The 144179-nt window shown below is 36.6% G+C and overlaps 1 protein-coding gene across 6 annotated transcripts; it reads left to right on the top strand.

Moving 5' to 3' along the window:
* The first annotated feature begins 39509 nt into the window (after positions 1 to 39509).
* Positions 39510 to 133070, top strand: LOC132311122 (DNA mismatch repair protein MSH5). Of its 6 annotated transcripts, none has more exons than XM_059808858.1 (34): positions 39513 to 39818; positions 42004 to 42035; positions 43355 to 43449; positions 43668 to 43748; positions 43825 to 43897; positions 46424 to 46487; positions 80696 to 80850; positions 80990 to 81091; positions 81160 to 81187; positions 81389 to 81420; positions 81505 to 81562; positions 81846 to 81938; positions 82415 to 82471; positions 90226 to 90327; positions 90438 to 90482; positions 91354 to 91431; positions 91724 to 91774; positions 91868 to 91949; positions 116136 to 116209; positions 116285 to 116384; positions 117239 to 117335; positions 117452 to 117541; positions 117672 to 117736; positions 117832 to 117890; positions 124940 to 125016; positions 125123 to 125209; positions 128416 to 128477; positions 128584 to 128645; positions 130223 to 130276; positions 130371 to 130456; positions 131056 to 131087; positions 131166 to 131189; positions 132591 to 132706; positions 132810 to 133070. In XM_059808858.1, the coding sequence occupies exons 1-34, from the start codon at positions 39783 to 39785 to the stop codon at positions 132888 to 132890; spliced, it is 2430 nt and encodes an 809-aa protein (XP_059664841.1). In that variant the 5' UTR covers positions 39513 to 39782; the 3' UTR covers positions 132891 to 133070. The 6 variants fall into 6 exon arrangements, 5 of the variants coding, with proteins under 5 accessions (XP_059664846.1, XP_059664844.1, XP_059664841.1 ...); XM_059808859.1 differs by having other exon boundaries at positions 39514 to 39818; positions 81852 to 81938; XM_059808861.1 differs by lacking the exon at positions 130223 to 130276 and having other exon boundaries at positions 39512 to 39818.
* Positions 133071 to 144179: the final 11109 nt, after the last annotated feature.

Genomic DNA, 144179 nt, shown 5'->3' with positions numbered 1-144179 from the left:
GTAGGGATCGTCCCAAGAGAAAGGAGGTGTGTTTGTGACAGAAATTAATGTCAGAGTAGTAGGTCAAATGATCAAAGATGGTTGGTGGTTTGTTTAATTAAACTATAATGCAATTAAAGATTAATGCAAATAAAAAGAGCAATCTAGAGAGTAGGAAAAAGATATAAGAAGAGGTCTTGGGGCATAGAGACACCACTAAGCTTCACTTCATCAAACACTAGCAATTATACATTAATGGGGAAATTTAAATTGTAACTTGGGTGTGTGTGACATGAATTGAAACTAAGCATGGAAGGCAAATAAGTATAGTTTGTCTAGTCAATTAAATGAATAGTACAATCTATCAAATGAGACCAAAATCTATTCAATTAAACCACAATTAATTCACACACAAATATCTAGAGAAATACACTTTTTGCATTCATAAGTATGAAATACCAAGAAAAGTATAGATTGTTCACTTACCTAAGAATTTAAAGCAATTACACTACACTAGACTAGAGACATGAAATTAAACTAATTAAACTAGAGATGTGATATAATTCACTAATAAACAAGTGTGAACCATCAAATAAATCTCAAGAGTGTTCAATTAAGCACTATGCCTTGACCATCACTAGATTAACATCATCAACACACATAGACATGTATCAATTCCATTAAATCTAGAGAAAAACACATAAACATCAATTCTAGCATACATAGACATATGACTAGAGCCAAATAATCAATTAAAAGCATTAAATCATACAAATCAAGTAAAGATTACAAGATCTATATATATTCATTATCAAAACATTCATTACAATTAGAATCCCCAAAAATACATAAAGTTTAAGTTTGAGAAGCAAGCCTAGGGGCCATCTCTAGCCCCAAGAGAAGGATTTAGCCATTCATGGTAGTGGACATGGAACCCTCAAGGGCTAGCTTGGAGGTTGGCATCATCATCTTCATCCTTACTTTCTTCCTAAAACCCTAGTTCTAGAGAGAAAATTTTTCTATTCTCTAATTGGTGATCAAAAACTATCTATCTATTACAATGATTGTTTAATAAATCAATTACACACTCCTTTGAGTGAGGACCAAGTCAGAATAATAACCTGTGATTGGAGGAAATTCGCAACTATGCAAGGTAAATGGAAAACGGCACGCTCGGGAATTAGATATCTCATTACCAGCAGCATTTTCGATCGATCAATCAAACACTTGGGCTTCGATCGATCGAAGCTGACGTGGCACAAAAATATTTTCAGACTTTATCCAAATGGCTGAGCTGGCACCGCCTTGATTTCGATCGATTGAAGATCACTTCGATCGACCGGGACTCCCCTTCGATCGATCGAAGTTGCCCTAATACATTTTTCTTGGCTTCTTTCCAACTTTGTTTCTTAGCTCCAAAAATGATCTAAATGGCTCTTGTTAGCCTGTTTGAACATTATTCACCTGAAATAGGCAAAAACACAAATAAGTATCTAAGACATAAAAATAAGATAGATGATTGGACTAGAATACCCTAACTTAGGTACTAAAATGCGTTACATTTGAGCACTCATCACACCCCCAAACTTAGATATTGCTAGTCCTTAGCAATGAACTACTAAATAAAGAAAAAAATGAACAACTAAACAACTATGAACTAGAAAGCAATAAAAGGATAACGCCACTTTCGTAAGGAACACGATTGCATTTAACATATGCAGCAAGCCTTTTAAACCCCTAGGTTACCCCTAGTGGACGAGTGAAGTCTCGTGATGGTTTCCAGAAATGATACTTACAAACATTAAACTCGTTCTCATCAAAGAGGTACCAATATATAAAACAAGCATTGAGAGAAAACTACCTCAAGTATGCAATTTTTCAACCCTTTCCAAGCAATCTCTCAAAATTTCAATATCAAGAAAGCAAGTATGGTCCTCCACAGATTAATAAAATGATCATGCAAATCAAAACAACACTAGAATTCTTTTTGAGTAAACCGGCATCAAATGTATTGCTATATAAGCCAACTAAAGAAATGATCACATCCTTACCCTCAAACTAGTACACAAATCTAGTACCGATCATCAAAATAAAGAGTGGACCTTTTATTAAAACTTTATTCAACTAGGTACGCTTATTCTTTTCACTCGATTTTTTTTTTCTACTATCCTAAAGGATCAAAGATGGAAGCATGGTGCAATGTAGTGATCTATTAAGCTTTCTAGCGATCCATGAGGTCAAGCGTTAGGTCAATGACTCCCAAACCGGACGGCTTTAGAGTATTAGGTGTTTAAACACCCCTAAAGACTTACAAGCTCAAATCGACTAGGTTACAAATCAAAATAACCTCCATCTAATCATTTCCCACTTCTCACCTTTTGGGAAAAGTCCTCACTTTTTATTGCTTTTACAACTTTCTTTTTTTTTTTTTTTTTTTTTTTACAATTATTAACCTAGAGTTTGGTCCCTCCACCATTCAGCGCGAAAAATTTAGTGCTTCATAAGGCTAGAATCCCGACTACTCAATGAAAAAGGATTGTTATCCACTTTTGTCAAGAATTAAAGTTTTCAATGCACTACTAGCTCAATTGGGATATAACCAATTCAATAATCAACAAAGCTGGTACCCCATAAATGAATGCTAGTGTGCACCTGTGTTAGTGTAGAATCTTAAAGTGAATCTCAAAACAATCACAAAATCAGGATGATGTGGACCACAAATGTAAGCAAGAAAAATTTACTCCTCAATAGCATCCACAAAGCATACAAGGAGTATTAGACTCTCAAGTCAAGCAATTTTTAAATTCTAAGTATCATGGTCCTCAAGAGATCAAAATCATAACTGAAATGGATCCCAAATCTCAATCATGCAATTAAGTCTCAAACTTAAGTAGAATGCAACAAAGTCACGTCACCCCCAAAATTAAACCACACATTGTCCTCAACGTGCAATGAGAACAATGGAAAAGATGGAAAGAATATACCGTGGTGGTAAGGACATGAAGCCCGGCAATGATACAATTCGAAAGACGTCTCCCCCAAACTTGGAATCAACAACCTACTTGAATAACCACACTAGCAAACTCACATCAAATATCAAATGGGATAAGAATAACCAAGGCATGCAATCTAAAGCAATATAATATAAGATGAAAGAGAGATATGAGATCAAGCCCAAGATAAATCATAAAGTATGCATGACTACACATAAGGGCACAATGGTGAAACAATTTTTCTTTTTCTTTTTTTTTTTGTATTTTTCATTTAATGAAAACAAGTATATACAAAATGCAAGAAAATCAAAGAATAAAATGCATGAACAAGATACAAAAAGAAAAATAAAGAAGGTAAAATGTAATGAAAGAATATGTACATTGCAAAAAGAATATGTACAAAGGTAAAAAAAATTTTTTTTTTTTTTGATTGATCAAAATCTTCCTTGATCGATCGAAAATCCATGAAAAATTGAGTCCTGGGAGCAAAAATTTCTGACGCAAAAACGATCGATTGAAATTCATTTTGGTCGATTGAAACCTCAACTCGATCGATTGAAATGAAGTTCGATCGATCGAAGTTGCCCAGGCTGAAAATTTTTAAGAATGAAGATTTTTGGAAAACTCAAAACATGCCTGGAAAACTTCAATGAGACCATGAAATAACATTATTCAGATGCTGCAAAATCGAAAGATGAGATATAAATAGAGTTATAGAGTTTAGAAATCCTATTAGAACTAGGTTTAACATCTCTAGTCGACGTTCAAACAACTTCAAATATCAACATAGACTGGATCCACCAAGAGGGTGGATTCCATATATCTTTGGAACACTTGCCCTTCAATGTAAGGCTTCAACCTTTGTCCATTCACTTTGAATGTAGTTCCATCTTTCAAGCTTTGTATTTCAACCGCCCCATGAGGCGCAACAGAAATGATCTTATATGGGCCTAGAGTTAAAGATCCATGCTTTTTGACCGTGTTCAAAAGATTTTTTTCATAATATTTTTATCATGAAAATCTTTAGTTCTTTCTTTGTAAAGCTTGGCATTATCATATGCATTGTGTCTCAACTCTTCCAACTCATTCAATTGGAGCAAACGATTCTCTTCGGCTTTGTTAAGGTCAATATTGAGCTTTTTAACCGCTCACATGGCTTTGTGTTCTAGTTCAACCGGGAGATGGCAAGGCATTCCATATACAAGTCTATAAGGAGACATGCCAATGGGAGTCTTATATGCCGTTCAGTAAGCCTACAAAGCGTCATTCAATTTGCGCGACCAATCTTTCCGGGTTATGTTTACTGTTTTCTCAAGAATTTGCTTTATTTCCCTATTTGACACTTCTACTTGACCACTTGTTTGAGGATGGTATGGGGTGGTCACTTTATGAGTAACGGCATACTTAAGAATAAGTGCTTCAAGAATTGATTGCAAAAATGCTTCCCTCCATCACTTATCATGGCCCTTGGCATACCAAAACGAGTAAAGATATTTGATTTAATGAATTAAATAACCACAAAATGATCATTTGTTTTGGTAGCACAAGCTTCTACCCAGTTAGAAGCATAATCAACTGCAAGTAGAATATATTGAAAGCCATAAGACATAGGAAATGGACCAATGAAATCAATGCCCTAAATATCAAAAACCTCCACAACAAGAATATTTGTTAAGGGCATCATATCTCTTCTTATCATTGATCCCATTTGACATCTTTCACACTCCTTGCAAAAATTGTAGGCATCTCTATGAAAGGGAAGGCCAAAATAGCTCACTTTGAAGAACCTTCCAAGCGATCTTCTTTGCACTAAAATGCCTGCCACAGGCAAGGGTATGACAGAATGCAAGGACACTAAGAACTTCACTCTCCGGAATACATCAACTCACAATTTGATCCGGGCAATATCGAAACAAAATGGGATCTTCCCAATAGTACTTCCAGATGTTGGCAAAGAATCGATTCTTTTCTTGCTTGACCAATTAGTGGGAAGTTTGCCAATTGCAAGATAATTCACAATATCGGCAAACCTAGGCATTTTTCGTTGGAAATTTGGAAGAGTTGTTCATCCAAAAAAGAATCATGAATTGGTGGGCTAACCTTAAAAGATGGTCGGCAACCACATTTTCGGTGCCCTTCTTGACATTGATTTGAAAATCAAATTCCTAAAGAAATAAAATCCATCTTAACAGACGAGGCTTTATTTCCTTTTTAGTCAAAAGATGCCTCAAAGCAGCATGATCAGAATAGACAATGACTTTTGACCCTAAGAGATAAGACCTGAATTTATCAACAGCATAACCTCCATTTGAGATGAAATCTCAAATCCCCACCGAAAGAAAAGTGCTCCGAATTCAACGAAACTTCGGGGTTTTGTCGGGGACTACACAGTGAACAAGAACCCCAAGGAAGCCCCATCAAAATTACAACTTGACTTCAAACCCAAACTCAAGAAATGGCCAAAATAAGATTCCAATTGGTGGAATCGAAGGCCTTGCCATGACGAACACAAAACACTAAGGCACTATAACATTTCATTGAAGGGAACAAGCTCAAAAGAAGAGAGAGAAGATGGCTGCTATGGGATCCGGCCAAGAGAGAAGAGAGAGAGAAAAATCTGATTTTTCTTTCTAAGACCCTCTATTTATAGAAAACTCAAAAAGTGCCCTGAACGGGCCCGCCGGGTCCAGAAAAATGAAATTTGAGCAAACGTACTCAAATGGCAAAAATCTATGAATGAAATAGAATCGAAACAACGGAAGAAACAACATCGAAAACTGAGTCCCAAGCAGAGAGATATGCCCCAAACAAGTTCGGTTGTAATAGGACCAAAAACCACAAAACTGGAGAAAAACAACCAGAAGGAAATTCTAAGAGTACACGACTCAACGAAAAGTGAAAATGAATTATGTACGAGGATCCAACCTCAAAACAAGGTATTTAGTAATAACTTTCATTAATTGCACAATGGCCCTCCAAAAAGTGAAAATTGCACTAATGACCCAAAATGAAAATATCTTCTAAAAAATATTTTCTTAGAAACCCCTAAAATAAAATATCTTCAAAAGATATTTATGAAAAATACCCCAAGAAAAGAAAAAGTTTTCAAAGAACTTTGCATCCATGCCCCTATGGACACCGAGAGCAACCAGAGTACCTTTCTGCAAAAGTAAAGATATGTATTTCATGGAAATCACTTAGAATGAAGATGCATGAAGTTAAAAACCAACTCCGAACACAAAGAGTGTGGTTATGCCAACAAAGTGACAAACGGGGAAAAGACAAAATAGGGAAAATGACTAAAAGTGAATAGTGTCCAAAAAATGAAAATGTGGAAATGATGCGGTCCTCAAAGGAAGTTGTCAATCCAAGGAAAAGAGTCTCGAAAATCATTCCAGAGCACTCGAAACGACACTAAGTGACGAGAAACTGAGCTCAGAAAGGAAAAGAACAACTAAAAAAATATATATATATATCCGTGAAAATCTGAGGAAAAGGAAAGGAAGGAAAATGACCGGGTCATTACACTTATGACATAGGGAGACTCTTGTCAAATAAATATATTATATCCTCACAAGCTTTTCAAAATCAACAAGTTCAAAACTATACAAATAAATAATGCAAGTAACCACGTTCCATGCGCAAGTAAGATTGAAGCCACACAAACCATATCCTAGAATTTCAAGTCTAAATGGCATATGACATGTCAAGTCTTCAATATGCGATTTATACATAAAAAAAGAATATCGTATAACAACCAAGTCAAGTTACCATCCTAGGCCACAAGTACCAAATAAGCTACAATTTAGTAACAAGCCTTCAAGATAAACAATTGTGATATTCTAAATGAACAATATACCTATGCAAGACACATTTATACAAGCTATACAAGACAATTATATCAAATACCATGCTAAGTCAAATTACCATTATAGGAGGCCATAAGTACTAATTCTACAACAAGTTAGCAACATGCTCCTAAGGTAATTAAATGTACTATTTTACAAGAGATTGTCATCCCAACATGGAAAGTCTCTAAAATCAAGTAACTTACTAAATGAAACAATTTACTTACGACAAGATATGCATGCTTCCAAGTCCTTGAATTATTAAACAAGCTATATAATGCATATATGCTACAATTCCATAAGCCACTAAATATCATGATATCCCTACACATTATATATAAGTTAAGCATGCTTTAAATCATGAAACATGCTATACAATATACATATAAGTTACAATTTAACAAGTTATAAACATATATATACCAAATATGCTTTTAAATAATTAAACCCTAAGTCATTTCAAAGACTTTTCATCTATGTACAAGATTATGATTTAACAAGCATGTAAACAATATATATTAAGCCCCAAAAGCACTAAAGCACTTAGAATATAAGCATATAACAACCCCCTACCTCAATTTGAGATGAAATCTCAAAAACCACCAAAATGGGACCTTTCCGAATACGATGCCATTTCGGGGTTATGACGGGGACAATGAAGGGAACAACAAACCCTCTTGTGGCAATACCAAAATTGAAACCTGAATCAAATCCAGAACTCAAAAAATGGCCAAAACAGGATTCTAATCAGATAGAATCAAAGGCCTCGCCAAAGCCGACAAGAAAGCCTTCATCAGCGAAGGAATAATCCAAGAAAAAAGAGATCAAAAAAGCAAAAGAAGATAAAAGGTTATGGAAATGAAAGGGGTGGCAGCCATGGGAGAGGGAGAGAAATCTGATACTCCTCTCTCCTACCCCCTATTCATAGATTTTCCAAAAAGTGTCCCATACGGGTCTTGCGCGAAAAGTGAAAATTGTCCATACACGCTCAAACAAAAAAAGTTCGTGATCGAAAAAGTATCGTCATGACAAAAAAGGAACAACGAAAGAAACGGGGTCGAAAACTGAGTCCCGTGTAGAAAGATATGCCCCAAGCAAATTCAACGGCAATTGGGGTCAAAAACCCTAAAATTGGAAGGAAAAAAAATGACTATAAAACAATTCTAAGAGTATGCGACTCGACAAAATGTGAAAATGAATCACGTACAAGGATCCAAGCTCAAAAAAGACACTTTACAATTAATTTTCATTAATTACATAAAGGCCCCTACACAAAAGTATAACTGCACAAGTGACCCAAATGAAAATATTTTTCAAAAGATACTTTCTTAAAAACCTCCAAGACAAAATATCTTCAAAAGATATTTACAAAAAACACCCGAGGAAATGAAAATGTTTTTGAAAAAACTTTACATCCATGCCCCGCGGGAAAAAAAAACGACCAGCAAGCTTTTCTACAAGAGTAAAGCTACGTATTTCAAAAAAACCAAATGGAATGAAAGCACGTGAGGCCAAAAATCAACTCCGAACATGAAAGATAAGGTTACGCGAAAGAAAATATCGACGAAAAAAGAAAATCCATACAAATGGAAAAAATGAAAGGAAGGAAAATGACCAGGTCATTATAAATGGAAGAAAGATATCAAACATTATCTTCATATGGTTGAGTGCACAGAGGTTTAAAAGCAAATGCTTGCTACCTTCAAGCTGGTCAGAGATGCACTCCAGTGGTGAGAGTCAGTTACCACCGTAAAAGATAGGACTTCATTGACTTATGCTCAGTTCAATGCTCACTTTGATGAGAAATACTTTCCATATGTAGTTAGGACAACTAAAAAAATGGAGTTCCTTGGCCTACAACAGGGGTACATGACTATGGCAGAGTATAAGCAGCAGTTTACACGTTTATCTCTATTTGCTCTAGATGAGGTGGATACCAAGGAGAAGAAGTGCACTAGCTTTGTTAATAGGCTAATCTGGCCTATTAAGCAAGTCATTACAGGTAGTCCAGCCTACACTACTTATTTTTAGGTAGTGGACACTGCTTTGCAGCTTTACCAAATAAGGACTGATTTCAAATAGACCAGAGGTGAGAAGCGGAATGACAAAAACTCTGTTAATCACCCAGTTGAGAAGGATGGGGGCAATGGAGCTGGACACAAGGAGAAGGGCAGATTCTAAGGACAGTAACCTTGAAAGAAACACAATGGTGATTCAGAAGTTCAAAGAGAAGGAGTTCCTACTCAGCAGAATGGAGCACCTCAGACTGAACAGTGACAACTACAGGGTAATCACCAAGAGGGGCAGTCACATATGTTTAGGGGTCATTGCTATAAGTATGGAGATTAAGGGCATTCAGCCAAATGATGTCCTGGGTTGGCTCAAAGTCAGCATGGGCAACAGGGACAGGGGCAACCATTACTTACTCCACAGCTTCCATAAGTGCAGGCTCAGACATTTCCAACCTTACCAGTACCACCACCACCGTAAGGGCAGCCTATACAGCAGTTGCATTAGGGTAGGGTGTACAATGCCATGCCTTATAATGCATGGGCACCTCAGAAGAATTAAGGGTATGTTTTCTATTCGAGGTAGATGTAGATATGACTTATTAGATACAAGTGCATTATGTTGATTAGTATCTGAATTATTTTGACTTATGATGGTGATATATATATATATATATATATATATAAACCATTGACTGTTAGTATATTACACCACTAGGTGTTAGAGCAATTTACACGTGAATTGTGGGCATATTACTATAGATATTTACATATAGGATATCTAACATGGACAACGTTTTGATAAGGGAAAATGAAATTTTGGGATAAATAATCAGAGTTTCATTTCATGGATTCATGAATTCGAATGACGGAATTCCTTTTGTTGGGGGGGGGGGGGGGGGGAGAGAATGTAATACCCCTATATTTTAAAGGATTTATTTATTATGATTAATTGTTTTTATTTTATTAAAAAATGATTTGTTTGATTTATTTGGGTTTAAATGCTTTTATTTTATTTTTAAATGATTTGTTTTATTTAATTGAGTGCTTAGATTAATGGTCTTATTTTAATTAAATTATATTTCATGATTATATTTGTTGAAGTAATATGGTGTTTTGGTTTGTGAAATGTTATGAGTGAATTGTTTATTTGACTATGTATGATTTTATGCTTGTTTGATGTTATTGTGAATTATTTGTATTTAATAGGTTTAATTTTATTCTTTTATTTATTTAAGTTAATTGGTTTGGGTTTAAGAGGAGTGGGACTAATGGATGTGGTCTTGGGCTTGAATGAAGCCTTGTTGGGTTAATTAATAAAGGCCCATGGTTATAAAGATATTTAAATAATTATATATATATCCTTCCATAAATAATCATTAGTTACATAAATCATATATATGATTTATGTAACTAATGATTATTTATGGAAGGACTATACATATATATATATATATATATACTATATAATAAATATGTGTATATATATTATATAATAAATATGTGTATATATATTTATTATTTAAAGATTATAATTATTATTTCTTTTATTTGGTAGTCATAATAGGAATTGGATTTGGATTTTAATGTGTATAAATATTCACATAAGATTTTAGGGTTAAAAAGTTTTCACGTTAGAAAAATAAGAGAGGCAAAGAGAGAAAAGAAGAGATGGCTGACAAAAAGGAAGCCGGATCAGAGAAAGAGGAGGCCGAATTTGGAAAAAACAGACGAGTTCTTCTCTACTTCTCATCTTAGAACTCATAAGCCTATCACCTTGATTATCAAAATTATATTTTTATTTCGTTGATTAAAAATAATTTATTAATCAGATTATATGAGCATGTTTATTCTTTGCAAAATTATAGATTTAAACATGTGAATATATGTATACATTGTTATGATAATTTAATTTTGTATGTATGGTTATGCTAATTAAATTTTATTTTCTATAGGTTGTTGTGATCTTGTTTAGCATGATTAATTAAATTAAATAGAGCTTAATATAATGATACATGTTCATATATGCCCAAAAATAATAATTTAAGCTTTTGGGATTTTTCTGGATTTTTCAGAATATTTTTAGAATTTGTTTTGTATTTTTAGAAATATTCTAGAATGTATTTAGAATTATTTTTTTATAGTTTTTTAAATTAAATATATGCACTGTTACATATCGGCGCAACAAATATGAGGCTATGATTCAATAAGTTACTGAGCACAGCATTTCGGTGCGCCTCAAATCAGGACCTTAAGATGGTCCTAATGATCTTCGGATATTCCAGTGTGGGCGTGTGCATAGGAAGAGGGTGCACACGCTGATCTAGGCCATTGGATTGATTTAATCTAAGCGGATTAATCTAGTGTGGTGGAGGTCTATGGAGAATAGGTGCGCAATAGATCTGGACCGTTGACCAGGTCTAATCAATAAAGAAGTAACCTAGTGAGACGCGACTCACCATAACAAGGAAAACTAGCCAACCAAAAGATTCCACGTCGACCAGAGGAGTAATCAGGCGCGTGGGTAGCGTGTGAGAGCGCGTGTGAGCGCGTAAAGACACGTGGCTTCTTGTGGAGGTGCGTGTAATAGATATAGGCATGTGTGGGGGCGTGTGCGGGGGTTTTTTGAGGCCTTGGGAAGTTACTGTAGAGTCTGGTGATGTCCCATGATTGATTTTATGCTCATTAGAGGATGTATTTTAGGTGTTTATGGGCAGTAGGATAGTACTACAATATTTAGTTACATTTAATTGGCGTAATTATAATTATTTAATAATTTGGTTGTGGAAGGAAGTGTATATATATATATATATGATTTTAATAATCAAAAATTATTATGAAAGGTTTTATACATATATATATATTAAATAATATGTGTATATATATATATAGTATTTAAGAGTATTATTATTTATTATTCTTATTTAATATATGTTGATTTATATGTAGTGTGGTTGATTAAATCATAATAGGCTGGTTATTAAATTAATGATATGCTTATAATATACATGGAATGCCTATGTATGATTTGTTTTATTGTTAAATTAGTTTTAAGATTTGGTACATGGTTGAATTGTAGGTATGGATGAGTTGCCAAAGGCTTAAATATATGGCCTTATTATTTATGAATAAATTTCATATATGGGAAGTATGGATAAATTGCTAATTAAAAGTATAAATAATTATACTTAAGAAAGCATGGTTGAATTGCTAATATATAAATAAATATATTTATAATGGCATGGTTGAATTGCCAATGCATAATTAAATTGTTATGTGTTAGATGATTAAAATTTCATCTATGGTTATTGTATATATAGGTTAGATTAGGATTAGATATTCTTAAATTAGAATAATCTAGTACTTACAAGTTAGTGTATTATTTTATATGTATTAATAAAATATTTGTAATGACCCTGTTATTTTCCTTCTTTCTTTTTTCCCGACATTTTTGTTTTTCGCGTAACCTTAGGGTTTTGGAGACCCAAGGTAGGGTTTTGAGTTCAATTTTATGATCGGATTTGATTTCCGACTTCACATGCATCCACTTCATTTGATTTCCATGAAATGCGTAACTTTACTTTTGTAGAAAAGCATGCTACTTGTTTACTTTTCCTATAGGGGTATGGATGCATAGTTTCTTTGGAAACGTTTTTTTTCTTGGGGTGTTTTGTGTAATTATCTTTTTGGATATTTTTGGTCTTAGGGACCTTTTTGCAATTTATTTTGTGAGATATTTTGGGGAGGGACTATTTTGCAATTTTTGAAAAGTGTAGCAAGTGTCACATTCTCATTAGTCCACTTATAGGCTTTGTAGTGGTGACGCTTGGAAGCCTTGGATGATGACATGTGGAAGATGAAGATTCACCCACTTGGTGGCCTAAGATTAGTGCACTTGTTGGCTTAGGATGAGGGCAAGTGTAGGCCTAAGATGTGATCTTGTGTGGAGGCTCGACAAGGTGACATGTGGATGGTGGATGTGTGTGTGTGTGTGAGAGATGTTGTGTTGGTGTAGTGAGAATGACTTACCTCTATTGTTAACCTTAGAAACCCTAGTTTTCATTCCTTGTTTTGGCCTTCTTCCTCACACCATTTGGCTTGGTGCTTGGAAAACAAAACATTCCTCTCTTGATTCTCTAGAACACCTTTGTACGGTTTTTCGATTTGAGTTCATTTGTCTTAGATTTTAGAGTTTGTTACTCTAGTGAGGTTGGGGGTTGTTGTATGTTTATTTCCTTTGTGTTTTAGTGTTTTTGAAGTTCTCTATATGTTGTCTGCATGCTTGTTGTTTTATAGGATTGCATTTAGATGATGATTCTATATACTTGACTTAAGTTTTGAGGATTCAAGCATGTGTAGCTTATATATATGTGTGTGTGTGTGTCTTGTGTAAAACATATGTTTATTTAATGGGATTACTAAATTCTAGAGATTTCATAACTGTTGTGATATAAAAGTCTTGTTGATTATCACTTATATTTACCTTACAAGCTTATTACTATATTGTGTGGATTAGTAATTGTGGCTTACTTTGATGGTGAATTGGTTTAGTATGATATATGATACAATTGTTGTGTGTAACGAATCACACATTTAAGATTCGACATTATTTATACAATTGTTGTGTGTAGCGAATCGCACATTGAAAATTCGACATTTCGTATGCCATTGTAGACATGAAACCCTAGTACATGAGGTGTGTAATATTCATAATTTTCAAAAGGATATAATGGAGATTTAATTATTTTATTTTATTGCATTTTATTTGATTATGTGGTTATGTAGCTATGTGTTTATATGTTATGTGTTTAATTCAGATGTACTGTGTGTATTGTTGGTGTGTATTTGTGTGATTTAAATGTGCTTAAATGAAGTGTGATTAATCTAGTAATTGACGTGTTTGTTTTGATGATGTGTATTTGTTTATATTTTTATTTGTTAAGATTAAATGAATTCGTGGTTTTTATTTTTATTTTTATTGTTTAAAAAGGATGGATGTGGATAGTAGTAATGGACCAACCCAATGGGTCACATGGACTACTTGGGAAGGAGGTTAATGGGTACAGATATTTACCCATGGATTGTGATACATATATATATAGGTATATATGTATATTTGGATATTATATTTACTAGTATTCTAAATAATTAATATTAATAAATATAGTCAGTATTATGTATATAATTATAAGTTGTATATTATATATATATATATATTTATTTATATATTTATATATCACGTATATAGTTAGTATATATTATTATTATTATTGTTATTTATTTTTCTTTTCCTTATTTTTCCTTAGGCAGACTTATAGTATATATAGGATTAAGGTTTAGTAAGTAACCTATATATATATATATATATATATATATATATATATATATATACCCTCATATAAGTCTGGGAGAGGAGGCTAGGTTTTATATACGTGATATATATTATACCTAGAGAGGGAAAGTTTTACAGAGAGTTTTAGGAGAGAAATTGAGAGAGGAAAAAACTAAGGTTTAGCCAAGAATCAAGGACCGAGCTAATGAGGGAAGTTGGAGGCTTGCTCGTGGACAAGGACCGAGCAATAGAGAGGGTTCGACGGCAATTAAGGTTGCCGAAAAACCTAGGAAGAAGACGGTTAAAGATTTTAAACCGAAACTTTGGAGGCAATTTCTTCTTCTAACTATTTCCCTTAGATTTCATGTTCTATACATACCTAGGTTAATTCCAGGGTTAATCAGATATTAAATGGATCTTATATGCATGCTTAAATTAAATTAAAACAAAGTTTATGTGTTTATATTCATAGTTGGTTGATCTTGAAATTTTTTGTATGATAACTTGTTTTAATTTGTGTAAAAGATGTATAAGGACTCTATATAATTAATCGGGATTGCCTGAAACTTAGAACAGAAGGTTAGGAACCTAAACGGGGATGATCGGAATGATTAGAGAACGCCGGAGATGGAGAAAAAGAGGTAGAACAGGTCGAGAGCCAGCTCCCAAAGGCATGAAGCTGGCTCCCTAATGATTTGCTACGGCTCTCAAGGGAGAGAGCTGGCTCCCTAATGGAGGGAGTCGGCTCCCATTATGATAGAGCCTCCTTCATTGATTTGGGAGCATGCTCTCACGCTGGGACATCTACATGATGACTATTTTTGATACTGCTATTGGATTTTGGGGTTCCAGGGTTGTTTTGGATGATCATGGGGGTTTTAAATAATTATAATAAAATTGTTAAAATCCCTAAAAGCATAACTTATATTCTTATGTTAATAACTTGAACAATATGAAATTTTAATTAAATTTGCATGTTGTTAATGGATGTTTTAATTGCTGAAAATTGTTCTAGCAATTTAAATGTATGTTATATGATTTTAATCATGTATTAGAAGTATAATGTACTCAGTTAATTATCTGATTTTGATTATAATTATCTCTGGATTAATTGATGTGTTGTTTTATTTTTTCATCAATTATTGGATGGAATGGAAAAATTAATTGCTTAAAAATAACTTAGCAATTAATATGGATGTCATATGATTTTAATCATACATTGGCAGAATAATATAGTCATGTATTTGGTCTGATCTTATTATGCTTATTTCTGGATTTTTGATGTATTTAAATTATTACATCAACTGTGGATTTATTTGATGTATTACTTTGGATGTTGCATCATTTATGGATCATATGCATTATATGCACCAGTATGGGATGGTGGTATATTATGGACGAATTAACTAAAAACGTTAAGTCCTACTTATTGATGTATAACGGAATGGAATAACTAAAATGTTAAGTCCTACATATTTTCATGTTAAGTCAACTGAATAAGTTGGATGACATACTGGATATTTACTTTATGATTGGATAGGACATATTATATATATATATAGTTATATGCCATGATATGTGTGACGGCCGAAGTTTTATAAACCCGGTGCGTAAGTGATGACCTAAAGATAACCTGATAACGGATTTGAAATGCGGAAGCGAAAGAAGTAAAATGGCCTCTAGAGATGTACGTCATCCCTAAGGCACCAAAATGACTCCCCATGAAGAAACGGAACTCAAATGAACCAAGTATTGAAGCAAGAATTTTAAACCTGAAAAGAAATGAATTAAGGGTAAAGTGGTCATTTAAAACTAAAATGGGTGCCACCGTGCACACCATTGGAAAGATAAAAAAAAATTAACAAAGTTAGACTCAAGAATTGCTTGATTCGGAGTCCAAACGGAAAAGATATAAAGATAGGACAAAGTGACATCCTCTGATTAAGAGATACCACGACCCTATCTCACTAAAACTATCATAATTCTCACTATGGCTGGAGTTTTAAAGCATGTCTGAAACCATTGGAAATCTAACTTCAAGTTCTTAAATTTAGACTCAAGAAGAACCTAATTTGGATTAGAAATGAAGGAGTTATGTCCCTCTGAAATTGGTGTAAGAAAGTTGTCCAAGAAAAACTGAAAAAGGAAGGCTTCAGGGAGGATCAGCATGCTAATGGCAAGGATCAACCTGCCAAGACTACATCATCAGCTATCTGACTACAAGGATCAGCCGACCAAAATGCCCTATCCAAGTTGCAAACTCATTAGAATTGGCTTCGAAAGGCTATCAGTCGGCTTACAGCTCTTGTCAGCCGACCGACGCATCAGATAGCAGCAAAAGCTGCTGCTGCAAAGTGTGGGGAAGGTGCTCGGTCCAACCCTAAAGCTATACATGCATCCCAAATGTCTCAAAACAAGTTTTAAAACATTCCATAGCCTCATACAAGCATCCATAACATGCTAAAACAAAAGGAGAGCTTAAATCAAACTCCAAAGCATGAATTTTTGCATAAAAACTTATAAATCACCCTATGAAAGTTCCAAAACTAAAATTTAAGGTTTTTGTGAGATGTGAATATACACACAAATGTAAAAAGACATTTAAGATGCGCCCCAATGGCCCACGACCTCAAAATGTCCCCAATGCAAAATATGGCCTATCAAACCTCAATTTTGCCTAAAATGACTTTTAAAAGAAAAGTTTGAAACTAAAACTCATAGATGTTTTTAAAAGACCGTTTGGTCCTTCGCCACACTTCATACATAATTTAAGAGACCCTATGGAAGTGCTAAAACCCACTTCCCACCACCCATGCAAATGTAGTGAAGTTAAAACATGTCATTTTTCTATTTTAGCCTAAAAATGCAATATATGGAAGCAAAATGCAAAACCTAAAACAAAATGGTGTTTGGCCCTTGGCCACACCTCATACATGGTAAATGAATGCCAAAGAACAATTTTCATCCACAGTGCACACTCCGGTGCAAAAATAACATGCAAAAACCCTAGTTTCTCATATTATTCTCATTAAAGGCAAAATTCAACATTTATGAATATACATGAATTTCAAAAGAAGTTTGGCCCTTGGCCACATATTATATACAAAAAAATGAATGTCAAAAAGTGTACTTAGGCACACATTACAAGTCTCAAGGTAAAAATGACATTTTTAACCTAACTATACAGTACACCTTTCGAAACGACATAGGGATATTATGCATCCCGAAACCACGTCTTCTTACTTGAAACAACCCGATAACTTTAGGGTGAGTAAATAAGTTACTCGTAGGGAATGTGCATGCATAAACCTAACATTTTACAAGGTTATCACATTAATGTGAAACAATTCAAAAAGGTCATGCCACCTAACGTCTATGTCAACTGTGAGACTCAGGGAGCATCCTAAGCTACCTTAGATCATTTCTAACATAAATCACATCATTCATGCAATTTAAACAACATAAAAGCATGTTACACAAAGCAACAAGTTATACATTCTCAAAGCCATCAACTTGAAATTTAAAATACAAAAACAACTAAAGTGGATCATGCCACCTAATGTCTATGTTCCAAATGAATCTATAGAATCATTCATAAGCTACATTTGAACATTTTAGCATAAATGTACTCAACAACATCAAAATTGTAATGATTCATTAAAAATTACAATGCATGAATGTACTAAACAACATTTAAAACTACAATGATTCATTAAAAATCATAATGCATAAATATACTTAACAACATTAAATCGCCAATAACCAAAATCACAAGTCACAATTAAATATTGGTTGTCAACTTGAAATTGAATACGAAATCAAATAGTGGAAGACTTGGACATCAAATCTCGGAGTAAAACAAAGACCTAAACGATTATTTCAGGCACTGACCGGCTAGGAATACCACCCTAGTGCTTGAGGAGACCTCATACTTCCTGCAATAAAGCCAAGCTCTAGCCATGTCTTTATAACAATGTCCCAAGTGACTCCAAAATCAATAAATCAGTTCATAACTTATACGGAAATAAATAATGCACGAAACCACCTTCCGTGCACAAGTAGGTTGGAACCACACAATCCATGTCTTAGGATTTTAATTCTAAAATGGCATATATAATGTCAAGTCTTTACTATGATACAATGTACAAGAAAATATTATCTACTTAATAATTTAAATCATGCCTCCATGCTCAACTTTAAACACTATTTCTACGACATTGTAGCAATAAGTTTACAAGGTTAAAAATACCAATAATTCACAAGAATATCATATTACTACTACATAATAACAAGTTAGCAATGTAACACCAAATAATGCACAATAAGCATTCCATATTCATAATACTATTAAATCATAAGAATTTAGTAATCTACTAAATTAAATAACTTCTCTACACAAGTTATATCTACTCAAATACTTGATTGTATCAAAGGAACCATTAAATAGATTTTAATTAATTCATTTAATTAAAATCTCTAGATTTCAAAACAATTCCAAATAGCCTCAATTTAATATATATTAAGGAACATAGGATGGACATCAACAATATCAAGCTAAAAATCCAATTAAGTGACTAAAACACTTAAAAATAAAATTAATTAAACTAATTAATTAATTTTCTTTAGATTTTAAAACAATTCCAAATGGCCCCAAATTAACATAGGTTAAAGAACATATCATGGCCTATTTTAATACCAGATTACAAGTTGATTTCATGCTAGTTACAACCATGTGAATTAAATTTTTATAAAAGAAAATTATTAAATAAAAGTCTTAATACTTATTCAAATATTCTCAATTTAATATATGTTAATCAACATATCAAGACTTAATTTAATAGCATGCCACAATTTAATTCCATCACATATACAACCATGTGAATTAAATCTTACAAAAAGAAAATAATTAATTAAATTCTAGATTATGAACAAAAGCATGCATACAAGTTGTATAAGTATCAATAGCATGCAAGACAATAAAAATATAAACCTATAACATCCTCTACCTCCATTTAAGATGAAATCTTAAATCCCACCGAAAGGAAACCGCTCCGAATCTGACGATACTACTAGGTTATGTCGGGGACAACGAGGGAAGCAACTTTAACGTTTGAGGTACCATGAAAATCCAAACCTGAACTCAAAACCCAAACTTAAAAATGGTCAAAAATAGATTCTAATAAGGGGGAAAGGAAGATCTCACCAAGGCCTACAATAAACGCTAATGCATTACGACATTTATCACGAAGGATGAGGCCGAAAAAAGAAGAAGAAGGGTGGTAGCCTAAGGCTACCATAGATGGCCGGCCAAGGAGAGAGGAAGAAGAAGAAAAATATGACTTTTCATTTTATAACCCCCTATTTATAGAAAAACTCTAAAAGTGTCCTGAACGGGTTCCGCCGGGTCCAAAAAAGTGGAATTTGAGTAGATGCACTCAAACGGTAAAATAGTATGAACAAGAAAGAACCAAAATGAGATAAAATGAATAACGAAAGAAACGGCGTCGAAAACTGAGTTCCGTATAGGAAGATATGCCCTAAACAAGTTCGGTAGTAACTAGGGTCAGAAACCCTAAAACTGGGGAAAAATAACCGGAAGAAAATTCTAAGAGTACACAACTCAACAAAAAGTGAAAATAAATCCCATATGATGATCCAGGCTCAAAATGAAGTATTTTGTAATAACTTTCATTAATTGAACAATAGCCCCTACAAAAAGGGTTAACTGCACCAATGACCCAGAATGAAAATATCTTCCAAAAATATTTTCTTAAAAACCCTCAAAATAAAATATCTTTAAAAGATATTTATGAAAAACACTCCAAGAAAAGAAAATATTTCTGAAGAAACTATGCATCCATGCCCCTATGGACACGGGGAGCAACTAGAGTACTTTTCTACTAAAGTAAAGATACATATTTCATGGAAACCACTTAGAATGAAGGTATGTGAAGTCAAAAATCAACATCCGAACATGAAAAGTGAGGTTGTGCCAAAAAGATGACAAACAGGGAAAAAGATAAAAAGTGAATAGTGTCGAAAAAACGAAAATGTGGAAATGACGAGGTCCTTTAAGGAAGTTGTCAATTTAAAGGAAAGAGTTTCAGAAACCATCCCTGAGCACTCAAGATGACACTAAGTAATGAGAAACCAAACTCAAAAAAGAAAAGATCAATGAAAAAAAAAAATATCCGTAAAATCTAAGAAAATGAAATGAAGGAAATGACTGGGGAATTACAATATAAGCTTAAGTCTCAGGATCAAAGTTGGGGTGCGTATATTGCCAGGGATGTGTAGCTAGATATAGTGTAGTTATGTACCCTGGTAGGTCTAGGTACTCATGCCCACTATATGTGCGTTTTGCATGTTCCTTACTATTCAGGTTGAGAGAACCCTATAGTCTAGTGAGGTTCCTGTAGTGTGTATTTATATATATACAGACTACTAGATATTGTTGGATTGACTGGGATGTATACGTGTATTGGATCTCTACTTGGACTGTAATAGAGTAGAACTTGTTTGTGGGCCTGACCCACCATTAGTTGTCAGGTGTTCGTCAGGAGTAGAGATTTTTCGTGCTGAGTAGGGATCAGTCTACTTCACTCTTCTGGATTATTTTATATAAGAGTTTCCTTTATGTTTTGATAACTAGTTGCAGACCATTGTTTATTCAGTTTTGGTTTTCTAGGGGTCCACATGGTATGGATTCCCAAGTTGTATAAATTGGAGGATTATTTGTATCAGAAGAATTTATTAATGGAAATTTATTCTGAAGATTTATTTGGATTATCATTTTAGTTTCTTATCAGCATTTTAGTTATTCTTATTTATCATATCTTTATTCTGTGTTCGATTATTACCGATTTATTTTTAATATCCTTGAGTATTCGGGCGTGAGCCTGGCCAACCATTATCCAAAAATTCGGGGGTATCACAAGGTGTGTGGTTTCAACTCTATTTATGCATGGAAAGTGGTTTCATGCATTCCTTATTTGAGTATAAGTTTTGTGCTTATTGTTGATTTTGGAAAGAGTTAGGGCATTGTTCATTTGATAGCTAAAGTTTGGCTTTAGTGAAAGAGATACGAGTTCTCTCCATATAGTGTGCACTAGGTTGTTCCTTGTGGACTAATAACCCAAAATCACTAAACATCTTGGTTAAATTCTGGGATTCCATGTCCAAGATATTCCATTACTTGATTTTGCGTTCAATTTTAAGTTATTAATCGGTGATTACTTGTAGCTTGTGATTTGGTGCTTGAGGTTTCAATATTGTTTAGTATACTTGTGCATTGTATACTTGTATATTATATATTTCATTTCAATCGCTTGATGTAGCTTAAGATGATCCTTTAGTTCACCTTGCAACTTAGACGTTAGGTGGAATGATCCCTTGTATTAATCTATTTTGAACTTGCATGGCACTTGAAACTATAGGGTATACACATATGCTATTAGAAAGGTTTGTGAATGTAACTTGCCTGCAACGTGTCTATGCATATCACATTAGATTACAACATGTGAATGTCAACTGTATGATGGTTGCAACAAGAATATTCTGGTGTGGAAGATTGTGTTGATTCGGGTAAGGTAATGTTTTATGAGTGGTTATAATCAATAGATGCAACTACTCTAAACCATTGCATTTCAAATGTACAGACACATCTAATAACGATGGGACACCACTTTGTCTATAACCAACCATTGTAACCCATTCGAAGTGGTTGTGCTTGTTAACGTAGAGACACGACCTTATCTATAAATACCCACCATTGGTTGCCATTTAAGATGCACAATTTATTATTCTCTCCCTCTTTCAAGATGAACCCAACCCAAGTGGATGGGTTCAAGCCATGGTCAAGTGGTTTGAGCCACTTAGGCCCAAAACCAATTTCATTGAGCCATATTAAATTTGGTCCAAGCCATTGGGTTCGAATTGCACCCAATTCATTATTTATATAGTATATATGCATTTTTGAGTCAGAAAGAGTATTACACAGAGGATGTTCGCCGTATCCATGAGTTTGTAGTGCTAACCATTATATCTTGGGAAATAGACGCCACTAAATCCGTTAGCACCATAGTGGGGCGAATATGTCTTAAGGACATAGTATTCAATACTAGCCTTGGTCCAGGTTTTTTATTTATTACTTTATTTTGCATATTTAATTAAATATAGAGTTGCATATTTAATTAATGATTTCTTAGCATATTGTTAATTATCTCATGGCATATTAGTATAAGGTTTGTTATATCTTAAATGTCACATGAAGCATATATTTTCCAATATATACTTCTTCCTATGAGTAACTTGTTTACTCATCCTAGTTGTTTGGGATATTTTTCAGGTAAGGAAACCTTGTTTTGGGATGCACAACATCCATAGTTGGTTTAGTCGTATTTGGATACCCTTTTGTGTAATTTCACATACATGCAAGTATTAGCATGTTTTGCTTTCTTTTGAAATTGTAATATATAGCTTGGTTTGACATGCCGTTTTCATTTTGGAGTATGTAAAATGTGTCTAAGTACACAGTTCGAGACTCTTTTCGATCATACGTATGATATGAGGCCAAGGGCCAAACACCTTAATTTTATGCAATGAGTACTTTTAGTTTTTGTAAAGTATACACATAAGGGCATTTTGGGCATTGCATGTGAAAAAATAAGATTTGGTTTTGACGTGGTCATTTAGGAAACCATATTTTTGGGGGGTAGGGGGAGGGGTTGCTCACAAATTTTTTTCAATGGTGTAACTTTGCTGTCTGCGATGGATCGCAGATTTGGCGATCGATCACTGAACCCAGCGATCCATCGCAGCAGCACTTTTTCATCCATCGTGGCCTTTTGCGATCCTTCGCAGACTTTGGCGATTGATTACCGAGGCAGCGATCGATCGCACTAGCAATTCACATTTTAAATTATGCTTTGGGCTACAGGCAATCCTTCATGGATTCGGCAATCGATCTCCAAATCCAGTGATCAATCGCTGATGCCCTGGGAGCACTTTATTTTCTGTTTTTGTTTCAAAACTTCGAGGTTCCATATCTTTGTCATCCGAACTCCGAATCAGGCGATTCTTGAGTCTAACTTTATTAATTTTTTATTGTATTTTCAATAGTGTGCACGACAGTACCCATTTTTATGTTAAAATACCATTTTACCCCTAGGGTTGTACTTACCCATTTTCAAAATTTTGCTTCTGCATTTGGTTCATTTTAGTTATGTGGCTTCATGGGAAGTCACTTTGGCGTCTTAGGGATGATGTACATCTCTAGAGACCTTATTTTTCTCTTTTACTTCCGCATTTCGAATCCGTTATCGGGTCAACTTTCAGGTCATTATTGACGGACCGGGTTTCTAAACCCAAGGCCATTACAATATTATTGGTAGAGACGTGGACGATTTGTCAAAGCTTAAATATTGAATATGTGATTTAAATAATTAAAAATCATTATTGGTTTTTGGATTTAATGTATTATTCCTTTAATTGTAATTTATTGCTTAAATAATTAAATTACTGTCTAGGATGGAATTAAGGTTAGAGGAGTTTCTTTTTAAAAGAAATATATATTGGTGGATTGGTTTAGGTATGATTATTAATTAATCATTGGTTAATGGTTTTGACAATTTAATGAACCTATTAATGGATAGGATTATTGTATTATATATAAATATTTATACATGTGTGTATCATCGTACATTAAAGTTAAAACTTTATTAGGGTTGGTTTTGGTATAGATGATTTGTTTATTGGTTTTCAGAGGCTTGGTAGAGAGAAATTGCTTGTGGCTTTGACCTACTTTATTTTTATCTTTCAGGTTACTAGAGGTCCAAGTCTCAAGGTTGAGAATCCGTAACTGGAGGCCTTATCTATTCTTTCAATTTATTTCAAAGTAGGATATTATTACTTTATTTGACGTTAGTATTTAATTATGGATTCTGGATAATGACTTTTGGTTAAGGGGTCCTTAAGTTACGAGATTCCCGAGTTGTAACCATTGGAGAATTATTAATGGATTTATTATTTATTAGTTTCTCTTTAGTGTATTATTTATTCTTTATTTCAATTTTGTAATATTTGCTTGCTTAAATACTTTAATTATTTTGATATCCACTGATTTTGTGCGCGGATTTGATTAACCCATGTTCTGAAATTCGGGGGTATCATATATTGATAGTTCGAGCTGGTTTTTCATTCTTATATTGTGTAATAGCTTGAGTATTATTATAATACATCTTTTTATATGCATTTGGTGAGTTGTGAGAGCTTACAGGGTCCAAGTAAGGTTGCTTAGGATATGGGGAGTACAGAGTGCACTTAGTGGGGCTAGTGTGTTCGTAAAGACTGTGAAAACTAGTGTTTCATATTGTATAAGGTTGTGTACAGAGAGTGAGACAGTTGAGTATGTAACTACTTGCATATAACTAATGGAACTTTTTTTTTACCCCCTTAATTAGGAGCTTTTATTGCCCGAAGGTAAGAACCAAGGTTTTCCCTATTGAGAGGGTTTTCCTTGTAAACCTTGTGTCTCATTACATGTGTATTAATTGTAATCATTACTGTGCTAAAGAAGAATTTGTAACAAGATCAATTCACCCCCTTCTTGGTCCAACAATATGGGCAATTTAATTATGTTTTTGGATAATTTCTTTTTAATTTATTAAGGGCGCGCGCATACACACACACACACACACGCACATATACATGTATTGTGTAGTAAAACATCGTACTTTACGTAACTAATAAAACATGGTGGGTAATATTTAAGCACTGGGTCACATAGTTATTATATTACATGAATTGGAAAAGTGTGGTAAGGGCTTACTCGGTTACTTCATGAGATTTTTTGACAATTATTTAAAGTTGTGTGTAGGAACTTATACTTCACATATGCCAGAATATAAATTACTTGCAAAGTCACTTGGCTTCCCAAGAAGGATTAAAGGAGAATCTTGGTGAAGGACACTGAAAATGTACATATGTTATCTTCTTATTTGGTGAACTTATTAGAGAGGGGAGTTTTAGGTATGGTAATATATTACACTCAGCTATTAGCACAGTCACGAGTCATAGTTAAGCATTACTTATTTGAAACTTAGGGAGACACCTCTAAGATAGGAAACTCTATTTACTCTGACTCTCGTAAGACAGATATATAGAATGTCCAAGGAAGTCAAGTAATATAGTAAACTCATGGCTGAGAGCTACACTCGAGAGGTATCGACTATAGCAGGGACTATGTAGCAGAGCATGTTAGTGATACTCATTGAAATAGTAACATGTTCTACGGCACTATATTATCCCACCAAGTATCACTTTCATGGTATAATACACAGATTAGGGGAGTTACAGTGCTTGTGTTCAACAACCCGCATTCATGGTGTGTTGAAAATGTCGCGGCATGTCAAGATCCCAAATGGGAAAAAGGGTTTGTTATGGCATAGAGGCTTAAAGGAAAGACTCACATCCTAGCCAATCCACATGGCCTGCTTGGTGAATGTTAGTGACAGAGACATCGTAAATTGGTCTGTGGGCATTATGATAAGTCCTCTGTCCTACTACACATGCCTCAACATCCTGGGTATGTCATATAAAATGAAGATATACTAACTTGGGACATTAGTGGAGAGGATGACCTGTAACTACCCGAATCGGGGTCCAAATCACTAACATAGTCCTTACCCAAACCCAAGGTCATCTGAAGGTAATAAGGTCATTTCTATTGTTGAAATATAATTAATACATAATACTAGGTCCAACAATACTCAATGATGCCATTAATTGGATGAAAAATGGTAAAATGGGAAAAAGGAAAACAACTGCCAAACTACAGGACTCGGTCAACGTGTAAAGGCCTACATGTCGACCGATGAGGTCATTTGGTCGACATCTGGTCCTTAGATGTCGGCTGGTAAGGATCATACATAGTGAAAAATGCTATTGCCCAAAAATGTGAGATACCAGTCGATGCCTGGAAGCTACACGTCGACCGGTTTTCCCCTAGGGTTGACTCTAAGGTCTGTTTACTTGTTTTAGGCCATTGGCAACCTCATTGGATCATTTGTGAGCTTATATATGGTATGAAACCTACCCAAATACATTCATTTAATTGACAACATCATGAAATAGTATTGATATATCAAAATGATTTCGATTACATTGCTTATTGATCATTAAAACATACATGGGATTGAAAATCCTAATGAGACCACAAAAGACAGTACCTTAGTCTCAAAACCATTTCTATCCTCAAAGTGAATACAAGTAGCTATTAAATACAAATTTGTAGCAAAATAAATACATGTTAGATTACAAGTCCAAAATACAACAAAATGATATATGCTTCCAAATAGACTAAACATCTAGTTGACAAAAAAAGTCATCAATGCATCATGGATGAGGTCATGGGTCATCCATTGCTTCCTTTCCATTTCCTAAAAAATGTTAAGTAGAGGGGTGAGCACAATGGCTTAATAGAGATTGCCTAAGTGGCATCTCCTTGAGTTAAGTAGATAATTACATGCTTTACACAATAATGAATAGAGATAGGGTATCAGAGTCATGTTATAAACTCCACAATGCCTTTTAAACCATTAAGATGTCATCATCATCAACTCAATGTAATGCCATGCATGGAATACATTATGCAACTGCACACCTCACACACACACTCACGCATTACACACCCATACTAATTAGCCTAACTTTGGGTACCTCCCTCCGTCCCTAGGGAGAATTTGTTATCGTCTCTGGCAAAAAGGTACCTCCCAGTTACCATTTGGGGCCCGAGTCACTAAATTACTCACGGGTACCTCCAGTGTCCCTATTAACCCATTAGCACCACCGACAAAAAGGTACCTCCCCAATGGTGGGTGTGAGAAAACCTTTTCCCAAAACTTCTCAAATTCAAAATTTCCAATTCTTCACATTCCCACTTATGTATCTCTACACACCCACTTCACATGTTTATAAAATGCCATCAATGCTATGTGGATGAAAATGCCCATACATAGACTATTCACATTCTCATCAAAATTTCTCAATTCTTAAGGCATTTCATGCTTACAATAATCTTTAATTAGTGGTCATAATGTCATGTGATATCAACACATTTCCACAACTTTCTAATACAAATGGTCATAGAAATTATCATATAACACTTTTTTTTCCCCGAATATCACATAACACTTTTTTTTTTCCCCCTGAATATCACATAACACTTTGGATAGCATATTATTCACAATTTGCACAAAATTAAACTATAATAATACATATAACTTAGCAAATTGGAGGAAAATCCAACATACATGAAACCTTAATGTCAACTACACAAATAACATCAAATCAACATACTTGAGATGGGAAAAAAACATGAAATCAACTACAAAACTAAATGACTATGATAATCAGACTACTCTACCTCAATTATGTGTAAAAGCCCCAATTTCTGAAGTCCCCCAAATGAAACTTTGCTCAGCTCAAAATGAAGCTCTCGTCAAGCTCTCCAACTTTGCCTTCTATGGTAAAAAGCAAATCAAAGTGGAAGAAGATGAAATCAAGGCTTGAAACATGTAAAACTTTGGTTTGTATAGAGAGAGAGATATAGAGAAAAAGTGAAGCCACGGCTGGAAAAAGAGGAAAAAATTGTAGAAAATGGCCCTTCATTCAAATTTTTATCTCAATTGTGATGTAAATTAAGAAGTAACTGGTGCGGTCCCCATGTGTAACAATGGCTAAAAAGCCCTCCCATACAATTACAATTATACCACAAATGTATATCTAAACACATATAACACATAGGTATAGACCAAATAATAATTATAAAATGCATCTGGACTCAAAAAGAATTACCGTGCACGAAAAATCCGGCATAGGGCCTGTATGGGACCTCCCGGCTCAAAAATCTGAAAAATGGGAAAATGGACCGCAATGCATTTCTAAGAGTTCTAAACTCAAAGGAATGCCCTAAATAAACTCCGGGACCCACTCAGCACGCTAAACGATGCCTAAAATAAAATATATATGAAAAATAAAAATAAAAAACCAAAAAATATGGAAGGTCACATGACCACACTTTAGCGGGCATGGGCGCAAGTACAAAATAAGCTATGCTAAGGCACGTGTTAGCACATGACACGACTCCTATAAGTGGGGGTACCGGGTGACGTGAGAGACAGCTTTTCAGAAGCCCTATTTCCCTTTATGCACCACTGACATTTCTGCTCAAATTCTTTTCCCTGCCCTTACAACTTTCTTCCCTCAATCTGGTAACTTTTCTAGTCACTCTTGATCCGCTTAGGCTTTTCCAAAGCTCAATTTTCTATACTGCATGAATGATACCTTACACATGCTAGTGTGCAATTAGGGCAAACCTCAAAGAAGGCTAGTGTAATTTACCCTTTTCTTTTTAAAACACAATTTTTATTTTTATTTATTTTTTATTTTTTACAAGGTTGGTGGATATAAAGGCAATAGAGTTAAAATCAGACATGAGAGGTCAACATTACTATTTACTAATGAAATATGAGATGGGGTTTGTAAAAATATCGAACTTTGGAGGATGTCACTGTGATATGGTAGGGCAGGAGTAGGGAGTATTGGCCCGCTCACTAAGAGCATCCATAGCGGGGCTCTTTAAAGCCTAAATCCAGCGAGCATTTGCACTGTAGGCCCTCCAGCGGGCTACCTAAAACAAATGGGGCCCAATAGCGATCGTGGGCCGGCTCGCGGTAATTAGCGAGCCGGCCCGCGATCGGGGTAATTTTTTTTTTGTTTTTTATGGTACCAAAACGGTGCCATTTTGCTGCTTTGGTTTTGTCTCTTTGTGGCAAGTCTTATAACAGTGCGCCAAATAGTGCAGATTTTTTTTAAAAAAAAAAACCTAAAAATAGGTTATTTAGAGATCTTTGTTTTTTGGAAAAAAAATAAAATAAAACTCATTACATAAAAAATATATTGTTTAGGCATTGTTTGTCAAAAAAAAAAAAAAAATTAGGCCAAAAATATATTAAAAAAAACCTTTTCATTTTTTTTTCCCCTTAAAATTTGGTTTATATAAAAAAAAAAAAATTGCTTTAAATTTCAAATGCGTAGGTAAATAGTGTATTTGGCCGTTAAGACACTATTTCTACAATACCAAACAGTGCCTTAACGGCTATAATTTAAAAAAAAAAAAATTAAAAAATTCAAATTTTACCTTCTTTTTTTTTTTTGTTTTTTCCCTTAAAATTTGGTTTTTTTTAAAATTATTTTGCTTTAAATTTTAAATGTGTAGGCCAAATAGTGTATTTGGCCGTTAAGGCGCTGTTTCTACAGTACCAAACAGTGCCTTAACGGCTATAATTTTAAAAAAAAGTTTAAAAATTCAAATTTTTTTAACTTTATTCAAAAAAAAAAAATTAAAATTAAAATTTTTAAAATCTCTTTAAATACCCCAACTCCTACCATCACTCATCACCTCTCTATTTATCTCCCATTCAACTTATTTCTTCTTCTATTTTCTCAATCTTAGCTATTATTTTCAAAGTCATTTCGATTCCATGGATCCTCGGCATTCATATTATTACAACACCCAATTCAACCCATCAAACGATGAGTTTTTGCCATTTGCCGAAGAGAATATCAATTTTTATGGAGGAGATTCTCAATTTCCTTCTCATCAACCACCCCAACCTTCTTATCAACCATCCCAAACTTCTCATCATGATTATGGTTGTAACGACCCGGATTTCTCAACCCGGTGCGTTAGTGATGAACCAGAAATTGACCCGATAACGGACCCGAAATGCAGAAGCGAAAGAAGCCAAATGACCTCAAGAGATGTACGTCATCCCTAAGGCCCCAAAATGACTCTCCATGAAGCTACGGAAACTCAAATGAGCCAAGCAAATGAAGCAAGAATGCCTAACCCGAAAAGAGACGAACTAAGGGCAAAATGGTCATTTCTCACTGAAAAGGGTGCCACCGTGCACACCATTGGAAGGACAACGAAAAATGAACAAAATTAGACTCAAGAATCATCTGATTCTGAGTCCGGGCAGAAAAGATATGAAATTCCAACACCCGATGCGAAAGTTATGAAGCAATGACTTAACATTTTCCAATATTTTCATAATAAACTTTGAAAACAAAAGTGCATAGAAAATGAGATACATGTCATTGGCCTCCAGCCTCATCTCATACATATAAAATACATTGAAAAGAGTGCACTTACGTACACTTTACATATACGAATCAACAAATACAAGTTTAAACAAATAGGGCTACAAGAGGCATTTTATGCTAACACTTGCATAAAATAGAAACTTAGAAACCGTAAGCCATCCAAGGATCAATGGAATCTTCAAATCCTAAGTCATGTACCTGAAATATGCCCCAGTATCGTAGGGGTGAGTAACATAAAGCTACTCGTAGGAGATGAGCATGCATCGACCTAGCATTTTACAATTTTATCACCTTATGGTGAAACATGTTAAAGGGGCTCATGCCACCTAACGTCTATGTCAAGATGAGACCCAGGGAGCATCCTAAGCTACCTAGATCATTTATATCATAATCACATTGTTCATGCAATTCAAACAATATGGAAACGTGTCATACAAGGCAACAAGATATAGATTCTCAAAGTCTTCAACTTAAAATCCAAAATACGAAAACAACAAGTGTGGGTCATGCCACCTAATGTCTATGTTCAAAATGAATCTATAAGGTCATTCCTAAACTACATTTGAACATCAAAACACAAATTATAATATCGATGCAATTTAACCAACAATGGAACTTCTAATACAACGCATGAACATGCTTTCACAAAGCTACATCTTAAGCTCAAAATAGGAAATCAAATAAGGAACAACAAGTTACGATATCATTTAGTTATCAACTTGAAATGAAATACGAAATCAAACAAAGTGGATACTAGGACGTCACGCCGGATCAGACCGACAACATAGTTACTTTAGGGTTACTAGTCCATGGGTAACCTCCCTATATGCGCACTAGACTATATAGAGGGACAATCCCCCGTACTAGAACCAAGTCCAAGCCGTAACCAAACAACGACATCCCCAAGTTTCCAAAATCAACAAATTGTGCAACAACGTATATATATCAACATGTATATACAAGATATCAACTATTTACTAAACACAATCCAAATTTTGGAAACTTATACAATACATGCTCAAAATTCACAACTACTATGGCATGTAAGATGTCAAATACAAAGTGTGCAATTCCTTACACATAGCAACAATATATTCAATCAGGAAAAACATATTCCCATGAATATAAAAGTAACAACTATGTTATCCAATGCTCAAAAGTAATCAAGTGAACATACATCAAATCCAAATCCATGATTTAAATATAGAAACAACTTCCAAAATGCAATTAAATCCATGGAGTAATAAAGTAGAATTTAATTAAACATAAATAGTTAAATTCTCTAAATTTCAAGTTAATCCAAATAACCTCAATTTAATATATATTGAAAGACATGTCATGGTCATCATATATATAACATCAAATGACAAGTTAAGTGATTAAAACACTTAAAACAAAATTAATCAAGCTAATTAATTAATTTCCTCTAAATTTTTAAACAATTTCAAATGCCCTCAATTTAATCTATGTTAGAGAACATGCCAAGGCCTATTTAAATACCACATTACAACTTGATTTAATGCTTGATACAACCATGTCAATTAAACTTTCACTAAAGTTAAATATTAAATAAAAGTTGTAATTCTTAATCCAATGATTCAAATTTAATATATATTAACCAACATATCTAAGCATAATTTCCTAGCATGTTACAATTCAAATCAAAGTTATACATCATCATAAATTTTAAATCTTATACAAAGAAATAAAAATTACTAGCTTTCTAGATTTGATACAAGGCATACATATATGTTGTATAATCATGGCAAACACACAATACAATACACAAATAAACCTAAAACATTCCCTACCTCTATTGGAATGAAAATCCCAATTACTACCGAAATGAAATCGCCCCAAATTTTCGGTCCGCAAAACAGATTTTTCAGCTTGCTACCTTCAACTTGTAAAATTCATAAAAAAATTCAATTCTAAACCAAATTGAATGAATCCAAAGCCCAATGAAAGCTTAAACACTGTAATTTGATAATATCAATTTAGTTTAACAAAATATTTTCCCAATTGAAACAGTTTTGACCCACAACTTTGAAACAAATTCTGCCCAGAAAACACATTTTCAGCCTGTAGGTTCCAACTTTGAAAATTCATGAAAAATTTATTTGACATCCAAATTGGGCAAACCTAATTTATTTTGGAACTAAATATATGAGAGTGTAAAACTGAAAATTTAAGCTATGATCCAATGTCAAAAGGTTAGTGAAATAAATCATCTAAAAATATGTTTTCCAGCTACAATAAAAACATGGACAGCAGATAGTTTTGGATTTTTAAAAAAATTTAGAAATTCTCTAAAATTGTGAAAAAATTCTGAGTAGTGTAAAACCCATGGGGAAAGTTCCAGTAAAAATTTCAAGGCAATTGAAGTAACACAGCTCCATATAAAAATTCATTTTCGGACCAAAAAGGAAAAGCTTCAAATTTCCAGCAACTAGCTTGCAACTTCAAAAATTCATAACTAATTCATTTTAAATCCAAATTACATGAAACCAAAACTAAATGAAAGCTAATTGAGTATATTTTCATATTCTATATTTAATGTAACAAGATTAATTTCAAGTTAAAACAGTTTAAGGGCAAAATACAAGTCCTTCTCTTCCATGCATGTAAAACACTCAATAATGACATAAAAATACTTCAAAATAATAGATCAATACCTCACTAGAGAATTGAATCTCTAGATACCAAAGCAAAACTAGGAGTTAGGCTAATCCTAAGCCAACAAGTGGGTGAATCCTCACCCTCCAAATGTCATCATCCATTGCATTAAAGTGTTTCCACACAAATGTCAACAAGTGGACCAATGAAAGTGTGACACTTGTCACACTTTTCAAAAATTACAAAAAGGTCCTTTTTGAAAATATCTTCTAAATTTAATTACAAAATGGTCCTCAAGATTAAAATAATTAATTTATTTAATTACACTAAAACCCCACAAGTTAGAATAATTACACTAAAGTATGCATTAATGCCCCTTTATGAAAGAAGTAAGCAATCAACATACTTTTCTAGAAAAGTAAAAATACCACTATCATGGAAATCAAATATCATGAATGCATACAAAACCGGAATCAAATCCGAGCACAAAAAGTGAGGTTGTGCAAGAAAAAAGGATAAACGAGAAAAAGACAAAATGTGAATAGTGTTTGGAAAAATAAAATATGGAAATGACACAATTCCCAAAGGAAGTTGTAAATCCAAGGAAAAGAGTCTCAGAAATCATTCCAGAGTACTCGAGACGACATCAAGTGATAAAAAACCGAACCCAAAAAGGAAAAGACAACGGAAAAAAAATATCCGTTAAAATCTGAGAAAAAGAAAATGAAGAAAAATGACTAGGTCATTACAGTGGTACTAGTATTCCACAATCAAGTAACTCAAAACCCCTGCCAAAACAACCGGTTACCCGACCTACTAATTGGACCAGGGCTGAAGATGAGGCTTTATGTTGGGCATGGATGTCCATTACCTTTGATGCGATTATGGGGGCAGACCAAAGTAAGAAGAATTTATGGGAGCGAATTCTGGAATAATATAAACAACATATTAGTGTTCCAACTGAGCGAAATTATGGAGGTTTGATGAATCGTTGGTTGGTGATGCAACAAAAAATCAGCAAATTTTTCGGCTGCATGACTACCATAGAAATGAATCGTCCCAGCGGCTTCAGCAATGATGATATGGTGAGTTATTTATTGTTTAAATATAACTCGTAAATAATTTAAATAGTCAGCTTTTAATTTTTTGTTAATTTTTTTCGTATAGATGATAGCAATTAAAGACCTGTTTCATAGCCAAACAGGTGATGAATTTAAGTTAGAAAGTTGCTGGGAGATCTTGAAGCATAACAATAAATGGAATTCACATTGTACCGAACAAGTAGGAAAAGGAAAAAAGAAAAAAGGGCCGAAGAAGAGGAGTGGATTTGACTTTGACATTAATGAGTCTGTTGGGCACTCATTACCATCTACTCCGTCAAGTCATGCAGTCATGACAGATGGAGCTTTAACTGAAGAATCACCACACATAGGGGAAAATGATTCCCCCGATGTGGAAGAATATCAACTACAAAGACCAGCAGGAAGAAAAGCGGCGAAGCAGTGTCGAGCAAAAATTAATTCAGAGAATGAATTGGAAATTTCATTTGTTTCGAAATTTAATAATATCACCACCCGTTTTTAGAGTCGTCAAGAAAAAATGCAGGATGCCCAAGTGGCACGAGAGGTAAGAAAAATGGAGAAAGAGAAAACAAGGCAGCTAGAGATTAAAGAGAAACAGAGACTTGATGTGACGGCCTTTGTTTTTAGGCCAGTGCGTCCTAAGACAAACCTAACGTAAATCCAATGATGAATCCATAATGCGGAAGCAAAAGGTGTAACAATGGTCTCTAGGAATACAACACATTTATAAAACACCAATGTCGTTCGCAATGAGGTCACAAAACCCAATGAAAACGAATGCAGAAACGACGTCTCAAAAACGGACAAGAATGAACCTAGAGGCAAAATGGCCATCTCTGAAAATATAGATTCAGATACTACTGAGCACACCGTTGGAGAGATAATAAAAAAAACCAATCAAGATGGACTCAAGAATCGCATGATTCGGAATCCGGACAAAGGAGAAACGACAAAACGACGAAAAACAGGCATACAAAGTAAAAAGGGTAAACTGGTAATTATCCAAAAAGATCCAAGTGCAACTGAGCACACCGTTGGAAATACAGAAAAAAAATAGTCAAGTTCAAAAAATTATTCACTCGATTTGGAGTCCGGACGAGGGAGAAAGGTCAAAAACAATAAGAGGGTCAACACAGCTACAGTGCTGCTGACCCACTGCTGCTACAACTGAGAGTAAAAAGGGGCATCTAAACAGACTTTTTTGGAAAAACTCAAAGAAGAAACCCCCTCCTAAATCGAGTTTTCTACTCTGATTCATGGATGGAAACAAAAAAAAAAAAATGCATTGCAAAATGCCCAGAATGCCCCCAAGAAAATCAAGTCAAGAGGGTGAAAATCAGTCCTAGCTACTGCCCAAGAAAAGGAAATGTGGCTTCGGGAGGTTTTTAAATTGCCTAAATTGAAAATGCAGTCTTAAATATACCCACAAGACCCCAGGAAGTTTCGGATTGGTCATCACACTTTTCAAAAATAAGTCGATGAATAGTACCCAGTACACTTGTATTAAAAATCAACAAAAACCTGGTAGCAAGGATTTTTCGGAAAAAAAAAAGGGTTTTTAAGGGCCAAAATGATGTTTTCTGGAAAAACATAAAGAAGAAACCTCTCCGAAGTCGAGTTTTCTACCTAACCACGTGAGCGAAAATGACAAAAACACATTTTGAAATACCCGAAATGCCCCTGGAACAGAATAGGGTAAAAACTCAAAAAAATGCAACCTTAAATTTTTGTTTCATCAAGAAGGGTATTGTTTACCAATGTGAACATTTAAGTATATGTAATATTATAAAGTAAACGTACTACAATGTCCTACGACCTCATGACATGTTGTATGTAAAATATGACCCTTCAATGCATGAAATCTCCTAACTTCCATAAGCAACAATGAAGTTAAAAATTTGCATACATATCACATAAGTGTCTTTGGCCCTTGGCCTCATTACATACAAGTCAAATACATTGCATAGAGTGTACTTATGTACACATTACATAAATGGAATCAAATATATACATTTTGACAAATAAGGCTATAAATGACATTTCAAGCCAACATTTATAAAAATTAAAATCTTCAAGTCTACAATCATCTAAGCAATGATGAACATCACGAACCAAGTCTTCGTACCTAAATAAAACCCCTAGTAACTTCGGGGTGAGTAAACAAGTTTACTCGTATGGAATGAACATACATCGACTTGATTTCTTTATAGATTTTTACATTAACTTGAACAATACAAAAGGGTTATGCCACCTAACGTCTATGTCGAAGTGAGACTCAGGGAGCATCCTAAGCTACCTTAGAGTATTTCTGGCATAAATCACATCCTTCATGCAATTCTAAACAATATAAGAACATGTTATTCAAAGCAACAAAATATAGATTCTCAAAGCCATCAACTTGAAATCTAAAATATGAATCAACTAAGATGGTTCATGCCACCTAGCATGTATGTTCCAAATGAGTCTAAGGAATCGTCCTAGGCTACATTAGAACAACAAAACATAAATCACAATACCAATGCAATTTAACCAACATTAGAACTTCCAATACAACACATAAAGCACGAATTCTCAAAGTTAACATCTTGTAACTTAAAATAGGAAATCATATAAGGAACAACAAATTACAACATCATCTAGTTATCAACTTGAAAAGAATTGCGAAATCAACAAGGTGGATACTTGGACATCACGCCGGATCAGACCGACACCAAAGTTACTTTAGGGTTACTAGCCCACGGGTAACCGCCCTATGTGCGCACTAGACTATAGGAGGACATTCCCCCGTACTAGAACCATATCCTAGCTGTAGCCCAACAACGACATCCCAAGTTTTCAAAATTAACAAGTTGTGTAACAACGTATATATCAACATGTATATACAAAATAATCAACTATCAACCACGCACAACCAAATTTGTAAACACATACAATACATGCTTTAAGTCCACCACTACTATAGCATGAAAGATGTCAAAAATAAAGTATGCAACTCATTATACAAGATAACAGTATATTCCATAAAGAAAACATGATCTTATGAATATAAATATAACAACAATATTACTCAATGCTCTAAACATAACCAAGTGAATATACAACAAGTCTAAGTCCATGATTTGAATATAGAAACAACTTCTAAAGCACAATTAGGTCCATGGAGCCATTAGATAGAATTTAATTAAACAAAAATCATTAAATTCTCTATATTTCAAACCAATATCAAATAACCTCAAATTTTTATATGTTAAACAATATAGCATGTTCATTACATATATCAAATCAAAAGAGCAAAATAAACAAGACATCATCATGTAGAATTTAATTAATTTAAATTAATTAAATCTTTAATTTTCAAAAGTTATTCAAATAATCCCAAATTAATATATAACAAGGATTAAGTCATGATAATCACTAATATCAAGTCAAAACTTAATTACATCAATGGAGTAATTAAATAAACTTCAATTACATAAAACTTAAATAAATCTCTAGATTTCAAAAGTTGTTCAAATTATCTCAAATTAATATATATCAAGCACTAAGTCATGGTCACACCATATATCAAATCTAAAATGGAATACAAACAAAACACAATTTACTAGAATTTAAATCAAATTAAATCCATTTAATTTCTAGATTTGAAAATTCATTTAAATCATCCCAATTTAATATATTCCAAAGATCAAGCTATGGCCATGCCATAAACCAAGTCTAAAATGAGTTATAAGCAACTATGATACATCATTTATTTCTCAAATTGACAAAAGAACATGCTTACAACTTATATATTCATACAAAAGCAAATAAAGCTACTTAGAAAATAAATTATAACACCCCCTACCTCATAAGAGGATTGTTTCTCTTGAATCCAAGGCTAGTAAACACAAAATGGTAAACCCTTCTAGGATTATGAAGAGGAAGATGAGGGGAACAAAAAGTATTCCCAAAGTCAAGCTTGGAAATCAATGGAAGGCCCTCAAAATCAAGGTCAAAGCTTAAGGCTTCAAGTTCCATCCATGGAGGCTAGGGCTTTCTTTACAAGAGAGGGAGGAGGTCAACACACATAAGTCTTGGTCAATTGCACAAAAACCCTTCTTTAAAACCATAATCCCAAAGTGGCCCAAAATTAATTGCAAGACTTAATTTGGAGCATACACTTGTCACTTATTCAAGCATCCATTGTAGGCTTAATCCTAAGCCTACACTTGTCAACCATCCAAGCCAGCAAGTGCACCTATCCTAGGTCAACAAGTGGTTCAATCTCCACCCTCCACGTGTCATGATCCAAGGTATCAAAATGTCCCCACACAAATGTCAACAAGTGGACCAATGAGAGTGTGACACTTGTCACACTTTTTCGAAAATTGCAAAAAGGTCATTTTCCAAAATATCTTCTAAATTAAATTGCAAAATGGTCCCCAAGACGAAAAATAATTACTTTATTTAATTACACTAAAACCCTATAAGTTAAGAATATTACAAAAAAAGTTATGCATCCATACCCTTTACAAGAATAATAAACACTTATCATACTTTTCTACAAAAGTGAGAATATAGATATCATGGAAACTAAATACTATGGGTGCATGCAAAGCCGAAATCAAATCCGAGCACAAAAAGTAAGGTTATGCAAAGAAAAATAACAAACGGGAAAAAGACAAAATATGAATAGTGTCACGAAAGTAAAAATGTGAAAATGACTCGATCCTCAAAGAAAGTTATCAATCCCAAGGAAAAAGTCTCAGAAACCATTTTCGAGCACTCGATATGACACTAAGTGATGGGAAACCAAACACAGAAGAGAAAAGATAACGGAAAAAATTTATCCAAATTTGATAAAAAAGAAAAGGAATGAAAATGACCGGGTCATTACACTTGAAGAGAAGGAACTCATGTTAATAGATCCAAATTCGGCACCAACAGAAACGGGGAAAGCTTGGATTATTGCACGACAAAATGAGATATTGGCATCTTTGAATTCATGGTCCACTCCAAAGTTCCCATAGGATTTTGTAATTCTTGTCTATTTATTTTCTTATTCTAATTTACGATATTGTATTGTTTAAGTTATTTTTTTTGTTTTGTTTAATTTGTTTTTATTTTATTTTATTTTATTTTATCCATAATGGACAATATATTGTTTCAAGTTCTAATATCAATCATAGTTTTTTTTAATAATTTACAAAAATATTGTTCAATTGAAAAATATTACTATTGAGAAAATATAGCCGTTAAAAATATAGCCGTTTAGGAAAAGTAAAAAAAAAAAAAAAATTAATTTTATTTTTTTATTATTATTTTTTTTGGAGAGCAAAAATTCGGAGAGGCTGATAGAGTGCATGTTTTTTGAGGTAAAACTGCTAACAGGACTCTTAGAATTGTTGATGTAGTTCTTAGAAAAGTTAATGTGGCTTTTTCAGAGAGCTCAAAAATTCGGAGAGCTAGTGCAGATAGCCTTACACAAGTGACATGGTCGCACGCACTTTAAATTTGCGGTGTGACATTTCGTTCACTGTAGAAGTAGAGGCCTCTTATTTGCTTACCGCCATTTTCATCATAAGCGGAGCGTGGTATGCTCACAATCATCAGGCCAGGCCACACAAGGAGATTTGCTTTACCGATTTCTCTTTCCCTCCCTCTCTCTCTCTCTCTCTCTCTATATATATATATATATATATATATATATATATATACATACACACACATATATTCCTCTCACTACATCTCTCTCTCTAAGATTGGAGCACGTAAAGATGGAGGAAGTCGACGAAACTGAAGCAGTACCTCAGGTGAACTTTAGATCTTCGCTTCGATTTCGATTTCGATTTCCTTTGCACTTTGCTTTTACTGTAATGCGACAAACATTCCACATTATGTACCTAAATGACCTTGATAGCAATGCACACGCTCACATATACTTTGAATCGTTCTTTCAATGGCATAAATTTATCATCTCTAATCCAGAGATTAACTTTTGAGCTCACATATATTCATTTTCAATATATATATATTTTTCTCTTTCTGACATATGATCACTCTGTTTGGTTGCTGAGAAAATGGAGGAAAATCACATATAAGGAAGTTCTATTTCTTTTTATTTTTTACTGTATTGATATGCCAAAAATAATGAGAAAGACAAAGAAATGCTTAACTTAACCTAGCAAGATTGTTTGTAGTAGGATCAATTGAGTGGAGGCTTTGTGTTTCATATCCTAATTAATGAAAAAAAAAAATTAAGATTCAATATTTTGATCTCCTACCAATTTCTAAGTTTTTTATGCAACTAAAAGGAGCGGTAATGTGGAGTTGTGGACTTGTTTAGTTTCACTTGAAGCTTTCACGGTATAATTTTGGGAGTGGAACTTATAAGATGAAAAATAACAGGGGCAGTGGACCGGTGGTGTATGCAGAAATGCAACAGCAGATGTAGTTCTTATTTTATTTTATTTTTTCTGTTTTGGTTTCTCAATGTTGTTCTGAGCGTTTTGTTTAAACGAATCTACTCTAATTTAATAATTGAAATGATATTCTATTTCTCGTAGTTTTTTCTTTTTCTTTTTATGGGGGGTGGGTGGGAGAGGGAGGTGGGGTTCATCAAATTATAGTTGCAGTGTGGGACAATACACAAAGATACACCATATACAAGGTTTAGGAAATCTAAAAAATTATAAATAATGGAAATTACAAAAATGGTTAAACAAAATAAAGTAATATGTTATCTAAAAGATGTAACACTGTTTATACTATTAACAAAAGCATTAGTGAGTCTGCTGCAAAATTACATAACATTACATGATAAATATTCAATACAATCCAATATATATATATATATATATGCAATAAATTCATCATCTCCAACATTATCCTCTTACCCCATTATGCTCCTCTATATCATTGTATTCTTATTGTTGCTGAGCATTCATTGTGTGGTCCAAGTAGAAGCTTATTTAGAAGTAGAAATTTATTAAATGCTTGTTAAATTCTCTCATATTTTTCATAATATTTATAATCTTGATATTGGTAATTGAATAGATATCACTTTTTTTATAGTATGGCTTTACATGTCCAAGATGATTTGTTCAACTCGTACTGGTATTGAACAAGTATCTCGATTTGTCACTCGATACATACTAATACGATGCCATTTGGATTAGTTATGGTATTACGTATGGTAATCGGATTGGAAGCCAGAAATTCATATTGCTATTGGATGATATGTCTCTGTACCGACTATATCTGGAACCATGAGAGAGAGAAGAACGAATAACTTATATAATTGTCGTGGAGCTCTGTCTATTATCTGTTGTGATTTGAGTGAGACCTTGCCACTTTTATCACTTCAATTCCCAAACATAGAAGTATTGGGAACGTCTTAAGTATAAGCTGGAGATAATGGAGGCTAATCCAGAGACAAAGAGAGCACTGATAGTACTAGTAAATCTTATTTTAAGTCATCAGATTGAAAGATTTAATAATATTATCCAATTTACTAGGAAGTTTGTATTTATTTGCATTTGGGGCTAACTTAAGCTGCTGCTACCTACTGATTACTGCTTAAATGAGGAAAACTGATACTAGTTCCTTAACTGCTTAGAAACTCTCACAGGCACTTTTTGTTCATTTACTGCTCCCTCCATACAAAATCTACAAATTAAGTTGGTATTTGAAGTAATGTAGTGTTGTGTTAAGCCACAAAGGCAAGCTCCAGATGAATTGACTTATAGAACCAACTCAAACTGCTATTTGGAGCACAAGCCTGCACCTGCAAAGTTTCTCATCATAATAACCTTCAAAGAGTATTGTTATGTTCTATTCAATTACTTTTTTCAAAAGTTAGAGAACTTACAATAATTGTCATCAAAACTAAGATATACTTTTTTTTTTGGTGGTTATGTTGTGTAACATAATCTGTATCTTGTACATATAATGTGCTTCTACCTTTCATACACTTTAATTTGTTGGCCTTATATGCAGGTCTATATGGCTTGTGTTGTGCATGGTCATCGGTGAGTTTCATATGACCATTACTATTTTTCTGTAACTTTTCTCAGCATAATTATGTTTTAATTGTTAAAGAAAAGTTAAAAATAATATCTGAGAATGTAATTGGTGATGATGAGATGGGGTTGTGTGAAGATTGGTGCTTTGATGGAAATCTTTGGAAAAATAAATGTCCAAAACTGATCCTACAGATTTATAGGTTAACTATGTCATAGAAAACCATTGCTGGTATTGGAGTTTTGCTCTGCTGCAGTCTTCAGTAGTCTTTCTACCTGTTTTTTAGCCTCTCCATCTTGTCTTGCTTGCTTCTGTTAAATTTCTATTGTGCTTTATTGCTTTCTGTGACGCTTGTTAGATTTTGTTGTTTTGGGATTTCCTCTTTTGTTTGTTTGGAGTTGTAGCTTTGGCTTTGTCTAGGGATATGTCCCTTTAGCTTGTGTACTATGTTTCACTCTAATAAATTTATCTGATGTACCAATTTTTATTTTTATTTTTTAAATTGTTATGGAAAACAATTGTCATCTAGTGAAACCAAATTAGGCAACTGTAGTCTTTATGGTAAGCTATCTTGTAACATGTAATTTGTGCTAGATTACTGAAACATTTATTGACATCTGAAAGCTTCTTATACTTTCTTTAATGCATTAGTTATTGGAACCCAAACCCCATCCCCAACCTTCTAAGATATTCAGATGAATGGGAAGTTAGATTAAGGGAATAATTCTAGAAATTGAGGGATGTTGTTGATTTAATTGGAATTCCTCATGAAAAAGTTGGAATGTATTTTTGACATTTTGGGAAGGTGGACTGAATAGAACAGACCCTTCTAACTGTTCCTTTTACTGTTTTACCATTAGCAATCAGGAAGTGGTTTTTTCGATAATTAGCAATCACAAAGTGTTGCTTGTGAAAACTCCACACATCTATTGTTTAAATAGAAATTGGTGCAAACGATATGTTCATTCGCTTCTCTAACTCTTAGTTACCCCTTTTGACATAGATTATGCTCTCTCTCTCTTGTTCAAGCCATGACAACCACTGGTGTGGAGATAGTTATCAGTCTCCTTTTCTCTTTATCTGAATCTTTGGATGACTTATGATACATGTGCCTAGTGAAATACCTTCATAATGCAGTTCAAGTGATGGGACTTCAAAATCAAGTTACCCAACCTATTTGAATCTAGATGCTTTTACTTTTAAATACTACTGGAAGGTCAATATAATTTCTCATAACAGATAGGATATGGTCTTACATATTATCTCTCATAGATTTAACGTTTTATTTGATTAAAAAATAAATGGATTTGAAAACTTTTGTTGTCAGAGTTGGAGTTTCTTATTATGATTCCAGTATTCGCCAACTCTATGTGATGGAAGTTTGGGAAGATGGTAGTGGGGATTTCCCCCTGCTTGATATGGGTACGAGTTTCTTATCTCTTTGGTAGGGAATGAATTCAATTTCATATGGTTTTACCAATTTATCATTGTGTCCTGAGATTTGAAATAAAGGTCTTTGGTTTGACCACATAATTTAGCCTTTTACATTTGTGTTTCTCTTTGTATCATATTTACACTGCCATATGGCATTCATTTTCGTTTATCTTATTATACAAAATTATTGACTTACTACGGTTCAGTAAAATATCAAGCCGTGCCCCTGATCATTTATACAAGCACTAAAAGTGAAGAATCCTTTTTGACTGCTTTACAACGACATGGTATGCTTCTCAACACGTTGTTTGACTTGTTTAACTATCAGCTTGTGGGTTTTGATTACTTTTTGAAGTGATGCAGATGGAACAAGTGAGGGTCCTGCCGTGAAGCTTATGAAAAGTTCAATATTCAGCTTTGAGCAAGCATGGCACAGGTATAAAAGCATTAGCAAAATATTGTACCGATTTTTTTCTTTTCATTTCCTTTTTTCTATTCCTGTATATACTGAATGTGCTTTGTAGTTAACTCCTCCTCATCGTCCTCCTGGCTTTAATCCCATACGAATGGGGTCGGCACTTTGGAGTTAACTCTCTAGATCTAATAGTTGTACTGGACATTCTTAACAAAGTGTTCAATAAATGTTTTGATAATGATATGATCATTCAATATTGTTTGTAGACTCGACAGATCTTGGAAGAGATTTTCCTTGTTTCTTTCACATGGTAATCTGAACTGAAGTTGATTCTTTGAGACTTCAACAAATGTGTCTTGTTCAAATGATCATAATAACAAGAAAACACAAACAATTTGCATGTTTTTTTCCATCACATAACTGGCAGATTCTTCTTCCCTCCTGCTTAAATGAGGAAAGTTCTTTCTTGTTCAAAAGTATAATTTGATTGACATTCTACTGATGCTTGGACAGACAGGTATCTGTGTGCTTTACTTTTCCTTAAACATCATATGATACAATACTTCTAGTCAATAGTCTGTGTGGTGCATATGCACTGGAACTTACCTAAAAGATGTCCAATTTACCTTAAAAATATCAATATTTTTTACTTGGATGTCATGATCACCTCCCCACTTTGATTGATTGATATCTATTATTGTCATGATCCAAATCCTTAGAATCTGATTCGTGATAAAAAGGAAACAAGCCAGGCTCTACAACCTACCCTCCTTAGAGAGGTTTCGTCCCCGAAATCTACCTTCCTTAAGGAGATACCACCCTGAATAAGGATTATTTCACATTAGGTTCCACACTTGGGGCTTGCGTGAGGGCCCGGTTTGTGTCCTTTCCCGTTCATGATTCGGATCCTTTGGATTTGGGTCGTGGCAATTATTGTTTTGAAGGTTGGTGGTAAACCGGTAAAACTAGATTCTTGATACAAGAACAACAAATACAACAAAGACCAAGCCTTTTCCCAATTACTTGGGGTCGTCTACGTGAATCCTATGTTTCCATTCTGCTCTATTGAGTCCATAGCTTCAGTTAATCCATATGCTATCATATATTTCCTTACTAACTCTACCCACGTTAACTTTGGTCTTCCTCTTCCCCTAGCATTACCCTCAATGTGGACTATATCGCTTTTCCTAAACGGTGCACTTAAAGGTCTTCGTTGCACATGTTCAAATCATTTAAACCTTTTTCTCTCATTTTATCTCCAATTGGTGCTACTCCAACCATCTCCACGAATGTGATCATTTCTAATTCTATCCTTTCTAGTCTTACTGCACATCCATCTCAACATTCGCATTTCTCCCACGCTCACTTTTTTCAAATGTTGTTTCCTAGCTGCACAACGTTCGGTACCATAAAGTATGGTAGGTCTAATAGATGTTCTATAGAACTCCCTTTTCAACTGTAAGGGGATACACTTATCACTCAATATACTAGATGCACTCCTTCACTTAACCCATCCTGCCTTGATTCTATGATTAAAGTCATCTCCAATTTTCCCTCACTATGAATATTTGAGCCTAAATAACGAAAATGTTCACTTTTTTGTACCTCTTGATTCTCAATCGTCACTACATCCTCATTTGTGTTTCTAGATTTACTAAAATTACACTCCATATATTCAGTTTTATTTCGACTATCTTAAACCGTTTTAGTTCTAAAGCTTCTCTCCAAACCTCTAATTTGGCATTAACTCCTTCTATAGTCTCATCAACTAAAACAATATCATAAGCATAAAACTAGATTCTTGATCCATCTAAAAATGTCATACGCCATACCAGTATGATTTATAGATTCACTTTTACAGAATTCCTTCTCTGTTATTGCCATGGAGATAAAAGGGTATTCTAGTCAAGATTTCTAACAAATCAAGAACCAAACAGCTCCTTTAACTGTTGATTTGGTGAAAATCTATTCTAAACTTCAGCAGGCATGGAAGCAATATCTTTCTACTCATCTGTTGAAACCATAAAGCTGGATCTATGGATCTATAGGATGTGTGCAGTTTTTGGTGGAAGAATGTAAATTGGTCTCTTCAAGTTTAGTCTGCTTGTAGTTTAAATTCTCAAACTCACATTTCATCATTCTATGTTAATTGTGTTAATCACCATCTACTCTAAAAGCTTAAGTTGTTAGAGAGGGTGTAACTATAATATTTAAATCCATCAACACACCCCCTCACATGTGGCATTCTTTTGGTACAACAGGTGTTTCAATATTAATTATCAGGGTGACAGTGAGGTTTGAACACAGGACCTTACCTGCTCTGATACCATGTTGACAACCATCTACTCTAAAAGCTTAAGCCTGTTAGAGAGGGTGTAACGTTAATATTTAAATCATTCAACAAATTGTTGGTGTTGCTGAGTTGAGAATGTCAAGTGTGTCTTTGTTTTTGACTCTTTGGTATAGCTACACCCAAGTTGCACTCTCTCTTCCTCTGAACTTCCTTTTTTCCAAATTTTTTTAATTTTCTGATTTTGGATATTACAGATTGATATACCTCCGAGTAACAGGGATGCATGATGGATTAAACATCAAGGAGAGAATCTGTTTTGTAAGAAAAACTCACCCTTGTGATTCTGGGTATTGATTTTATGTAATGTATTCTATTTCATTGTTAAGATAGGAATTGCATGAATGCACAAAATATTGCACAGCAAAAAGGATTAACACTTGCTTCTCTTTGTCATGCAAATATGCATTAAATAATTAAATAAATGATGCAAGTTGCAGACAGCCCAACTGTGAGTTGACGAATTTGAGAAGTTTGAAAAGCCAAATTTTGAGAAGAACAAGAATTCTTAATTTAACAACTCAACTGTACAAACTATTTTGGACTGATTACATGAATCTGCATGATTGTATATCCTTTTTGACTAGTTCAACCAATGTTAATTTGTTCTATTTCTTTCCCTAGAAAATAGTTTTGCTGAAGTTATGGCTCTTAATAGGGTGGAAGGACGAAGTGAGGTTAATCTTGTGGAGACCTCAAATAGTTGGGTGAAGTTTTGTTGAGTTGAGTTAATTGTTACATCGAGTTATTGTTCTTCGCAGATTAGCTTATTAGGTTCCTTAAGTCATGGTCAACTCATGTTTGAGTTGTCAATCGCATACTCCCTCCGTCCCACATTAGTTGTTCACTTTACTTTTTGGACTTTTTAAGAGGACATGCAATTAATGCATTGTCCCCTTTTAAAATTACCAAGTTATCCTTCTAAGTTTAAAAATGTGTATATTACTAGGTTTTGAGATTTTTGAAAACTTAAAGGGTAATTATGGAAAGGTAGCATTGTTTTTCTTTCACTTTTCAAATGGGACAACTCATATGGGACATTCCTAAATGGAAAGATGGACTGCTAACATGGGTCAGAGGTAGTATTATGCAATCACTTGATGCATATTCAAATGACAAAGGCATAGTAAATGTTATCCTTCCGCAGTGCAATGTGTGTGTGTCGCTCTACTGACATATTTGCATATCAATTCATCAATTAATGTTCTTTGAACTATTGAGTTTATACTGTGTGCGAGTGAGAATTCCTTTAAACTTTTTAATATTTCTTCCTAATTTAATTAGCCTACACAACTTATAATGGTGAGACATCAAAGAGAATGTTAAGAAATAAATCTCCCTAAGTTAAGAGAAGTCCTAATTATGTTTTTTTCCTGGGTAAGATGAAATCCTAATTATGTTTCTATGTCAATAAAGATGTATGCATGTAACTAAACATTGTAAGAATTAAATTTTAATGATATTGCACTTTTCGCAAAGACGCTTGACCATGTTTGACTTTTCTCTCTTCTCTCTCTTCTTCTTTTGACGTTGGATTCTTTCACTCCGGCGTCTGTTGTTTATATTTCTATGTTCTTTGCAGTTGGATCTTGGTTCTTAGGCACAGATTTCTGTTATGCATCGCTCTTATCTTAGTGTTGCAACCTTACCTCGTCTCAATTTCAATGGTGATATTAAATGTTGTTCTGTTGGTGGTGATTCGGTCTTTAGGGTCGATCATCAAAGCATCATGGAACGTGAATCTGTCTTGCGATGATGCTTGGTTGGTCGCTTTGATAGAGATGTGGGGAGTATTGAAGGGATTAAGGCGTGGGTGACTAAAGCTTGGAAGGTTTCTTGCGGAGTGAAAGTTTCGTCCCTTCCCGATGATCTTTTTCTGTTCAGGTTACCGTCGGAGCATGAGGCTTTAAGGGTTCTGGATGAAGGAAGGAAAAGATGGGGCGATGCATTGCTATCCATCGACATCTGGTATTTCGAGTTTGGTTGCTCTGCAGTGAGAGATCGTAGTTTTCGGAGGGTAATGTTATTTGGCTTGCCCCTTCACCTGTGGTGTCTCAAGCTATTTGAAGAAATCGGAAATCTATGTGGTGGATTTAGAGGCGTTGAGGCGGATGTGGCGGTGAGTGGAGAGAGAATCCTTCTTAACGTCTCCGCTGGAAAAACGATACCGGAGTATTTTTTTGTTGAGGATCAAAGAGTGGCCTTTAAGGTCATCTTGATTGAGGAAATTTAACCTCGTATCCTCCCGAAGTCTCACTATGGCACTGGGGAGAGTTCTCACATGCCGCGTGTTGAAACGATTATTAAAGGAGGTCGCCAGAATTTACAGTTCCGGCAGAGCCTTAAAGGAAGTAGGAGACTGCATGCACACGCGCCTGAAGCGCGTAGAAAGGGTAGGTACAGGGAGTCGTATCAATCCTGTCCCTATTCAGCGCCCACAATCTCGATATGCCAGTTTCACAAATATTCAAACACGTGGCACTGATCGTGGCATTAATGAAACCACTAATGCATTTGGCTCTAATGGGCTTAAGTTTGGGCCCGATGTACGCTTTAGGCTCTCTTTGTCTAATGGGCTCACCCACAGCACTTAGAAATTTAAAAGGGCCGTTAATTGGGGACCCAACAATTAGTTATCAATTTCAGTACTGAACGAGAAGCCTAATTCTCTTATTTTGACAAAGCCCAAGCGTAATGAGCGACATTTGAGCAACCCAATGACCAACATAACGCGGGGGCCCATTTCTTTTCTTAAATCAAACCCCAGCCCACCTCACTCTCATTCTTCGCAGAGTCCACGCTTTAATGGCTCCTCCGGAACTGTTTGGACTTCGCCGGCGAAGAAGAGGTGGATAAAGCTTTCTGTTGCTAAGACTGGTGTTAGACCTGCTGAAAAAGGGTTTCGGCATTCTCAATGTTGTGCTAACATCTCTGTCAATCCACAGCTGAAGGGAAGCACTAGATCTCTGTCTCTGGGCTCTCATGGAGTGCGGTGGTCAAGAAAAGAAAAGCAGAAGTGGGTTTCTTCCAATTGTCCAGTTATATCTTCAGATCTTCAGAATCCCTCTTCTGATCCACCCTCTTCTTCTATCCTTTCCTGCGAGATGATGAGGGGTGACGCAGCTGTTACAAAGAAGATGGATAGGTTGCCTTTTTCGAATTCTAAATTGAATGGCAAAGAGTTTGTTTCTCCTGGCCAATTGGTTACCGTAGGCAGTGAAGTCAATGATCCCTTTGAGGGAGTAACGATTTGTGTGGGAAAAGATTTGCAGTTTAAATTATCCAGTGATGAGGCTGCAACTCTATTCAAAGAGCTATGATTAAATGTTGCATTGCAAGGTCTCAAATGTATGCCTTCTGCAACGGACAAGGAGAATGTGGTTGGCAGTATTGTTGGGTTGGGTGATGATGTTACAGATTCAGATTCTGCTTATGAGTTCGATAGAACAATTGAAGAGGAGTTGGCTAATGAATTGGGGTCTACCCAACAGGTCTGTTCTAATAAGTTTCAACCCTGGCTGAATGATGATTCTAACATATCAGTGGTGGAACCCCTGGCAGTGGTGAGACCTGATGATGAGGTTACTGATTTGGGGAAGGATTGGGTGGTTGATAATATTAAAGCTACCAGTGAACTATTGGGAGTATCTTCAGAGGTAATAACGCTCAGACTTTATCTCTTCTTTAAGCAATTGTGACTGGAACCGAGATAGCAGTCACTAATGAAGTTATAAATACAAAGCCCATATCGTCTTGGAAAGGGATTCACGAGATTAAGAATCTCATCTCTGACGTTAACTACGATAAGAAGAAAGGCGTGGTGATGGAAAGGGGAAGGACTAGGAGCAGGAGTTTGAAGAAGGGGGGAGGGGAGTTAATCTCAACTGGTTTTTAATGAAGCTACGAATCATTACATGGAATGTTCGTGGTCTCAATGACCCGAATAAGAGGAGGGTGGTGAAGGCAGCTTTAAGAAAATGGGGGGCTCAGGTTGTTTGTTTGCAAGAAACTAAGATGGAATCCATTACTGAAGGGGTGGTTAGAAGTTTGTGGGGAGGAAGGTTTGTGGAATGGGAGGCTTTGGATGCTATAGGTTCTTTGGGGTGGTATCTTAGTTATGTGGGACAGTAGGTGGTTGTCCAGAATGAATGTGTGGAAGGGGAGATTTTCTGTTTCCTGTGAGTTTCAGATGGAAGAGGATAATTTCAGATGGCTCTTTTCTGGGGTTTATGGTCCGGTTGTTGATACTGACAGACCCATTTTATGGGAGGAACTAAGCCACGTTCAAGGTCCATGCTCTTTACCTTGGTGTTTGGGCGGGGATTTCAATTCAGTTAGGTTCCCATCAGAGAGGTCTACTGGGGGAAGAAGGTCAATAGATATGGATCAGTTTTTTGACTTCATTGATAAGCACCTTCTCATTGATCTACCATGGAAGGTGCAACCTATACTTGGTCTAGTGGTAGAGACCCAGTTACTCTTTCAAGATTGGATAGATTTTTGATCTCTGGGGAGTGGGAAGAAAAATTCCCGGATATTGTTCAGGCGGTATTAGAAAGGGTTACCTTTGATCATGTGCCTTTAGTTTTGGATTGTGGGAGATTGCGCTCTCGGAAAACCCCATTCCGTTTTGAGAATATGTGGCTAAGAGTGGAGGATTTCCAAGGGACAGTTCGTTCATGGTGGGAGGGAGTGATCGTTTCAGGTGTACCCAGCTTCATATTAACACAGAAACTTAGAGCTCTCAAATTCGCTCTTAAGCAGTGGAATAAGGATGTTTTTGGCAATCTTGAATGGAGGAAGAATAGAGTCTTTGTTGATTTTTCTGAGATTGATCGGTTAGAGGAGGCGGGTGGGAATATGGAGTCTCTTTGTACTAGGAGAGCTTCTTGTCAGGCAGTACTAGCTGAGATTGTTTGCATGGAGGAGATTTAGTGGCGACAAAAATCCCGGGCTCTTTGGTTGAAAGAGGGAGACCGTAACACAAAATTTTTCCACAGACTTGCTAACACCCACATAAGGAGTAATCACATAGGATGTATACGGGTAGAAGGCGTGGATTTGTGGAGGGAGGAAGAGGTGCGTAGTGGGATCGTTTCTTTTTATCAAAAACTTTATATAGAACCTTTAGGTTGGCGACCCAAGCTTGATTGTCTTCCTTTTGAGGCTATTTCTGAGATGGAGAGAGATGGATTAGAGCTTCCTTTTACTGAAGAAGAAGTTCTAAAGGACTTATCTAGTTGCAATGGGGATAAAGCCCCGGGGGCTGACTGGTTTACTATGCGTTTCTTGTTGGAAAGTTGGGCGGTTGTGAAAAATGAAGTGATGAACACCTTTCAGGAGTTTCATTCTACAGGTGTATTTGAGAAATCGCTTAATGCATCATTTATTGCCCTTATTCCTAAGAAGGGAAACGCTTCAGATATTAAGGATTTTCGCCCTATTAGCTTAGTGGGTTGTATTTACAAACTCATAGCCAAGGTGCTTGCTTAAAGAATGCAAGAAGTTATGGATGGGATTATTTCAGATTCCCAGAATGCTTTTGTTGGAGGTAGGCAAATGCTTGATTCAGTTCTTATTGCCGGTGAATGTGTAGATTCAAGGTTGCGTAATGGTGTTCTTGGAGTTCTGTGTAAACTTGATATTGAGAAAGCTTTTGATCATGTTAATTGGAATTTCCTTCTCTATTTGCTTTAAAGAATGGGGTTTGGAAGTAGATGGAGGACATAGATTCAGACATGTCTGTTGTCGGTTAAGTTCTCAATTCTTGTGAATGGTTCTCCAGCTGGCTTTTTTGGGTGCTCTCGGGGTATCAGACAAGGTGATCCTTTGTCCTCTTTTCTGTTCCTTATTGTTATGGAGGGCTTAAGCAGACTTATGTGCCGGGCAGAGAATCTTGGTCTCATTAAAGGATTTCGGGTGGGAAGAGATATTGTAAATCAGGTGGAGATTTCTCATTTGTTATTTGCAGATGACACTTTGGTTTTTTGTGATGCAGATGTGTCTCAACTTAGATATTTGAGATGCATTCTGGCTTGCTTTCAGGCAGTTTCCTGGCTTAAGGTTAACGTGGCCAAGAGTGTGCTTGTTCCGGTTGGGAATGTACAGGACATCTCTTCTCTTGCTGCAGTTCTTGGGTGCAGGGTGAGTTCCTTTCCTATCCCTTATTTGGGATTGCCCCTAGGGGTTTCTCCCAGATTAGTGGGGAGTTGGGATTCTGTGATTGATAGGTATGCAAAGAGGTTGGTAGGTTGGAAGAAGCAATATTTGTCAAAGGGGGGTAAAGTTACTCTTATTAAGAGCACTTTATCAAGCCTTCCCACTTATTTTCTTTCTATGTTCCAAATTCCATGCTCCGTTGCTGCTAGAATTGAACAAATTCAATGGAATTTCCTTTGGGGAGGAAGGGGAGAAGAGTTCAAGTATCACCTTGTTAGATGGGAGCAAGTCTACAACGCTACAAAACTGGGGGGTCTCGGTATTAGACGATTGATTCCTTTTAATCAAGCTCTTTTAGGCAAATGGTTGTGGAGATACGAGAAGGAAAGACATCGCTCTTGGCGTAGATTAGTCTCTTGCAGGTATGGGGATGATGCTGGAGGATGGACTACACGTCCGGTTTCTATTGCGGGAGGAGTTGGGGCTTGGAAATCCATTCGGAAAGGATGGGATGCCTTTTCTCCTCATGTTAGATTCAGAGTTCGTGATGGCAGTCGCGTTCGTTTTTGGGAAGATCTTTTGGTGTGGAAATCAGCCTTCATGTCGTACTTTCCTAAGATTATTTAGTATTGCAGTTGATAGACATGCCACCGTAGCTAACTGTTATCAGCTTGATAATAATGGAATTATGTGGAATGTTCTTTTTCGGCGTTCTTTTCAGGATTGGGAGCTAGAAGATGTGAGCATTTTTTTGGATCAATTGTATCGGCAAGAAGGAATTGGCAGGGGTTATGACAATTTGATTTGGATTCCCTCTTCTCACGGTCGTTTTGAAGTAAGGTCTTTGTTCTTATGTTTGTCTAATTTTGCACCCTCTGATTTTCGATGGAAGACTATATGGTGTTCTATGGTTCCTACTAGGGTGGCTTTTTTTGTATGGACCGCCGTTTGGGGTAAGATTCTGACGATCGATAATTTGAGGAAAAGGGGAAATTATTTTGTTAATTGGTGTTGCATATGTAAGCAGAATCGGAAGTCAGTTGATCATCTCCTAATGCATTGTTCTGTAGCGCACGACTGTTGGAATCTTATTCTTGGGCTTTTTGGCATGTATTGGGTAATGCCACGTTCTACTAAGGAGTTGATTCATGCCTGAAGAGGTTGTCGTGTGGGTAGAAGTGTTCGTGATTATTGGAGATCTGTACCACATTGTATTTGGTGGTGCATTTGGAGGGAGAGAAATAGTAGAATGTTTGAAGGAAAGGAGTCGTCTACAGCGACACTGAAACTTATTATTATTCGTTCTCTCTTCAGTTATGTGACCAGAAGTTCCTGTTCCTCTACTGATGATTTAATTTCTTTTTTGGATTCTTTGGGGCCTTAGTTCCCAGTTTTTTTTATGTCTATGGGACGCGTTCCCCTATTGAACGCTTTTTTAATTTATTATTACTTATCAAAAAAAAAAAATGAATTAAATTTTAAGGGAACCGGAAGATACCACAGTTTCCCAATTGAAAAGAAAAACCTTTTCTTTTATATGAAATATTTTTTAACTTTGGAGGATTAAAGACGAGAGACTTTGCACAACCAGATGGTATGTTCGACATGTTGCATGATGATGAAGAGATGTGCAAAAATTTGATTTGGGATTTCTGTAGACAAGGAGGGATTTTTTTTCCTTCTAGAAAAGGAGGGATTATGAGTGGTGGTTTTGCTCGGACTTCCACATAATAACTGCACAAGCAGTCCACTTGTTGTTGTAGTTATTGAGACGAACGGATGTTTTAAGTTTGAGATCATACTGGATGATCAAGGGCAAATGATTGTTTAAATTGAATTTCGATGCAACGGCTTATTGAATTTCATCCTATTAAAGAGGACATGTGAAGGGACAACCTACAAAATTTTATTTGCCATGTCTTTTAGGGGAGTACAGAGAAGTGTTAGACTTAAGAAGGAAGAACATGATGTACGTTCTGATTATTTGAGGGTAAAATTGTCATTAATAAAATATTTTTAAATCTTAAATCACTTACCATCTTTTGCGATAAGCGTTAAGCAAGGTCGATGTCGCCTAACATTTTGGCTCGTTTTAAGTTGTGCGTAGTATTTTAAGTGGTAGCCTAAATGATTAACAAACACGCTTATTTTAAAAAAACACTGACCATATTCCATGTTAGGCGCTAAACGACTATATCAAACAGGGCCTAAGGTGGAAATCTCAGGAACCTCCCCAACCGGAACCATGACACTTTTTACCACATTCACCGTTAAGCTAGAGACGACTTGAAATCAAATATGTTGGAAGATGTTATGTTTGGAGAGAATCATTATAGGAGTAATTTAAGCACTTACATTATATGGAAAAAAAAAAAAGAACTTAAATCACTCCTTTACAGAATATTGATATGACTGAATCATGGAAGTCATTTTAGGAATCTTTCCTTTATCATATTTATCACATGTTTGTCTTCTTTCACCTATAAATAGAGGTGATCATTGTATACAAAGATTAAGAGAGAATATTATAAAGGTGATGTAGCCCTTTGGGCTCTTTGTGCCGTAGATGTAGGCCTTAGTGGATGAACCATGTAATAACTTGTGTTCTTCGTGTTTCATTTCTCTCTTCACTTATATTTTATTATTTACTGTGATGTTGTGGCCTGAATTTGGTTCCAGGTCGTGTTTTGACCCGATAACCCGTTGCTTAAGCTTTCACCAAAACTCTAGGGACCATGTTTAGTACTCTCTTGTAATAGGGTTTGGAGTGGGACATTGAGACATACTGAAAATCGCACAAAAGAGAGTGATAGCGAGAGCTAGGGTTTAGGGGCTGAAATTTGTAATTTCCTGATTTTCGCATAGTGAAACTTTTTGCCGGATCTTCACCGTGGATGTAGACACGACTTTGATCGAACCACGCAAACTCTTTGTGTTCTTTGCATGTGGCGTGCTTATCTTCTGTCGTGTTTCGTGATTGTTTCTCAGGTTCGCTATGCTTGTCGTAACATTCATAACATGGTATCAGAGCCTAATTTTTCTCTTCTCTCTTGCTGCGACTGCCTAGGTATGGAAAAACCTTAGGGTAGTTGCCTAGTGTGTGTGAAAGTGTAGGGAGGATCTCTTACTATGTTCGGACCCCTTGGGTATCCCCTTAGTGTCTGAAATGTGCCAAGGGTTTTGGTGCTATTTGTGACTTGTTTGGGCTGCCTATGTGGTTAGTAGCATTGTTCTCCGCCTTCGCTGTGTGTTCAGTGCTATTTGTGACTTGTTTGGGCTGCCGATGTGGTTAGTAGCATTGTTCTCCGCCTTCGCTGTGTGTTTGGTACTATTTGTGACTTTTTGGGCTGCCAATGTGGTCAGTACCATTGTTCTTCACCTTCGCCTTCGCTGTGTGTTTGGTACTATTTGTGACTTGTTTGGACTGCCAGTGTGCTCAGTAGCATTGTTCTTCACCTTCACCGTGTCTCCAGCAATTTTATTGTCTTTTTCTAAGTTGTTGGAAAAAGATCGGTTTCATGATTTGATATGCAAGCTGGGCATTAGTTCCATAAGCCCTCCAGTTTGAGGAGTGTTAGAAGATGGTATGTTTGGAGAATCTCATTATAGGAGTGATTTAAGCCCTTAAATCACTCATTGACAAAATATTGATACGAGTGAATCATAGATTTTAATAATTTTTCCTTTATCATATTTATCACGTTTGTATTCTTTCACCTATAAATAGAGATGATCATTGTATAAACTATACAAAGATTAAGAAAGTGTTATAAAAGTGATGTAGCCCTTTGGGATCTTTGTGTCATGGATGTAAGTTGGTTGAACCACGAATATCTTTGTGTTCTTTTTGTTTCATTTCTCTCTTCACTTATAATTTACAGAACACACGATGAAGAAACCTTGTCAGAGCTCCGTTCACAAGGACCGAGGCGCGAGCACTAGAAATACATAACTTACTTTATTTCCTCCATCTCTCTCCAAACCCCATCCTATTGAGTTGATAGAGAAGAAATATAAAAAGAAGAAAAATGAGAGAATTGTGTAAATGCTTGAATGAGATGTATCACTCATTCACAACTCTAGTGTTTATAGATAAAAAAGAGCACATACTCATATTATAAGAAATGAAATAAAATAAAATCTAAATCAAATCACAGCATATTCTATAGCACAATCAAATCTCTACTAATACGGTAAGTCATTCCATAAATTGTGGCTATCATATCTGCTAACACTCCCCCTCAAGTTGGTGTGTGGATATCTGAAACGCCCAACTTGGACAATGCATTCTCAAACGCAATCTTGCTAATGCCCTTTGCGACAAATGGAGTGCAAATTTGACCAGAGATGATCTTCTCTCGAATGAAGTGACGGTCCACCTCTATATGCTTAATCCTGAAATGCTGAACAGATTTGCTGTTATGCTAATGGCAGACTTGTCGTAGTAAAGTGAGAATGGAAGGAAGGTAAAAATCATCAAGATTTTCAACCATAGCAACTCACATACCCCAAGAGCCATAGCCCTATACTCTGCCTCTGCATTAGATTGAGAGACAACATCCTGCTTCTTACTGCACCAAATAACTAAGTTGCCACCAATAGTAGTATAATAACCTGAATTATTGACCTCCTATATGAAACAGATCCTGCATAATCAGCATCTGTCCGAGCCTCAACACGCAAGTGACCATGATTGGCAAACAAAATAACATGGCTTGGACACCCTTTTAAGTAGTGAAGGATCTGAATAGCTACATCAAGATGAGGGGTATGAGGAGAGTGCATGAATTGACTCACGACACTCACGGCATAAGCAATGTTAGGTCGAGTCATGGATAAATAGATGAGCTTCTCAATAATTCGTTGATACTGACCAACATTTGACAACAACTCCCCCTCATAATCAACCAACCGACGATTTTTCTCAATCGGAGTATCAGGATGAGCGCCTAGCTGACCAGAAGCATAAAGCAAGTTAAGAACATACTTGCTTTGAGAGATGAAAATACTAGCCTTGGAGCGAGCCACCTCAATGCCTAAGAAGTACTGAAGGGGACCAAGATCCTTAATCTCAAACTGATGGCCAAGATAGCTCTTAACCTCAGTATTTCCGGCAGTATCATCTCCGGTAAGAACAATATCATTGACATACACAATGAGAGAAACTGTCTTACCGCCTGAATGACGTAAGAACAAGGTGTGATCAGCTGCACTTTGATGGAAACCAAACTTGAGCATAGCAGTGCCAAAGCGATCAGACCAAGCTCGAGGAGACTGCTTGAGGCTATATAGGGAGCAACGAAGACGATAGACCATACCAGAATGAGCAGGAGAACGAAAGCATGGAGGGGGAACCATATACACCTCCTCCTGCAAATCACTATTGAGAAAGGCATTCTTGACATCTAACTGAAATAGAGGCCAAGATCGAATCGCAGAAACGGAAAATAATACACGGATGGTATTTATCTTAGCAACAGGGGCAAAAGTCTCCTGATAATCTATGCCATAAGGCTGAGTATAACCCTTGGCAACCAATGGGGCCTTCTAACGAGTAACTGACCCATCTAGATTATGCTTAACAGTAAACACCTAATGACAACCCACAACCTTTCGACCAATAAGAAGCGGAACCATGTCCCAAGTATGATTTTTCACAAGTGTTTGTAGTTCTTCTGTCATAGCATCACACCATTAAGGTTGTGCTAGTGCATATGCAACACTAGAAGGAAGAGGAACCGAGGCAGCAGAAACAAGAAAACTCCGATAGGAGGGTGAGAAAGCACAATCAGTAACAAAATTAGAAATAGGGTAAGTACAAGAATGTTTACCCTTCCGAAGAGCAATGGGGCGATCATCAAGCGAAAAAGTAGCTTGAGAAGATGGAGCTGGTGCCAAAGGAACAAGGCAGTCCATCGTGGGAGTGGAAGCTTGTACCTGTTGTCTCCGACGATAAACTTGTAGAAAAGGAACAATTCCCCCTGCTAGAGGGGAAGGAATAATAGAAGACGAAATAGGCAAAGGTAGAGGAGTTGAAGACGCAAGAAGGTGATCATCAATTGTATTCAATGGGAACCATTTACTTTGAGAACCAACTGAACCACTATAATATAGTGTATTGTCAAAGAAAGAAACTTCCATGGGTATTGAACACAAAGGTGAAAAAGAATAAATTCTGATATTCTCTCATCATATCACATATGTTAGTTTATAGGCCTATATATATAGAAGCGTATTACAAATTCTATCTAAGGAAAAGATATATACTGATCATAATTCCTATAATATCTAACTATGGATAATTCCTAAAAATCCTGCCTAACTAATTTTTCTAACAATTCAGCCTAGATCTTTCCACACTCCCCCTCAAGTTGGCTTGAAAAATATCTTGCATTTCCAGCTTGCATGTAAGATTGTCAAATTTTCCCTTCAGTAATCCTTTAGTGAGGATATCTACTACCTATTCTCCTGTAGGAATATAGGGTATACATATCACTCCTTCCAATTTCTCCTTAATAAAATGTCGATCAACTTCCACATGCTTAGTCCCATCATGTTGGACAGGATTGTGAGCTATGTTGATTGCAGCTGTATTATCACAGTAAAACTTCATAGGCATTGGACTTACGATTTTAAGATCTTCAAGTAATCTTTTTAGCCAGAAAAGTTCACAAATTCCATGAGCAACTGCTCTGAACTCAGCTTCTGCACTACTCCTTGCTACAACGGTTTGCTTCTTGCTCCTCCAAGAAACTAAGTTGCCACCAACACAAGTACAGTAACCTGAAGTAGACCTTCTATCCGTCACACTACTTGCCTAATCAGCATTGGTATAGGCTTCAATCCTTAGATGGCCTTGGTTTTCAAACAACAAACCTCTTCCAGGTGATCCCTTCAGGTATTTGAGAATCCGGTAGACTGCCTCAAAGTGTTCTTCTCCTGGTGAGTGCATAAATTGACTCACTACACTCAGTGCAAAGGCAATATTTGGCTGCGTGTGTGAAAGATAACTGAGTCTTCCAACCAGCCTTTGGAATTGCTCTCGGTTCACCACTTTTTCTGCATTTGCTGCCTGCAACTTTAAATTGGGTTCCATGGGTGTTTCCACCGGTTTGTAGCCAAGTAAACCTGTCTCCATAAGTAAATCCAACACATACTTCCTTTGAGAGACAAATATCCCTCTCTTGGATTTGGCAAATTCCATTGCTATGAAGTATTTCAAAGCTCCAAGATCTTTTATCTCAAATTCCTTTGCAAGAAAAGACTTCAAATCCTCCAATTCTCTTTTATTATCTCCTGTCAAAATTATGTCATCCACATAAACAATAAGTATGGCTATCTTACCATCACTTGAATGTTTGTAGAACAAAGTGTGATCAACTTGACTTTGACGATATCCATGACCCTTGGTAGCTTTAGTGAATCGATCAAGCCATGTTTTGGGTGATTGTTTCAAACTATATAGCGATTTCTTCAATTTACACACCTTTCCAGCTCCATAATCATTTTCAAATCCTGGTGGTAGATTCATAAACACTTCTTCCTCTAGCTCACCATTTAAGAACGCATTCTTTACATCTAACTGCTGCAATGGCCAACTCAAGCTTGCAACAAGAGACAACAACACCCGTATGCATAGTTATTAAAGGCCCAAGGCGCACCAAGGCGCTAGAGGTCCTTTGGAGGCTAGGCGCGAGGCGCGCGCCTGAGTGAAATGAGGCGCACAATTGAAAATTTAAACTACCATAATAACATTCATATCTCATAAGTCATATCAATATTCTAAAAATTAATATCAAATGTAAAAAAGTAAATCCATCAACTATACATGCATCCAACAACCATAAAACAGAGTACAAATTTGTTTTCTTCAAAGGCAAAGCAAAATGTGTTTTTTGAATGGCAAAACAAAGCACAAAAAGAAATAAATTTGTTAACAAAAAAAAAAAAAATTGTTAACAAGAAAAAAAGAAAAGAAAAAACAGAGCAAAAAAAAAAAAAAAAGACAGAGAGATGAGAGAACTAGACGAAGAGAGAAATGTAAACAAAGATAAGAAGAGAGGAGAGATCTAGAGGAGAAGAGAGAAAAAAAGAAAAGAAAAGAAAGAACTGACGTGGCTTCGTTGTTCATCTCTGCAACTAGGGCTTCGTCTTCTTCTCACAATCTCATTCTATCTTTATTCGGTTAACACTTGGACTCTTGGGCTTTCTTATTTTTTTATTCTTTTAAACAAAAGTTCCTTATATCGTATGATTGAGCTTTCTTTTTTTGCTTATTAAATTGATAAATGGCTGAAAAAGTTGATTATCTTTCATATATCTCAAGGGTATTTATACAGAATACACAGACCTATTCAAGGTAAGTCAACTATATAATTAAATTGACAGACAGCTAATACAGCTAATACATTAACAGCTAATACTTAACAGCTAATACTAACAGCTAATACATTTAACAGCTAATAGATAACACCTGCAGCTGATAGATAACAACTGTACACGCTAACTCTCCCCCTTAAGTTGGTGCATAGATATCGCACATGCCCAACTTGGATAGTGATGTATGAAACGAACCACTAGTAACACCACGAGTCATCGTATCAGCCAGCTGGTTCGCACAATCCAGGTTATCCTTGATGTAGTTTCGGTCAAGTATTATCACAAAAAATCAATATAGGTTTCTTTGGACCATACCGAAGCTCATTTAAGAGAATCTTGAACCATGTAAGCTCCGTAATTGCATGATGAAGAGCACAATATTCAACTTCTGCACTTGACAACGATACCACATTCTGTTTCTTACTCCTTCAGGTCACCAAATTGCCTCCAACGAATGACACATACCCTGAAGTAGACTTCCTATCCAACTTGGCTCTCGCGAAATCAGAATCTGTATAACCCACATTGTCTAGGTGTCCATGCCTGGAGAACATAATACCTTTACCTAGAGAGGACTTTAGATAAGCCAAAATACGATTCACTGCATTCATGTGTCGGTCACTCGGATTGTGCATGAATTGACTTACAATACTAATTGCATACGACAAGTCAGGCCTAGTGTGAGTCAGATAGATCAACTTCCCCACTAGTCTCTGATATCTCTCCTTGTTTGTTGGAATCTGATCAGGATAGATAGCTAAGCCATGATTTACTTCAATAGGAGTGTCTATAGGAACACACGCAGAGTTACCAGTTTCAGCTAAGAGATCTAATGTATACTTTCGTTGAGAGAGAAAAAGTCCCTGCTTGGACCGAGACACTTCAATGCCCAGAAAGTATTTCAGAACCCCCAAGTCCTTCATTTCAAATTCCTTGGCCAAATAGCTCCGAAGCTTCTCTATCTCATTGGTGTTGCTACCTGTAATAATCATGTCATCCACATAAACGATAAGCAAAGTAATATCATCACCATTCCTCTTATAGAATAGAGTGTGATCTGCCAAAGCTTGCTTAAAACAATACTTCTTCATTGAGTAGCTCAACCTGCCAAACCAAGCTCTTGGTGATTGTTTCAACCCGTATAAGGCCTTCTTTAGCTTGCATACCTTACCTCCTTCAGGTGTAAACCCCGGGGGAGGATCCATATACACCTCCTCTATCAAATCACCATGAAGAGAGGCATTCTTCACATCAAACTGTTTTAATGGCCAGCCCAAATTAACTGCAAGAGAGAGTATAACTCGAACAGTGTTCATCTTAGCCACGGGAGCGAAGGTCTCTTGATAATCAATCCCATAAGTCTGAGTGTACCCCTTGGCAACTAGTCTAGCTTTGTACCTCTCAACTGTCCCATCTGACTTATACTTCATTGTAAACACGCACTTACATCCCACTGTCTTCTTTTCTTGAGGTAACTCAACCAACTCCCAAGTAGAGTTCTTCTGGAGAGCCTTCATTTCCTCTACCATAGCAGCCTTCCACTTAGGATCTCCAAGGGCATCCTAAAAATGACTAGGAATAGACACAGAAGACAACTGAAGGGCAAAAGCTAGGTGAGTCTTAGACAGATGGTGATAGGAAACAGAATCAGAGATAGGATTGACAACATTAGAAGAAAATTTGGAGAAACCCAACCTATCAGGTTCTTTATAATCACGAAAAGGATACCTCCTACCCTGATCACCAATTTGTGGATTCAAGGCAGCAGTCTCCACAGAAGTTACAGGGTTAGAATTAATATCTGAAGTTGAAATTAAAGGAGAAGAAACATGTACCTCAGAGTTAATCCTAGAAGATTCATCCGATGGCATGGTAGTATCATCAAGAGGGGTACTAGAGTTAGAAGGAGGCGGCATGACAGTGGCATCCTTGTTCCTTCTCACATATACTTCTTTGAACAAGTGGGCTGGTCTTTCACCTATTTTTTCATCGAACTCAGTCTCCACATGATCAAGAGTATCTAAAGGTTCTCCTTTTTTCATAATAGTTGAATCCTTCTCCTTACTTGAAATCCACAACCTCTTTTCTTCCAGCCATAATCATTCCTCTTCTTTACTACTAATCTCCCCCTGATGAGGAATCAGAGATATATCCCCAGAAAAATAAGACTCTCTTTCAGAAAACCGAACATCCATGGACACATAGTATTTACTTGTAGGAGGATGAAAACATTTATAGCCCTTTTGTGAACTAGAGTAACCAAGGAAGACACACATAAGAGCACGAGGGTCAAGCTTATCCCTATGAAGAGAATGTATATGAACATAACACACACAACCAAAAACCTTAGGACAAAGATTAAGTGTAGAAGGAATATAGTGAAATCGGGATAACATTCTCAATGGAGTTTGATATTTAATTATACGAGAAGGCATTCGGTTAATAAGAAAAACAGTTGTCATGACAGCCTCGGCTTAGAAACGCTTAAGAACATTCATAGTAAAGCATAAGGTACGAGCCACCTCTAAGAGATGACGATTCTTACGCTCTGTTAAGCCGTTTTGTTGTGGCGTGTAGGCGCACGTTGTCTGGGGGAGGATGCCATGTTGTTTGAAGAAATCAGCAAGAGACTGATTCACATACTCACCACCGTTGTCAGAATGGAAAACCTGAACCTGAGTATGAAATTGGGTGACAATCATTTCGTAAAACTGAGGAATAACATATATAACATCACTCTTAGATTTTAGCAAATAAACCCAACTCACTCTAGTACAGTCATCAATAAAAGATACAAAGTATTTATGGCCCGAAGCAGAAGGAGTAGAAAAAGGACCCCACACATCTGTGTAAACACATGAAAAAGGAATAGGACTTTTATTGAACCCCACTTTGAACACGATGGTTTTTAGCATAAATGCATTGTTCACACCCTAAAGTAGAAGCAGAAATATTGCAAAATAACTTAGGAAATAAACGTTCTAACTAAGAGAAAGATGGATGTCCCAAATGACAATGCCATAAAAATATCTTCTCTCTGTCAGACTCTCTTTTTACTTGAAAACCACGGCTAGGTTCAGATTTTAACTCCCTTACCCCTTCTCCAAGTAGTAAAGACCTCCTCTCTCCTTACCAATGCCAATCGTCATCTTCGTAAGATTGTCCTGAAACACACAATGGGTAGAATGAAAAGTTACAGAACAATTAAGATTTTTGGTAATTTTGCTAATGGAAAGAAGGCTGTTAGAGAGATTAGGTGCAAGTAAAACTGAAGACATGGAGAATATAGGAGAAAGTGAGACATTCCCAGCCCCTGTAATTGGCATAGGAGTCCCGTTAGCAACCTGAACAGACTTAACGGGTGAAGGTATTAGAGAGTCAAGTATAGAAGAGTTACTAGTCATATGATCAGTGGCCCTTGAATCAATAACCCAAGTGTTAGAAGCAGTAGAAATAAAGGCCAAACCAGAATTACCTCCTTGAGAAGACACTCGAGATACATGAGAAGCAGAAGATGGAGAAGTGTCGGTGATAGCAACCTGAGCAAATTTCTTGTTCTTCTTCTCAGCTTGCTTAAGCCTGAACCACTCCGGATGACCATGTTTCTTCCAGCAAACATCAATCTTATGTCTCGTACTATTGCAGTGAGTGCAGAGATGAGAAGTTGAGTCGGTAAAAGGAGGAGCTGGTCGGGAACTCTTTTGGACAGCAAGAGCCGAGGTCTCTGAGTGATCCTTTATTGCCATGGTGACCTGTCTCTGTGTTTCACGACGAACTAGAGAATATGCTTCTTCCAGACTTGGTAAAGGAGAGGTAGCTAGAACACGACTACTAACTTGATCCAAACTGTGATCCAAACCTGCAAGAAACATATAGACCCGATCCTCAGAAATACGCTTCCTCTGTTTCTCAATATCAGTTGCACACGTCATATCATTTGGTCTTCGATAATCAAGATCCTTGAAGATTGAGTTCAGCTCATTGTAGTACTCTACAAGAGGCCGACCATCCTGACGCAATTGAAAGGACTTCTTCATCAATTCATAAACCTAAGAAGAATCAGAGACATCAAGATAGCTTATCTTTACCGCATCCCAAACCTCCCTGGCTGTTCCACATTGCACAAAGTGGGACATCAGATTAATCGTCATGGAATTGATAAGCCAAGACTTGACTAGGGCATCTTTAGCCTCCCATTCAGCATAGCTTGGATCATCCTCTGCAGGTGCAACCTTTCTCCCTGTGATATACCCCTTTTTCTGTCTACCAGCAATATACATCTCCAAAATCTGAGACCAAACACGATAATTAGCACCATCCAATTTAATAGGAATGGGAGAAGAAGTTTCGTGAATAGTCATCGTGGAGGACTTCTTGCTGTCAGATGAATTTTCAGTTAGAGAGGAAGAATCAGTGTTTGTTTTGGCTGCCATGGATCGTGGCTAAGAGGTATTGAAGACAAGCAGCAGCAGCACAAAGAAGATAGCTGACGGCTATTGCAGGTCTTTAGAAGTAAGGTTAAAATAGAAAAGAAAAGAAAAGAAAAGAAAGCAGCGGAAATTTCTTTCTTTTTGCTCTGATTCCAAATTGATAAATGGCTGGAAAAGTTGATTATCTTTCATATATCTCAAGGGTATTTATACAGAATACATAGACCTATTCAAGGTAAGTCAACTATACAATTAAATTGATAACTAATATAGCTAATACATTAACAGCTAATACTTGACAGCTAATACTAATAGCTAATATATTTAACAGCTAATAGATAATAGCTGCAGCTGATAGATAACAGCTGTTCACGCTAACTTATTAAGTTGCCAAAAGTACCCTTTTTGGCTTAAGAAATAGAACAATCGTATTTTTTTAAACAAATATCAGTGAGGCGCACCTAGGCGCCCCTCACAAATAGGACGAGGCGCAACCGAGGCGCGTGCCTAGTAAACATCAGTGAGCCTGGGATGACAACAAGCGCAAACGCCTAGGCGAGCCTTTAACAACACTGCCCGTATGGAATTTACCTTTGCCACCGGGGCAAAGGTTTCCTGGTAATCTATTCCATATGTTTGGGTGAAGCCTTTAGCTACGAGTCTCGCCTTGTATCTCTCAATATTACCATCAGCCTTATATTTGACCATGAACACCCATTTGCAGCCTTCAGTCTTCTTCTCCCTTGGCAACTCCACAATCTCCCAAGGTTTGTTCTTATCAAGTGCCCTCATCTCTTCCATAACTGCTGCTTTCCACTTTGTGTGATTCAAGGCCTCTTGTATAGTTCTTGGAATTGAAACACTAGAGAGATTAATGGTAAATGCTCTATAATTTGGAGACTATCTATGGTAGGACACATATTTAGCAATATGATGCATGGTACAAGAGCGAGTACCCTTCTTAAGTGCAACAGGAATATCAAGGTCATGAGAAAGGCTCTTTTCATTGCTGGTTTCATGAATTAAAGATGGATTAGAGATGGAAATACCTGTTTCATTCAAGTTGCCTTTATCCAGCGAATTTTCTTGGCAAGTAGTAGGTTGGTGCTCTTTATTTTGATCCTTCCTTCTTCGAGAGTAAACATGGAGCTCAGATTGAGGTTGGATTTGAAGTGGTTCTCCCTTTGAAGTATAGTCTATAATGTTTAACTCAATAGGCTTCGGAGAGATTGAAATAGTGGGTTAAGTAGGTTCAGTAGGTAAGGTAGAGTTTGGTGAAACAATCGGCAATGGTAAAGAGCCCAACACTTCCCAAAAATGGTCTTCCCTCTCATTACTCTCCCCTGAAGAGTATTTTTGGTGAAATAGGGTTGAGTCTCAAAAAAGGTCACATCTTTACTCAGAAAGAATTTTTTAGAGGTAAGGTTATAACATTTATACCCTTTCTATTTAGGAGAGTACCCAACAAAAACGCGCTTTTCAACCCTAGGATCAAGTTTTGAACGGTCCCGTGTATGAACGTGTACAAAATTAGTGCATCCAAACACTTTAAGAGGTAATGAGGTGAAGACCCTAATATGGGGAAAAACTGACAGCAAGCTCTTTAGGGGTGTCCCAAATTTCAACACCTTAGTTGGCATTCTGTTGATCAAGTATGAAGCTGTAAGAACAGCCTCACCCCATAGATATTTAGGAACCCCCATAGTGAACATTATTGCCCTAGCAACCTCAAGTAAATGGCGGTTTTTTCTCTCGGCTATCCCGTTTTGCTGTGGGGTATTAAAGGAAGTGGACTGATGGAAAATACCTTTTTCTTTCAAAAAATCACCAAGAATAGAGTTAAAGAATTCTATTCCGTTGACGGTTCTAAATACTTGAATCTGGGTTTGAAACTTGTTTTCAAGCATGGCATAGAACTCTTTAAACACTCTCACAGCTTCAGATTTTTCTCTCAAAAGACATACCCAATGCACTCTAGTATGGTCATCAATGAAAGTGATGAACCAGCCAGTTCCAGTCACATTAGTAACCCGAGAAGGCCCCTATACATCACTATGAATCAAATAAAATGGTTTGGATGCTTGATATAAATGAGAAGGATAAGAAACACAATGATGCTTTGATAATCGACAAAATTCACATTGAAATAACAAAGGATTTAAATTTTTGAACAGGGATGGAAACAAATGTTTTAAGTAAGAGATATTGGGATGTCCTAACCTATAGTGCCATTACATTATTTGGCTTTTAACAGAATTAGAAATATCACTACTACTTGCAGCTTGAGCTTGTCCACTCTTGAATATTTCATTATCAAAATAATAGAGTCCATCAACCATCCTAGCACTGCCAATCATCTTCCCCGAATATAGGTCTTGAAATTCACAGTGAGAATCAAGAAATTTGATAACACAGTTAGAATCCTTGGTGAGTTTACTAACTGATAAAAGATTGCATGAAAGGTTAGGCACATGGAGGACAGATTTTAAAACAAGGTTTTTTAAGACAACTATAAACCTTTTCCTGCAACTGGAGACAAACTACCATCAGCAATATGTATTTTTAAGTGACCAGAACTTGGAAAATATGTACTAAACAAATGTGATAAACTAGTCATATGATCAGATGTACCAGAATCAATGATCCAAGGTGCCGGATTTAAAGAACTAGTGAGAGCACTTAAAAAGTTACCTTTTTCGGCAAGAGAACCTGAGGAGACATTTGAAACCTGAGTTTGGTTCAGCAGTTTGGAGAGATGATCAAGCTGCTCCTTATTGAATGGAGATGTCTCGGTTTCAGTAGCAGCCTGCATTCCACGCCCATTCTTGTCTCCAAATCTGCCTACCTTCCAATTTGCTGGTTTTCCATATAGTTTCCGGCATGTTTCTCACGTGTGCCTTTGTTTGTTACAGAAATCACAGCAGATCTTGGTTTTCTCTTCAATCTTCTGCTGTTGGTGATTTTTTGGTTTTGGATTAACTGCAGCTGCTACCATTTTAGTGGCTGTTACATTAAATGCAGAGTTCTCACTATGAGTGCAGAGTGCTAGAGGATTTCTTTCCCATCATCACCAACCTGAGCCTTTCTTCCCTCCTAACTTCCGAGAAGACTTCTCTAGTGGTGGGCAGTGGCTCTTTGCCTAGAATACGTCCTCTCACTTCGTCTAACTCAGCATTGAGTCCATCCAAAAATTCAAACACATGGTCCTTCTCAACTTTTTTCTCGAACTGGCACTATCACTTGCACACTTCCATTCAAAATCATAAAAGAGGTCAAGTTCTTGCCACAGACCTTGTAATATGTTGTAATACTATGTAACAGTCTTATCTCCTTGTCTTGTTTCCCAGATCCTTGTTTTAATTTCATAAACTTGTGCGGAATTGCCTAAGTCTGAGTATGTCTCACTCACTTCGTCCCATAATTCTTTGGTAGTGGAGAGATACATAAATGTTTGGCGTATCTCTGATTCCATGGAGTTCACTAGCCATGACATAATCATGGAATTTTTTGCATCCCTAACGGCATATGCTGGATCATCTTCCTTTGGTGTTTGCTTTGCACCAGTTAGATAACCAATCTTCCCCCGCCCTCGGACGAACAACTTTACGGATTGAACCACTGTAGAAAATTCTGTCCATTCAGTTGATGAGTGGTAATTTGGGGGATTGGGTTGTCACCTGAACCGGATGAAGTGATCTGGGATTTCCGAGCATTTGAAGAATCGACCGAAACTTCCTCAGTGGAGATTCCAGACATCGCGGATTTAACCAAAGAAATCGTCTAAAAAAGACGAAGAAAAATAGAAGAATAAGTCTTCTATAATTCTGGTTATAAACGACCAGAATTAACGATGAATGTTTGCTGATTTTATTGGATAATCAGCAGAACGATGGAGTAATTTACCGTCCTAGTGAGGGCGGCTCTAATGCCATGAACTCAAAGGTGAAAAAGAATAAATTCTGATATTCTCTTTTTATATCATATATGTTAGTTTACAGGCCTATATATATAGAAGTGTTTACAAATTCTAAGGAAAAGATTTATACAGATCATAATTCCTATAATATAGGAACTACTTATGCAAAATTTAAAAAATTCAACTATCAAACTGTGGATAATTCCTAAAAATCCTCCCTAACTAATTTCCTAACAATTCAGCCTAGATCTTTCCACAAATATAAACCGCCGACGACTGGGAGGATGGTAACACCTATAACCTTTTTGAGAGTGAGAATAACCTAAAAACACACTTCATAGCCTTAGGCTCAAGCTTTGTACGAGTTGCCCCAACTGCTGAACAAAGCACACACACCCGAAGACTCGCGGAAGAATTAAAAAAAGAGATGAATTGGGATGTAAGATTGAGAGTGGGGCTGCAAAGTTAAAAACCCTGGAAGGAGTTCTATTAATGATGTAGACAGCTGTAAGAACTGCATCTCCCCAAAATGACTGGGGAACATTCTTGCCAATGCAGATTGCTTTGGCTAAGTCAAGGATGTGGCGATTCTTTCTCTCAGAACAACCATTCTGTTGAGGGGTTTTAACATTAAACATCTGATGTTCAATCCTAAATTATGTACATAACTGCTGTACCTCCCCATAAGTGTACTCTGTACCTTGGTCAGATCTGAATTTCTTAATGGTAGAACCATATTGAGTCTGAACCATTGTCATAAAATTTTTAAAAATGGTGTACACCTTATTTTTGGTTCATAAGATAAACCCATGTAACACGACTATGATCATCAATGAACAACACAAAATATCGAAATCCAAGGCTAGAAGTAACTAGTCAAGGACCTCACACATTTGAATGAATAAGATCAAAAGGTGTTAAAGCAGATTTATTACTACTAGTAGGATAATTGGAATGAACATGTTTACCCAGGTGACATGTCTTACAGGATAAATCTGAGACTGCCACGTTACAAAATAAGGAAGGAAACAAATGTTTTAAATAACTGAAAGAAATATGTCCTAAATGCATGTGCCAATGTATAAGCTGAGCTTTATTAGATGAAACGAAATTAGATAATGAAACTGAATGTGCTTGAGGTGACAAAGGAGCATCCAACACGTATAGGCTATCCACTTCACGCCCATTGCCAATTGTCCGTTTTGACATCAGATCCTGAAAAATACAGTGAGAGGGAAAGAATGTTACACTACAATTTAATTTTTTAGTAACACTACTAACGAAAATAAGATTTGTGGTCAACTGTGGAACATGAAGTGTATCTGATAAAGTTACCATTCCCAACAATAGAAGATGGAAAGCCATCCGCAAGGCATACCGTGCGATGGTCAGAGCAGATACTATAGGATTTGAAGAATGAGGACATACCAGTCATATTGTCTAAAGCACCATAATCAATGATCCACGGTGTCAAAGATGTAGATACGCTATGTGCAGATGCAATAGTACTTGAGTGGGCATAAGTGGAGGTTGGCTGAGATGATGCCTCCATTTGATTGAGGAATTGTTTTAACTTGTCAAAATCAGCTGGAATCAAGCTAACTATGGCAGAAGATGTAGAGGCAGAGTTGTCAGGAGTTTATAACGAGACTGGTTGTGTAACAGAATGTGCAGAGGATCGAGGCTGTTATTTCTGTTGCGGTGGGCATCTACGTAGTGCATAACAACGAGATTTGATGTGGCCAATTTTTCCAAAAGGGTCACATCTCCCACGTTGTCATCCCAGAGGAGGACCGGTTGTAGAACTCTGAACTGACTGGGGTGGTGCAATTCCTGAAACGTTAGGAACCCGAACTGTCATAGGAGAACGATCAACAGAAGTAACACCTAATGGATGAGTTCGACGGCTCTCATCTGACAACACATAGGAGTATGCATCCTCAAGAGTAGGGAATGAAGATAAGCCTAATAAATGAACACGAGCATACTTAAACTCGTCGTTCAATCCGGTAAGAAACTGAAACATTCGATTCTTCTCCATAATCCTTGCATATAAAATTGAATCATCTGGATCCTTCCAAGAGTGGAAGGAATCATAATATGACATCTCTTCCCAAATAGCACGAAGCTTGGCGATGTAACCTGAAACTGTCAAGTTACCCTGATAAATCCTGGTGATGTCTTGCCCTAACTGGAAAATCCGTGCATTATTCTGCCACTGAGAATAAGTGCATTGAATGGAATCCCAAATCTGCTTAGCAGTCTTCATAAACATATAGCCAACATCTATGTTTGGCTGTATCGAATTGACTAGCCAAGACATAACCATAGCGTTATCTGTAAACCACCGTGGATATGCCTTCTCTGACTCAGCTGGCTCTTTCTCAAAACCAGTAATATAACCAATCTTGCCTTTGCCACCAATGGACATCTTGGCAGACTGTGCCCAAATCAAATAGTTGGAGCCATCCAACTTCATTGTGGTGATTTGAAGTCTTGGATTTTTTGATGAGTTGGTGAGAAAAATGGCACCACCACCCACAGAACTTGAGCCAAGAGAATTAACAGTCGAGGACCCTAAATCTGGTATAATCTGTCACACGACAATAAACAACTCCAAAAACACCACAAATTCTGTTAATAAATCAAAGGGTCTCCTTAGACCATAAACAATAACAATGTCTCCTCAGACCATTCCCGAAAAGTCCAAATACAGACTTTTTTAAGGAGTGTTGCCCATTTACATGTAGTAGGACAACCTCCTTTTTAATATCCGAAACCTCTTTGCAGACTCAAACTTTTTTACACAAGCCTTTCTAGGTGTTGGAGACTAACTATCCCAATTTACCCAACCTAGAAGAGTAAAACAGAAATTGTAAAACTTAAAAAATACCTATTTTCAATCACAAAACAACAACATAGAAAAACATGTGTAGGCAACGTCACACGATGTCACAAATAACCTAAGATGGCTGTTGCACAAGTATCAAGGCTACTAAAAGGTGTGGAAAGGTGTTAGCTCTGATACCAAGAAGAAATATAAAAAGAAGAAAAATGAGAGAATTGTATAAAGACTTAAATGAGATGTATCACTCATTCACAACTCTAGTATTTATAGATAAAAAAGAGCACATGCTCATATTACAAGAAAGGGAATAAAATAAAATCTAAATCAAATCATAACATATTCTATGGCATATTTTATAGCATAATTAAATCTCTACTAATACGGTAAGATTTTTCCATAAATCGTGGCTATCATATATGCTAACAATCTCAAAGCCAGAACCTTAGCAATAATTTATAAATACACCCCACCAAACTAATAGGTCTAAAGTGATGGGTAGCGTGGAGCCTGATAAATACTGTACACCAAGGCCTAACTTTGAGATTTTTTTGGGGGGGTATTTTGGTATATTTTTCACTTGTTATGTTGCCCTAGTGTGATGGTATTTATTTCATTTTGAACTTTATGTATCGTCTGTCGTTTTTCTGAATATAGTGAAAGCCCTGTAACTCAAGGACGTAGCCCTAATTCTTGGGTGAACCACGCTAAATCTATGTGTTCTTGCATGTGTTTGATATGTTTTTCTATTTAATTTTTTTTTTTTTTTTGATAAGTAATTATTCATTAAAAAAAGCGTTCAAAAGGGGAACGCGTCCCATGTACAAAAACAAAACAGGAACCTATGGACCCAATGAGTCCAAGAAATCAACAGCATCGTCAGAAGAAGAGCAGTGTCTCCCCTTCACCCAACGAAAAATGGAGCGAATGATATGAAGTTTCAAAGTCGCCGTAGACGCCTCCTTTCCTTCAAAAAATCTGTTATATCTCTCTCTCCATATGCACCACCATACCCAATGTGGAACGGTCCTCCAATAATCATGAGTATGACCCCCCACATAACATCCCCTCCAAGCTTTAATGATGCCCCTTGTGGACCGGGGCATCACCTAAGAAATGCCCAGTAATCCGAAGATAAGATTCCAACAATTGTGCGCCATAAGGCAGTGTAAGAGTAGATGATCTGTAGACTCACCATCGTTTTTGCATAGGCAGCACCGGTTGACAATGATAATGCCTCTCTTCCTCAGGTTATCCAATGTCAAGATCTTACCCCAAACGGCAGTCCAAACAAAGAATGCCACTCTAAGGGGAGCCTCAGAGTGCCAAATAGTCTTCCAAGGGAAATCAAAACCAGCAAAGTTGGAAAGACACAAAAACATGGATCGGACATCGAATCCTCTATGGGAAGAGGGAACTTACAGAAGAACATCATCACCTATGCCACCTACCTCTTGTTGGTACAACATATCCAGAAGAGCGCTAACCTCATCCATCTCCCAATCCTGAAAAGAACGCCTAAAGAGCACATCCCATGTAATCCCACTGCTATCAAGCTGATATCAATCAACTACAAAGGCATGTCTATCATTAGTGATTCTAAAAAGTCTGGGAAAAGAGCAAGACAACGGCTGGTCTCCGCACCATAGATCCTCCCAGAACCGGACACATCTACCATCCCGAACTTTGAATCTGATATGAGAGGAGAAGACATCCCAACCTTTCCGAATAAATTTCCACACGCCAACTCCTCCTGCATTAGAGACTAAGCAAGAAGACCACCCAACTCTCTCTTCCCCATAACGACATGAGTTTTTCTGTTTAATTTTCTCAAGAAAAAATCCTTAATTTTAGTCGCTCCCCTTTCTTTGGAATGAGAGCAATGAACATAGAGTTCAGACTTCTCTCAAAACGCCCCTGGGAATGAAAAACATAAAAAAATTGTGGTCCAAAGGATAAGTTAAAATCTTTTGATGTGACTTTTGTAAAAGATCGTGTATTAAATTTTTAAATGGTACAAGTGGTAGGTTTTTTGAAGAAAATAGTAGTTATATGTATGTGTATGTATATAATGCATATGTAAAGGGAGAAAGAACCGTATCATGGGGGGCCTCATTGAAAGGGGAGATCACTGGAGATATGGTTATGAAGGAAGACACCAGCCGAAGATCAGTTCAAGAATCATGCCCTGCCGGATCTCTGCACCAGATTTGGGGTTTTGGTCCTACCAAAAAGGGCTTCCAACCGATCATGGTTTTTGGCGAAGAGATCGACAAGTTTGTAGGATGGCAAGGTGTTGACGATGCTCGTTTGGCCGGCGAGGAATCAATGGTGTTCGTTTGGCCGGCGAGGAATCAACTATGCTATCTTGTGATACTGGAAAGGGTTTGGTCAGTGAGACACCTGCGAGGTTTGGTCGGCGAGATGACAAAGAGATGCGGGTTTGTGGGTTTCCCAGCTTAGTGGTTATTTGGTTAGACTAAAGGAAACCCTAGATTGTATACTTTTAATGTTACTGAAATGTTGAGTTCATCAGAACATTTGTTAAGGTATAAATGATAACTTGCACGGACTTTGTTGGATTCTTTTCAGGTGTCTGAAAAGGTAAGCAATAAACAGAAGTATTAGGCATGAAACATGAAGCTAGCACCCAAAATCTAGATGAATCTATTTGATAAATGTTTGGTGATGTACTTGGGTTTTAGAGAGTGCAATCAGCTGATCTGTATATATTTTAATGACACAGCTATCGACTTTAGTTCTCTCATAACTATTATTCATTTCAATATGGATGAAGCAAAAGTGACTTGATTAGATAATTTACTAAAGATTTCACGCATGATTATAGTAGAAATATATAAAAAGAAGAGAAAGGAGAGAATTGCGTAAAGGCTTGAATGATAAATATTACTCATTCACAGCTCTAGTATTTATAGATAAAATGAGCACATGCTCATATTACAAGAAAGGAAACTAAATCAAATCAAAATCAAATCACAACTTATTCTAAAGCACATTCTATGGCATATTCTATAGCATAGTCAAATCTCTGCTATTATGGTATACCGTAAATCGTGGTATCGTATATGCTAACACATCCCCTCAAGTTGGTGCGTGGATATCTGAAACGCCCAATTTGGACAATGCATTCTCAAACACAATCTTGCTGACGCCCTTTGTAAGAATGCTTGCAAGCTGCTGAGAGCTTGTGACAAATGGAGTGCAAATTTGACCAGAGATGATCTTCTCTCGAATGAAGTGACGGTTCACCTCTATATGCTTAGTCCTGTCATGCCGAACGGGATTTGCTGCTATGCTAATGGTAGACTTGTTGTTGCAGTAGAGTGAGAATGGAAGCGACACTGGAAGGCACAAGTCTGTCATCAAGGTTCTCAGCTAAAACAACTCACCTACCCCAGGAGCCATAGCCCTATACTCTACCTCTGCACTTGATCGAGAGACAACATCCTGCTTCTTACTGCGCCAAGTAACCAAGTTACCACCAATAGTGGTATAATAACCTGAAGTAGACCTCCTATCTGAAATTTATCCTGCATAATCAGCATTTGTCCAAGCCTCAACACGTAAGTGACCATGATTGGCAAAAAAAATACCACGGCCTGGACACCCTTTTAAGTAGCGAAGGATCCAAATAGCTGCATCAACGTGAGGGGCACGAGGAGAGTGCATGAATTGACTCATAACACCTACGGCATAAGCAATGTCAGGTCGAGTCATGGATAAATAGATGAGCTTCCCCACAAGTCGTTGATATTGACCAATATCTGACAACAAGTCCCCCTCAGAATCAGCCAACCAATGATTCTGCTCAATTGGAGTATCAGCAGGACGAGCGCCAAGCTGACCAGAAGCAGAAAGCAAGTCAAGAACAAACTTGCGTTGAGAGATGAAAATGCCAGTCTTGGAACGAGCCACCTCAATGCCCAAGAAGTACCGTAGGGGGCCAAGATCCTTAATCTCAAACTGACGGCCAAGATAGCTCTTAACCTCATCAATTCCGGTAGTATCATCACCGGTAAGAACAATGTCATCAACATACACAATGAGGGCAACTGTCTTACCGCCTGAATGACGTAAAAACAAGGTATGATTAGCTACACTTTGATGGAAACCAAACTTGAGCATAGCAGTGCCAAAGCGATCAGATTAAGCTCGAGGAGACTGCTTGAGGCCATACAGAGAACGACGAAGACGACATACCATACCAGAATGAGCAGGAGAACGAAAGCCCGGAGGAGGAACCACGTACACCTCCTCCTGCAAATCACTATTGAGAAAGGCATTCTTGACATCTGACTGAAATAGAGGCCAAGATCGAATTGTAGCAATGGAAAATAATACACGGATGGTATTCATCTTGGCAACAGGGGCAAAAGTCTTCTAATAATCTATGCCATAAGTCTGAGCATAACCCTTGGCAACCAATCGGGCCTTATAACGAGCAACTTACCCATCTGGATTATGCTTAATTGTAAACACCCAACGACAACCCACAGCCTTTTGTCCAATAGGAAGCGGAACCATGTCCCAAGTCTGATTTTTCTCAAGTGCTTGTAGTTCTTCTGTCATAGCATCACGCCATTGAGGTTGTGCTAGTACATCTACAACACTAGAAGGAATAGGAACCGAGACAATAGAAACAAGAAAACTCCGATAGGAAGGTGAGAGAGCATAATCAAAAACAAAATTAGAAATAAGGTAATTACAAGAACGTTTACCCTTTCGAAGAGCAATGGGGCTCTCATCAAGTGAAACAATAGCTTAAGAAGGCGGAGCTGGTGCCGAAGGAATAGGGCTGTCGATCGTGGGAGTAGAAGCTTGTACTTGTTGTCTCCGACTATAAACCTATGAAAAGAGAACAATTCCCCCTGCTGGAGGGGTATCACGAGGAGGAATCATAGAAGAAGAAACAGGTAATGGTAAAGGAGTTGAAGATGGAAGAAGGTGATCATCCATTATAGTCAATGGGAACCATTCACTCTGGGAACCAACTGAACCACTATAGTATGGTGTATGCTCAAAGAAAGAAACATCCATGGATATAAACCGCCGACGACTGGGAGGATGGTAACACCTATAATCTTTTTGAGAGTGAGAATAGCCCAAAAACACACACTTCAAAGCCTTGGGGTCAAGCTTTGTACGAGTCTGCCCCAACTGCTGAACAAAGCACACACACCCGAAGACTCGTGGAGGAATCAACAAAAGAGATGAATTAGGATGTAAGATTGAGAGTGGGGCTGCAAAGTTAAGAATCCTAGAAGGAGTCCTATTAATGATGTAAACAGCGGTAAGAACTGCATCTCCCCAAAATGACTGGGGAACATTCATGCCAATGCAGATTGCTCTGGCTAAGTCAAAGATGTGGTGATTCTTTCTCTCAGAACGACCATTCTGTTGAGGAGTTTTAACATTAGCCATCTGATGCTTAATCTCAAATTCTGTACATAACCGTTGTACCTCCCCATAAGTGTACTCTGTACCCTGGTCAGATCGGAATTTTTTAATGGTACGACCATATTGAGTCTGAACCATTGTCATAAAATTTTTAAAAATGGTGTATACCTCATTTTTGGTTTTCATAAGATAAACCCAAGTAACACGACTATGATCATCAATGAACAACACGAAATATCAAAATCCAAGACTAGAAGTAACTGGGTAAGGACCCCACACATCTGAATGAACAAGATCAAAAGGTGTTAAAGTAGATTTATTACTACTAGCAGGATAATTGGAACGAACATGTTTAGCCATATGATATGTTTCATAGGATAAATCTGACATTGCTGCGTTACAAAATAAGGAAGGAAATAAATGTTTCAAATAACCAAAAGAAATATGTCCGAAATGCATGTGCTAACGCATAAGCTAGGCTTTATTAGATGAAACAATATTAGAAAATAAAGCTGAATGTGTTTGAGGTGACAAAGGAGCACCCAACAGGTATAAACTGTCCACTTCACGCCCACTGCCAATCGTCCGTTTCGACACCAGATTTTGAAAAATACAATGAGAGGGAAAGAACGTTACACTACAATTTAATTTTTTGGTAACGCTACTAACAAAAATAAGATTTGTAGTCAACTTTGGAACATGAAGTGTATTTGGCAAAGTTAATGAAGGAGTAATTGATATGTGACCTTTCCCAGCAATGGAAGATGGAGAGCCATCCGCAAGGCGGACCTTGCATTGGCCAGAGCAGATACTATAAGATTGGAAGAGTGAGGACATACCAGTCATGTTGTCTGAAGCACCAGAATCAATGATCCATGGTGTTGAAGATGTAGATACGCTATGTGTAGACGCAATAGTACCTGAGTGGGCATAAGTGGAGGTTGGCTGAGATGATGCCTCCATTTGGTTGAAGAATTGCTTGAACTTGTCCAAATCAGCTTGAGTCAAGGTAACTGTGGCAGAAGATGTAGAGGCAGGGTTGTCAGGAGTTGACAGCGAGACTGGTTGTGTAATAGAATGTGCAGAGGATCGAGGCTGTTGTTTCTATTGCGGTGGATGTCCATGTAGAGTATAACAACGAGATTTGATGTGACCAATTTTTCTGCAATGGTCACACTGTCCACGTTGTCCCAGAGGAGGACCGGTGGTAGTACTCTAAACTGACTGGGATGGTGAAGTTCCAGAAAGGTTGGGAACCCGAACTGTCATAGAAGAACGATCAACAGAAGCAACACCTAATGGATGAGTCCGGCGGCTCTCATCTGACAACACATAGGAGTATGCATCCTCAAGAGTAGGGAATGAAGATAAGCCCAATAAATGAACACGAGCATGCTTAAACTCGTCGTTCAACCCGGTAAGAAACTGAAACACTTGATTCTTCTCCAGAATTTCTGCATATAAAACTGCATCATCTGGATCCTTCCAAGAGTGGAAGGAATCATAATATGACATCTCCTCCCAAATAGCACGAAGCTTGGCGATGTAACCTGAAATTGTCAAGTCACCCTGAGAAATCCTGGTGATATCTCGCCCCAGCTGGAAAATTCGTGCATTATTCTGCTTCTGAGAATAAGTGCGTTGAACTGAATCCCAAATTTGCTTAGCAGTCTTCATAAGCATATAGCCAACAGCTATGTTTGGTTGCATCGAATTGACTAGCCAAGACATAACCATAGCGTTATTTACAAACCACTGTGGATATGCCTTCTCTGACTCAGCTGGTTCTTTCTCAGAACCAGTAATATAGCCAATCTTGCCTTTGCCACCAATGAATATGTTGGCAGACTATGCCCAAATCAAATAGTTGGAACCATCCAACTTCACTGTGGTAATTTGAAGTCCTGGATTTTCTGATGAGTTGGAGGGAAAAATGGCACCACCACCCACAGAACGTGAGCCAAGAGAATTAACAGTCGAGGACCTTGAATCTGCCATAATTTGTCACACGATAATAAAAACTCCAAAAACACCACAAATTCTGTTAATAAATCAAAGTGTCTCCTTAGACCATAAACAATAACAATGTCTCCTCAGACCATTCCCGAAAAATCCAAATACATACGTTTTTTAAGGAGCGTTGCCCGCTTACATATGGCTAGACAACCTCCTTTTTAATATCCGGAACCTCTTTGCAGACTTTTTTTTTTTTTTTACCCAAGCCCTTCTAAGTGTTGGAAACCAACTATCCCAATTTACCCAACCCAAGAAGAGTGAAAAAGAAATTGTAAAACTTAAAAATACTTGTTTTCGATCACAAAACAGCAATATAGAAAAACATGTGTAGGCAACGTCACACGATGTCACAAACAGCCTAAGGTAGCTGTCGCACAAGTAGCAAGGCTGCTGAAAGGTGTGGAAAGGAGTTGGCTCTGATACCAAGTAGAAATATATAAAAAGAAGAGAAAGGAGAGAATTGCGTAAAGGCTTGAATGATCTATATTACTCATTCACAGCTCTAGTATTTATAGATAAAATGAGTACATCTCATATTACAAGAAAGGAAACTAAATCAAATCAAAATCAAATCACAACTTATTCTAAAGCATATTCTATGGCATATTCTATAGCATAGTCAAATCTCTGCTATTATGGTAAGTCATACCATAAATCGTGGTATCATATATGCTAACATATGCATAGTCAAATCTCTGCTATTATGGTATACCATAAATGGTGGTATCATATATGCTAACAATTATTTTACGTGAACTAGAATTATAGGTGACTTATCAATGAATCTTTACAAAACTTTTCATAATTAATTTTACTTTATTTGATGAAATGCTTGACTGCAAGCAAGCTTCAAAAAAAAAAAAAAAAAGAAAAAGGAAAAAGAATGGGGGGTAATGGTTTTCTACATCCGGCATTAATTTATAGAAATTCTCATGTGCAATATCCTCATCATCTTCCTGAGAATGATAGTGATTTTGTGTCGTTAAATATGACTTCTTTTTTTTCTTTCTGATTTTTTGTTTAAATTTGAGTTCAAAACACCAAACAAGTCTGGGTTGAGGGTCCAACATACCTTCATACTGAAAAATTCCCCTTTGCTGTCTTTACCTGAGGAAATAGTCACTAATGTAGAAACGTTAGACTCTTGTGTTTTGTGCATGTTTATTTCTTTACCTTTCCCCCCTTATTTTTATGATGTGATTGAACCAAAACTTCCAACATTTTAAATTACTGTCTTTCAAAGCAGGATATATTCGTTTATAATAATATCTATTTATAGCATATTTTACTCTCTTATCAACTGCAGTTGAGTTCTATGATGGACATTGAAAGTGACGTGCAAGTTCGTGCAAGCGGGGGGCTATTGGCCATATTAGAGAACGAAAGAATTGTGGATACTGTTGAACAAAAGGAAAGTGGGAATGCATCAATCACAATTGATTCTGTCATGGAGATTTCACTGTATCTTCTTCTATGTCATTTCCCATTTAAAGTGTTCATTTTTTTCCCTGTATTTATACTCGTTTTACCTCTTATGTTTTTTCTTTTCAACGGAAACCTGAAACTACATTATGATAATGCCTTTACAACCAGTATCTAGAAACAAGTTTCTAAAAGTTGATGCAACAGCTCATGAGGCATTGCAAATATTCCAAACAGACAAACATCCAAGCCATATGGGCATTGGCAGAGCAAAAGAAGGGTAATGCTGAAACGCACTCATGATGTTTTTGTTTATCATAGATGTTAGCTAATTTTATTGAACTGCAGGTTCTCTGTGTTTGGGATGATGAATAAGGTATTTAAAGGCCAAATACTTTTATTTTTTTTTCTTAGTTGGTACTCACACACACACCTCCACTGGGGCTTGAACCCCTGACTTCCCTTTGGGAAGTAGGGACCTGGTACCGCTAGGCCATGGGCCTGTTGGTAAAGGCCAAACACTTTTTGATGCTGCTGTAACATTTGAATTGGACTAAATTATTTGTACTTATTTCAGTGTGTAACCCCAATGGGTAGACGTCTCTTGAGGTAAATTCGGATTGAGAAATTTACATTGGCACTACTTCCAACCCACTGACCAAGGCCCTGGACAAATGGTTTTCCTTGCACTAGGAACTGGTTCCTGAGGCCTATATTGGACCTTGAGAATTTGAATAATCGTCTCAATGCTGTATCCTTTCACCCCCTAACTTCACCATGACTACTACTTTTTTCTTTATCGGTGTTAGATCATTTGATTGAAGTTCCAAAACAAGATACTTGTAACCTGACAGCATAACAAGATGAAGTTTGGTGAAGATGATTATGAAAAAGTCAGGCCCAGAGCTCATAATATTTTGTGGTGTATTTTTGCAACTCTTCAATGGAGATGGTTTACAAATATAAGCATGAGCTGGGAAATTATTATCCATATCCCCAACCTACCTCGACAGAAGTTCTTAATCTTTAACTAGACTAAGATATCATTCCTCCTTTGCTCTGAAGAACTCTTGGCTTCTTTACGTGATACACTGAAGTCTGTAAAGGATATTCCCCACATACTCAAGGTACAATAATATCTTCTACTTGCTCTTTCTTCTATCTATGTCCTTCATTTTGCATTATTTATGTTTTTTCCAAAATCAAGATTTGAAGCTCCCTTCTTTAATCAGCTACCACAACTGTCGTCCAGTGACTGGAATCATGGCACTTATAGCCACACACTTCTAATTTTTCTTACCATCAGTACAATCCTTTTTGAATCTCAATGGAACCTTTGTCAGTTCAATGGCCACCATAGTATTTCTCTGCTTTGCTGGATGAGGCATTTTTGAAATGCTGGCATTGTTTGAAATTTGTAAATGTAACAGGTTATTAATAGTTATGAGTCATGACCAACATTATGCTGATATACTATTCAAATGTATAACCACCATATGGCCCTTACTCTCATTGCAGTACATTTTCTCCTATTAGTTTATCTTTTGAATCTGTCTTCTTTTGAGCTCTAAAATTTTAAAAATTTTCTTTTTGTTTGTGGAAGAAATTCAACTCTCCAAGTTCAATGTGTACAAGTGGTGACTGGACAGCTTTTTTGAAGGTAGAATTACCCCTTTATACTATCATATTTTCAAGTTATAGAGTAATTATGAGTTAATCTGATAATCTGATGAGAAGGATGCTTCATTGATAACATCTTTGTTGTTTAGAGACAGTCCTTTTTGTTTACTTCCACCTTAGAGTTATTTCTTATTCCTTCTTTCCTTGTTTTATCTCTTGTGGAAAGATCTAGGCTGAATTGTTAGGAAATTAGTTAGGGAGGATTTTTAGGAATTATCCATAGTTAGATAGTTGACTTTTTAAAATTTTACATAAGTAGTTCCTATATTATAGGAATTATGATTTGTATATATCTTTTCCTTAGATAGAATTTGTAATACACTTCTATATATATAGGCCTGTAAACTAACATATGTGATATGAAAAGAGAATATCAGAATTTATTCTTTTTCAACTTTGTGTTCATGGTATCAGAGCCGCCTTCACTAGGACGATAATTACTCCATTGTTCTGCTGATTATCTGATAAAATCAGCAAACATTCATCGTTAATTCTGGTCGTTTATACCAGAATTATAGAAGACTTATTCTTCTATTTCTCTTTGTCGTTTCTGAATGATTTATTTGGTTAAATCCGCGATGTCTGGAATCTCCACTGAGGAAGTTTCGGTTGATTCTTCAAATGCTCGGAAATCCCAGATCACTTCATCAGGTTCAGGTGACAACCCAATCCTCCAAATTACCACTCATCGGCTGAATGGACAGAATTTTCTACAGTGGTCTCATTCCGTAATGTTGTTCGTCTGAGGGCGGGGGAAGATAGGTTATTTAACTGGTGCAAAGCAGGCCCAAAGGAAGATGATCCAGCATATGCCATTTGGGATGCAAAAAATTCCATGTTTCATGGCTAGTGAACTCCATGGAATCGGAGATAGGCCAGACATTTATCTATCTCTCCACTGCCAAAGAATTATGGGATGCAGTGAGTGAGACATGCTCAGACTTAGGCAATTCCGCACAAGTCTATGAAATTAAAACAAGGATCCAAGAAATAGGACAAGGAGATCAGACTGTTACAAAGTATTACAACATATTACAAGGTTTGTGGCAAGAACTTGACCTCTTTTATGATTTTGAATGGAAGTGTGCAGGTTATAGTGCCCAGTTCAAGAAAACAGTTGAGAAGGACCGTGTATTTGAATTTTTGGCTGGACTCAATGCTGAGTTAGACGAAGTGAGAGGACGTATTCTAGGCAAAGAGCCACTGCCTACCACTAGAAAAGTCTTCTGAGGGAAGAAAGCCGCAAGTTGGTTTTCTCTTCAATCTTCCGCTGTGGGTGATTTGTTGGTTTTCTCTTCAATCTTCCGCTGTGGGTGATTTGTTGGTTTCAGATTAGCTGCAACTGCTGCCATTTCAGTGGCTGTGACATTGAGTGCAGAGTTCTCACTATGAGTGCTAAAGGATTTCTTTCCCATCATCACCAACTTGCGGCTTTCTTCCCTCAGAAGACTTCTCTAGTGGTAGGAAGCTAATCTGAAACCATCAAATCACCCACAGGTGTGATTTTTGTAACAAACCAAGGCACACGCGAGAAACATGCTGGAAACTACTTGAAAAACCAGCAAATTGGAAGGTAGGCAGATTTGGAGACAAGAATGGGTGTGGTATGCAGGCTACTACCGAAGCTGAGACATCTCCATTCAGTAAGGAGCAGCTTGACCATCTCTCCAAACTGCTGAACCAAACTCAAGTTTCAAGTGTCTCCTCAGGTTCTCTTGCCCAAAAAGGTAGCTCTTTAAGTGCTCTCACTAGTTCTTTAAATCCGGCACCTTGGATCATTGATTCTGGTGCATCTGATCATATGACTAGTTTATCGCATTTGTTTAGTACATATTTTCTAAGTTCTGGTCACTTAAAAATTCGTATTGCTGATGGTAATTTGTCTTCGGTTACACGAAATGGTTCTATATTTGTCTAAGAAAACCTTGATTTAAAATCTATCCTCCATGTGCCTAACCTTTCATGCAATCTTTTATCAGTTAGTAAACTCACCAAGGATTCTAACTGTGTTGTCAAATTTCTTGATTCTCACTGTGAATTTTAGGACCTATATTCGGGGAAGATGGTTGGCAGTGCTAGGATGGTTAATGGACTCTATTATTTTGATAATGAAATCTTTAAGAGTGGACAAGCTCAAGCTGCAAGTAGTAGTGATATTTTTATTTCTGTTAAAAGTCAAATAATGTTATGGCACTATAGGTTAGGCCATCCTAGTTTCTCTTACTTAAAACATTTGTTTCCATCACTGTTCAAAAATTTAAATCCTTTGTTATTTCAATGTGAATCTTGTCAATTATCAAAGCATGATCGTGTTTCTTATCCTTCTCATTTATATCAAGCATCCAAACCATTTTATTTGATTCATAGTGATGTGTGGGGGCCTTCTCGGGTTAGTATGTGACTGGAACTAGGTGGTTCATCACTTTCATTGATGACCATACTAGAGTGTGTTGGGTGTATCTTTTGAGAGAAAAATCTGAGGCTGCGAGAGTGTTTAAAGAGTTCTATTCCATGATTGAAAACGAGTTTCAACGCCGATTCAAGTATTTAGAACCGACAATGGAAAATAATTCTTTAACTCTATTCTTGGTGATTTTTTTGAAAGAAAATGGTATTTTCTGTCAGTCCACTTGCTTTGATACCCCACAGCAAAACGGGATAGTTGAGAGACAAAACTGCCATTTACTTGAGGTTGCTAGGGCAATAATGTTCAATATGGGGTTCCTAAATATTTATGGGGTGAGTCTGTTCTTACAGCTTTATACTTGATCAACAGAATGCCAACTAGGGTGTTGAAATTTGAGACGCCCCTAAATAGCTTGCTATCAGTTTTTCCCCATATTAGGATCTTCACCTCATTACCTCTTAAAGTGTTTGGATGCACTGCTTTTGTACATGTTCATACACAGGACCGTTCAAAACTTGATCCTAGGGCTGAAAAGTGCGCGTTTGTTGGGTACTCTCCTAAACAGAATGGGTATAAATGTTATAACCTCACCTTTAAAAAATTCTTTGTGAGTATGGATGTGACCTTTTTTGAGACTCAAACCCTATTTCACCAAAAATACTCTTCAGGGGGAGAGTAATGAAAGGGAAGACCATTTTTGGGAAGTGTTGGGCTCTTTACCATTGCCGAGTGTTTCACCAAACTTTACGTTACCTACTGAACCCACTATTTCAACCTCTTCGAAGTCTATTGAGTCAAACATTATAGACTACACTTTAGGGGGAAAACCATTTCAAATCCAACCTCAATCCGAGCTCCGTGTTTACTCTCGAAGGAGGAAGGATCCAAATAAAAAGCACCACCCTACTACATGCCAAGAAAATTCTCCGGATAGAGGCAACTTGAATGAAACAGGTATTTTCGTCTCTAATCTATCTTTAATTCCTGAAACCAGCAATGAAGAGAGCCTTTCTCATGACCTTGGTATTCTTATTGCACTAAGGAAGGGTACTCGCTCTTGTACCATGCATCTTATTGCTAAATATGTGTCCTACCATAGATTGTCTCCAAATTATAGAGCTTTTACCACTAATCTCTCTAGTATTTCAATTCCTAGAACTATACAGGAGGCCTTGAATCATATTGAGTGGAAGGCAACAGTTATGGAAGAGATGAGGGCTCTTGATAAGAACAAAACTTGGGAGATTGTTGAGTTGCCAAGGGAGAAGAAGGCCGTAGGATGCAAATGGGTGTTCATGGTCAAATATAAGGCTGATGGTAATATTGAGAGATACAAGGCGAGACTCAAAGCTAAAGACTTCACCCAAACCTATGGAATAGATTACCAGGAAACTTTTGCCCCTGTGGCGAAGGTTAATTCCATACGGGTGCTGTTGTCTCTTGTTGCAAGCTTGAGTTGGCCATTGCAGCAGTTAGATGTAAAGAATGCGTTCTTAAATGGTGAGCTAGAGGAAGAAGTGTTTATGAATTTACCACCAGGATTTGAAAATGATTATGGTGCTGGAAAGGTGTGTAAATTGAAGAAATCGCTATATGGTTTAAAACAATCACCCAAAGCATGGTTTGATCGATTCACTAAAGTTATCAAGGGTCATGGATATCGTCGAAGTCAGGCTGATCACACTCTGTTCTACAAACATTCAAGTGATGGTAAGATAGTGTTATATTACAAGTTTACCCATTTACCTACCATCTAGGTTTATTGCATATTACAAATTACCATATATGAGTTCACCAGCATATTAGTATATATAGGTTACTTGTTCATCACTCACCTACCCCCAAACCTTTTCCTATATATAGGACCTTTATGTAATATCTCTTATACAATAATACAATATATAGTTTCTCTCCTTTTTTTATCTAACATGGTATCAGAGCCTTTTGATCTCTGGTAAACAATCTAACATTTTATCGTAGTCATCGCCGGGGATGGCACCATTAGCCCCATCCTCGGCGGTGGCGATCAACCTTCAAACTTATGCTTCCGCATCCCAACCTTCAATCTCAAGTCCTCCATAATCAGCAAAAGCTTTATTTGGCCGCCTAATCAACCTCCAAGACACGTTAATAGCGGTGCCAGCAGTAGTGCGTCACCTGCCACAACAGTTGCCATGTCAGACACAGCCAGCAACGGTGCCATGTCACCTGCCACGTCAGTTGCCATGTCAGACACAGTCAGCAGTAGTGCCGCTTCAGCTGTTAATCGTGCCTCCATCATCATCATGGGTGAAAACCCATCTCCACCAAAATTCCATCAACTTTCATCATCTTGTCTTCAATCTCAAGTTGGGTTCATATTCACCTTGAGTTTGATTGGGACTCTCAGATTACAAGTTTACCCATTTACCTACAATCTAGGTTTATTGCATATTACAAATTACCATAAATGAGTTCACCTACCATATTAGTATATATAGGTTACTTGTTCATCACTCACCTATCCCCAAACCTTTTCCTATATATAGACCTGTATGTAATATCTCTTATACATCAATACAATATACAGTTTCTCTCCTTTTTTATCTAACAGATAGCCATACCTATTGTTTATGTGGATGAAATAATCTTGAGCGTAGATAATAAAGGAGAATTGGAGGAATTGAAGTCTTTTATAGCAAAAGAATTTGAGATAAAAGTTCTTGGAGCTTTGAAAAACTTCATAGGAATGGAATTTGCCAGATCCAAGAGAGGGATATTTGTCTCTCAAAGGAAGTATGTGTTGGATTTACTTATGGAGGCAGGTTTACTTGGCTGCAAACCGGTGGAAACACCTATGGAGCCCAATTTAAAGTTGCAGGCAGCAAGTGCAGAAAAAGTGGTGAACCGAGAGCAATTCCAAAGGCTGGTTGGAAGACTCATTTATCTTTCACACACTCGGCCAGATATTACCTTTGCAGTGAGTGTAGTGAGTCAATTTATGCACTCACCAGGAGAAGAACACTTTGAGGCAGTCTACCAGATTCTCAAATACCTAAAAGAATCACCTGGAAGAGGTTTGTTGTTTGAGAACCACAGCCATCTAAGGATTGAAGCCTATACCGATGCTGATTGTGCAGGTAGTGTGACGGATAGAAGGTCTACTTTAGGTTACTGTACTTATGTTGGTGGCAACTCGGTTACTTGGAGGAGCAAGAAGCAAACCATTGTAGCATGGAGTAGTGCAGAAGCTGAGTTCAGAGCAGTTGCTCATGGAATTTGTGAAATTTTGTGGCTGAAAAGATTACTTGAAGATCTTAAAATCTCAAGTCTGATGCCTATGAAGCTTTACTGTGATAATAAAGCTGCAATCAACATAGCTCACAATCCTGTCCAACATGATAGGACTAAGCACGTGGAAGTTGATCGACAGTTTATTAAGGAGAAATTGGAAGAAGGAGTGATATGTATGCCCTATATTCCTACAGGAGAACAGGTAGCAGATATCCTCACTAAAGGATTACCAAAGGAGAAATTTGACAATCTTACATACAAGCTGGGAATGCAGGATATTTTTCGAGCCAGCTTGAGGGGGAGTGTGGAAAGATCTAGGCTGAATTGTTAGGAAATTAGTTAGGGAGGATTTTTAGGAATTATCCATAGTTAGTTGACTTTTTTTTAATTTTGCATAAGCAGTTCCTATATTATAGGAATTATGATCTGTATATATCTTTTCCTTAGATAGAATTGTAATACACTTCTATATATATAGGCCTGTAAACTAACATATGTGATATGAAAAGAGAATACCAGAATTTATTCTTTTTCACCTTTGTGTTCATCTCTCTCTCTCTTATTTTGCTGGTGGGTAGGGGACGGTGGTAGTTTGTTTGGAGTCTTCATGGTCCCAATAATTTAATGTGGGCTCGTCTTAATTTGAAAAATATTGTATGTCTCAATAACCCTTTTTGAAGTTTTAGGATTGTGGATATAGAATGAGGCCAAAGTTGTTACTGAAAGGCTTAAAGTTACATCTCAAACCTCTAGCAGTCAAGGAAGACTAGAATTATGATATACTCCTAATGAGGGAATGTTCCTGAAAAGAACTCATCATTCCGGCTGTTTGCAGATATCTATAACTGATCCAAAGTTAAAACATATTGTGATGGCATTTTTGTCATGACATGCACCACAGGTCTTATTGTTGACCTCTGGCTTTGTTGTATTTATCATTGTAGCACTTCTGTACACTTTTGTCTGAAGGCTGACACCCTTTTGAACATGAGCAGACTTCCTCCTTTACTTACCCAAAATGGTGCAGAAAGAACAAATGTATTTTATCCTTTTATTATGTAATCAATTACAAAAATATGACATCCTTCTTTATCGTGTTCTCATTGATCTTCCACATTCGCAGGAGCTAAAACATCAATTGTCGGAGAATATTATTATAGGAACCCTTACTTAAATTACTCTTTGACAGAATATTGCTATGAGACTTTGTTGCCATATTTGTATTTGACTTTATGTGTAACTCTTTTATTATAAAATACTTATAAAGCAAGAATACTTGCAGAGCAAGTATTTTCTATTCTCTACCTACAATTCTTTCTCATTTCACCTAATGCTCATTGTATAAAAAATCAAGAGACTATAATAAAGATATGTAGCCCTTTGGGCTTTGTGTGCCGTGGATGTAAGCCCTAGTGGCTGAACCACATATATCCTTATGTTCCTCAATTTCTATTTCTCTCTTCAATTTTGACATCAATGAATATAAATTTGTATTTGAACAGTCAATTTTATCTAAGACGGACATGCATGTGCATGCACACATACGGCTGTGTCCTGAGAGTAGACCTTGCAGAGTCCTCGAGTCCAACTCTTCAATCTTGTTTCATATTGAAACATGATATTGGTATCTTGGCTCTATGAATCGTTACATTTTTAGTAGCCATGTTAAAATATTAAAAAGGTAGTCAAGAAGTCTGATTAATTTTGGTGGCTCAGGGTTCCACACCAGCGTACAGGATTGTTATATTAGATGGCAAATACCTAGTTCTTACAATTATGAAATTTTCACTTGCTCATAAGAGTTACATCTGCTGGAAATTCATATGTGAACATGATAAATGAATTTCTGAAGATGGAAGTGTTTTTGCAAGTTTGTATGTGAACATGATAATTGAATTTCTGAACATGGAACTGTTTCTTGCACTGTTATTGCTATGCTTCTCTTCCTCAAATTATTATTATTATTATTTTTTGACTTAAGCAAAGCAGTCTTGTTTGTTGAAGTTTTCATTTTGAATTTTTTGACACAAATAATACACTGTATGCATTTGTAGAGCATTTGCTCACTCTTGCATGTGAACAAGATATTTGAAGTAGGCATGTCAGAAAGTCTTCGAGAGCAAGTGAGGTATTTGAACTTGGATATTGTTGAAAAGGTGCGAAGACTATAACTCCTACTTCATTCTTTGTGAAGTTGTGGAAAGTTTTCTTATAATCTCATGGTCATTGCTATTTATTTTTATATTTGTTTATAATTTTTTTGTAGGCTGGTTCCTGCATTTCATCTGATCTGGCCTATGTCTATGAATTGGTGAGTTCATTTATGTTCCTTAAATATTTTGTTTGCTATCTAATGCATACTCTGCTACAGCCAGATGCAATTGGAAAGAAAAAGAGCTTTGGAAAGTTATTCTTTAAACAGCTCTGTCATTATGAATGGTGTTGCAGCTGCCTTCATTTTCCCTGAAAATTGTATGATGTTCTGTAGTAGGACAAGAAGGCGTGTGTGTCAGGCTTAGCAATTCTGCTCGTGTCCATCCAAAAGTTTTTAACTCTAATAACAGTAGAACTCGAGATTGAAACTAAATCTCTAATCTTATCTGCCGTTATAGATGAGTCCTATCTAAAGGTGTGTTGAACAATCGTTTGCCCCAAATACTTGAATCCAAGACTTCCCATGAAGCTTTGATACCACATTAGACAATCAGTGGCCCAAAAGCTTAAAACTATTAAGAGATAGGTACAACAATGTAAATTAGGCTCTCACAAACTGTATGCTTGCCTTAGGAGGAAAAACAGGAAAGCTTTATGTTTGTATTTAAGAAGCTTCTGTAATCTATATTGAGAAATATATTGATTATTTCAATTCTTAAGCTTGAAAGAGGTCTGGAAATGACAAGTTGTTGCTTGGTTAACACCATGGTCAAGCATATGCCATTTATGTATGAGATGGCTTAAATAGCTAGCAGACCTATAATTGACCTTTAATATTTTGTGATCATTAGGATTTGCCTTCTTTTCTTTTGTGTTTATACCATGGTCAAGCATTGGCTTTTGTAGTGAAATAATGCATGTCCATACTATCATGATTCATTAGTCTCTTTGTTTTTGCAGTAGCTTTTTTGATGTTTTCTCCTACTATTGTTTGTCCATAATATTCTTAAGTTTTTGCTTTTTTGTAGGTGATTGGTGTTGTTGACGTAAATAGAAGTAAAGAGAAGGGTTACGGTACAATGGTGAAAGATGGTTTCTGTGAGGAGGTTAGACATCCTATTAAAGGCATTAGGACTTTTCATTGGTATTGGTTAGCTTGGTACTCCTGTGTTCATTATTATATTGGGATGCAGACATGAAGAGTTCTTTGATTTATTCACCCTTTGCCAATGCGATGTACTCTATCCCTTTCCTTTTTGTAAAAAGTTCCTTATGCAGTACTCTAAGAAGTTCCTTATGTGATGTACGATCTGCAACTTATGTTTTTGGCAATTCTGACAAATCAATTTTCTTTTTGTTTTCTTATATATATATATATATATATATATTGGAATCTAGTTGGACGAGCTGAGGCAAATATATGAGGAATTGCCAGAATTTCTGGAACAGGTGCTTCTTGTTCTTTTGCATATGAAAAAAATTGACAGTAAATTCACTTCAAGTTAAATAGCGGTCTAATTTGATTCTACTGGTGCTTTACAGGTTTCATCATTGGAACTTGAACGGCTTCCTATTATGACTGGAGAAAATTTTGTTCCTTGTATCGTTTATATACATCAAATAGGTTGGTCTTTGTTTCGATATCAATTTCAGAATTATAAATTTTTATTGGACTATTTGATCTCCAGAAAAAATGAAGTTCTAGAAATTATGAATGGTTTCTGTGCATCCAAAGTTAATTTTTCTCTTTTAGTTTATTGAATTTTGATGCCCTCCCTCTCATGTATAAGTTAGTGAAACTTAATCATTGCTGTACTGCAATGCTTAATATCTTTTCTTTTCTTTTTCTTTTTCTTTTTTGGAATAATGCTGCTTCATTTCTGGCAGAGAAAATAATTGGATAATCAATTATGATATAGAATTGTAAATGAAGAGGTAAGGCATAAGGCAATACTACAGAAATGGTGGTGATAACATGGTAGGCATTAGATGAGTGTCTCAAACTCTAAGATCTATCTCGTATCATTCTGGTGTTGTATAGAAGCCTGATAAATATCCTGGCTTTGATAGTTATATCAAATTCAAATAAATACCACTCTTACCCAAATTATCAAATGGCCTGGAGGGATTCCTATTCGGTTATGCACCGATGAATAGTTGTGCAGGAGATTCACAGGTTATCAACCCTAATGGCAGTTAAGCTAGGAACGAAAGAAAAGTGAGGCTTGGCAAAATTAGACCTCGTTTTATCCCTTTCTTCAGCTTCTATTCTCTTCCTATGGTCCCAAACTCATATGGAGACCGGATATACTAATTTGGAGGTTAGCATAACAAGGTCTAAATTATTTTCAGATTTAGTCTATCAAGTCCATCAACTATGTCATCTGCGGTATTTGGGCTTTCTTTTTGTGGTTAGTATATCAGTTACATTTTTTTTTATGAATACAGGAATAGATCTTTATTTCTGAAGATGATTATAGTCATTAAGCAGTTGAATGCCTTTTTTTTTTTTTTTTGGTTTTTTGTGTGTTTTACTAATGCTTAAACCAGTCTCAAATGTGTGCCTTTCCGAAGATTTTAACATCGAATGACTTCCACACTTTTTATTTTTTTCTGTATTGAAAAGATCCTGAATGGCCTTGTTCCGTTTTTATTGGAAATATATTTTCCTTCAACCGAAAGAATTTAATTCAAACTAAGTGACTAGTTCCTTATTGTATTCCTTTAAAACTCATAGAACTTATCTTCAGTTGGTGCATGAACTATTAGAGGATTCTGGAAACCTAGCAATTGATGGAGACATAAGACCACAATGTATTAATTTTAGGACAAGCTAAACTATCATTTGTGAAGTAGGAATGTTTTGTTATCATTGATTCAGGACTACTAAGAAACTTCCATGGACAATATTCTTAGGAAATAAAATGGTAATTGAATTATTCCTGATGAGAAGAAGATAGATGTTTGAAAATGATGTTGTTGTCTAGACAATGACTCAAGAGGGAGATGGGGGAGGGGAGAATAGAGTCTTTAGGGCAAGCTGACTAACTTTTCGAAGCTAAGACACTGAGTCTGTCTATGGAGTGAAACGAACAACAGAGTCTAACAAGGGAATGAAACAAAAAGGATAGCTATGGTTTGACTACTGGTTATTCATTCGGTTTTCAACCTTAGCACTTAGGATTTGAATGAAATACAAAGAGTGCTAATCTTGTAGAAACAGTATGGTCTTGGACTGTGCAAACAGAAATGAAGCAAAGCTAAACCTTACAACAGATTGCAAGAACACAATAAACAAGAGTTTAAGGGTAGAAATTGCATACACACAAGCACAAAAGACACAAAGATTACAAGGTTCGGCCCCAGCTTATGTCCTTGCCTCTAGGAGCACCTCACGAGGATTCCCAAATCTCACTCTCTTTCTTCTCTTTAAGAGGTAGAGAAGAAACCTTTACAATGGTCCTTTTCTCAGGCTCAAGACCAACCCTTTCTTTTTCCAGGATCAGAGGAAACCTTTCTTGCTGAGGAGCAGCACTCTCTGAGACTTGCAAAGGTTCATAACCTTATGTTCTCTTCTCAAGAGATATACAATAAACTCAATACAATGGTGTCCCTTCTTGGACAGATATACAATCATTTCGCATTACAGATTTCTCTCAAAAGAAAGATATATAATCAGCACTCTCTCAAACTCTAGAGTAAAGGATGAAGCAAGTAATCTACCTCAACTTCTAGAGTGTGATTTCTAAAGAATTATTTAGATATTCAATAATAATTGAAGTCTTGTTTTTCTTTATTCTCTCAAAGCTTTTTCAAAAGATTTGAATTAAGTTTGAAAAGATTTCCTAATTTTCTCAATGAACTCCCAAAGGATTTCTAAAAATGAAGCTTTGTTTTAACTAATGCTGATAGCTAAAAGGAGTGAGGAAAACTTTCTTTTATAGTCTCATTTGAAAATATAGATGTTGGAGGACTTTGAGATTGTTTGGAAATATGTGTAAGTGGAGCGCATAAAACTTTAAGTTTATAAGCCTGTTTCTCCAGTAGTGAACACTTACTCCAAATGAATAGATGTCTTCCTTGTCGATTTAGAGAGCATTTTGTGCTCCAGCTGCGAGCCAGCTCAGCAAGGTGCAACACCTGTTTGACAGACACTCTAGGGCCAGTATAGCATACTATGGTCTTATCCATTATGCTCGGCCATGCCATTAGCTAAGGACAACTTGTACAAACAAGTCATAGTCCTTTGTCTCACTTTAATTTGAATTAAAGCAATCTGGTTCCTTAAAGTGAAAACTCCCAATGACCATTTATGACTACTCTGCCCTTGGTTTTTTATTTTGAATTAAAGTATGAGAGCTGAGTCATATTTGCTTAGGGACCAAGAAAACAGTTTGTCTTTTAGCTTAGGTCCGATTATTATCTCCTATAGTTGAGCATAGAATCATCTTGCGACATAACCAGTACTTTACATTGATTCTAACGCTCACTAAAACCAAATGCCCCATGGTCTTGAACTTGATCTTCAGTGTATGTAGTTCCATTGCCATGTGTTGGGTTCAACAGAAGGGTCGAGTCCATGTTCTTTAAAATGAATATTGCTTTATGCACCTTCCATATATCAGCTTAATTACTTGAGATTAAATATAATTCTTGAAATCCATTATACTCAAGTAGGCAATTAAATACTCAAATCATCAAAATTACCTAGTTTCACTTGACCTAAAATCTTGGGGCTAACAGATGTGATTAAGAAACTTCAAGATATAATAGTAGAATACGTATAATGTTTTATAAGCTATTAATGTGGTGACATTGTGGGCGGGTGCGAGATACTGGCATGCTACCATGCTGGCAGGCTATGGGTGCACGATCCCACATTGCCTAGGTTTGGAAAGGGGAAGTGTTATATATGTAGGATTGGTACTATCCATCGTACAACGCAATTTTGGGCTAAGGCCAGGACAACGTACGGCTTCGGCACAAAGCATACAACATTGTACCATGTGGACCCAGTTGTTACAAGATGGTATTAGAGTCGGAGCCTAGCCAAAAGTGTGCCGATTGGGACGTTGGGCCTCTTAAGGGGGTGGATTGTGGGGACCTTTTGGGCAGGTGCGAGGCATTGGCAGGTCACTATGCTGGCAAGCTACGGGTGCATGATCCCACATCACCTGGGTGTGGAAAGGGGAAGTGGATTTTACTATTTGGTGATGGGAAGGAATCTTCCATTGAGGCACTGAAATTTACTATTGTTAGTTCTCTTTTTAGCTGGGTGATGGGGAGAAATTTTTTATCTTTAGATGAAATTGTGGATTTTTTGGGTTCTTTGGGTCCATAGGACCCTCTCTTTGGCTTCGGCCCTTGTATGGCTTTCGGGATGTATTCCCCTCTTGAACGCTCTTTAATATACTTTTATTTATAAAAAAGAAAGGAATGGGAAGTGCTATATATGTAGGATTGGTACTCTCTATGGTACAATGCGTCTTAGGCTAAGACCCAGGAACAAAACCTTGTGGGCTTCGGTCCAAAGGGGACAATATTGTACCACGTGGGCCCGGTCATTACAATTAACTTATTTGATGTTTCCTGAAAATTTTGAAATAGTCAATTTTTTTTTTTTTTTTTTAAATATGTAAAATTAGATTAGAAGGTGTTCAAACAGGGAAAACATTCTGCAAAAGCTACATAAGGGCCAAATAGGGCTCCTAAACTCTCAGTTTATCTAAACAGTCAACTATCTCCCCATTGATTTCCAATTTTTGCCAACGACCCAACAAAAAAGAGAAGAAATGATAGAAAATTTCAATGTCCCAATAGGAGTCTCCCCATCATCAAAGGATCTCCAATTCCATTCCCTCCACAAGCACCACCATGCATACAAAGGTGCCACCCTCCAAAGGTCACGGGCCCGGGAAACTACTGTACAACCTCCCCAAGCCTCTATCGAGTCTCTTGAGGATCAAGGCATGACCCACTGAACCCCAAACAAGCCTAAAAGCAAACCCCAGCTCTCCCCTATAGGAAAATTGTTAGTAGATATGATAGCCACGATTTATGAATTGACTTACCGTATTAGTAGAGATTTGATTATGCTATAGAATATGCTGTAATTTGATTTAGATTTGATTTTATTTCCTTTCTTGTAATATAAGCATGTGTTCTTTTTTTTCTATAAATACTAGAGCTGTGAATGAGTGATTAATCTCATTCAAGCCTTTACACAATTCCTGTTGTCAGGGGCTTATTTGTTATTACTTATAAATGTTGGGGCTTATGTATAATTTTTGAAACTTGTTATTATATATAGAATGTGGTGGAAGGATGAAAGCATTCTTTCATTCTTTCTCTCTTTCCCCATCTTTCTTTCTTTTTCTCTCATCCGCTTTCTTCTCTTTTTCTTCTTCTTTATCACTTACTCTTAATTTGGTTATATTTTAAAGTCAACATGGAATCAGAGCATGGTTTGTAAAGCTCTAGGTGTGCAGTTGAAACCTTAGGGCAAGTTTGTATAAACCCTAGTGGGTGTAAAGGGTTTTGAAGAGATTCCAAGATGGGATTTGTTTGCAAGGAAGTAGTGTTAATCACATCCACACATACCGCGGATCCAACTCAGCGGTGAGTTGGCTGGGGGTCGGGGCGAGGCTTCGAATTTTTTTTTTTTTTGGGACCTGTTTTTGATTTGTTGCAATCTCAATTGGTGTTTTTCTCGTGTTCGCGTGGTTCTGCGACAACGGCTTTTTCTTCGTTGTTTGCGATATTGGTATGATCAACTTTGTTGCTTTCTAGGATTTCTGTGGTGACTGTGTGGTCGCTTTTTTATGCATCCCAAAAGACGGTAATCTTGCTAGTTGAAGTTTGTGTGTTAGAGAGGTGGTTCTCTACGTATTTTGTTGCTACTTTTGTTTCTGAGGATTGTATACCCATAAACTGTTTGATAAAATGTCTGACTCAGAGGTGACTTCAAAAGAAGCTGGGTCTTCTTTTTTTTTTTTCATAATTGGTGTCGTATTAAGCTCAAAAAATAAACATGAATGCAGGAGCACTGAGGGCATAACCTCGGAAAAAGCAAATAGAAAAAACTACATGGATAATGTGCCTATTGAATAAGCCCTCTTCCAGTACAAAATCACTATACCAAGCCATAATCTATACAATAACATCATTAAGATTAACTCTTTGAACATCACAAACTTCCATAAGGGTAGCTCGAGCCACTACCTCCAGAAGAAGACCATCTGAACCATGGAGTCTATTGTTTCTTTCTCTCCAAATATACCATAAAATAGCAGCAAAAAGGCTTTGAAGCCTCTTTGATTTCTGATACATCTTATCCATCCACAGGAAGAGACCCCACACTGACATAACTCCTTGAAATAACTGTAAATCCCACCCCAAAATACCACCCAGCCACCTCCAGACCCCCTGGGAGAAAGGACATGAAACAAATATATGGTCAGTGGTGTCTATACTTTGCTGACAAAGAGAGCATCAAGCAGCCAAACATACTTTCTTCTTTGCAAATTTACCATAGAAGGCAGCATATCCAAGAGAACTAACACAGCTGTAATAGACCATATAGGCCTTGCCTTACCCCAACATAGTTTAAACCAAGGCACCTCAGTATCACCTAACCTAGTACCATTCCTAGCAATTTTGAAGGAGAACCTTCCCTCATCCCACAGCAGATTATCTTCCACCTCTTTAATCACTACATTCTGCAGAAACACTTTAACTTGAACCAGATTTTCATGTTGCAAACTGTGAAAATTCAAAAGCCCCATTTTGAATTAAAGAACTAACAAGTGTATCTCTAGGCAGCTGCAAACTCCTAACCACTCTGTGACCAAAAATAGCACTAAAAAGTTGGCCTTTACACCGGCTATCCTTGAAAAGCAAAGTATATTGTCCATCCCCAATCTGAAACTGAACATGCTGCTGCACCACATCTCTAACTTCAACTAAAGATTTCCATATAGAAGAGCTAGTTTGCCTGACTACCACATTCCAATAATTAGTATTCTGAGTATACTTAAACTTAAACCAAGAAATCCACAGTTTGTCCTTGCTGTTTAAAAAATCCCAAGCTAACACACATCTGGAAGCAAGTTGCAGATCAGAAAGTTTCCTAATCCCAAAACCTCCTTGAGTTTTTGGTTGTGTAACTCTGTCCCAATTTAACAAATGCATCTTCTTTGCATTATCCTTACTTCCCCATAGAAAATCTCTGCATTTTTTCTGAATTTGATTGATAGTAACCACAGGAATATCATAAATACTGCACCACTATTGGAAGATAGGAGTGACCACAGATTCCAATCTTCCTGCTAATGACAGCAGTTTTGTGTTCCAACACATAATTTATTTGAAATTTTATCCAAAAGCCGCTTGCAGTGAGACCTCTTTAAGCCATTAGGACACAAAGGCAGCCCTAAGTATTTGATTGGAAACTCATCTTCTGTACATTTCAACACTTGCAAAAGAATCTGCTTCCTTCTCACAGCTCTTGAGAACAAAACTCTAACTCTTCCCTTGATTAATTTGTAAACCTGTGATCTCTTCAAGTCTTCTAAAAATAGCTGCAAGAACACTGGCATTATGCATAGAAGCCTCACATGCTAACATTAAATCATCTGCAAAAAATATATGGCTAAGAGGTTTCTGAAATTTTTCCACAGACTTTAACACTGACAACTCTTTCCTCTGCACAACATCAGCTACCAAGGTAGAAAACAATTCAGTAATCAAAGTAAACAGCAATGGAGATAAGGGACAGCCTTGTCTCAAACCTCTCTGGATGAAAAAAGCCTGCAGGTGAACCATTCAGCAAAATAGAGTACCTAGAAGACCTCAAAATAGCAGCAATCAACTCTATCCAACTGTCTGTAAAACCAAACTTCTTCAAAGCTGTCATCAATCCTTCCCAAGAGACAGAATCGTATGCTTTTCTGATGTCAATTTTTAAAGCCATAGCTGGATGTCTGGGCTTGTTGAAGTCCCTTACTAATTCATGTGCCATAATAACGACTTCCTGTATTTTCCTACCTTAGACAAAGGCACATTGCTCCACCCCAACCAATTTTGGTAACACCAAAGCTAACCTGTTTGCCATGATTTTATTAATGATCTTATAAACCAAATTGCAGAGAGCAATTGGCCTAAATTCCCCCAATTTTGCAGCATCTCCTACCTTTGGAATCAAAGTAACAAAGGAGCAGCTAACCCCTGTAGGCATACTTTTGGAAGTAAAAAAATATTGAATAGCAGCCACCACCTCTTTGTCAATTACATTCCAAAATGTTTGGTAAAATTTGGCAGGGAATCCATCAGGCCCTGGAGCCTTATCAGGATTGAAACTCATCACAACTCCTTTAATTTCTTCATAAGTAACTATCCCTTCTAACATATTCTGATCTGTTACCTCCAGAGTATTCCTAGGATTTATATCACACACCACCTCTGAAGGACTCCTTGAGAACAGTTTTTGGTAATAATCCACAAACCAACCACTGATCACTTTAGGATCAACTGAAATTTCCCCCTCCTCATTCTCCATTTTTGTATTAGCATTGAAGTTTCTTTGCTGTTTTAATTTTTGATGAAAATAAGCTGTACATCTATCATTATCCTTCAGCCAAACCAACCTGGATTTCTGAGCCAACAAAGTCTCTTGATCAGCCATTACAGCCTCATACTCTTCTCTAGCTTTATTCTCGTCATCAAGCATAATATGAGATGGATCACTTAACAGACTCTGCTGTATTGTTTCTAAGTTCAGTGTAGTCTTGATAATCTTCTCTCCTACATCCCCAAAAACATTCTTATTCCACTCTTTGACAGCCTTTTTAACATTCTTGAGCTTTAACAATAATCTATGCATTGGAGAACCCTCAACCCCAATATCCCAAGCCTGTTGAATCAAAGGTAAAACTTCCTTCTTTTCACACCAGAGTTTGAGCATTTTAAAGGCCTTTGGCCCTGAAGCAAATTTTTTTGAAACCTGTACCATCACACGATAATGATCTGAGGTCTTTGCCATTGTGTAAGAGAACTTGGTTCCAGGGTATTTGTCCAACCAAATATCATTTAGAAACACCCTGTCCAGCTTCACATGAATCCTCCTCTAACCCTCTGCCTATTACACCATGACCAGTCCCCATTTGTAGGAGATAATTCCAACAAATTTGCATTTTGTAGACACCTATTAAACTAATCCAACAACCTCTGAGGCACTCTACTACCACCTTTTTTGTCCATATGAAACCTAATTGCATTCCAATCCCCCAGAGTAATCAAAGGGGCTTGAACTAAGGCAGCATATGATGTGATATACTTCCACAACTCCATTCTATCTTTGCTTTGATTTGCAGCATACGCAGGTGTACAGAAAAACTCTTCCCCTGTAGAGTTAGCTACTACTTTAAGCAGCATACATTGATCCTTACTATCCACCACAAAAACAGAAAAAATCACTTGGTTCCACCCAATCCAAATTCGACCCCCTAAATGAACATCATAGTTATTAATCCAACTCCAATTAATTCAAATTTAATTGGAAATAATTTGAAATTTATCAACTTTAACTCTAGTTTCTAATAAACAGACAAAATGAGAGGCATTATTCATAATCCAACCTCTTACCTCCCTCTGTCTTCTAGGCTTATTTAAGCTTCTCACATTCCAAGCTCCAATCATTGAGAAGAGGAGGACTTTTGAGGCAACAGCCCCATTATACTTCTAGTTACCATAGCTGATGTAGCAAACTCAATCTTCTTTGATTTTATACTTGGATCCCCTTGGCTAACTGTCTTTGATCCCTCATCCTTTTGAATCTGTATTTTTACTGACTCAACCATAGTATCTCTAGTGTCCACCCCACCATCTGGATCAACCTGCTCAACTTCTTCTATTATAATAGGCCTGATCACTTGTTCCACACCTTCCAATTCGTCCTCCAAAGGTGTATTTATCACCACAGTAACTGTAAACCTATCCACAAATATCTCTTTATTTGCTTCAACCTCATTACTTAAAACATCCATCCCTGTGGATTGTAACTTATCCTCCACACCAATTTCCTTTGTAGCATCTTCAAATTCTTCAGTCTTGCCCAATGCAGCAAAGGCATCAATCACAGGCAAAACATCAATCACTTTATCTGCTATAATATTCTTTCCCTCGTGCTTAACCACTCACTTATCCACCCCCTTCATAGGTTTAGCCTGTATTACTTTAAGAGGGCACCTATCTTCCAAATGATCCACTTTCTTACACAAAGAACATAACTTAGGTTTCCATTCATATTCTACCTCAATATAGCAGTCACAACCATGAATATCCACCACCATTGATTCTGGTAACTCCTCCTTGACCCCTACTTCAACCATGACACGTACATAATCACCCTTATCTCTATGTACTTCTGAATCGTCCATGCATATTGGTTTTGAAAATTTTGAACACACCTTCGACATCGCCTCAACATTATGACAATGGACTGTTAGATTATGTAGCCGCAGCCAAATTGGTACTGAATCCAACACTTCCTTGGTTAAGTTAACATTCTTGTCCCATTGCTTGATAATAATAGGTCGACCTTCGAAAGTATGAATCCTTGATAGTGTCTGCATGACTTCCTCCTCATAATCAAAACAAACAATGAAGAAACTATCCTTCAGATACACTACTGTCACATTCTTTGCCCATCGTTTCTCAACATATCCCTTAAATCGGTGATAATATGCCCGTTTCCCCATCACATACCCTACCACCGAGTTTTTCCAGTATTGAATCTCCTTTGTGACATCTGATTCAGTAATGGATAAATTTGCACCGCGACTGTCACTATGGTATGATAGATTTGTAAAAGGTTTAGAAAGGTTTGAAGAAAAAAGATTATGCCATGACGGGAATTGCGTCGGGCGTGGAGTAGAAGAAGAAGAGATTGGAGAAGAAGAAGAGAAGATTGGGGTAGAAGATTGGCCCAGAGAGCTTGCCGGTAGTGAAGTGGGGCGAAGCCCCTTCTCCATGCTGATGAACCCCTTGAAACCCTAGTTACGTCGCCTATTATTTTCTAGAGAACGTTTTGTCAATAATTAAGAAGCTGGGTCTTCTCCTAGTCTGACTCCAATATTGGGAGGTAGTAGTGATCACCATCTAGGCCTTTGTATTTCGATTGTTAGGCTGGATAAGACGAATTATATAGAGTGGGCTCAATCTGCTTGTATAAATATCACTGGTCGTAAGATGATCGACCATATCGAAGGGACTGTCACGTATCCCTCCAAGAATGATCCTGAATTCAACGAGTGGAGTGCAAATAATGCACTAGTTATGTCGTCGTTGTTGCAGTCAATGCAGCCACAAATCAGCAAAGGGTTTCTGTTTGTGAAAACAGCTACAGAGCTATGGACAGCTGTGGAAGAGACGTATTCCTCAGTTGGTAATTTTGCAAAACTGTATGAACTCCAACAACAGATTTCAAGATTCAAGCAGGAAGACCAAACTCTTGCTACATATTACCACACTCTATGTGGTAAATGGGAAGAGTTAGATCACTACTAAGACTACATGCCTATTCAGCTGATGTTAAAGCATTTCATGCTATGTTAGAAAGGAATCAAATCTATGAGTTCTTGGGTGGTCTACATCCGAGATACGAGCATGTTAGGGTACAAGTGTTAGGCAAGTATCCAGCCCCTACTTCTGTTAGAGATGTATTTTTGTATATCCAGGCTGAGGAGAGTAGAATGAAGGCTATTTTTGCACCTGTATACACTAAGCCTGAGCGAGAAGTACCATTGTCTGAGAGGTCTGCTCTTGCCACACAACAATGGAACAAATCTAATACTCTAGAAGGAGGAAAGCAGGATGAAAAGAGCAAGTTGAGGTGTGATCACTGTGGGCGTACGTGCCACACTAGGGAAATATGCTAGATTCTACACGGTTTCCTTACTCAAGCGAATGCTAGGCCAAGGCCTAGTCCATATCCACAGCATATACTGCAGAGCGTGAGACTGCTTCTACTGGTCATGCCTCCTTAGGTCAACCGAGTTCTTTGTCTTGGGCTGAACTTGATGCTCTCCGACATCTACTAGCACAACATGCCTCTATTTCCACCTCTAACTTCGCTCAGACAAGTACCTCTCATTCGGCATATTAGGTTTCCACATTATATGGTGAGCCACCCTGGATCAGTTATTTAGGAGCCACTGATCATATGACTGGTATGGCATCTGATTTTTCTTCATACAGTTTATGTTTTGGTAAGGATAAGGTTAGAGTAGCTGATGGCACCTTCACCTCCATTGCGGGGAAGGGCACTATTTCTGCCTCTCCTAATCTTACCTTATCCTCTGTTCTTCATGTCCTAAAGTTTACCAATAACCTCCTTTCTGTCAGTCACATTACAAAAGGCTTGAATTGTAGTGTAACCTTTTTTCCATCTCACTGTGTGTTTCAGGACTTGGATATGAGGAAGACGATTGGAAGTGGGCGTGAGGACAATGTCTTGTATTTGTTGAACGTGAGGCCAACTTCTTATTATGTTGCAAATCAATCTAGTGTTAGGAATAGTAATATCAATAAAGATCTGTTAATGCGATGACATAATAGACTAGGTTATTTACCTCTTCCTGTTTTGAAGCATGTGCTTCCCCAGTTTGCTTCTATTGAATCTTTAGAGTTAAATTGTGAAACATGCGTTCTTGCCAAACAATGTCGTGTTTCTTATCCTACTAGTATTAATAAAAGTACAGCTCCTTTACAACTTGTTCATTCTGATGTGTGGGGTCCTGAATCTATTACTTTATTACTTGGTTTTCGTTACTTTGTTGTGTTTGTTGATGACTTTAGTCGATATACTTGGCTTTATCTTATGAAAACCAAAGATGAAGTTCATTCCATTTGTAAAACCCTTCATAGGATGGCATGTACTCAGTTTGGTTATCCCCTCAAAATCTTTCGATCTGATGATGGAGAAGAGTTTATGTACGGTGGTCTTGCCTCCTTTTTGCTGATAACAGAATTGTCCATTAAACCTCCCGTGTCGATACACCACAACAAAACGGTGTAGCTGAAAGAAAACACCGTTATATTACGGAGGTTACCTGATCTCTTCAAATTGGGATGGGAGTGCCTAAAAGTTATTGGGTTGATGTAACGTTAACAGCTACATACCTTATCAATCACATGCCTTCTAAGGTTCTTGGCTATCAATCCCCCTTCTTTGTCTTACACCATAACACTGCCTTGTTTACTGTCCCTCCGAAAGTGTTTGGTTGTGTTTGTTATGTTCACATTCATCATCACAAGGATACTTCATCACTCGTTGTCGCTTTGTCTCTATGGATGTTACATTGTTTGAGTTTGTTCCTTTTTTTTTCCACTGCTCGGGATTCTCTACAGGGGGAAACTACTATACAGGTAGAGAATCTGTCATCCATTAAGAGGGAATGCCCCCTTCTTTTGCTTGTTCCTATTCAGGGGGACCTTCTTACTGAGGTGCCTATATTTAGTCCTCCTAATACTAATGATTTGCAGTAGGGAAAACAACCAATTGTCTACACTAGGAGGGCAAAACAAGTTATTGACTCACCCCAGGACCAAAAATTCTCCCCTGATCCAGGTAATTCCTCAGTTGACCTTGATACTCCTGATTCTTTTCCTAATAGCATTCCTGTTGATCTTGATGTCCCTATTGCCTATCGCAAGGGTGTTCGTAGTTGTACAAAACATCTTATATCTCAGTTTGTATCCTATGATGCCTTATCTCCAACATATCGTGCTTTCACTTCGTGTATCTCTTCTGTATCTATTCCTTCTAGTGTTTCAGATGCTCTCAGTCAAACTCCATGGAAGGAAGCCATGCTTGAAGAGATAAAGGCCCTTGATAAGAATGGTACTTTGGATATTGTTCCATTACCTAGAGGTAAGAAACCAGTAGGCTGCAAATGGGTCTATACAATAAAGTATCATAGAGATGGAGCAATTAAGAGATATAAAGTCCGGTTAGTTGCAAAGGGCTTCACTCAGACCTATTGGATTGATTATCTAGAAACATTTGCTCCAGTTGCCAAGATGAGCTCTATACGTGTCCTCCTTTCTTTGGCAACTTTCCTTCATGGTGACTTGGAGGAAGAGTTGTATATGACTATGCCACCAGGGTTTAAGCTTGCCAATGGTCAGAATTTAGTGTGCAAGCTAAATAAAGCCTTGTTTAGGTTAAAGTAGTCGCCACGTGCTTGGTTTGAGAGGTTTAGCACTGCTGTGAAAAGAGTAGGGTACATACAGAGTCAGGAAGATCATACTCTCTTCATCAAGAAGCACCAGGGTTGCACCACTGCCCTTATTGTACATGTTGATGATATTGTTATCAGTGGAAATGATTCATCGAATGAAGTCAGCCTTGGGACGTAGTTCGAGGTTAAAGACCTCGAATTATTGAGAAATTTTCTTGGCATTAAGGTGTGCAAATCGAAGAAAGGGGTATTCATTTCTCAACGGAAGTATGTGTTAGATTTGTTGGTTAAAACAGGCAGGCTTGGAGCTAGACTTATTGATATTCCCATTGAGTAGAACCGTAGGTAATGATGTAAATGGAGACCCATTAGAGGATGTGGGAAGATTTCAGTGATTGGTTGGGAAATTGATTTACCTATTTCTCATGTGCCCGGATATTGCCTATGTTGTTAGTGTGATTAGTCAGTTTGTGCATGCTCCACGTACACCTCACCTTGAGATAGCTCATCATGTTCTTCGTTACCTCAAGGGTTCACCTGGTAAGGGGATATTATTTGGCCATCATGGCCACTTGCGTGTTGAAGCCTATACTGATACTAATTGGGCTGGGTCTGTGACAAATCGATGATTTACTTTAGGATATTGCACATTTGTTGGAGGCAATCTTGTTTCATGGCTACGAATGATGTTGGGTGAGTTGGGTTATCCTGTTCGCAAATCAATGAAGTTGTATTATGACAATAAGACTGTTATTAGCATTGCCCACAATCCAGTTCAACATGACTGGACAAAGCACATTGAAGTCGATCGACACTTCATCAAGGAAAAGCTTCGTCTTGAGCTGATTTAACTCCATACGTTAACACACATGATCATGTTGCTGATGTTTTGACTAAGGGTGTGAGCAAGACTTGGTTGCAAAATATGTTAGTCAAGCTGGGCATGATAGATATCTTTTCACCAGCTTGAGGGGGAGTGTTGTCAGGGGTTTATTTGTTATTACTTATATAATATTGGGGCTTATGTGTAATTTCTGAAACTTATTAGTATAAATAGAATATGATGCAAGGATGCAAGCATTCTTTCTCTCTTTCCCCATCTCTCTCTCTTTTTCTCTCATCCTCTTTCTTCTCTTTTTCTTTTTCTTCTTTTTCTTATACTTTATTCTTGATTTGATTACACAGGCAGGCCCTGAAGCATCCAAAAGGCTACTATGGAAAGAGCGCACATCAAACCTTCCCTGAGAAGAAAACATCCACACATGAGTATCGGGCTCACCACCATCCACCTCCTAGCAATACAACAACTCAAAAAAACCAATGGCATCATCCAACTCCTAGTCCTGGAAATGCCTCTGAGAAGCGCACATCCCAAGTCGTCCTCTTGCTATCAAGCCAATAACAATGGCAACCAAAGCATGACTATCCATAGCAAGCCAAATGAGTTTAGGGAAGGTGCATGCCAATGAAAGATCGCTACACCAAATGTCCTCCCAAAAGCGAATGCCCCTACCATCACGAACTCTGAATCTGACGTGTTTGGAAATTTCATCCCACCCTTTCTAGATGAACCTCTAGAATCCTCACCTCAAGAGAGCACCAACTGCACCTATCCTCTCCAAACCTATAGAGATGACCTTCCTCCAGCCTCTCCACCCCAAATCTCCACAACCACTTTCCAAAAGAGCCTTGTTGAACGGCTCCAATCTCCTGATCCTCAGGCAACATCACTGAATGAGCCTGCAAACCTGCTCCCAGCAGATTAGATGATATTTGAACTCCTCCCCCATACCACTCCAAAGGAAATTCTGCTGAAGCTTCTCAATCTTCCTAGCCAAGTTTATGAAAAAAAAATCCTCTTAGCTACCAAAGAAGAAATCAGGAAAAGGGAAAGGAAGTAGGTAGCACAACGTGCTCTTCAACAGGGTCCCTCTCACCCTTTGAAAGATACGGCTTTTTCCACCAAGCAAGCCTCCTCAAAAATACTTCGAGCTAATGACCAGCCACATAAAACAGCAAAATCCAAAAGAATGAAAAGTAACGTTCTGCACCTGGACTAAGAATTCAAAATTTAGAACTTTTAGTTATTTATTTTTTATTTGTTATAAGTTCAAATTTTAGAACTCGTTGTCTGAGTTTGAACTAATCCTAGACTGACTACTTGTTGACAAGGATACGGTATTCACTTCTTATAACACCATCAATATGGTCCATCATCTTGCATTTTTGCTTGATAATATGGATAGGTGTTGCATGTAGATATAGTCATCTATATAGAACTAACATCCTTACAGTGGTCACAACTTTGAAGCTGTGGTTATTACTTATGCCTTTTTATTTGTATTATTGCTCTGTTTAGGACTTGAAACTATTGTTCTATATCTCTTACAAAGTTTACGATATATGTCAGTGTAAAAGTTGATAAATTTTGCCAAATACCGCAGGTCTAAAATTTTTGGTTTGGTTCAAATATTAATATATAGAAATAGAACACTCATCCTATACTAAGGATTAGGTTTTGGATATGATATAATTCATCATTGTTGATTTATTAGCTACCTGTATCTATTTTAAAAGATTACTTGTACTGACAGATTTTTTTTTGAATTGTGACTGTTGAATATCAAAATGACAAAATGCATAATTTCAAAATAGTTTTGAACTTCTAATCATAGGCTTATTTTCGTATTATTAATCAATTACGAATTATTCTGTTTACTCAAGCAAAATAATAAAAATAAAAATAAAAAAGATAAAATCTATCTTCAGATGTGTCTAGTGTGTGCTAATTGATACGAATTAATCAGTTGAATTTCTATTTACTTGGGGCAAAGAAAAACATTAAGATGTTTGTCTATGCTTATTTATATTAATAAGTCAGCACAATTTCACAAGCCTGATGGATCACTTATAGAATTGCAGTTGTCAAAGCCTTTAGCTACCAAAACACTCTGTGCTCATTTATATTAGTGTCTGATTGGTCACTTATAGAATTGCAGTTGTCAAAGTCTTTAGTGACCAAAACACTCTTTTTCCACTATTTCTTGATAGTAATGGATCCAAATGATACAAATTTGACAAAATAGTCACTTATAGAATTGCAGTTGCCATAGTCTTACTCTGGACAATTTGAGAAAGAGTAGACAGATCACTGGTGTTGCGTGTAAAAATGATGGAGAGTCTGTGGATCACCTTCTTTTGCATTGTTCAGTGGCTTATGATTGCTAGTCTTATTTTTTGTCTCTTTGGCATCCATTGGGTTATGCCTCGGTCTTCGAGGGAGTTGATTGACGTTTGGAGGGCCAGAGGGTGGTGGGCCATGCTCGTGACTGTTGGAGGGTCCACTTTGTGTTTGGTGGAGCATTTGGAAAGAGCGAAACAAAAGATCGTTTGATGGGAAGGAAACCTCCATTGGGGCGCTGAAATTTTCTATTATTAGTTCTCTTTTTAGTTGGGTGAAGGGGAGAAATTGTATATCTTTAGATGAGACTGTGGACTTTTTGGGTTCTTTGGGTCCATAGGATTTTATTTTGGTTTGGTTCTTTGCATTTCTTTTGGGATGCGTTCCCCTTTTGAACGCTTTCTAATAGTAGAAATATAATATATAGAAGAAAAAGGAGAGAATTGTGTAAAGGCTTGAATGAGATTATTCACTCATTCATAGCTCTAGTATTTAGAAATAAAAAGAACACATGCTCATATTACAAGAAAGGAAATTAAATCAAATCTATATCAAATTATCAAATCACAGAATATTCTATGGCATAATCAAATCTTTGCTAATACGGTAAGTCATTCCATAAATCTTGGCTATCATATTTGCCAACACTCCCCCTGAAGTTGGTGTGTGGATATCTGAAACGCCCAACTTGGACAATGCATTCTCAAACACAATCATCTTGCTAACGCCCTTTGTAAGAATGTCTGCAAGTTGCTGAGAACTTATGACAAATGGAGTGCAAATCTGACTAACGATGATTTTCTCTCAGATGAAGTGCTGATCAACAAATCAAAAATGTCTCCTCAGACCATAAACAATTAACAATGTCTTCTCAGACCATAAACAACCATTCATGTATCCTCAGACCGTAAACAACCAACAATGTCGCCTCAGACCATTTCCCTTCATACATATGTTTAAAACATGTAGGTGAAAGAATCAACAATGTCTCCTCAGACCATCCCCCTCTATACATATGTTTAAACAATGTAGATGAAAGAATTAACAATGTCTCCTGAGACCATAAAAAGAAACAACTATGTCTCCTCGGACCATTTCTAAATAGGTGGTGCCAAACTTGTAACGCCCTCATTAAGGTCGGACCACCCTGCCTACCCAACATCTCCTGGATAAGCGATGTCACCTTAGACCATTCTCGAATGGGTGGTGCCGAACTCGCAATGCCCTCATTGCAGTCAGAGCACCGTGGCTCTGATACCGAGTAGAAATATAATATATAGAAGAAAAAGGAGAGAATTGTGTAAAGGCTTGAATAAGATTATTCACTCATTCACAGCTTTAGTATTTATAAATAAAAAGAACACATGCTCATATTACAAGAAAGGAAATCTATATCAAATTATCAAATCACAGAATAGTCTATGGCATAATCAATTCTTTACTAATATGGTTAATCATTTCATAAATCGTAGCTATCATATCTGCCAACACTAATACATTTTATTTATTAAAAAAAAAAAAAAAATTGTCATATTCTTTAGTGACCAAAATACTTTTTTCCCCCAATTTGTTTACAGTAATGGATCCATTTATACAAATCTGACCAAACAATTTTTTTTTTTTAGATTGTATTGCAAAGGCGTTCAAAAGGGGAGTACATCCCTCAAAAGCTATACAAGGCCAAATAGGGCCTTTAAACTCTCAGTTGAAAGAGAGAGAGAGAGATAATATATGAAAACCTATATGTTATTGAGTGAGTAATACAATAATACAATGGTGTTTATATAGGAGAGCTATGAGAGTAGGTGAGTGGAGAACAAGTAAACCCTATATATGGTAATGAGGAGTAGGTGACAACCTAGACAATACTATACAATACGTGTGACAACTCATACAATACTAACTTTACACGTGTGACAACTCATACAGTGCTGTATAACGTGACAACTCATACAATCCTGTACAACACTTCCCCTCAAGCTGGAGAGAAAATGTCAATAACTCCTAGCTTGCTACATATGGAATCAATAGAGTTATTGGGAAGCGCCTTAGTGAAGATGTCTGCCAGCTATCTACCAAAAGGAACAAAAGGTGTAACAATCTCATTCAAGTCAACTTTAGATCGAATAAAATGGCAATCTACTTCAATGTGTTTAGTCCTCTCATGGTATACTGGATTGCTAGAAATATGAATAGCTGCCTGATTGTCACAATGGAGAGGAATTGGGTACTAGACTGAAATAACAAATTCCTGTAAAAGAGTTTTCAACCAAGTAAGTTCACAGGCAGTGTGTGCCATATCACGATACTCTGCTTCAGCACTGGAACGAGCCACAACTGACTGCTTCTTACTCCTCCAAGTTACTAGATTTCCTCCTATGAAGGTGCAGTAACCTATGGTGGACCGTCGATTAGAAGGAGAACCGGCCCAATTTGCATCTGTGTATCCCTCAATTAGAAGATGTCCAGAAGATCGATAAAGCAGACCACGTGTGGAGCACCCTTGAGATACTTCAAGATGCGTACAACTGCCTCCATGTGAGGTACCTGATGACTGGTCATGAACTAACTCACAACACTGACTGCATAGGAGATATCTGGACGCCTGATTGTGAGGTAAATAAGTTTACCTATAAGTCTCCGATACGTCTCTGGATCATCGAGTGGGTCACCATCATCCACTTTAAGTTTTACATTAGTCTTTATGGGTGTGGCTACAAGTTTCGAACCAAGATATCCAGTATCCTGTAAGAGATCAAGAGTATACTTACGCTGAGATAAACTAATGCCTTGCTTCGACCGAGCCACCTCAATTCCTAGAAAATACTGAAGTTTACCTAAATCCTTAGTAAGGAAGCTAGAACTTAAGTGATGAATTAGAACTTGTATCCCATCTTTGTCACTGCCGATGATAATGATATCATCTACATACACCATAAGAATCACAATACCACATTTCATTTTCTTTAAAAGAGAGAGTGGTCAGCCTTGCTTCTAGTCATACCACGAGCTACCACTGCTTTACTGTACTTATCAAACCATGCCTCGAGGGGACTGTTTGAGGCCATAGATAGACTTCTTGAGATGACACACACACTCCCCCTTATACTCAAACCTAGGTGGTTGAGTCATATAGACTATCTCAGTAAGGTCACCGTGCAGAAAGGCATTTTTAACATCAAGTTGATGAAGTGGCTAGTCTAGATTAGTTGCAAGAGAGATTATCACACGAATAGAATTTAGTTTAGCCACAGGAGAGAACATCTCAGTATAATCAAGGCCATAAGCCTGAGTGTATCCTTTAGCAACAAGTCGAGCTATGAGATGGTCAACAGTAACATCAAGCTTTTGTTTAATAGTAAAAACCCAACGACAACCAACAACTTGAGTATCAGTAGGCTTAGGAACAAGGTCCCAAGTATGATTCAATATTAAAGCGTTTATTTTTTCCATAGCTTTCCTCCACCCTAGATGAGAAAGTGCCTCCTTGTAGGACTAAGGAAGAGCAATAAAGGATAATAACAAAGAAAAAGCTTGAAAGGAGGATGGAAATTTATTATACGATACAAAATTGGAGATAGGGTGATTGGTATAGGACCGTTTACCTATCCGAACAGCAATAAGTTGATTAAGATCAGAGTCCATAGAGATGGAAGAATCTCTAAGCATTGGTGGAAGTGGCAAAGCTGGGTTTACTACTTCAGTCGTTGGAACATGATCAACTACTCTTCTTCGGCGACGAGCACAGACATGAAGAGCTGGTGGGATGTCAGAATCAAAAACTAGAGTTGGAAGAACAGACTCTTGAGAACAGAGTCCTCCAGACGATTGCCTTCTTGGGAATAATAAGGGACATCCTCAAAAAAAGTTACATCTGCACACACAAATTGTTTACGAAGGGTTGGGCTGTAACATTTATATCCTTTTTGAGTGCGGGAATAACCTAAGAAAAGATATTTGTGAGCACGAGGATCAAGTTTGTCTTGTACCGGACTTAAATTATGAACAAAACAGACACACCCAAACACCTTTGGAGGAATGAAAAAAGGGTTTTTGTCAGAAAACATCATTTGGAAGGGTGATTTTCCGTGAAGGACCCTAGAAGGCATGCGGTTTAAAAGATAAACAGCAGCCAGAACTGCATCTTGCCAAAAATGTTTTGGAACATGCATTTGAATTATTAAGGCATAAGTGATAGCTAGGATTGGGCCATTCTTCCGTTAAGCAACTCCTTTTTGTTTCGGGGTATCAACACAAGATGTTTAATAGATAATGCCCCTTGACTAAAAAAATTTTTAAATAACATTGAGTTTATATTCAAGGGCATTGCCAGTTCTAAGAACAAGTAATTTTGCATCAAACTAATTTTGAATTTCAGCATAAAAGGATTGAAAAATAGAGAATACTTGAGATCTATCTTTAAGAATATAACCCCAAGTTAAATGTGAATAATCATCAATAAATGACACAAAATAATGAGCACCAAATAAACCAGTAGTACGAGCTGGTCTCCAAACATCTGAATGTACTAACTCAAAAGGTTTTAAACTTTTATTATCAAAACGAGACTTAAAAGTAGCCCAACGATGTTTACTAAGTTCGCAAGTAGACTTAGAAAAATCAACTAAAGAAGGGACAAGGCTCGAAGACTATTGGAAGAGGGATGTCTAAGGCGGCAATGCCATTGGTAAGCTGAAGAGGAGGTGGATTGTAGAGCTGTTGGAGCAATAGTTGACTGGAAGTAGTAAAGACCATCCTTCTCAAACCCCTCACCAATCGTTTTCTTCGTCTTGAGATCTTGAAAGACACAACGAGAAGGAGAAAAAGTAACAACAATTTAAATTTGATATGATTTTGCGAACTAACAATAAATTGAATGAAAACTAAGGGATATATAAAATTGATGAAAAAGTGAGACCCGAAACGCATAAGGTACCAATTCCATCAACAGGTGATTTGGTACCATTCGCTATAGTAACAACCAATGGTGAGAAAACATGAGAAATATCATAAAGAAGAGACGAGGTACTTGTCATGTGATTGGATGCCCCTGAATCAATGATCCAAGGTGTAGAAGATGAAGCATGGAGGCACGTATTACTTGAAGTAACGATAGTAGCGGTGGAGGAGGGCTGATTTGCACACTCACACTTTCCAGAGAATCATATTCTGCTTTGGAGAGAACTACTTGTTCATTCGCAAGAGTGGGAGTAGTCTCCTCCGAAACCGAAGTTTGATTAACCCAAGTTGGCTTGCTATGAAGAGCCCAACAGAGTGATTGTTTCGGCCACAATGAATACACTTCTTGCTGCTGCGACCCCTTTTGCTGCCACGAGTACCACAACTTGGGTTGGAAGGACCTCTACCCCCTCGTCCTCAACGAAAAGTATTATGTCACTCACTAGGAACAACAAGAGCAGAGTTGTTGTCCTTCTCAATCACAGGGGCACAAATAGATGCTCTTCGAACTCGAGCAAAAGTCTCACTTGTTGTGGGTATCTCCTTGCCAGACAAAATCTGCGAACTGATCGGAGCGAGCTCGGGTTTAAGTCCAGATAAAAATTTTGCCACCCGAAACTCCTCCCTGTGCCTTTTTTGTTGTTCTATGTCTGTAGTTAATGGTTGGTCGACATTCAATTCTTCCCACATACCCTTCAGTTCTGAGTAATAATCTCCAATAGAACAATCTCCCTATTGGAGATTAAAAATATCCTTATACAACAAATAAATATGAGAAATATGCTTTTCTGAAAATACATGTCCCTGAGATTTTCCCAAATATCTTTGGCAGATTCTAGGAATGACACGTTGTTGAAGATCTCAAGCTCCAAGTTGTTCCATAACTAAGTCATAATCTGAGCATCTTCTTTCTCCCAAGCGTCAATAATCTTTTCATCACTGGTGGGTTTGGTTGATTTAACATAAGACAGTTTTCCTCGAGCCCGTAAGAACACCTCTACGGCTCAAGACCATTGAAGGTAGTTCGAGCCTTTCAGTTTGATGCTGGTGATTGACCCAAGAAGATGGGATTCCTTAGTATCCATCACAAGAGCTGTCGAACAAATGAGATATAGTAGCAAGCGGGAGCCGAGATAAGAGAACCAAGATCTAGCCGAGATGAACCCGAGGGAAATTATCAAGGAGAGAGCTGAGGAGGGATCCGAGAGAGATTGCCGAGACGAGAACTGAGATCGCCGAGAAGAGATTGCCGAGAGAAAACCGAGATGGAATCAAGATCGGAGAGTCTAAATAAGACTAATTTTATTTTATTTTATTTTATTTTTTTTTTTTTAAGAGGGATCGATTTCCTGCTTTGATACCATGTTGAAAGAGAAAATATATGAAAACGTATATGTTATTGAATGAGTAATACAATAATACAATGGTGTTTATATAGGAGAAGCTACGGGAGTAGGTGAGTGGAGAAAAAGTAAACCTTACACATGTAATTCTATTTATGGTAATGAGGGGTAGGTGACAACTCATACAATACTATACAACACGTGTGACAACTCATACAATACTAATTGTACACGTGTGACAACTCGTACAATACTGTACAACACTCTCAAAGAGTCCAAAAAAATCAACTGTCTCCTCCATGGATTTACAATTTCTCCCTAGGACCCAACAAAAAAAGAGTGCTAATAATGGAGAACTTCAGCGCACCAATAGAAGTCTCCTTCCTTCAAAGGATCTCCTATTTAATTGCTTTTAGTTTACAATGTTCTAATTTAAATTTTCACCAAGTAAACATACATACATCAAATTGAACTTTATAACTCCATCATACTACAGATGTTTTTCATGTTAAGAGGCACACAAATTTGTTAATTATATATATATATATATATATATATATATATATATATATATATATATATATATTTTTTTTTTTTTCTGGACCTATTGACTACTAAATACTTGGGGAATAGGTATGGAGGAAGGGAATTTGGGGTTCTATATTACTCTTTCTAAACATATGCATGTCAGTGTCTACACACATCATAGATGCATAAATGGTTTGTTATGCACACAATAAATCGAAATTAGATAGGATTTCCATTTCACATATTGTTGGGTATTAAGGTTAATTTAATCAACATGAGCTAGATGAACCTCATTTTATTACTTAATATCTCATTTCTATCAATTCACATATTTCCTTTTGGAACGTTGGTGAAATCTCACTTTTAAATGACCATATCTGCATTCCTTTTGTCAAAAGAATAATATTTTCTCCCCCATCCCCCCACCAACCCCCCCACCCACTTCCTAGCAGAAATATATTTCCAATCTTTATTGGGACGAAATTTGTTAAGTAAATATTACTGCAATCATTCCTCTCACTTTTTTCGCACAAATATCATTGCTATCGCTTTGTTTGTAGGATACTTGATGTGCATTTTTGAAGAAAAGCTTGATGAAACTACTCTTGAGAAACTTCCAGATTTTGAATATGCAGTAAGTCAATTACTGACTTCGATTGTATCATTTAAATTATGCAATTAACACTAGAAAATGCGCCATCAAATATAGTTCTCAGATGAGGATGCAGACACAAAAAAATTCTTCTATCGGACCTCAAAGACACGAGAATTGGACAGCCTTCTTGGGGATATATATCATAAAATTCTAGGTGTGTGATTTTAATAAATTTTTTACCATGTTTAATTCCCAGTGAGAATTCATAAATTGCTTGGAATTATGTATTGAATTTATCAAAAAGATACAAATGAGATTTGAAGTGTCATGTACAAGAAAAATAAACTGGTCTATAATTCAACTTACGGTAAGTATTACACCCACTTTGCCATGTGCTTGTGCAATTTGATTGTTTTGACTACCAAATTATTAACAATCTTAAACTAGAAAGCATGGATACGGACACCAGATGCGGGTACAACACGATACGGACACGATTATACTACAAATCTCAAAAGAATAGGACACAACCGAGTGGATACATAAAAAATAATATAAAATATATTATTATATATAAACATCATAATTTTTGGTTATTTTATTTTAATAATCATGAATGGCATTACTAATTTGGAAGTTAGAGTTGGACATTTGTTATTTTTGTTTTGCAAAATTTTATTTTATTTTTGTAATTAACATATAATATATTTTGAATTGCATCGAATCCCATTCTTCTAAAAAAGAAATAATTTCAAAACCACCCTGCCGTATCTTGAAAGTGTCCAAAACGTGTCTTTTATTTTATTTTATTTTATTTTTCGTGCCCATGTTGTTTGCAACCAGAAAATAAATTTTTTTAATTGCATGACACTTTTAGCAATGTCCGACAAGTGTCCAATACTGCCCCGCGCCACGACACCCCAGGAGAAGTGTCCATGCTTCCTAGATGTTAACTTAGCCCACCTTTTAGTTACAACTTACAATTTACAAAAGTGACGATTCTATAATGTTTATTTTTTACTAACAGAATTTAATGCTCTTCCTTTCTTCCTTAAATTCTTTTTGAAGACATGGAGAGGGCAATTACCGGGGACTTGGTGTCACATATTCTTTTGTTCTCAACACATCTGATCAAGGCTGTGAATTTTACAGCTGAACTTGATTGGTAAAATTAATTTCAATTACTGGCTATTTTTTTGCATGCTCTTTCCTTAAATCTCTGTTTATTGTTTGATTTTCAGTATATTTTTCTCACTTCAGTCTCTTCATGTTATTGCTTAGCTTTTTGTCATTGGCATTGGTTGCTCGTCAGAACAATTATGTGAGGCCAACTTTGACCACTGAAAACTTGCTTGACATACGGAATGGAAGGTTAGAAATGTTGCAATTAAGATATGTTGTAAACATTATTTAGAGTGTACTGAATCCTATTGCAACAAATCACATGAAGAAAAGGATATCCACCAATAAAGTTCTAACAAGTGGTTCATCCTGTTACTAGACATGTTTTGCAGGAAATGACAGTAGACACATACATCCCCAACGATACAAAGATTCGTGATGATGGTATTTAGAGTTTTCACATTTCTTAGGGTATTGGCTTTGGCTCATCCTAGCATACTGGTTATATTCGTTAAATTTATAAAACCATGTGTCTTCAGGAAGGATTAATATCATTACCGGCCCTAATTATTCAGGGAAAAGTATCTACATAAAGCAGGTCCGTAATTATATTTATACCCTTTCCAGAACTGTCTCTCTCTCTCTGTCCACACCCCCTTTTAGTAATTCATGGTGGGTTTATGAATTATGTATGTATTGTGCCTCTCTATGCATGTGTCTAGGCTATGGTATTCATATAAGCCTCCAATTTGGAGTCCAGAAATGTGTTCTATCTTTTAACTAATCAATTCTCTTTATAGTCATATTGATGTAGGGGAAGAAGAATAGAGTTGGGGAAGAAGACGAAGAATATAGAGAGAAGAAATTTCCACAATAATCTCAATATCAATATTCATAAAACGTACATCACAATGCCTCCTTCAGCCATATATATAGGCTTAAAACCCTAAATAATTAAAGAAAGTCAAATATAAAAATTAGGTAACATAATCCCTAAATAAATAAGGAAAGATTAAAGAAAGTCAAATATAAAAATTAGGGATCATAATCCCTAAATAAATAAGGAAAGCCGAATATAAAATAAAATAGAATAAATCAGAAATCATCGTCTGCGCCTACACCTATAGTAAGTGCGCAGACCACTTGGCTCGGGATCTCCATCAATTCTCCTCGGCTGAGAAGAACTATCTTCTGGAGAGTAAAGCTCGTGATACTGCTCCAAAAGATCTGGATCAATGCGACGAAGCTCATCCTCTGTGATCCATGCATCATCTGTATCTGGACGATCTCTCCAATGGACAAGGTATCGCTGATAACCACCCTGATGTGAAGCAATAATTTGATGGTCAAGTATCTCTGCAATCTGATCTGTACTCGGTGGCTGAATCAGTGGAAGAACTGGCACTGGTATAGATGAAGATGTAACTCCACCTGTGGGTGTACTTGCTGGAAAAGTGGGAGGCTCAAAGGTGCCTCAGTATGGAAACAAATCCTCCACATTGAAAATTGGACTAATACTCATATTAGACGGTAAGTCAAGTAAATAAGCATTAGATCCCAACTTACGAATGATACGAAATGGGCCAGTGCTTTTAGGATAACGCTCTTTGCGTACATGAACCATAACATAATCTCCTTCATTGAATTCTTTATCAATTTTATAATATTCATTACTTAGAGCAATTTTTCGTCTTATATCGGCATGAACATCACGGATGTGCTGGGCGAAGGAATCAGCAGACTCAGAGGGACGGGATTCAGGTGGTAAAGGAATAAGGTCAACAGGTTGGCGAGGGGAAAAACCGTAAACAATCTCAAAAGGGCTCTTACCAGTAGACCTATTCACCAAACTATTATTTGCAAACTCAGCTGTAGGTAACAGTGAATCCCATATACCCGGGCGCTCTCCAACCAGACACCTAAGTCTCCTAAACTTCTATTAACAACCTCGGTCTGACCATCAGTTTGGGGATGGAAAGCAGAGGAAAATTTCAAATTAGTCCCAAAGAGTTTCCAAAGTGTCGTCTAAAAGTAACTCACAAACTTTACATCCCTATCAGACACAATGGAAATGGGTAATCCATGGAGCCTAACAATTTCCCCAAAGAACAACTTAGCCACATGCGAAGCATTGGCTGTCTTGCTACAAGGAATGAAGTGAGCCATCTTAGAGAACCTATCCACAACAATTAAGATCGAATCATGTTTGCTAGAGGTCTTAGGCAACCCTAGAATAAAAATCCATGCTAAGATCTCTCAATGGCATGTGTGGGACAGGCAAAGGGGTATACAATTCAGTGTTCCTCTTCTTAGCTTTAGCCAGCTGGCATGTGCGACACTGAGAAACGATCCTAGCAATGTCACCCTTTAAAGAAGGTCAATAAAATCTGTCCTCTACTAGGGAAATTGTCTTTTCTCTACCAAAGTGACCAGTAAGTCCTCCCGCTTGTAACTCCCAGACTAAGAAATCTCTAATCGAGGTGCGTGGAATGCAAAGTCTAGAGCTTCGGAATAGATAACCGTCTCTAATCGCAAAGTCAACATAATCTCTACGGTTACCATTCTGAATCTCTGAAAATATTTTCCGAAAGTCAAGACAAATGGAGTACTCATCCTTCATCCTTTCAAAGCCCATAACATTGACACTCATAGCTTGAAGAACAGCTACAACTCGACTGAGAGCATCAGCAGGCTTATTTTCTAAGCCTTTACGGTGATTGAGCACAAAAGTGTACTCTTGCAGAAAAGCAACCCATTTTGCATGTTTTGCACTTAACTTTCTTTCGGACTGAATGTACCTCAAGGCTTGGTGATCGGAGTATAAAACAAACTCTTGAGGCAACAAATAATATCGCCAATAGCGGAGTGCCTGGACAACAACATACAGCTCTTTCTCATAAGTAAAATATTTTTGTTTAGCTTCATTAAGCTTCTCGTTGAAGTACGCAATGGGTTGACCCTCTTGACTTCAGACACCTCCTATTCCAACTCCAGATGCATCACATGCGACCTCAAAAATACTGGAGAAGTCAGGATGATGTAGAACTGGTGCTTTAGTCATTTTCTGCTTGATTTCATTAAAGGCTCGCGCTGCTTGTGTAGTCCATTTAAACTCCCCTTTCTTCAAGCAATCTGTGATAGGTGCCATAATGGAACTAAATCCCTTGACAAACCGCCTATAAAAAGTAGCCAAACCATGGAAACTACGAACCTCTGAAATTGATTTTGGTTCAGGCCACTCTTTAATTGCTCTTACCTTTTCGGGATCCACGGCAATTCCTTGCTCAGAGACAATAAATCCTAGGAAAATCACTTCAGTCTTCATGAAAGAACATTTCTTGATATTAACATATAACTTTTCAACTCGAAGAACCTCAAAAACTTGTCGAAGGTGGCTTAAGTGTTCTCCTTTAGACCGGCTATAAATTAAAACATCATCAAAGTAAACCACCAAAAAATTTCCTATGAAAGGACATAGGACTTGAGTCATGACACTTATGAATGTACTTGGTGCATTTGACAACCCAAAGGGCATGACTAGCCACTCATAAAGTCCATCGTGTGTCTTAAAGGTGGTTTTCCATTCGTCACCTGGTCTAATGCGGATTTGGTGGTAACCACTACACAAGTCAATCTTGGAGAACCACTGGGAACCAGCCATTTCATCCAACATATCATCTAAACGAGGTATAGGAAATCTGTACTTGATTGTGATTTTGTTAATGGCTCAGCTATCAACACACATTCTCCAAGAACCATCTTTCTTAGGAGTCAAAAGAGCTGGCACAGTACATGGACTAAGACTATCTCTAATAAAACCTTTATGCAAAAGTCCATCAACTTGCCTTTTCAATTCAACACGCTCCTTAGGATTCATTCAATAATGAGGGAGGTCAGGCAATTGGGATCTTGGAACTAAGTCAATTGCATGTTGAATATCCCTCATTGGAGGTAATTCATCAAGCAACTCCTCCGGTGTCACATCTTGAAATTCTTGTAACAACTTAGTGACCTCAAATGGAGGTGGATCCACCACTTCATCAGAAGGTTCTTCAGGAACTTCCTTGCCAACTTATTACAATGCCTGATTCCTTTCCTTCTTTCTCAAACTTCTTTCGGGTCAAAATGTGGAGATGTTTCTTTGCATCAGACTGAGATTGCAACTTATGTTTGGATTTACTATCTTTCTCAATTGGCTTTGTGGGTGTCAACATGTTGGTTTTTCCCTTATATTTGAACACACATGTGTTATCTCTGCCATGATTAGTAACATCCAAATCATAAAGCCAAGGGCGACCAAGAAGGATGTGGGCTACATCCATAGGTAGGACATCAAACCAAATCTTATCTGAATATTTGCCCATTTGGAGAGGAACCAAACACCTCTCTGACACTGATAAGGAAGTCTTATCTACCCATGCTACCTTATATGGTTGCGGGTGTGGTTCAGGTTGAAGCTTCATCCTAGCAACACCTGATTTGGAAACTACATTCATTGAACTCCCTCCATCAATGACAATCTTGCAAACTTGATCTCCACATCTTAGGTATGTATGGAAGATGCTGGTGCGTTTCCAATTATCCTCTCCAGTGGGAGTAGATAGAATGCACCTCATGACGCTAATGTGTGTATCATCGACTTCCAAATCTGCCTCAGCCTCCTCATTTCCAAAGAGATCTTTCACAGCGTCAACGAGACTAAGCTCTTCACCTTCAACAACTTCATTCGTCTCAGTGCTTATGGTCATTGTACGATGAGGACAACGTGAAGCATAGTGACCCTTACTGTGACAATGAAAACACTCAATAGATGACTTGTCAGGCCTAGTGTTAGACACTGGAATTTCCTTACCCTTGGAAATATTAGATCTCTGGTCAAAATTATTGCTATCTCTGGAGGCAGCAAACCCACGGGATCCCTCGAAAGATATAAATTTTGTTTGTTGTGACTCCCCGGCTTGAGAAGTCATTCACCTTGGGTTAGGAAGCTTATAGTACTTTTCAATCTCTAAAGCCTTGTGATAAGCTTCTTCCAAAGTGTCAGGCGCATGCAAATTGACTTCTCTCTTGATCTCGAGCTTTAACCCATTGATGAATTTAGCTACTGTTACCCATTGTTCTTCATTTACCTCGCATCTTATCATGAGTTCTTCAAAACGAGCCAAGTAATCAGTCACACTAGAAGACGTCTGTCTCAAATTCATCCATTGGTCTAGCAATTGCCTCCTGTAGTACGTGGGAAGATATTTTTCTTTTAATTTCTGTTTCATTTCAGCCTACAACGTAATAGGCTAATAGGTGGTTCACCCAAGCGTTCTAGGTTGCTTTGAACTCCCAGCCAATGCCTCTTGGTAGAGCCCACCAATTTCATATTTGCAAATCTTATTCTGTGATTATCTGACATATCATACCACCCAAAGTAGTCCTCCATGTCAGCTAAGCAGTCAAGGAACGCATTAGGATCTAACCTACCATCATAGCTAGGAGCATCGACCTTAACTTTCTTGGTAATGTCGCCCGAATCATTAGGATGGTACCTAGGTTGGTCATGGTAATGTCTTTGAGGGAAGCGATGACGCTATCTTGGTTTCTACCCTGGGGCCTAAAAGGTCTTTGATAATTCTCATGGTGATCCTCGCATACGGGCTCAATGTCATCTAAATCCTCAAAGTATTCATGTGGAAACCTATGATCGGGCTGAACATGTGATATAGGTCTTCTAGAATTTGGAACTTGACTCTCCCTAAAGTTAGAATCCCTTTGTTGGAGAAGACCACGGCGAGGATTTGAAGACTCGATTTGGTTATCATGATGACTGCCATTGGGACTTGTCCTAAGTATAAGAGAAGTGGATGGGTGACCCTCATGTTCATTACTAGGACGCTTACCCATAGACGTGGTTAGTTTAGCCACCTCTTCACTGAGTCGGGCCATGGATTCTACAACAGTATTCATATTTTGTTCCATGTTTTGAATTTTCTCTTCCATTTCAGATTGACCTTTGTACAAGTCTCCAATGGTCATGGTGACTTGATGGAATATGTGCCGATATTTGACTTTAAATTGAACTAAGTAATTCAAATTATTAAATACTATGATGCACACATAGGAATTTAGAATGCAATGAAATCGATTATACTAAAAGTTCATGCACAAGAAATAGGGATTTGGGTGCAAACAAGGTGCGTGGAGATGATTTCAAAATAAAGATTTTTATTATTATTATTATTATTTTTGTGTGTGATTGTGAAAAGGGTTCAAAATTTAAATGGTTTCAGCTAGGACCATGCAAAATTTTCTAGACTACCAAATAAATATATAAAGGATTAGAACAATTTTTAAATGAAGGAAAAAGTACCTTTTCTGAAGTCCTATAAGTGGATCCCAAGTGAAGCAAGTAATCCAAAAGTGGCAGTAATTGAAATGGATTTTTTTTTTTTTTTTTTTTTTTTTTTGGGAATTGGTCTACTTCTGGACTGGCTTCTGCTGAAACTGGTTCAGTTCCAGGACTAGACTACCTCTGTAACTGATACCAGATGATGAAGCAGCGGTGAGTGATGACGAAGGCTAGGGTATTTTGTTTGTGGGGTGAACAGTGTGGAACTTGATCCTTTGCACTGAATAAATTCAATAAACTAAGAATCTTTCGCTCTGATACCAAAACTGATGTAGGGGAAGAAGAATAGAGTTGGGGAAGAAGAAGAAGAATATAGAGAGAAGAAATTTCCACAATAATCTCAATATCAATATTCATAAAACGTGCATCACAATGCCTCCATCAGCCATATATATAGGCTTAAAACCCTAAATAAATAAGGAAAGACTAAAGAAAGTCAAATATAAAAATTAGCGAACATAATCCCTGAATAAATAAGGAAAGCCGAATATAAAATAAAATAGAATAAATCAGAAATCATCCTCTGCGCCTATGCCTTAAGTAAGTGCGTAGACCACTTGGCTCGGGATCTCCATCACATATGCTATGAACACTTAGAAATTCCTATGTGTCAGTTATTTGGAGATACTTAGTAATTCTATTCTTTGTATATGCAATAATTTTGTTGAATGAATTCCTTGACATTTGGTCTTTTAGCAATTCCTATCTATGTCAATTTCTTGAAGATAAAGTGTATTTATATTCAGTGTATGTGCAATAATTTTGCTGAACGAATTCCTTTATATTTTGTCTTTCAGCAATTCCTATTTGTGTAATTTTTTTGAAGATAATTTGTATTATATTGTGTGTATATGGAATAATTTTACTGAATGAATTCCTTAATAAATTGAAATATCTATTCTCTTTATATTTCTCAATGTGCGTTAATGACCACAATAACTTGGTGTTTTTCTAAAAACTTGAACAGTATAAAAGTGATAGGAGTTCTTTATATCTGCATAGCTATTCTTGGCGATCAATATAATGTGGGCTTTATATACTCAAAATTGTGGCCTTTTCTTTTCTGTCAGAACACCTACATGCATATGCATTGGAAGCCTTGTTGAGCACTGATACCCATCTTTCACTTCATTTTATTTCGAAATTACTCTATTTAGATATCATTACTTGTGCTGGCGCTTGCAATTAATTTGTGGACACTGATATGATGCTTGACCATAAATTTGGGCTCAGAAGTTATATTTTTTCAGGTAGCTTTGATTGTTTTCCTTTCCCACATTGGAAGTTTTGTACCAGCGGATGCTGCTATTGTGGGTTTGACCGATAGGTTTGATCTTTATGTCCTCAATTTTTTCCAATCACTATGTTTCTGGGACGTCACTTGCATATTTTACTATGAAAATGACCATTCTAATTCAAATTTAAAATAATAGGATATTTTGTGCAATGGGAAGCAAGCTTTTGACTGCAGAACAATCAACATTCATGATTGATCTACAGCAAGTAGGAATAATGCTAAGGTATGCATGCAAGGAGTTTCTTTTCTTGTAACTCACTAATGATGAATATATTATTCATCGTTTGCTTCTTGTTTTATTCGTGGTCTTTTTAATAAGTGTCCTCACTCTTCTTTTAGGGGTCTGTTAAGTCCATATTATTCCATATGTTGGGTTAAGGACCGAAACCCTAGGATCTGATATAGAGTTGTGCAAGGTCTGTGATCTAGACCTAGAAAAGGGGCATCGGGGGGTGTGGTGGGTTGGTGTTTGATTAGGTCTCGTTGGTTGTCTTAACCAATTTTGACTACTTTTAAAATATCAAAATTAAAGCAGTCCATTATGACTACCACTATATCAATCAATTATGCAATAAGAAGTCAGATTAGTAAAAAGCATAAATAATGAACACCAAGATTTTTTATGTGGAAAAGTCAAAAGGGGAAAACCATGGGACCTAGTCCAGGCAAAACCAAATCCACTTTGAGAAATTTTTTACACTAGGTTAACAGTTCCCAAACCCTAGGAGCCTTTGGTAAATTTTGACACAAATTGATCCACCAAACTCTCTACTCGAGTCTCCACACACAATCCACTCCTCCTGCGATCCGTTTCTCCAACAAGTGATTTGATTCCCAATGACCATTCATCCAACACAATCTGGTATGATTGACTGGTGTTGGTGTTGAACTTCTCAATTCAGTTCCGCAACGATTATGTAATCAACACTCTCCTTTCACACTCATCAATTCTAATGCAATTGATAAATGCTAGAAAGGAAAATATGAATGCATTCTACTTTTCTCAAAAACTCTCAAAACTATAGGGCGTGCTTGGTTTGTCACTCAGAGAACAGTTATCTGATTTTCAGTTCTATGAAAATCAGAGAATTGTACAAAAACTCGGCTTGTTTCATTTTCCAGAAAACTCAGTTATAGTTTATCTGAAAACTGTTTTCTGTTTTCTGAGTTCTTGAGAACTGTTTTAAGAGTGACAAACCAAGCATGCCTGCACTTGAATTTTTTTTCAGAAAATGTAGTTTCCAAAAATACTTTATATGCATATCAAATAGGATTTCACAAATCAAAACATGAAATCTCAAAAAACCTTATTGGATGAATGTGTGAACCCTAATTTTGGGAGTTGCATTTAAGTGTCAATTTACCTTTATACCCTTGCTGTAAAAGATTACACATTTCCCCTTGGTGAAGCTTGAATTCCATCTTCAACTATGACCAAGAGGTAAGTAAACTAAAATAAAAAAAAATCATAAAGTCCAGTTTTAATTCATGAAATATGCCAACACGAGTCTTATTAACCTAACAATCTCTCTTTTGCAATTTCACAAACAAAAATTGAACATAACATTATAAATAAAAAATAAAAAGACTAAAATTTTCTTGTCTTTGCTTCTTGAACTCGATTATTGATAAGCTGCAAAACAAAGATGAAACTATACCTAATGCATCTTATCAATTTGAGAGAGAATCATAAAGCAAGCATAAAGATGAACACAATAAACATAAAATACCCTTTCTCCCCCTTGTTGTATGCCTAAAAAATGTATTAATCAACAAAACATTATATCAATCAAGGTTAGGCAAATATATCAAATAATCAAGCATGTGTAATTAAGAATCGTATATGCATTCTCCCCTTTTTTTTTGTCACAGTATCGAAAATAGAATCAATAACATATAATAGGAGGAAAAACTGTTAGGAATTATGTCTCAAATTCTTATAAATTCGGTTTCTGTTTGTGAGTCATATTTTACATAAAAATTTCTTGTAAGGTAAGTCTTGGCCTCTTAAGGAATGTTTTTGTAAGGCAAGTATTGGCTGCTAAGAAATTATAACCCTTGTCCACCAAGGAATTGGGTGTTGTTGGGAGTGAGTGGAGATACATGTAGCATGTGGAGGGCAGATACATGTAGCCCTAGAGTGGAGGGCAACCTCATGAGGGAGTTGATAGGTAGAGGGAGAATACTAGAGTGGTAGAGAGAGTACTGATGGTGAGAGGGAGTCTCGTGAAGTGGTACACAGTGTAAGGCTCGGGTATCAGTCTCAATACCCCGGAGCAGGAGTACACAGAGAAGAACTCTAGTATAAGAGTTTATGTACATAGTCCGATATTAGAAATTCTTTACTATTGTAATATCTTAACATGATTATAGTGGAATCTCCTCATCTGTGGACGTAACCGAGAGTTAGGGTGAACCACGTATATCTTGTGTTGTGGTTTGTGATTGATCTTCTTCTTGTTAGTTGTTATTGTTATTTGCTTAAGTGTGCCCCAACAAAAACAAGTTAATAAACTGAATGCTTCATTAATAGAAAAATAATCGAACCGATCGAGTCATGAGAATCGTCACTTATGACTCATGCACTGTGCAAGGTCATATGACGCAGCGGATATCTGTTGCACATGCTGCAAATTGTTATACTTATTACTTTACTTCAATTATTATGAGTTTAATTTTTTTATCATTCCATGCAAATAATTATACTTGTCAGTTCATGAAGTCCAATATATATTTTTCTAAATCAAGTCCGGCCCGAACTTATGTTATACTGCTAACAGGTGAATCAAGTTTGAACTTTTCAAACTTATGTTATTGACATAATTACCATTACAAATCATTATATTTATTATATATAACTATATAAGTCAAGTAGCCGGCCCGTTCTCTTTGGAGGAAAAAAAATGCCCGCTCTAAACATGCAGCTCGGCCTGTTCCAAGCCTGCAGCCCGCCATCCCAGAGCCCATGGCTGGCCTGGGATTCTTAAAATGCCTTCTGGCCTGGCCCGTTGAATGGTTAAAGCCCGGCGGGCTCAGGCCTGGGTTCCTAAAACAACGGCCTGGCCCTTCCAGTTATGCACCCTTAGCATCCTAACTTTGATGAGTACATTGAAGTATCAAGTTACCTTTATACTCTTGACGTAAAAGATTACGCATTTGCCCTTGGTTGAAGCTTAAATTACATCTTCGACCATGACCAAGAGGTAACTACCTGACACTAACTTATAAATTACACACTCTAGTTTTGATTCACGAAATATGCAAACATAAGTGCCATTGACCTAACACCACCATTATGGATATTATGAAATTTGGGGTGCCAGAGTAGCAGAATTCCTCGTCTCTCAATGCAAGGATGCTTTTCTTTGAATAAATATATTTTAACTAGAAACTTTTACGTTTTATTATATCTGCTGAATATATTCACAGGCATGCAACTTCAGAGTCTTTATGCTTATTGGATGAATTTGGTAAAGGCACTCTTACGGAAGGTTAGTTTTCCAGCAATTTTAAACCTTTTGTCACTTGCTGACACGCAATCCCTGTAATAATAAAACTATTGCTCATTTGATGACTGTCTCTTCATATTTGTTTCAGATGGCATCGGTCTCCTTGGTGGAACTATAGATCATTTCGTTACATGCTGTGAACCTCCAAAGGTTTGATGTTCTCAACCACTGCTTACTACCAAATTGCAAAAAAATGCATAGTAACATTTAGACAAAGCACATCCAGGTTTACTTTGTATTAATTCACTATCTGATAATGAGTTTGCTGAGCTATTTAAGTTTCTTTTAATTTAGCAAAGAAGATAATTGAATTTACTTTGAGAAATCCCCTTGTGTTATGATCACAACTTTCCAAGTTTTACCGTAATTGCCTGAAATTTAGTAGCGTTAATTTTGTTGGAGGACATTTTGTTTTGTTAGGAATCTATCTTCTATTTATAAATTTGAGAGTTTGGGTTCGAAAATTTTATTAGTTCTATTTATAAGTTGTGTTATGATCACAACTTTCCAAGTTTTACCGTAATTGCCTGAAATTTAGTAGCGTTAATTTTGTTGGAGGACATTTTGTTTTGTTAGGAATCTATCTTCTATTTATAAATTTGAGAGTTTGGGTTGGAAAAGTTTATTAGTTCCACGGGTATGGGCATGCTGCTTATCATTAAACTATACTTTGATTGCCCTATGTTTAATTTTCTTGCTGTTCTTATTGCTAGATCCAATGTTTGGTCTCACACCGTTCTTGTCCTTTTTGAGCATTCTACTTGAATTTTTGTGCTCATCAGTCGTCACTGGTGCTATTGTGGGTTTTCATTGTACATGATCAGATCCTCTCTGTTAGTTCCATCCTACTTTCTAGTTTCTACACATTGGAGCTGTGTCATTGATTTTTTCTAATACGTCCTAACTCAGAGTTTCTCTCCTAGTCATCCAGTATCCCCCTAAACTCCTCACATATTATGCTCCCTTTTTTCTTTTCTTTTATCTTTTTTATCGTTTTTTGACATGCTTTCCAGTTTCCAAGTGCCCAACCCAGCTTCAAAATTCATAGTTTACATTCTTTTTGTCTCCTGAAACTTTCCTAACCTGAATGTAATTGATAATCATGTATAACAGTAGTAAATTCCATTATAAACATCCAACTCTAATTTTATGAACCACATAATTTCTGACCTCTCTATGCATTTATTTGAGTGAATTTTCATATGTTAGTCCATCTGATAGGAGTATGTGTTTCTTGTGGTCACCCTTGTCATCACATTTGAGAAAGTGCCTTAGAGTTGCAAGTTACAGAAACATATAAACATCAGACCATTGAAGAAATCCTTGCGTTTTGGTTCCATTCTAATCTATTAAACTACCAGAACCTTAATGATTTGATCAGCCATTTTGCAGTGATGGATACTTTTTGTGTGTTAAACTCGTATCAGACCATATTATAATGATAATGGAGAGTTTTTTGTGAAAAAATTAGCTCTGTCAAACCCATGGTTTGTTTGCTAATATTTTTCTGGTGCACCATCTACCCACAAAGTTTCTAACAATAATTTAGACATCAGTGAGCCTTAAATTTATTTAAATGTACAAATTTTTTTCTATTTGTTGAGAAACAGCATGTCATACAAGAAATGGCATATCTTGGGGACCTGCCAGCTGAAACTTTGTAATCTTAGATTTACTGCATAATTTAGAATTTGACTAGTGATGAGATATGCTCTACTTATCTGCAGGTTTTAGTTTGCACTCACTTGTCAGAGTTATTTAATGATAGTTACTTACCAGAGGTATAAGCTGGTGCATATCTGCTGCCTACTTATTGAAAACTTTCATGTATTACTCATGACATAAAGGTGAATTATATATATTGATTGATTTCAGTCAGATAAAATCAAGTATTACACCATGAGTGTGCTAAGACCTGATAACAACTGTACAGATATTGAAGATATTGTATTTCTATACAGGTAATTAATTCTTACCTATTGTATCAGACTACTATTGGAGGAATCTATTGCATTCTGTGTTATATGCACTTGCTGTTATATTTTGCATTCAGGTCCAAGTGATGCACATCGGTGGTTAGAACCATCTGGTTGTTTCACTTTTGGGTCAAATAGGAAGTCCTGGGTGAAACTGGTTGAATGGCATGTTTATCCTAAGATGCGGCTTTGTGAATGTGTTAGTAGACAAATTATATCATCTCTATATAAAATGGGTGTTTATTAGTTAAGAAGAACTACAAGACAGAAGAAATGCTAGAAAAAAATGTAAACGCTTGAATGAAAATAAGCACTCATTTACAGCCCTAGTATTTATATACTAAAAGTGCACATATTACTATTATAAGAAAGGAAATTAAGTAAAATCACTGCAGACTCTATGCCTAGACATATGCAGTATAAGTCAAATTCCATGATTCTAGGATTTCATTTCGGCTAATATGTAACTCACATCCCACGATTCTAGGCTATCATATCTCAGATAACAATTTATCTTCAGGGGAATTTAGATTCCCGTAGAAGTTGGTACTGATAAACGTAGCTTGTCTTATAATGTCTTGCAGGCTTGTTCCTGGACATGCACTTCTTAGCTACGGTGAGTATATAATTTATTTGTGTTGGTAGGGGATGCCACTGCAAATTATCTTAACATGCTTCAATTTATATTTTGCAGGGCTGCACTGTGCACTACTTGCTGGTAAGATACAAACATAATGTGTATCTTAAGAAATATATCTTCAGGATTATCAAAAAGAGAAGTTTTGGAGTTTGAGTTCCATATTATGTGCAATCATATTCATTTTTGTTTTTTTTTTTTCGAATTTTTTCATCTCATTGAGTGTAAAAAATTAATCTGAAGACACAAAGGACCAGGATCATCTGTTTTGTGTCGAATCTATACGAATCAGACCATCCAAGATTAACTAGTGATGTGTTGACATTATAGTAGTCCACTGGCGTGGGGCGAAGAAAGAAAGTGAAAAAGAAAAAATCCAAAAAGAGAAATAAGTAAAGGTAACATGCAATTGCCCAGGTAGAGTAGTAAAAGAATAGATCAAATATAGAAACATGACATCAAATATCCACTTGTTTGATGGAATCGAGAAGTAAGCATACCATGTGCTTCATCTGATGTTTGTTTCCAAATGATGGTGGATTCCGTGCAACTGTTTCCAAAACTGCTTGATTTTTGTTTCTAAGAGTGTTTTATTGGAGGCAAAAATGATCCATTTCGATGCATGGAAATGAATTACATCAACATATGGGCATTGGCAACAAGGCGTCAAGTCTGCTTACCTTTATTTGTTCTTTTTTACTTTTTCCTTTCTTTTTTTCTCGTTTTATTAAACTTAGAAAATGGGTCTCTATCTTTCAATCTGCCATATGATATACAACAATAGAATATTCTTAGGGTTGAATAGATTCACTTAGGTGATCATCATTTTGTTATTGTTCCGGTGCTCTCTTAAGTATTAGCACACTATCACTGTTCAGTACATACATTGGAACACTATCACTAACACTATACCAACTTCCTTGCAATTTTTATTTGCAATGACACATTGGATCGTAATGGGCTCGACTCTGGCCGAGTCCGTTATGATTTGATCAAGTAAGTTCATATCATCTAATATTTTGTACCCTGTTTATAGAACCATCACTATTCAATACATAGTTACATACATGGGAGCGCGTAGCACACATGCACATGAGATAAAGTCATTTCTAAAGGAAATACATTACCTGGTGTGTTTTTCACTTGTACGGGGTCCTGGAAGGGAAAAAATGGATATGTGATTGGTGAATTCTATCTTCCACCATTGTACCAAGCAAATGGCCCTTAGGTTAAGTCATTTTGCAAATACTAGAACCAATAGATGCCTCCTGTGCATGTAGCAATTTTTTATGAAAGCATTCTTTAATAGGTCTCAGTTTCCTGTACATGCAGCAAGTGCTCTCTCTCTCTCTCCATCTAGAATTTGTTCTTGGGTAAATCCCATGTTTTCACTCCCTTGACAGGCATATAAGGGATTTACTCTGAGTTTAACTTCTCGATGCTCTAATTATTCTGATATCACTGACTTCATTGTTCATGTAGGTGTCCCAGAGGAAGTGATAAGGAGAGCAGGACTTATATTGGATACTATTGGAAATGATAACCATGTTGAGCGATTGTGCAACGAGAAGATATCAGCTCAAGATCAGCAATACAAGGTACTACACGTTCAGTGAGCCCGATTTTGAATAGAATCAAACTTGGAACTTGACATATGTCTGCTCTAATACTAATGGCATTTACTTTCTCAACCTAATGCAGGATGTAGTTGAAAAGATGTTGGCCTTGGACACTATCAGGGGAAATGTGAACCTCTTCTTCCAGGGTATACTTCCCTCTTAATTACTCTGTGAAAGCATCACACAAGTGTCCTCGTATTTTCCAATTTATCAATTTCATGTATTCAGGAGTGCCAATATTGTAATGAAATTTAAAACCAAAGGTAAACAAAGTTACACTTCACTGTCATGGCCTTTTTCTCCTCACTGGCTCAATTATCTAGTTTTATCCGAATGTTAACTCGATATTGTTTAAAGTAGTGGTATATGTGCTTACACACACGCGCACATGTATATATATTGGGAACGCATTTTTTAGTGTGTTGAACCAAAGACCCCAATTTAAACTTTGGATGGTTTGCAAAATCCAGATGTACGCAATTAGTTGATGATATGCATCATTTAAGTTCAGACCTCATTTTTGAAGTTAACCTCAAACCCCTTACTAATCGAGGTAGCACGGGCAGATTTACGTGCATTTTGTCCTTAAACCCGTCAACTCTGTTTTAGAGGAGGAGGAGTACTTCTGGCCAAAACTTCAACAAATGAAAAGGAACTTTAATAGTCATTTCAAAGCTTGGCATTGTGACTCTTACCATTATAGTAATATGCTTACTAGGAAAGTATGATCAGATTGAGAACATATAAATCTCTAGAGGAATCATATATTATTATTTTTTTATCACTGTCATCTGTATTTCATAACAATTCCTATATACTCCATTTCCTACTTCTGTCAAAACAATCAAAAGACTAGTCTGTGGTGGGGAGAGCAAGGCCTATACATGGAAAAAACCAAGGGAAATGCACAATATCAGAAGCCCAACAGTCCCTATAGACCAGAACAGGACTCAAAAAATAGGAGAGCCAGCATCCAAAGGAACTTTCAGTAAGAGCCAAACCATCATTGATAAGATAGTAGTTCATCAAGTCTTAACATGCTCCCTTTTTTAATTATTGTTATAGTTTTTAGTATAATCAATCTTGTAGTTTTTAGTATAATGTACTGAATTGCCTCTTTCAAACTAGCTTTTCGTCCCTCCTTAAAGTTCCAAATTTCAGGAACTACATACCTTCCGTTCCACTTGGATTGTATTCATTCAACTCCAATAATGCGTTGGCAACTCTTTCAACTTTTCATCATCATCTTCATCTATAGTTTCCTGCACCTAACAGCATTCATAAATCTGCATATAATGATTCGTCGAATTTAGTTATGCAATCATCACTGTATGATATGTGTACTATAATGCGTTACAAGCATCAAATTTCCATTTTTTTTTTTTTTTTTGGCATCTAATTGTGCTCACTCAAAGTCTAAGACAAAGTATCCACTCTAAGACAAAGTAACCACTTTGCTTCATTGAGTGCCTACATGTAGGTGCAAAATTTTACACCATAACACTCAAAGAAAAATGCGAAAACTATAGACAAGGAAATATGACTGAATTGAAACAAATTTGTCAGCAGAAGAAGAATAATTGGAAATCGATCATCTTCTCTTCTCATTCATCTTTTATTTATATGCTTTTACAGAACTTTACATGGAGCTGTTACGGGCGGTTTCCGGACGTGGGCATTTATGGTTCCTCGTTTTACACCATTTCCTAGGGCGTTATGAAATTTTGAATGTGTCACGTTTGAGCCTCTTCTTGACCCGTGTTCCGTTGCCTGCGCTGATTCGGACTTCTCGAGGTCTTTCTTGTTGGGCCTCTGGGCTAGTTATATTAGTAACGAGTCTTTCTTATTTTGTGGACCCATGGTGTGTTATGACTGGTAGAGAAATTTCCCTCCACACTATACCATCGAAGAAAATGGAAGCTATCATCCCATCATACCCGCTGTTTCTGATCAATTTTGAACGGGTATCTTTCAAATTCTCTTGCCAGCTGCACCATTCTTTTAATTCCAAGTATCCATCGGTTACCATGCAAACTCCAAATGAGAAACAATTTGCAGTAACTTTAATAGGTGTTAAACTCCCAGCTCTGTCACTGTAACTAAGTCATCTTGTATCATTATGGAACACAACCTTAATACGATTTGGACAAGAGATGTGATCGAACAAGTTGCATATGCGCGAGGTCCCAAACAGGTTAATCCAAATCTGCCCTTTTCATGATTACAAGGGGAAGCCTTGGCGATATTTTAATTTGTTTTCTCTGGGTCATTATGGTATTCTTTGGTTCGACCCAGATTTTCATATATAGATATATATATATATTGTTAAAAACAAGTACTCTTTAACCCTGTTCAGAATGATGTAATGCTGATGCAAAGAACTTCACAAACTTCTTTTTGAAGCTTGAATTCTACCTGTGGCAATATTTACAGAGACTATGAAATAGAAAGGTTTTACTATGTAGTTTTTTTTTGCTCTGTAAAAATAGATTACTTCATTAAAATAGATACATATGCACACAGAAGCATAAATGGTAGTGTCCAGAATTGAGTATGCTTTTAGTTACACGGCCATCTTTTCACTGTTAAATATATATATATATATATAAATACAAAATAAAAATAAAAAGTCACCTCTAGCATGAGAAAGTCAGATCTTTGGCCAATTTTCTTCCTAAAATCTAGGAACAAAATTTGCTTCAAACTTCTTAAAAAAATGGATTTTCAAAAGTGAAACTAAGCTGGATAACCAAAATAAAAGTAAAGTGGTCAATATTGGATATTCATGAAATGACATCTTGTGAGACTCATATAAACTAGTATCTTCTGGACAGTATTCTTTCATGTTCTTTAGTCGGCTTAGTCTTTTGTTTAAATAGCATTACTTGTTAAATGAAAACTTACAACTGAAAATGACACATTTGATCCAATAATGTTTTTACTAAAATTTGATCCGAACACGCAGTGTTTAGGATTGGATATGTTTTTACAAAAAGGTCATATTTTCAATGTCCAAAACAAGTTCAATTGTAGCATGCTAAAATCTGAACTCGATCTGCTACAAACCTCTCAAAGCCTTAGTTCCTCCTCGTACAAGTAAAATAATTAGCTCCCTAGAAACGATCTCCCACCACAATCATGCCCCTTGTGTGTGTAAAATAACTTGTAAATGAAAAAATTAGGATTCATTTGGCAACTATTTCTGTTTTGCGATTTCAATTTCATACAAAGCAGAAGCAATATTTTTGTTATGTTATAATTTATAACAAAACAAAAACATGTTTGGTAACTAAGGGTGCGTTAAGTAACGTTCTCATTTTTCGTTTTTGCAGTCTTAAGAAAGCAGAAACATGATTTTGTTTTTTTGAGTGAAAATAGAAAATAGAAATGATATTTATTAACACTTGTTATTGTCACAAATTTGAAAACATAAAACAATAATTGTGTTTAGTAATACAACATATTAGTTACAAAATGTACATAATATTTTTTAAAATTTTATTTTATTTTTTATTTTTTTCATTTCTATTTTATTTTTTTCATGGAAGAATTTTAGGAGTTAGTGATTAGAGGGGAGGATAGATGACTTGAACACAAACTCTCGAACAGAGGGAGCAATCCAACCACTCAGGCACGACACTTGCTTACATTAATATCAAAAAGTCATAAATCTAGAAAATTTAATTTAAAATTATAAATTTTAAAAATACCCAGTACATCATAAGTACAAAATTGAATATACCAAGACAAAAATATTCCCACCAATTATGTATATAAATACATGTATATGCATGTGTTGGGAAACGTGCAAGTTTTAAAAACTTTTCGAGGGATTTTGATTCATAAATCTTGATTCATCACATAGAGACAAGTTTTATGTAAAAATAAAAATATGGTGTATCATTCAATTAATGGATTAAATACTTACATTAAAGGTCTGAGTAAACCTTTAAAACTTTCCTCTAAAGTGAATGTTCTCACTTATTGTAGATCCCTTAGCAAGATGCCTTCTCCTTGGATCTCCATCTTCTTGGTAATTATTTTGCCTTTAGGAATCACTCATAAGCCTCCATGAATTACCTTGGAAAACTAGGCTTGTGGGAGCCTCTATTAGATGAGACCATAAACCCTAATTTTCTAGAGAGAGAAAATTTATTCCTTTTTCCTTCTCATAAAAATCACGCCCTAAAATATACATAGACCATGTATATTTATAGGCAACATAAAAATAAAGAAAAAGGAAACAACAAATCCTTCTCCATCTCTAATTCATATGTCTCAAATCTAATATGATTCCAATATCAAGTTAGGCTATGAGTGAGAATCCATTGGGCCTATTATTTTATTGGCTACAATGAATTAATAATTGGCCCGGTCCATGAACCCAATTCAATTAATTCATAAATTAATTTCTACTCCACTAAAAGAAATTAATTGAACTCCAATTAAATAATAAATAACCTCTAAGTCAATATTGCACTTTGACCCCTCTATGCATAATTAGTTATCGGATAAATATAGCCATCAATCCGACTACTTAATTAATATATTTATTTTGGTACCTTTGATTATTTCTGGCTCGATCACAATAAAACATTTGTTTGACAAAAATAATAATTTAAATAAATAAATATATAATAAATCATTTTGTCTAAAAACACACGAAGGCCTTCGAATTTACTTTGTGATCAACCATAATCAATACAAAATAAATACAAGTAGCAATGATGCAAATATTGAAAATATAACCCTCTAACTATTAATTACATAACTACCCAAAGTGTCGGTCTAAGGATCCCGAAGAATCCGCCGAACAAATCAAAGTAATTATTAATTAATAAAAGAGTCTATACTTTTCTCATGCTTAAGAGTCAAATGCCATGACGGTGATAGGGAGTAATTGCATACGACGGCTCTCGCAATATATCTCAACCTAACGCGGATTCAGTTCAAGTCTTAATTAATTATGAGTCCATCCATAATTACCGACTATGAACAATTTATAATTACTATTTATATATCATGCATTGATTGTCATCACATACATATATATAAATATTTCTTGTAATTACAGGGGCACTATCAATTTCATAGTGAATCGAAACATAATACATTGAATTCACCAATTATATAAATCATAAATATTTCAGATATGTCAGGAACATATGTCACTATAATCCAGATAGGAATTTGCTATGCCAGGGCATATAAATCCCAACAGCTCCCACTTGCCCTCATAGCCAATTCAAATTGCACCTAACTCCAATGTTATCTAGATGATGATCAAAATTATTGATCAATGACACCTTTGATAATGGATCAACAAAGTTGTGTTCCAATGCAATGTTCTAACTACAAGTGCATTTTCTTGCCGGACAATATCATGTAGAACATGATACTTCCTCTCAGTGTATCTTGTTCCTCTATGGAACCTTGGGTCATTGGTTTGGACTACTTCTGCACTATTGTCACAACATAGCTCAATAGGCAGGCTAGTATACTCCACAACCTCTAAATCAGTGAGATCAAACTAATAGGCTTCCTTTGCCGCCTTTAAGGCTGCAATATATTCCACCTACAGGTTTGAGTCAGCAGTTGAAATCTGCTTAACAATCTACCAACTGATCTCCCTTCCATTAAGTGAACATACACTGAGTCATGAACCTCATAGTATCTACTTCTGATTGAAAATCAGAACTAGCATACCTGACTAGGACCATATCATCACATCCATAAATGAATATGATATCATTGGTTCTCCTTAGGTACTTAATGATATTTTTCACAATAGACCAGTTGTCAAGTCCAGTATTGGACTGATCTCTACTGACTATCCCTACTATGTAGCGGATGTCCTGTTTGGTATAGACCATGGCATATATGAGACTCTCATATGCCGAAACATATTGTTCCAGTCTCATTTGCTCAATCTCCTTTGATAGTCTTGAAAAACTACTTACTAGAGAGAGCCATCCATATCAATAAAGTAAGAACTCATTCTTTGAGTTATGCATACCAAACCTGGTCAAAACTTTATCAATATAGGATTATTAAGATAAGCCTATTTTCCTTTTAACCTGATCTTGCAAAAGCTTGATCCTAGGAATCTAGCTTACATCCTGAAAATCCTTCATTTAAAAGTAATTGAACAACTACCTCTTTATTAATGACAAAACTTCCACATCATTCTAAATGAGTAGGATGTCATCAATATAGAATTAAAAAAATAATGACATTCCCTTATACACTCATGATTTATTCACTAAGAAATCTTCTGGTATCTTTTTGTAGATTAACTTGCCTTCCATAGGAATCACCCTACTAGAAAGTTCTACAAGATCCCAGAATTTATTAGAATACATCGATTCCAACTCTGATTTCATAATAACTCACCAAAACGATCTGTATCCACATCGGTTCACGCTTCCGTGTAGCTTACTGGGTCCAACTCATGTTTAACAGGGATGTCCATAATGGTCTCACCTAAAAACATGATTCTGTCGAATTGGATGATAATCCTCCCACTACATCAATGTACCGATGCAAGAATCTGTGTAGTAGATGATGCTAACGCATCAATAGGGAATTCATATATTATTCTCAATCTCTATAATAAGTGCGTTCACATGTGGTACATCTGGTACTCATACCAAATTCTCTAACATTATGCTACTAGGTATGTGATTCATAATATGATTCTCCTATAGATAAACAGTGAGTGAAAACAATTAACTTTTATCTTTGAGATCAGAAAATAATCCATCCTAGTGACATTTAGAGTAGCTATCAAATCTAGCATGCCTATGATCTGCTTCCAACTTACTTGTCCATATCAAGCGCACATGTGCAAGACTACCCCATATGTGCATATGATTCAAACTAATATTTAGTAAAAAAACACAGCTCAACAGTATCCTTGAGACAGACTAAGATGGAATGCAGTTCATAATGCGCATCGATGTTATTAACGCTAAACTCTTAAATGAAAGAGATAATGTAGCATAGCTGATTATAGATAATACCCTCATTGACCATATAGTCTTTGCACTATCCCAAGAAATACTCATATCCTCGATCAGATCGAAGTGTCTTGACAAGTTTACCTAATATGTGTTCCACATCAGTCTTAACCTTCTCAGAAAATACCAAGAGTTTAAGACTTGTGTTGCATCAGATAAACTTATCCAAAACATGAGTAATCTTGATTGGATGTTCATAAGACTACACGTGTATGTGTGTACCGACTCCAATTGTTCTTTATGTCTATTTCATTTGGCTGATTAAGCCCTTAGAGTTATCTATCCTTCAAAACAAGATTCACAAGTTTGGTTTAGGCTCCTCTGCCTCACTAGATAATAAACCTTCTTTAACCAATCTTTAAATCTCATTTTGATTGATTATAACCCAAAAATAGACACCAAAAATACAATGAGTCAGGAATAACAAATTTTCTCTTAACATTCAATCTAGGAGATGCAACATTAGTTTCTACATCCTGCAAATCTTAAGAGCTTGTGATTATAGTATATTAACCATCTTTCAATGCACCAGAAGCAATCGCATATCTATTCAATTTTATAAAACCAGTTTTACAAAATAACAACACAGTTTTTATAAACCACAAGTGAAACAAAAATTAGATTGCATCTAACTTCTGTGCATAAAGATAGTTCTCTAATACTAATATCCTCATACTCTCTAATTTCAGATGTAATACTCCCATTGACTTAACTACAACCTTGGCATCAGGTCAAAAGATAAATATATATCCATATCATCAAGGCTTCTGGATTCCTGAAATTCTTACAATAAATTGCAAACATGTTTAGTGGCTCCAGAATCTATCCATCAGGAATTAATAGACGCAACCACATAACATGGCTCAATGATTAAATATATATTTTCCTATGCCATGTCACTGCTTAGACAGTTTTTCCTTTTGTGTCTTAGTTAGCGACAAAAGAAACAGTTTTCCTTACCCTCAACATACACTGCCTTATTCCCTTTAACCTTTTAGATACCTATGTTTTGTGCTAGCCTAGTTCTATTATCATCTTTCTTCTTTGCTTTGCCCGTCCACTTGGGCCTAGAAGAAGATGGTATAGACTAGGTTAGATTGATAGGAACGCCCATACTCTTGATTATCCCTTCATCTGTTACCAATTCTATAAGAATATCAGCGAGTGTGAACTCAAACTGATTCCTTATTTAATTCACTCTAACAGAGTCGAACGAGTTTGGTAACAAGGCAATAATCATGTTAACTTGAAACTTACCACCCAAGTCAGCCCTATTGATCTCCAGCTAATTTTAAATAATAAACAATCATTTTCCAAAATTCGATTTCATACTGGAGTTCCTTAGGCTATCTTGATACTATTCAAGTCTGATATAGTACTTCAGCATACTCTCTATCTAATCTCACCAAAACATCTTATTGACATTTAACATGATGCTTAAAGAAAATAAAATAATGTAAATGTTAGCTTTGGAGCGTATTCGAGGTAAACTCTAGAATATTGCACCAAGTCATCTCATTTGCGTTATTTCACTTATTCAAAGCATTAATGTTCTCTTGGGTATCTTAAAGTAAAAGGATTAGGTTTAGGAGTAGTAAATACATTTGTACCCTTACGTTGTGAATAAAATATCTAAGTTCATTTTCCAGTCATTATAAATAAGGTCCAATATCATAGAATATGTAAGCAAGCAGATAAAATGGATTAAACATAATTTATCTGAATATAAATGCATTCATACAACATGCAAGGTGAATTATTAATTCTGTCATGCATATTTAAAATTAAAATGAGTTTGTTAACCACATAATATAATAAATCTCAATCGAACAAGAGATCATTATCATTATTGGTGCACAATCCCTTTTAATTAATGCGGGTCCCTCAACTCTGTAGCATAATAAATCAACCAATCAATATGTCAATAACTTATCCTGTTGGAGGAGTTCATTATTACTATTGTTGAGATTCATTTACTATTAGGTGAGCACTTCCATTAAAATAGTATGTGGGTCCCTTAACCACTGCATGAAAAATCGAATAACCAATACGCCAATAACTTATTCGGTTAACGAAGTTCATTATTGCTTTTGGCGGGCAAATCCCATCATTTCCATATCTCTTAAGACAATGCCTTGTCTATCTATATGAAATGATTCCCGATTATGTTTAGCCTTTCTAAAATCACCTAGTATAGACCACTCCGTTGGGGAGCTAACACTATTGATTTTAGATTGAGTGTATAACGTTATTAATGCTCTAATGAAAAATAAAACATTAAATATCTTGTCATTATAATCTAGACTCTTTAAATCATGCGTAGGGCCTTATTTTTAAAGATCTAATTACAATGAACATTTAATATTATTATTTTCATGAGATAACCATTCTTGTAATATTAAGACTCTTCAAATCATGCGTGGGGCCTTATTTTTGAAGATCTAATTACAATGGTGTTAATAACAAAGGCCATGGGGCAATGTATAAAAATCCCCGCTCCCACTCAATTTTTAATCATTCATAATTAGGATTTTCATTTTATTCATTTACATGATATAATGCATGCAAAACGTTTTGATTTTAATCCAATTAAATTTAGAAAATATTTGGACTTTAAACGATTCACTAGTATTTAATTTGAAGCACACTTTAAAAAAATAATTTACAAAAAATAATTTTACGTTTCCCAATAAGTGCCCTCAAATTAACTAGTAATCAGATCCAATTAATTTTCATAACTTAATTAATATAAATCAAGCCATTTAAATAAATATCATGGATCCAATGCATGAATAATAATTAATTAACAATTATATATTCCATGCATTTCATACATCGCATAAATCAATAAATAACAGATAAAGCAAATAAAATGGCCAATGGATTTAGCTTTTAACATTTAATTGCTCTAAGTATTGCGCGAAGATCTTCCATCAGCTTGCAAACACCTACAGGAAGCTGGTAGGCATCTGGAAAAGCAAAACAGTGCTTGGAACGCGCCCGGAGAGTGTCCAGCATGTCCCCACGCGCTCCCACGCGCTAGGGGAGTGGACAGGAAGTCTCCATGCGCTACTGGAAAGTTCCAGCGCGTGCCACGCGCTCCCACGCGCCTGCACGCGCTGGGGAGTGCTTGCAGCGCGTGTCACGCGCTTGCACGCGCTGCCACGCGCCGGCATGCGCCAGTTGGCGACTCCAGCCAATGCGCGTGTACTCACGCGCTGTACCACTGGGTGCGCACCAATAGACATGTAGGCGCGCTGCATGTGATAATTCTTCAGCAATGATCTTGATCCAACGGCATCTGGTACGCGCGCATGTGAACTGCGCTGCACCGGATCATCCGACCACTTCCGGTACTTCGCTTGCCGCCGGTGATGCTCTGGACGACGGAATTTCGCCGGAAAACCGCCGATATTGCCAGGAAAAATTAATAAAAATTTCCAGAAATTAAATTTAAGCCCAAAAAATTCCAGAAAAATTTTGAAAAATTCTAGAAAAATTTCGAAAAATTACTGAAGCCTAATTTAACCCTCTTGGACCTTCTTGAAGCTTCATAGCATCCTTTGATGAATATTACATGGCTTTAAAAATATTTACAATTTGAAATATAATGGAAAAAATTAAATTACATCATTGAACTTTCAAACGGCTAAATCGAAGCCTTAATTACATTCATCCAAAGATAAAATTACATTCAATTAACCTATAAGCTTCATCCGTGGCCCAAACATACATAAACATCATTCAATCACAAATATACATATATCATGATCATATATAAAACATACACATATGCATATATAAATTTGGATCCATGAATGATGATTTTCATAAAATCATGATCTATAGTAATGAATCAAACCATGCTCTGATACCACTGTTGGGAAACGTGCAAGTTTTAAAAATTTTTCGAGGGATTTTGATTCATAGATCTTGATTCATCACATAGAGACAAGTTTTATGCAAAAATAAAAATATGGTGTATCATTCAATTAATGGATTAAATACTTACATCAAAGGTCTGAGTAAACCTTTAAAACTTTCCTCTAAAGTGAATGTTCTCACTTATTGTAGATCCCTTAGCAAGATGCCTTCTCCTTGGATCTCCATCTTCTTGGTAATTATTTTGCCTTTAGGAATCACTCATAAGCCTCCATGAATTACCTTGGAAAACTAGGCTTGTGGGAGCCTCTATTAGATGAGACCATAAACCCTAATTTTCTAGAGAGAGAAAATTTATTCCTTTTTCCTTCTCATAAAAATCACACCCTAAAATATACATAGACCATGTATATTTATAGGCAACATAAAAATAAAGAAAAAGGAAACAACAAATCCTTCTCCATCTCTAATTCATATGTCTCAAATCTAATATGATTCCAATATCAAGTTGGGCTATGAGTGAGAATCCATTGGGCCTATTATTTTATTGG

The sequence above is a fragment of the Cornus florida genome, unplaced genomic scaffold (assembly GCF_030987335.1).
Source record: "Cornus florida cultivar Cherokee Brave unplaced genomic scaffold, ASM3098733v1 CherokeeBrave_3.0.0_Hap2_Chr06, whole genome shotgun sequence".
Lineage (NCBI taxonomy): Eukaryota > Viridiplantae > Streptophyta > Magnoliopsida > Cornales > Cornaceae > Cornus > Cornus florida.
This window is presented reverse-complemented; position numbering and strand designations above follow the sequence as displayed.

Coding starts and splice junctions, on each gene's coding strand:
- LOC132311122 (XM_059808858.1), top strand. CDS start 39,783: ATGGAGGAAGTCGACGAAACTGAAGCAGTACCTCAG. Junction 43,749..43,824: donor GACTGCTTTACAACGACATG/GTATGCTTCTCA, acceptor GAAGTGATGCAG/ATGGAACAAGTGAGGGTCCT. Junction 117,737..117,831: donor TACAAAGATTCGTGATGATG/GTATTTAGAGTT, acceptor ATGTGTCTTCAG/GAAGGATTAATATCATTACC.